Source organism: Porites lutea, chromosome 1 (assembly GCF_958299795.1).
Source record: "Porites lutea chromosome 1, jaPorLute2.1, whole genome shotgun sequence".
In the NCBI taxonomy this organism is placed as follows: Eukaryota; Metazoa; Cnidaria; class Anthozoa; order Scleractinia; family Poritidae; genus Porites; species Porites lutea.
The window spans coordinates 36,880,983-37,004,992 of NC_133201.1; the positions used below are offsets into that span (position 1 = coordinate 36,880,983).

General features: G+C 39.7%; 7 protein-coding genes across 8 annotated transcripts in view; 5 read left to right on the forward strand and 2 right to left on the reverse strand.

The window, feature by feature from the left end:
- Positions 1 to 12,625: 12,625 nt before the first annotated feature.
- Positions 12,626 to 18,252, reverse strand: LOC140949516 (2Fe-2S ferredoxin-like). Its single transcript, XM_073398682.1, has 4 exons — positions 18,060 to 18,252; positions 16,428 to 16,534; positions 13,368 to 13,503; positions 12,626 to 12,786 (listed from the first exon to the last, which is right to left on the reverse strand). Exons 1-4 carry the CDS (start codon positions 18,215 to 18,217, stop codon positions 12,693 to 12,695), a joined length of 495 nt encoding a protein of 164 aa, XP_073254783.1. The 5' UTR covers positions 18,218 to 18,252; the 3' UTR covers positions 12,626 to 12,692.
- A 281-nt stretch (positions 18,253 to 18,533) lies between these two features.
- LOC140949526 (uncharacterized) lies at positions 18,534 to 28,664 on the forward strand. The gene is made up of 5 exons (XM_073398690.1): positions 18,534 to 18,788; positions 23,923 to 24,022; positions 25,293 to 25,601; positions 26,671 to 26,735; positions 27,014 to 28,664. The coding sequence occupies exons 1-5, from the start codon at positions 18,582 to 18,584 to the stop codon at positions 27,269 to 27,271; spliced, it is 939 nt and encodes a 312-aa protein (XP_073254791.1). The 5' UTR covers positions 18,534 to 18,581; the 3' UTR covers positions 27,272 to 28,664.
- Positions 28,665 to 31,778: 3,114 nt separating this feature from the next.
- LOC140949535 (brefeldin A-inhibited guanine nucleotide-exchange protein 3-like) lies at positions 31,779 to 58,569 on the forward strand. The gene is made up of 22 exons (XM_073398698.1): positions 31,779 to 32,109; positions 32,185 to 32,239; positions 32,357 to 32,438; positions 37,417 to 37,548; positions 38,163 to 38,231; positions 40,012 to 40,134; positions 40,471 to 40,510; positions 40,899 to 40,992; positions 42,094 to 42,210; positions 43,255 to 43,561; positions 44,225 to 44,346; positions 45,079 to 45,452; positions 45,959 to 47,385; positions 48,416 to 48,749; positions 49,426 to 49,759; positions 50,103 to 50,667; positions 51,927 to 52,106; positions 52,878 to 53,766; positions 54,536 to 54,644; positions 55,352 to 55,583; positions 55,784 to 55,929; positions 56,627 to 58,569. The coding sequence occupies exons 1-22, from the start codon at positions 32,025 to 32,027 to the stop codon at positions 57,735 to 57,737; spliced, it is 6,927 nt and encodes a 2,308-aa protein (XP_073254799.1). The 5' UTR covers positions 31,779 to 32,024; the 3' UTR covers positions 57,738 to 58,569.
- Positions 58,570 to 68,984: 10,415 nt separating this feature from the next.
- LOC140949554 (uncharacterized) lies at positions 68,985 to 75,227 on the forward strand. Its single transcript, XM_073398715.1, has 6 exons — positions 68,985 to 69,136; positions 71,051 to 71,076; positions 71,250 to 71,370; positions 71,906 to 71,950; positions 72,984 to 73,115; positions 74,053 to 75,227. The coding sequence occupies exons 1-6, from the start codon at positions 68,999 to 69,001 to the stop codon at positions 74,239 to 74,241; spliced, it is 651 nt and encodes a 216-aa protein (XP_073254816.1). The 5' UTR covers positions 68,985 to 68,998; the 3' UTR covers positions 74,242 to 75,227.
- Positions 75,228 to 76,306: 1,079 nt separating this feature from the next.
- LOC140949542 (uncharacterized) lies at positions 76,307 to 81,242 on the forward strand. Its single transcript, XM_073398705.1, has 2 exons — positions 76,307 to 76,434; positions 78,386 to 81,242. Exon 2 carries the CDS (start codon positions 78,405 to 78,407, stop codon positions 80,094 to 80,096), a length of 1,692 nt encoding a protein of 563 aa, XP_073254806.1. The 5' UTR covers positions 76,307 to 76,434; positions 78,386 to 78,404; the 3' UTR covers positions 80,097 to 81,242.
- Positions 81,243 to 82,435: 1,193 nt separating this feature from the next.
- LOC140929141 (nucleolar pre-ribosomal-associated protein 1-like) lies at positions 82,436 to 117,769 on the forward strand. Its single transcript, XM_073379016.1, has 36 exons — positions 82,436 to 82,649; positions 86,782 to 86,918; positions 87,465 to 87,752; positions 88,650 to 88,746; positions 89,542 to 89,624; positions 90,725 to 90,942; positions 91,372 to 91,570; positions 91,660 to 91,797; positions 92,810 to 93,053; positions 93,979 to 94,190; positions 94,950 to 95,051; positions 95,923 to 96,182; positions 96,658 to 96,758; positions 98,055 to 98,330; positions 99,249 to 99,413; positions 100,443 to 101,189; positions 101,788 to 102,426; positions 103,698 to 103,804; positions 104,222 to 104,273; positions 104,857 to 104,914; positions 105,007 to 105,143; positions 105,493 to 105,557; positions 105,792 to 105,865; positions 107,178 to 107,374; positions 108,210 to 108,320; positions 108,982 to 109,045; positions 109,876 to 110,038; positions 110,532 to 110,625; positions 110,923 to 111,083; positions 111,977 to 112,088; positions 112,289 to 112,395; positions 113,625 to 113,768; positions 114,125 to 114,234; positions 114,962 to 115,162; positions 115,721 to 116,556; positions 117,240 to 117,769. The coding sequence occupies exons 1-36, from the start codon at positions 82,487 to 82,489 to the stop codon at positions 117,425 to 117,427; spliced, it is 7,050 nt and encodes a 2,349-aa protein (XP_073235117.1). The 5' UTR covers positions 82,436 to 82,486; the 3' UTR covers positions 117,428 to 117,769.
- Positions 117,770 to 117,893: 124 nt separating this feature from the next.
- Positions 117,894 to 124,010, reverse strand: part of LOC140949576 (cytoplasmic tRNA 2-thiolation protein 1-like) — a 13,300-nt gene continuing 7,183 nt past the window's right edge. The window contains exons 9-15 of one of the 2 annotated variants that reach the window (XM_073398736.1): positions 123,489 to 123,553; positions 122,301 to 122,366; positions 121,048 to 121,106; positions 120,838 to 120,897; positions 119,004 to 119,091; positions 118,518 to 118,548; positions 117,894 to 118,024 (exon numbers count right to left, since the gene is read on the reverse strand). In XM_073398736.1, coding sequence (XP_073254837.1) covers positions 117,938 to 118,024; positions 118,518 to 118,548; positions 119,004 to 119,091; positions 120,838 to 120,897; positions 121,048 to 121,106; positions 122,301 to 122,366; positions 123,489 to 123,553 — 456 coding nt within the window. In that variant the 3' untranslated portion in view covers positions 117,894 to 117,937. The remainder of the gene's footprint in view (positions 118,025 to 118,517; positions 118,549 to 119,003; positions 119,092 to 120,837; positions 120,898 to 121,047; positions 121,107 to 122,300; positions 122,367 to 123,488; positions 123,554 to 124,010) is intronic. The other variant, XM_073398743.1, reaches the window with a different exon arrangement.

Consider the following 124,010-nt stretch of genomic DNA (forward strand, 5'->3'; position numbering starts at 1 on the left):
AAACTCGAGGCGAAGATATTGTGTCATAGAATGCTTAATTATTAATAGTTATTTCTTTAATGCGGATTTCTTTTCTTTAAGTATTTTTTCCGTAGGACACGATTACGTAAACTTTTATTGTAAGTTGTAGTTTGTAATTTTATTATTCATTACATAACTACAGTGGAACCTCTATTAAGCGGACCCCCAATTTAGCGAACACCCTCTATTAAGGGGACACTAAGCCGGGTCCCGAAATTAACGTCCTATATATTTCCCTTTATTACGAACCCCTTTTCAGCGGACGCGGACAATAAAATAAAGTGTATTTGGCTTATTTCTATTGTGAAAAACCTCTCTTAAGCGGACACCGGACTGAATTGACAAAGTAGTATTGAATTACGTCAAGAGAGAATGATCTAGCTCATTCTCTCTTGATTACGTCCTTGAAATACGTACCGTAGTCGATTAATAAAGATAAATCAATACATTTAGCTGCCAAAAAACTGTAGATTACTCCGATATCTGGTCGTATGATTGTCATCCGCTATCAAAGTTCACCGAAAGGTCTTGCACAAAGTACAGCACAGCTTTCTTAGCTTCCTTAACAACTTGGAACTTTATCACAGTACGAAGTAACCGTTAAATGTTATTCGTTAACAAACATTGCGCAATTTTTACAAACCTCTATTGAGCGGACACCCTCTGTTAAGCAGACACTTGGAAAGGTCCCAAAGGTGTCCGGTTAATAGAGGTTTCACTGTAATTCTGTAAAATGTTCATTTCTAATCAGAGTCCATTGTAAATTAGTACACTTCTTAAAAGCCATAACTAACTGATTACTGATAATTATTCTTTACAATGGCTCTTATTTGCTTGACACCTTGCGTTTGCGTAGGATTTTGAAGTCGTAGCTGGATTTAAGAAGGAGTTAACGCTGCTGCAAAGTTGTACAGAGTGTGTGTTTGTGTGTGTAAGAGAGAAACTTAAGGAACAGCACAGTCACTACTAAAGTCTTCAGCAGAGGCGACCCTGAGATTCACGGTAAAGAGTCCTTTGTCGCGGGAAGCAAGTTAAGACGGAGCTACTGGAGTTTTGGAGTTGTTTGTGGGTAAAAGAGCTGTTGTAAGGAAGTCGTGGGGAAGTGGTGAATCAAGGAAGGACGAGGAACTTTCTTTGTATTACGCAATATGAACTAAAAAGAAGAACGGTCAACTTGTAATTTGAAGAAAAGAAGTTATAAATATGTAGATTAAGTAATTAGAAAATCGCTTTGTATTTTCTGCTTAATAATTAGGATAATATTGTATTAGTCATTAGAGTTTGAAGAATAATCTTGTTTTGTTTCTTTAGTGGAACTAATATCTAAACATACGCTTAGTTAATTTTAAAATTGTAGCGGTTTTGGAGTGTAGTTTTAATAAATGCTGAAGGTATTATATATTTTCGTATTACGTGCTTTCACGATATTGTTTATGCACTGTGAGGATTTACTGTTGTAGCAGATTTCGGCACATATAGATAAACTCATTCTTGCACTAATATTTAGATTTTGGGTTATTTTAGTCTGCAAAATTGGACGTAAAGTTTAGCCGTGTCTTTATCAAATATAAAGACACTCATTAAACATTAATTTCTTTTGTTTTTTCTTCACGAATTCTTCATGAATTTTTTAATCATAGCGAAGCTCCACGTGCGCGCAAAACGCGAGCGTAGGCCTATATCTAAGAAAATGTGGTGATCTACCCATCACGTGACCGTACGCCCGTCCGTCCGCACTACAGGCATACCAATGTAACTCAATCAACAGGTATGGCAACCCAAATACAACTCCAGGTTTTTTTTGGCGGGAAATCGCATAGCCACCCGAGTCTTTTGAAGCTCGAGACACCTAAAGAGTCAATAAAGACGAAACGGAAAGCTGAAATTTTTTCCGTATCCGTGTTGTCTAAAGTATTAGCTTAGATTAATTGTCATGTCCACAAATTTGGAATATAGAGAAAGACAAAGACAAAGAAAAAGAGAAAAAGAGCGACGGAGAGCAAGAGCGAGAGGTATGGAGCCATTTTTTTGTTGGAACTAGAACAATATGAATTTGTAGCCGCGGTGAGGAAATGAGAAATGCTAGCGGTCACCCAGGAAAAAATGAGCGGCATTGAAAAAAAAGTGAACAAGAACATGACTTGTACGACATTTCCTCCATAAAAGTGTAACTACGACGTTTTTAGACGTTTCACTTTGTTGTCGAGCAAAACAACGGCAAATGAATGTACAAGAAAAGTGTGCTGCACGTGCAAAGTTTTTTTTTTTTTTGCTTATTAGACCTATTGTTGTTCTTTCACCGTTCTCGTTGCCTTCGCCACTTAGCATTACGCGATTTTATATTTAGTTTGAGCAAACTATAAATATTATCGAGAGTTTCGCTTTTACCCCAGGCTAAATCTATATATTATTCAAAGACGATGCATTTACAAAAGTTAAAAGGGACGCAGTGTTCTAAACTAAGCATTTGCAAGGGGTACCATTTCTCAATAGAAGGTATACGAAAGGAATACCTTTTCTGTCTAAAATGATATATAAAGGGGGAATGGTTTGGACCCCAGAGCGGGGCCTCACCGTATAAACTTTAATGAGTACGCCCACCTCCGGGCTCTATCTCTGTATTTCGATCAACTATTTCTCGGTATAGGAGCAGCTATGAGTCCACTGCAGCCCAATACACCCCTAGTAAAGGCGTCTTGTTTAAAGGGGCTATGTCACGCTATTTGCTGTCTTTTTAAAAAGTAAAAACTTGTCTTCGCACCTCAACTGAGTTCCAAAAATAATGGTCCAGTTTTGGGTAAGATTTCCATTTATCCCCATACGCGGGGAAAAAATAACAGATTCCCAATTTTGGATTTTTTAGGGTATTTAAAGAATACGGACAAAAATCCCAAATTTGGGAAAGTGAGACAAGTCCCAACCAGGGAATTCCCAACCAAGTTCCTTGGTTGGCACTTGTCTCACTCTTCCAAATTTGGGATTTTTGTGGGTATTCTTTAAATACCCTAAAATATCCAAAAATGGGAATCTGTTATTTTTTCCTGTGATACATTAATTATACATGCAACAATTTCATATTTTTTCTCACAAATAGTAAATATGAGTAGAGTCGAAACATGTATGCATAATAAATGTATGGGGTTATGCGGAAATCTTACCCTCTTTTGTTTTTTAAAACTATACTTAGGCATTGGAACTGTTTTCTGTTGTCTATGGCAAGGATAGACACGAACTGAAACTTTCAAGTTTTTATTCTAAGCGCTGTCTTTCAGTCGAGCGGTATATGGCGGAATCTGATGATGACCTTGAGATTAGAAAAGACGACGACGAAATTAAGAAAGCCCTGTTCGTTACTACATTTGAGAGGCTTTGGGTACAAAGAAATTCTTTACTTTACTCAAAAACCGCAAAGCACACTGCAAATTTCTTGACTAGTGCTGTGCGTGTTTTGGGGGTAACTTTACTAATCATTTACGTGCAGGCCACAGAACCTGCAGAATCTTGAACAATGACCTTTTCTATTACATTTGCCTTAGGTGGGACAATGTAATTTAAATAAAAATCGAGCACATAGTTGTACTGGGATGACGTTTACACTGCAATTTGATGAATTCTCCTTTCGGATGGGACTTGACTCTGCCGAACATTGATTCCGGTCAACTGATTTCCATTGCAGGAGCCATTATACGGATGTGATTTTTACTATTTGCACTATCTTTCAATGGTAATTTCTCAGTGGCAGTCATAATATACTACTTATTAACCTCGTTCGTTTGGTCATCACAGGGAAATCTCAGACCAAGGCCTTGATGTACATACATCAGGGCCGAGGTCTGAGATTATCCTGTAATGACCGAACGGACGAGGTTAATATTAAGTTATTTATTATATGGTCTTTTCATTATCAGTGCCGAATCCAGACCTTGAGATAGGGGAGGGGGGGGACCGGTCATCCAGACCCTTAGATAAGCGGAGGAACGGGCCCCCCGGGCCCCTCCCAGGGCTAAACGATCGCCAGCCCTATACACGATCTTGGCTGGTTACCTGTCAAGGATCTCCTTATACATCGTGACCTCATCATCGATTAGTGCTGTTATCTAACTGAAGATATCGAAAGGTTGGTGGTACAAGCCCACCCAGGGACGCTTAATTATCTTTAATCTTTGGCGATATATAGTCAAAAAGGGTCTGCTTCCAACTTTCATATAGCAAATATGCGGGTGTCAGTATTTCATGCTGTGAGGAAAAAATAACCAAAATTGAATTGGTAACTGAGATCCAATTTTTGCTTGTGACTGACTGGCTCATACATCAACTAAACGCGGCTTGCGAATTGGATTTTATCACTTACGTTATCATGCCGGTCAATTTTAGCTACTTTTTTCAGGTAGCACTAGTCGCAAACGCTACCCGCTGAAAAGCTTAAAAAGAGGAACACAGGAGCAGTGTGAATACGTGTTCAGATGGTTTTGGAAGTTTGGAAATCGGACTGCACAGAATAGAGTACTTCAGATTCGAGAACTAGAACGACTACTAGGAAGAGATTTGACTTGACGTTTTTTCGCGTATTTTAAAAAATCGACACTTCCGAAGGCTTCATTTTACTTAGTTTTTCACCAGAAGCGCAAGCACGGTTACTTTTATTGAAGGAGGTTAAGTCCTATCCCGATCGAAAATTATCGAATTATTATCTCTCTCGCGCGCCGCGTTACTTTATACCGAGTGACTCTCATCCTCGCAGCCGTCTTCGTCTTAGAATCTAAATGTCTCTAAAGTCTTCGTATGTCGTCACTTCTACGAATCAAAAGGTGCGGAAAGAAAAGGAAGGAAGACATCTTTAACAAAGGTATTTTACTTGTCTGAATAAAGAAAATGTCGCACGCGCGCAGTGTTGCAATTTTGATTGTTGTCACCGTTCTCCTTTATTACGTCATGCGCGTGCTCTCAAGATCATTTTCTCTTTGACAATTCTTTGATAAAGCGGTATTGCAATGTAAAAACTTCTGAAAGCAGCTGTGAAAAGAGCTCAAGCAGGATGAAAACGTCTTCGTTGCGCTTTTATTGTGTTCTGATCATCTGTTTTCTTGCCCAACTTGTTAACTGCGATGCAAATGTAGACGAAGGTAAGGCTTGTTTGTAAGTACCGAAGAGCAACTCTCGGCTGGGGAGATTTAACTGATCTAACGCGTTCATAGCACACGCGTTTCTAAAGCAGGCGAACGGTTAAAGCATGGATAGTAGAAAGACCAGGTTAAAGTGATTTCTCGAGCCCTAAGAAGACTAACACTTTTATCTTCATTACTACAAGAAACTCATTTATGGTTTTCAGTTTTAAAAGATCGAAATTAATCCACTTATTTTTCAGGGGTGGATGTGAAATCTACAGCACAATGCCTGGCTATTAATGTCCAGGTACGGAATCAGGATGAGGATATTCTTACGGTTACAGGAAAGGAAAATGACCATGTTGTAAGTATTGGGGATTTTGATATCTAAAAACTGTAAGTTTCAGGGTTTTTTTTTTTAATTTTAGGGCTGCTATGAGGTGAGCGGTGGGTAAGCGCATTATATTATATCTGATGGAATCGGTCCTGGTTTTACTCCAGTGCGGTGGCGTGCAGTTGTTTCCTAAGACGGTTTTCACATCGTCTTTCTCTTCTCCAGAAAGTAGCTCAATCAAATTAGTATAGGTAATAATATGATTTGTAGTGATATTTGGCATAAATACCACAAGTTTTATTTCCAAATTGTTAAACGTAATTTCACAAGCCGTTAGGCGAGTGAAATTTGCGACAATTTTGAAATATCATGAGTGGTATTTATGCCAAATATCACTTACAAATCATGCTATTATTTGTTTATACTACTACCCGCAAAAGGTTTGTAATTTTCACATGTAGGTATTTCAAATTAAGCTGAAATACCGCTGCTCTAAGCCAATCAAATTGCAGAAATTTCTCATGTAGTGGTAAAACGGGAGTACCTACAAATCGCAAGTGAAATTTCAAGGTCCACTTTGCATGCCGGTGTAGATACAATAATCGTAGTTTCAGTTGCGGCAATAAACGTCGTCTAACAACCGGTTCACCAGGAAAATCAACAACTTGTCCGGCTCTCCCTTAACCCATTATGACCTGTTCTATAACAGCCACTGAATCAGAATTATATTGTGCGAACTATCTGAAGTCGAAGATGCAGTCCAATTAAATCCCGCGTCACTTATAGGAAAAGTTAAAGCAATGAATAGTCTTTGTATTTTTTGTGTTCAGCAGCATTTTTTTTCTTTATCAGGCAGCTGTGTCTGTTTTAGCTACAGTCCAACCCCGTTGATACAGACACTGAGGGGGTCATAGAAAGTGTCCGTATTGACAGGGTGTTCGTATTAAGCGGGTTGAAAATGAGAAAATGTAAGGACTTTCTTTCCCCGGGGACATAGCAAACTACAGGTATTCTTAATAATGAGGTCGGCCCGTGAAGCGGAGTTTGACTGTTGCTCGAGTTGAAACTATATGTCTTCTACAATCACCTATATTGTTGTCGTAATCTGCAAATTTTATTGTTTTCAGATAAGTTATGACTTCTTAACATTAGCCGATTATCCAGCCGCCTCTAACGAGGAGGGTAAGCAACAATATTCTATCGGACTCCATCTATCATCTCTCAAGCTGCATCTCACGCTGAACGTGGATGACAATAGTGAAACAGAAAAATGGAATGGACTGAAAGGACGCAGTAAAAAGTTATTCAAAAGCGAGGCAAGTTTAAACTGTATAGTTATTCCAGTTAGAATCCTTTCCGATGCAAATGTTTAATAAGCGTCTACAGTCGAACCTCCGATTGCAATTATGTAATTTGCAACCGTGTCCCATAAGTGACCACTTATCATAAGCGATAACCTCCTCCCACACGCGACCAGTTACTTAATGCGACCACTTATATCATAAGCAGCTATATGCCTCCACCTCCCACACGCGACCAGTTACTTAATGCGACCAGTCTTATCATAAGCAGCAATATGCGTCCACCTATTTTAAGCAACTAACCTGCGAACACAGAAGTATTTTCGGTCATTGGAGAGAAGCGAAGACAGGAAATACGTCTGTGTTCTCAGGCTATTAAGCGACCAGCTATCTTTTATAAGCATGGCGCGAAGGCTGCTTAGTGAAGTGCGTCAGTTACAGTTCATTGTTTCCATGTATTTATATTAGTAGTATTGGTGTAAAAGGAGTGGAATAAAGGAAAACAGTGCTTCAGGGTGCAATTATAGTAGGATAAATGTTTAAGTGGTACACATTCTAATTGACCATGTCTTATGGTGTCTGCATGGAACTGCTTGACAAATCTTGGAATTTTGGGGCGGCGCACTTAAATTGATAAGGGTTATTACTGAAAAAAAGGACGATTTTGGATTTAGAACAAACACCACTTTTAAAGAAGAGCGATAATGTTATTAAAGAAGGCAGAAAAATTGAGGCAACTGCGCATTTACAAAAACGCTAAGGCATGATTCCGGAAGTGCCAATACTTCGTGGTGGAGTCTAAACCAAAGAGTTACTGAGGTACGCAATGCATTAAAAATTGACAGATTCCAACTTTAAACTAGCTAGCTGAGCTGCAGGAGCGTACTTTTACTATCAGCATTTATTATTTTATCCTTAAAGGCCTTCTCTTATTTTCAGAATGGAATTGAGATTTCCCTTGAGTACAGCAGCTCAACTTCTGCCAGTACATTAATCCAACAGATGCTCAGCTGGATAGGATTGCCATTTAACAGCCTTAAAAACATTACCGTAATCGCTTATAAATTTTTGGTAGATAAGGTGCCAAAGGGATTTCATGAGTGGATCACACGACCACTAAAGAAACTGAAAGGCAAAATAACGGAAAGCATTTACTGTTATTTGAAACCCAAAATTGACAACCCCATAATAATCATCGAAGCGGTTCTGGAAGTGATTTGGAGAGTGGTCAAACCTGTTTTGCAAGTTGGACAGTGGCTGTACGAGTTTATGGCTGCTGTTATTAAACAGGCGAAGGTAGGCAAAGGCCTAAAATTCCCGTAACTTTAAGTGCGACTTTCAACGCAATGTACATGCGAGTCTTGTCGGTATAATCCGACAAATCTAAAGGGTCGGGAGTAAATTACCCTTAAATAGGGCCTAGTAGCCTGTTAGAGGTTGAATTTAAATATTTTTGTGGATTAGTTTCTGGCGAGTTTATAGTGAGCTTGGAAAGTTCTGCGGTTTGTGAAGGGAAAACTGTTTAGTAAAGAGGATTGAAGCTTATGCTTACAACGTTCAGTTGTCTTTGGCTTTTTCTTCTCTGAGTGACTGGAGAATTTTAAAATTGGTAGTATGGCAGGGAATCAAACACCTGAATCAAAATCCTCCCCACCTAGGACTATCAGATGTGACCGGTCGTTCCGCCTACGAGTCGTTTCGCTAACATCTTATGTCGTTCCGCTAAGAAGCGAAACGAGAGCTGATACAAAAAAGTGCAACCATGTATATACCTTGTTCTTTCAGCCACTGATCAGGCAAAAGCAGTTAGGGAACTGACCCAACAACACGTACGCGAAACGACTTCGGAAGTTAGCGAACACGATGATGGCGAAACGACCGTAAACCCCATCAGTCCCGTATCCTTTTGTAACAACCTTTCAAACCTCACTCAAATCTAGGCTTTCTTTCCTTTTTTCAAGGTCAAGACTGCAGAGTTCCTGAAGAAACATCCAATCGTGCTGCACTACTCTACTGAAAACTGCAAGATTGTTGGAAGTAAGCCATCATGCGCGCTGATAGTTATTAATCCAACTTATCTTGAACAAAAGACGATAAAATGATTAAATGTGTTTACCATGTATAAAACATGATTACCCTGCGAGTAGTGGTTTCTTCAGGCCCGGACGTCGCAGAAGCTACGTTACGAAGTACTGTAGTAACGTAACGTAGTGTCCGCGCTGGAGAAACAAATGCTTGTTACTAACAAACCTGTGGCCATCTGATTGTCGCGTTTACTTCTGAGGACAATTAACACAAAACACATATCAAACCGCCAGGACCACATTTGCTTTTATGAAATCTCGGCGGGCTTATCAACAATAAACTTTAAACTAAGCTCAGATGTGACGCGTAATGAGATAATCAACTTAGCTTTGGGCCATTCAAAATATTTTAGCGGGGAACAGTGGGTAAGAAATTTGACAGGATCATTCTTACAATTACGTCATGCTTCCATTTTCTTCTAATGTATCTTACAGTCTGAGAGAGATAACCATTTGCTTCAACGGGACCTAGAACGCCACAACGTTGAATTAGTGCTGAAGAGCGATCTCTAAGCCGAACGAACAACTTTTTTTACTTAAACTATTGTGACGTTTGCTAAGGCCTAACTATTAACAAACTGCTATCATTTCTGGCTGCCTTATACCTTGTGCTTATTTTGTAGGTCACGTGTTCTCAGTGCTAGCCCAGTGGCCATTGGGTTGGCAGGACTCTATTGAGTACGTTGGGTTTGCTTGGGTTATTATTTACTTCATGTTTAACCTGATCAAATTCTCTACTATGGACGAGAGAAAACTACACAGGTAATGCTTTATCAATCTGGGGCCGGTTGCTCGAAGCCTGGTTAGCGCTAACCGTTGGTTAAGAGGTATCAAAATGTATAGGTTTCCACGGTATTTAACGCTGGTTAGCACTAACCATGCTTCGAGCAACCCGGGCCTGAACAAATAATAATATGAAGAGTGGAAGTAAGCAGTAAGACGAAATTTCTGATGCAAAAACCATAGAAACAGTAGTTACCATAATGCTTTTTGGTTGGTATTTGGTGCATGGTTTATGGAGATAAGAGGGGAAACAGTGAATCGTGAACGCTGGCCACAGCCCCCGCCCTTAAATTTTAGTAAGATCGATAATACCAAAAAGGACGTACCTTTTACACAATCAAAAATTTAAAGGCCAAGAAATTGCTTGACGTGTACTTTTAAATCATGAGCACATCGATTGTGGACTTTCAGACTAAGTCGACGAGGAATATGGATCTAAAAGTAACTGAAACTAAACGCAAGTAAGGGTGGATTTCGACTGTCGCGTAATTTTTACGTGCGCGCACGCGTAAAATTTACATCCACAAATAAAATAGAGGCAATACATGAAATGTCGCGCGCAAGCGTAAAAGTTGAACCTCGACCAACTTCACGTTTAAGCTCAACACGTTATATCTTGCCTCTAGTTTATTTACGTGATTAAAATTTACAGCTATTTACGTGCGTGTACACGCACGTAAAAATTACGCGACAGTGGAAATCCACCTTGAGAGAAGAAAAAGGGACCGGTTCTTCTTTGTTGCTCACAAGCTCGGAGTCCGCAATAAGGCGGGATGATTTGCAAGCAGGAAATTTTGGAGGATAACAATTGTCAAATGTTAGTAGACCCCGGAATCAGAGTTCCACACATTCTCGTCCCCAGAGCCACTCGGCTAATGAATTTGTAACCGACCAGTGGCCCTCGTTTCACTACCACGTGACCGAGAAACGACGGGCTCTGGAGACGAGAATGAGTTCCACGGCGAAGGCTTCTACAACAATCCCCCCTGGGCAAAATCTAGACCTCGAGTAAAACCTGGCCCCTTGAGCCGAGTGTGGCCTCCATAACAGTAACCGTTTAGCCGAGCGCCAGGAGGTCGTAGGCAAATTAGAGCTTGAAGGCCGTGGGAAGATATTATTATGTAGGCTACTTGTTTCCCGCCGGCATTTTGTCAGTAGTGAGATAACACTGGCTTTCATTCTGCTCTATTATAGAACCGCAAGAAATCAAGACAACATACATTGCTCGCAGAGAAAGACAGGCAATAAACCAAAGCTGATGTGAATTTATTGGACCTTTTTATAATTATTGATAAGGCGCATGTCAAGTTAAAAACTCTCACAATAATTAGAAACTGTAATTGTCATGTGTTCGTAATAAATTGGTCGTTGTAGTTAAGTCAAAGTCTAGTGATTCCTGCTAAGTGAGTACCCTAGCCTGCAAGCGCACTCTCATGGGGAGAGGGGGAAGGAGAGAAAAAGGGTCCTTCATTTCACTTCCGCACCCCTACCCCCAGAGTCGAGAGCTTGCTCACAGGATACATTATTGTATACTTTTTTGCTCTGGATATCAAGTCGCCAGTTTCACCTAGTAAGTGTTCTGCTAACGTCCGTCTTCGCTATACTTTCCCGTTTTTCGGTAAATGGAACTGATTTGTGCAAATGTTAAACGCGATTTCTGGACAAAATTTACCAGTGCCGAAGTTTGCTTACCATTCGCCCAAACAGTGAACTGACCGGTATGCCAATGTAGATGGTAAACAAACCAAGTTTTTTTTTTACTTGTCTCACACTGTTCTTTACTTCTAGAAAAATAAAAGCAGTTCCCGAATACTTTCATCCATTAGCCTGTTCCAGGCGTGTAGACGTGCTCTACTATCTGAACGCCTCTTCCTCGTTTTGTCTCTTTTTTTTCGTTGTCAATTTTTCGCCCGCATTCCACTATCTGAACGCCTGTAACAGGCTATTCATCCATAAGAATTGTTTCAGCCGTTTTTATCAGCTCATTTCTTATTTTAAAAAATTCTCAACTTGAATCTGCCGTTTCAGTGTCCTTTGCCGTAAGCGTGACTCTAAATCTCTTAGCCTGCGAGCAAGCTCTCCTATTTGGGCGAGTGAAACGAGTCTCGCGAGATCGCGCGAGCGAGCGGCGAAGCCGCGAGGGGCAGGAGAGCTTGCTCGCAGGCTATAAATCTCTCTGTTGTCGGCTGCCTCCTCAGATGAGTCACGCTAACAACAGAGCAAGGGAAATCACGCAATATAAACAATTTTGTTTATGTTAATTACAATGAAGCATTATTTATAAATAGTTAGTGATGCTATTTGAAGATAATAGTAGTGACATATGTTGAGCATTAAGAATCAGCATCACAGTACGAAACATCAAACCTATCTGTAGTCTCTTTCGCAGCCATTCGCGCCTGAGTCACTCAATGATCACCGCCCTTGTGACTGTCCTATTTGTGATATGCATTCGTGACACGTATATTAAAATAAGGTTTGCAACAACGTTTGCAAAACTTTCTGACTTTACAAGAGAAGGACTGTACGATTTGTATGAAAAATACTGTTATGGACCCACAAACCTAGAATAAGTTTTTTGGTTACATAAACAAAAACAAAAAAACAGTCTCAGAGATCAAGAAACCTTTGCGGGTCTTGAGTCATTTTTCTTTAAAAAGCTAGATGTAGCTTCTTTAACCACCAATAATTTGTGAAGAAATTCAAAACTGAAGGTCGCAAAATTTTATGGTATTTACAATCATATATCCAAACATCTTTCACAGTGGATTGAACCATTAAACCATTTAAGCCCAATATCCACATATAATTTCTCCAAACTGATCTATACATTTTATTAAAGAATGTGTTGAGAGAATATGATAAAAGATCAAGGTATTTACTCATTGTTGATCATTTGACTAATTCTCATAACCTAATCTCTTGACAAATTATGGATATCGTTAAGAGAAAATTGATGTTGGTCACCATTGGGACTTAAAGGGTTAATGAGATTGCGAAGTTAAAGTGCATATATATATTAAAGCACAAGGGGACAAATATTAATGGACTTTTGTGGAATCTGTCAGAGGTCTCGCACATCCCTGTGGGCTTGTGGTATTCTTAACGTTATCCCTTTAAAGTCTTTAGTAACACATATCTGGCATCCAAGACGAGAACTGTAGGAAAAAGAAATTCAGTGATTTTTGTAGAAATGGCAACCAACCAAGAGTTCATGTTACCTTGTTCTCCCAAACCACTGGGAGGCCTTTACTAATTTCAAGCCAAGAGTATTTCAGTAACTTCATATGAAAGAAAACTTTTAGCCACATATAAGTTCCAGAAGGATAGTGAGGGGGTTAATCCTTTCACTTCTAAGAAAACTGAAAAATCCATGCTTTATTCTGCATCAAGATCCCCTAAAGACTTTCTAAAAGTCCTTTTTTTTTCCTGGTTGGTTATGCCATTTTGAAGGCCTTTTCATACCTGTTTGGCGCAAAATTCACCAGTTGTGGTGACATCATGACAATTGGCCAATAGGACAGTGAATGATATTTCATGCCGCTCCCGACACAACATATGTCAGTCATTTTTTTTGCGAGTGAATTTGTAATATTATTCAAACTTCATCGCTCACTCCGTCACTGTGCAACCTCATGTATTGAAGCTCGCTTCGCTCACTTTTAAGACCTTATGAGAGGTTGACTTGTAGCAAGTCTAGATCCCCTAAAAACAAACTATTAGGAAGCTGGCCACTTACGTATCTTCCAATCCATAAGCCAGGTCCAACATATCAAGCTCTTCATCTGAAGGTTCATCCAGATTTAATGCCTCCATTTCATCAGGTTTAAATATCAGATGACAAGTGGAACAAGACAAAGTACCTTCGCAAGCACCTAAATGTATTATAACAAATTAAGTTATCAGAGACCTCCGAAAAATGTTAAACAGGTTTAATGATATTAACTTTTTTTGACCAGCCAGGCAAGAACATGCATGAATAGCAGGTTAGAAGGATTACATCAGATAGCGAGGCGGCAAACAGGATTGATCACACTAAAATGGAAAAAACGTTCTCTGGCTAAACATATTAAAAATGCAAGCTTTTAACCGCTTGAACTACAGTCTTCACTAAGCAAAATGATTTGAAAATGAAAACATTCCAAAATATAGTGTGCTAAAAATACAATAGAATAAAAAATTATTACAAAAGAATAAAAATCAGGAAAGAATTCATTGAGAATTTTTGTTAAAAAGAATGTTATATTGCCTTGGGAGAAGGCAAGAATTATTATCTGCATCAGGGGTTTTATAGTGTACCAGGAACACAAGCCACAGTTGGTCTTTGCAGCCCTAACATCAAGATGTGTAAGTAATGTAAAGAAAAAGTAAAGTATGAGCAAAAGTGCTGTATTTTATATGGAGTTGTTACTGTTTCGGGCCTGACCCTTCATCAGTGGAATTACAAGTACACGTTAGAACCAGTGCAAGGTTTGTATAAGCTTTGAAATAAAAAAAAATTAAAACTTTGAAGTGCACGTGCAGCTCACTGCATGGCCTGGAGGAAAACAAAGTCGGAAGTTAATCAGTGTGGACGACTGGTGCCAAGTTGAAAAATCAGACCCATCTCAAGGCACTTCTGTTGAACATTTTCCCAACAGAACATAATCCAATGAACAAGAGCATTTTAACTTAATTTTTAAAGTGCCACACAGCTTACCAGAATTTTTTCCATTATTTGTTTCATCAAATGTGCAATGTGAGTGTTAAAATAATAGTTAACAACTGCGAACCTTTATTGTCAAGAAAGAAAATTTTTATTAACATCAAAATTTTAGTCCTAAATGGATGTGTAATAATAATAATAATAATAATAATAATAATATTTATAGAGGGAGGCCAACTCGCCAAGGCGGTTTTCAGTGGGGCCCTCACAGGGCTCGAAATTAAAAAAAATGTCTGGTCGCAACTTTGAAAATGTTAGTCGCGAAATTAATTGAGGCCATTTAATCTAGAAATAAGTAGGCTTTTAAATGATTAACGCTTTAAGTTTCATTCTTTCAACAGCTTTCATGTCATTTCGAGACTTAATAGTACAGAACGTTTAGCGTCTCGGACAACACCAGTTCATCTAAACGATCAAGTTGAACCTGCGTTAAGACACATAAATTAGTGTCTGTTATTTTAGTCAAAGCGATAGATTTCCAAATCATGAACAGATATTACAGCAGGAAACTGCAGTTCTTAAATGCCTCCAATCTCTGCAAAATAGCAATAACATTTGTACTGGGCGGACATCCAACATGGTTATAGGTTACGTTACGTAACTAAATTCCTTTAGTTTTACCTTTTGCAGGTTTTCCACCGATGACAAAACAACTAACGAATTCTTTTATATATTAAGCTTTACATCTGAAGTATCAGGGGTATTACTACAGTGATTATTCAAAGAACCCTGAAGGACTGAATCATTCAATATGACGATACGTGCCATGCGGGGCTGCCATGCCGTGCGGACATTCCACCATCTTTGTTTGCTAAACCTCGTTTTCATGTATACGTAGATTCGCAACCCACTTTGAACCGATTTATTTTACATGTAAATCTTCGTTTAAAATGTGATCTTTGAAACAATTTAAGTCGCTTTCATCCGACATAATTGACTCACTAAAGAAGAACACATGTGTACTGTGAGGGCCGTAACGCGGGTCATAAACGCAGGACAAGTCCTCAGCATGCTGACGGGACTGTCAGCGGCAAATCAAAACGAAATATGAGCCTGCAATGTACATGTCTACAGAACCCGCTGAAAATGGAGTGCTGTTGAAGGAATATCGTTGCGTGTATGCATTCCAGGTAAATCACGGTAAACCTTCAGATTGTAACATAATTATAAGACGCTACTTCAATGAATCTTTTTTATTTCTAAATTTATTTAAGCAAAAATTCAAGTGCTAGTCCTTTTATTTCGTATCAGTTAAGGCAAAACCTAGTCGCAAATTTGCGACTAGTCTCGTTTTTCTAATCGCAAATAAGAAAAATTAAGTTGCAAACGCGACCGTATCGGTCGCAATTTCGAGCCCTGCCTCATGCATTAATCTAACTAATTAATTAATAATTATGAAAAAAGTAAGATATGTTTACAAGTAAAACAAATTTAAAAATTAAAAATCTTAAAATCGATTATACAAAAAAATATCAAGGTAAAATTTTAGATTTTTAAGGACAATATAAAGATGACTGTTTAGCTTGAGCATTGCCCTAAAGTATGAAAAATCCTGCGAGCAGACAACATGTAAATTTACAGGGCACAAACAAAAATGAATTCAAGGAGAATGACTGTTCATTTATACTGAAGAGTGTTGTTTGGGTTCAACAGTTTATAAATTAGCTCTAGTGAATGTTCCATTTGATGCAAAAATCCTTCTGACCATGATCCTGAGTCTGACCATGTCAAAAATTAAGATGGTTGCTTCGACAGCAAAATGTTTCTACCACTTACACTAATGAACTTAAAATAAGGGATTCCCTTTTTTTTTTTCAAGTCAAGAACTTACACATTACAGTAACGCTGATGATGTGGAAGTGTTCTTTCGGTTGAAGTTCGGATGGGTGAATGGTACTGATGTAATAATCAAGTCCTCATCACTGAACAATTCATCGATATACTGAAATGTGTTGCTATAAAACTAAATGGCTCTTGTCATATCTTGTCTCAATGTCTGCTGATGAAAATTTATTTCTTGAAGTAAAAAAAAATGAAGGACAAAATGTGTGGGTAAGGCTGTCTGTTTCCTTTCAGTTATAATTTGAAAAATACCTTCTAAATCAACATCATTGTCTTTTGCTACATCCAGTAAGGTATCTCCAACTTTTGCATTAACTGTTATTTCATCTCCATCACGATCAATAAATTTAATTGAGACCCTAAAATTTAAAAGGAAAAATTAATTTGCACACATATTTCAGATTATAGGCACTAAGTGCAAGGATTTCTAACGACAATGCATGACAGTAACAGCTTATGTTCTCACATATATATATATATGACCCCAGGGTTCATACAGAAAATGCAACTATTTTTCAAGGACTTTTCAAGGACCACATCACATTTTCAATGCAAGGACCACCTGCTAGGAATATAATAAATACATTTCAAAGATTGTACAAAAACGCACATTCCCAGTCTATTCTAATAAGACTTTAAGCCTTGAACTGTTTGCTTCGCCAACCCCTACATTTTTCAGTTCACTTGTCTTAAATTGATAGTTAATTATTGCATAAAACATAGAGCACTTTATGTAAAAATAACCTTTAAACTCTCTGAGCTATGATTTATATTCTGTCTTAGACAAACAAAAAGCATCAAAAAACAATTTCAAGGCCACTACATTCAAATTTGAAGAAAATTCAAGGACTTTTCAAGGACTTGCACAGAAATTTTAGGACTTTTCAAGGAAAAATGTCTGCTAAATATGGGCTCAGAGGCACCTTGTTGTGGTGGGGACTATCTGATACTTGTCTACTAATTACTCACTTCATATTTAAAATTTTAACAACCCCACAAATCCAATACTTTTTGCAGTTTTCACAAAATTTTAAACATATCATCCCCCCTTTTTTTATACAATATAAACATTTGAAAACTCATCCCAAAATTCTCAAAAAATTATTGAACCAAGGACTACAACTTAATGAAGTCATCTGTTGATTGCATGAAATCTTGGATCAGAAATAAACAAAAAAACAATGCTTTTAACCAGACTGCCCCCTTAAGTTGAACTTGAAACAATGCCAGCCAGCAGTCCTTTACACAAGATTATCAGGAGTGCTCTAATAGCTTTACAGGGGCCGATAGGTTTTAACACTGCTTCTCAGTTTAGGTCAGGTCATTAGTCACTCCACGACCTTCAACTCCTTGTACTTGAACTTTTCCACTTTGCATCGTAGTTCTCTATGGTGAACTGATACCATCATTGGTTCAAATTAAATAACCCCCTTCCCCTGCCCCCTCCCAATTAAGCTAAAAAATAAGCTCCGGGGGGGGGGGTTAATAGAAGATTTACGGTATATTAAATTTGATTAAAGTTCATTGAAAAAAAATGATTTGGGACCGGACCTGAAGGGGCATGGCTGGATAAAAGGGGTAGGGTGGGTCACTTTGCCTGGGAGGGTAAAGTGAGTTTGATCGTGGAGGGGTAGTTACAAAAAAGAAAAATTTCCAGCTTTGAGATTCGCAGAAGTTGGCATCTCTACTGTCTTTTACTCTCCGACATGTCATCTCTTTTGAGAAAGTCATTTGAAAACAGTGTTGAAGCTACATTAACTAGCACCAAAAATACTGAGGATATGACCTTAGATCGTCCGTGTATTAAAAAGGACCACGCATTGCGTAACAAATCTAAAAATTTGACTATGCGGACAAATTGCATGACTTTGTACAAGTACTCACATTTCTCGCTTCGCCTTCGCATTTGATGAGGATGTCCCGGCCATTCGAAGACATAAATTCTTAGGAACAAATACGGACGTGGTTCTTCGATTCATCAGGGAATAACACCTTGAAGATGCCAGTAACATAGAACAAACTCTGCCAAACCGAGACGCCATGTTGGAAGACTTTGGCTCACTGGAAAACCTGGGTCCCACGATGAGTCATTTGCACATTACGTCATCATTTAGATCATTTTTATTATTTACGGTAACTGGATGACTGGCCGAAAATTATTCGGTCAGTTACTTTTGAATCTGAGCATAGGAAAATTTATGTGGGAAAATATATACACGGGGTAGAATTCTTTCATAACGCCGGTTGTGCGAGCTGAATGTCAAAGTATTTCCCCGTATTTCCCTCCCCTCCTCCCCCGATAGCTGCCTCGCCTTGTAGGGCCGGGCTACCAAGCAGGCAATATACATCCGGGAATGCTTGTACGAGCTGCTCATATCCATCTGGTTCGAGAGTGTTTACATCATCATGAAGTTCGCTGTGGTATTTTCCTTGCTTTTTTCATTTGCTTACAGCACCAAATTGAGTCTTACTGATACAAGCCAGGATAGCAGTACTCAAGTCAATGTGACAGAGTCAGAGAGAGCAAATAAGGAGACTGTTAGCATTGATGTTCAGCGCGTGGATGTGGACCGTGACGCAAATGGCGGCTTCGAAGACGCTAGAATTCTGAAGGTACTCTTTTTCCATTTGATTCGATCACCAAGATATGTTACTAAAATGTTGTAACAGTCAACGAAATTATTTATTGAAGTACTCTTACTAAGAGCACTGTCGTGATCGTAGCGTGGATGAAAGTTAAAAGAAGTTTAGTTTATTGTACGAAGTGTTCAATGCATATTACACAGAATGACGTAGCATTCTCAAAATATTCGCGGACTTCGGTATTAGTGGGGTGTGTGAACTGCGTGCTTCATTAACTACGTTATACCTCTTTTAAAAAGATGTTTTGTCTAGTTATTTCACTCGAATTGGCAACGCGATCGAATGTTGGTTTATTTTCCTAAAACATGGGGATTGATGCTCGTTTTACGAACGAACCTGTGTTCGTGCTTGGTTTCACTTTCTTTGCTGTCTCTGGCAACTTTCTCGGCGTATTCTGGACGAAATTAAATAATAAAGAAAGAGTGCAGTAAGCTGATCCTATGTAAGGTTTTTGTTTTTTGGAATATTGTCCTATTCAAGTTCTTGCGTACATTTTGCTTTTCCGCAGTTGATTACAGCTGTGAAGCTGTTTTGAAGGCACATTTAAAACAGTTTTGTTTCTACCCATAGGAGTCGGAATTCGAAAATCGTGCCAACATTTAACTAAAATTGTTATCATATGGGTGCTCTTAGTAACTAAACTGGAAAGTTGGGGAACTTTTCACCAGAATATGAAAGAGGAAATTGCTGATACTTTATTTTACCAGACTTTGCTAGCGTCAATACAACCCACAGACAGCAGTAAGAATTTCCGTATCTGTTATCTATTTCAGCTTAGAAAAGCTTGGATAGGTTTGATATGGTGGCAGTCATGATAAAAAATGAGTGTCATTTATTGGTAAGCCACAAAAATAATAATAATTATTCAAACAGCTGCAGTTTAGTGTTGGTCTATAAAAAAATGCATGCATTTTTACTATTTCCTGCTCTTTTGTTGGATGGGTATTTGGCTTATTATATCTCTTAGAAGACTCTGGACAGTGAATATAGATGTGGTGTTTTGTATACTCAGCGACGTTATTTTGTCGGTGTTGTTATGGACTTTGAGATGGAAAAAAAAGCAACGTTGTTTGAACTTCCCTAGAAACTGAAAGTAAACCAGGAACAGTAGAATTTGATGTTCATGAGCCACGGGGTCTCAAAAGAGAGGTCAAAAGGAACTGGTTTTTAAAAAAGCATATTTTTTAGACAAAGGTTTCTTGTTCTAGTTGACATTGGTGGCTACTTTATTGGCCAAAACCCCTCTGGGATGACCACATACATAAGCAGTCAAAAAACACCACCAGGAAGTTTGAGGTTGCCTTAAACAGCATGCAAAGAAAGTCGTGTCCGATAGCCTGGGGCTAGTGGATTTTGCTATCGGGCTAGTGATTTTTGTTCTTAACTTGCCCGACAGGCAAGTGCTGTTTTTTGGGTAAATTTAAATCACAGAAGGATTGTAATCAATCAAAGGGTTTTGGGGCTAGTTGAAATGACTTGTGGGCTAGTACATACTAGCTACAGCTTGCCCGATTGGCAGGCTGTAAAACTGACTTTTTTTGCACCCTGACTTAAATATAAACAGTAATATGAAATCCCCATTAACAGTTACACAAAAAATTAAGGCACTGAATGATAAATTAGATGTTTGCTTGAACAGTGTTTGACGTTAGCTTGTCCAATTAATTTACTGCAGTCAATTGACTTGGCAGTGGAGTGTTAACTGTTTTGAAAATTACTGAGGTGTAAACTTTATTCAGAGGTGGTTGAAACTTGCAAGAACATGTTAACCTTATGGTTACACTGTATGCACATATGTTACAGGTCAAAATTAAATTCCAGTTAAATTTTTGTAACCTTGGTAGTTTTCCAATTTCCTTTGTCTCTTAGCCCTAATCCATGAATATTAAAGGCCTAGGAGGAAAAGGAAATCAAGAATCAACCTAGGTTGAAAAATTTTTCCCTGGATTTATTTTTGACCTGCAGAATGCAAAGAAAATAATTTTTACAGCTTGCCTTTCTGGCAAGCTGAAGCTAGCATTTACCATTGACTAGCCCTGTTGTCATTTCAACTAGCCCCAAAAGCTCTTTGACAAGCAGAATTGATTTCACAGTTCTTCTGTTATTCAAATTCCTCAAAAAACATCACTTGCCCATCTGGCAAGTTAAAAACAGAATTCACCGCCCAATAGCAAAATCCACTAACCCCAGGCTATCGGACACTACTCTCATTGCATGCTGACCTGTAAAACATATACGATCTTTGTGAATAATGTGTGTAATTTTAGGTTAAACCAACTTTATTTGGGCTCAATTTTATCCTTTGTTAAAATTTTACTTTCCTTTGTGTCAAAGTCATGAACATGCAAGTTTTTATACAGTCTGAAATGGATATTCACTCATCCTAACTTTCTTGAAAATGTAGATGACATGTGTAACTAAATTCTGGCTTATGGTTAAAACACAAACTAATGTTCACCTTAAGGAAGATATTATTAAAAATAGAACACTTAAAACCTTCAGTACATCTGTCAGATGGATTATAATCTGCCAGGCAGGTAAAAAGCAGATTGACTGTTAATGCCATTATAATAATTTGATCTGAAGAGTTCAGTTCAGGGCTTCCGTATGAAAATAAAATTTCTGAAAGATGTTTAGAAAGATGTTTATATTAAAGCAAGTTTTGACCATGAAACATTGTTTGTTGGTAGTTTGTTTTACAGTTGTAGCACAAAATGATGTGTGATTTTTCCATCAGAAATGAAGTCTAGTAAGACTCAAGATAACAGAAAGAAAACAATATGTATGAACAAAAGGAGGAAGGAAAAGCTAAAAATACTTTGTATCTGGTAAAGGTCAAGCTGTAGGGAAAACAGTTAGGAAATACTATTGCATTAAGCTTTGATTAGAATGAAACTTACCAATTAATAGTGAAAAAGAATGAAACTTTCTAAATAGTGAAAAGTTTAAGACAAGTTATTATTAACCACAATGCTATTTAAAAATCATCTTTCACTGGAGAGTTTTGTTATTTGTCAAGTGCCAGTATTTATTACCAACCCCCATAATTAGGAAAAAGAAGAGTTACAGCTGTAAGTAAATGACGGCCGTAATGCAAGATCATTTCAAGTTTTGTGACATGATATTCATCCTGCTGTTAAAATGTTTCCCTGCATGAGCAAATAATAATATTTGATGCATGGCCACGTACTACAATTTTGTGTTAAAAAAAAGTTCATTGTTCTAAAAATTATTTTGATATTTTCCCACAAAAACAACTTCCTCTTATGACATTTGGTTTGTGTTTCAATACTGATTGGTGTCTATTTTCTCCTTTCAATACTGAATTCCAAAGTATGAGATAATTTATAAGAAGCTTGAGAGAGTTCTGTGGCCTTGAGCTTACTCTTACTCAACTAGTTGCAGAAGCATTGAATTTCCTGCTTCTAATGGTATACTCTGTCCAGTCAGAAGCAGGTATTTTCAACTTGTTCTGGAACTTTTTTTTTTTTGCTATGTTAACCCTTTTGCCCTGGGAGATTTTGCCGAAAGACACATTTTGAAGCTAGTCGAGTGGTTTTCTGGTCAATATTGTGCTATTAAGAGCTAAAACTTGACACAAAGCCGTTTACAGGTCGTACACTTCGCGGCCTTCTGATCCAGACGCAAAATATCAGCTTGTGAAGTTCAGGCATGTGCAGAAAGCAAAATTTTGAGATAAATTTTGGGGTTAAAAGTGACACAGCAGTCTTGCCTTTTACTTTTCGCTTTCTCTCCTCCCCTCTGTTTTTGTTTTTCTTGCCTCAGTTTTTTTGTCTTTTGCTGGGCATTTACTATGCTTCATTTTGGTGGGAAAAGATTTTAGGTAAGCTTTCTGGATCCTAGTATTACGGTAGATGAAAGGAAAGGTATAGTGGAACAAGATTTTCATGGCAAGGGGTTAATAAACCAACAATTTTGCCATTTTTTATTGCAATGAAAAGTTACAGAACAGTATAACATTATTTGGAAATATGACTAAAAAGAAGTTGGATGATGAAACTAACATGCCTTAAAACAAAAGAGGTATTAAGAAACAATAAGTCCCCAATAGTTTTGTTTACTGTACATTAAAGTAACAATCCACAAAATTCAAGGTCAATCAAACAAATCACTTTGAGTTTTAGCTTTTGAAAGCTGAATCAGATGCATGAACTTAAAAAACACAAAAAATTGACGGCGTGAGATTTTAAAAAAATGTTACTTTGTTCATGAAGATGGCCACTTCAATTTATTATATGGATATGGATTTTAGCTATCTGCTGTTAAACTGCACTACACGACTTGCAAGACACTCCTGAATGTACAGTGTGTATCTGGTAACCTTAAGTTGGCCATAGTTTTCTTATACCGTATTTCCTTGAATAAGCTGCTGGGCGCTTATTTAAAATTTTGGCTAAAATGATGGGTGCTTATTGGAACAAGGTCACTTAATCAGGGGGCGAGCGCTTATTAAGTTCTCCTGTTGTTAATAAAGCTTACCTTAGGCCCATTACACAGTTTACACACAGAGTCATCACAGTGCTCCAAGCTGCGACCATTTTGGTCGTCATGGCGAGTGGAAAAAAATTTTGGCAACTAAAATTGTGGCGAAAGTCACCAATTTGGCAACCTGTGTTGAGCAATCTCATGCCAAGATATTCCCAAGAAATTCCCAAGATTTTGTGAGATGTGTTTTCATTTATGCTTTGTTTTCTTGATAATTTGCCTAATTTCACCCTGGTTCTCCGGGTATTAAGCCTTGAGATGTCGCGTGCACCTCCAAACTTTATTGCAATGGTTGGGTAGTCATTTTGATTCTGTGAAACTTTCATGTAGTCTTAAACAAAGTGTCCCTTTTTTCTGGCAACCAAAACTTTTTGTCTGGCGACCATTTTGTAATTTTGGATCCCCGGAAGGCAACTTTAAAAAGAGTTAAGCCTGGAGCATTGCATCAATAAAGTGGCAATAGAAACAGGTTTTCCTTGTATCCCTATCAAGAAAGTGAAGGAGGAGGGGGGTGGGCGCTTATTCAGGGGAGGGCACTTATTAAAGCATTTATTACATTTAATAATTAATAATTGTTACCGGTACTTTGTTTTAACAGGTAAACATTAGAGTGAGTGTTATTGATGGTGTGGTTCATATCAACAACTCCAAAGCTATTCATAAAGCTGTTACAACCTTCCACTTCTATGCAGAAATTGGTGAGACAAAATAATATTGCACACAAAAAGATCAATTGGTATAATTCAATAGAGAGGAGAAGTGTAATGTCATGTTACCATGGTAGCAAAATTTCTGGATCGTACATGTAACAATATTTCTTGATGGCAAATTGCATTCGTGAATGATAGAAGAAAAGTATGGGCTACAATTTTGTTCCTGAGTGCAACCATTTGTGCCAGCCCACAGTTTATTGAGATCCAGAAATTTTGCTACCATGGCAATGTGACGTAGTGACTTCTCCTGTCTATTGACTCTCTTGTAAACAATCATCTCTGGATAAGCAAGTTTGGTGATTTTCCAGGAGATGGTACATAAAACTTACATTTTTTTTAGAGCCCTGCAGCTTTGATATTGGGAGGCCCCAAGTTCAAGTCCCAGCCTGACCTCTAGCTGTATTTGTTTCTCCTTTGCCCTGAGTACACCCTACGCCACACTTGAACACTACAGTATAAATAGTCAACTTGTTCACCTTCTGCCCATTGCAATTCTTAACCTTTTATGGCTAAAACTAGTAATAACTGAAGGTTATGAAGAGCGGGGGACGACGATTGAAGGTCCAACACAGTCAAATGCTTTTTCTCCAACACTGTACTTTTGCATAAGTTTCACTTGACAGATGGTTGAAACATGCATGATCAGATTACGTGGGGTAGAAGGTTGAAATACGCGTGATCAAATTGCGTTATGTGCATTCCATACATTCTTAGTACAAGTCCAAACAAATGCTGGCTACATACATGCCGGGCATGCGTAATAACAACCTGGAGATTAGGATTGCGGGCTTGTCGCCCGCAAAAAGTCAGTCAATGGACAATGTCTGGCCAAGATGACCATTAATTTGTCCAGACGAATTTGAGGTTTGCCAGTCATTTTGACTGGACAGGTTCCCTGTAAATGGAATGGAATGATTTTATTCAAGTTGTACGTTTTAAGTACACTTTTTCTTCAGGAGGAATTATATTTTCGCTTGTTAGCTATTACGTCTAAAGCTCCTGGTTTAAATGATTATTGCATTACTTTTAATACCCCTGTATTTTGTTTTGTTCACAGACTTAGTCTTAGAGTGACAGATTATCTCCTTATATTTTAGTCAGAGCCCACTGTAATTGGCCACAGCTGTTGCGGTGTCCCTGCCAACATTCTTTCTGTTTGTTTTGTTTCTTTTTTGGCGAAGCAAATAAAATAAAATAAAATAATTTATTATTATTAACCAAGAGTTAACTTTATGGTTGTTTGACATTTCTGCAGATGAGATCGGCAAGAATAGGGAAGTGTTGCAGCACATGACAAGGGTTCCTATTGTGATCAGGGTCTTGGTCACTGAATCTGAAGTCCCTGCTAATGATGGAGAAGTCCTCAAAGTGCTGAAGGTTGAGGAGGAGATTACTGAGGTGAACCGCAAGGCCGTTCAACAGATCAAAGTGACGCAGTTTGTGATGAAACTGGATTCTGCCAACAATGAGATCCTTGCTAAGCGTGAAGTTACAATAATTGAGTTGAAAGATTCAGAGATACATAAGCGGCCAAAAGAAAGTGACAAACATCAATATCCCCACGGTATTTAACACTTAACATTTCTTTTACACCATCTTCTCAAAAATAGCTTAACCCCTTATGTCCCAAGAGTGACCAACACCTATTTTCTCCCAACAATATCAAAAAAAATAATTAAGAGAAAAGGTTATGAGAAGTAACAAAATGATCACCAAAGAAAAAATGCTTTGATCTTTGCCTCAACTAATTCTTTAAGGCAATGTATGGAGACAAGTGTGGAGAATTTGTAACCGAATATTAAAGCTTAAATGGTTGAGTTTTTTTAATGTAACCCACACTTCGGATGTAATTCAATGCCAATACAATGTCTGCAATGTATTCAGGGTTGTCAGAAAGTTTTGAAGTAGATGGCTGAGTAGTCCAGGGATATATTTTTTTAAAAAACAGCATCTGTAAAGAAATGCCAAGCAGAGTAGCTGGCTGAAACTAACCAAGTAGGCAACGATTTTCGCCGGCAGCCGGCTACTTTTGACAACCCTATATATTGCATAAAAGATGCCAATGGAAGTAACAATAGTGGAGGAGATTTTCAGAATAACTGCATGAAATGGCTCTTTTGAAAAATTTGACCATGGTAACTGGCAAGGGTTGACAGGAAAGTTAGTGCAATTCCCAAGACATTTTTTGACACCTAAGAAACACAAGTATTTAATCAGGGTGAAGATCTTCTTGTATCAGTGAACCCTCGAAGTGGCCAGTGTTCTTCTCTATGACCCCCTCAGTATGTTTAGGAAGAGTACCATGAACAAAGTTTCCATTTCAAATTATACATTTAACTTTGTTCCTGTTGTTTCAACAAGTTTTGTTTCTTTGTGTATGACACATAATTTCCTTCTTTTTAACATGTTACTCTCTCTTTCGGATTAATCTCCTTTTATTAAGTCATTTTCCCTTAAATTCATGTCAGTCTAAGTCACGTGAATTTCCAATACCTTAACTTCATGGAGCGTTAATTCCTTACAATAAGGTAATTGTGTGTTATTTACATACATGTAGCTATCATCATCCCAATGATCAAGCAGAATTGTACACTGTGCAACATGCAGCTCATATTACTCTTGTTACTCTTTAGGTCGACTTCCAGACGAGCCCTACAAACAGCCCAAGCTTCCTGAACATCCTTACAAATTTGATGAGGTAAAGTTCATAATACATTAAACAGTGTGCAGTATCAGACATCAGTTACTGGACATTCTTGGTCATTCTAAGTTGGACCCCTCAATAAACCAACTTAAGGCTTAACCATTGTCTGCTTGTTTGTTTTTGAACAAATATACTTTTAAAATCAATAAGGGAGAAGGGGAGAGAAAAGAGTCTCTTTTTATAACTATAAAAGTAGGTAGAAGTGCTTAATACAATGTAAGTTCTCCTGCAGTTTGTGACCTTTTGCCTTGCATTTGTTTTCTCTCGTTCAGACCAAGAAAGGATTCTGCTCAAAGTTCTACAAACTCCCATTTGCTGCCCGTGTTGCAGTGTTTGCACTGGTTGCTGTGATTGGTATTGCCACTTTCAGCTGTTGCTTGTGGGTCTTCTGTTGCAAACCTCCAGCTCAGGGCAAGAAGATTGACTTGAAAGATTTCGAGGACAAATTTTCGTATGATGGAGAGTTTGAAGCACCAGCTCTAGAGCAGAAGTTGCCGATCGAGAAGCAGAAACTGGTCATCGATGCATGAGAGTACTCAGCCGTGTTAAGTTTCTTGTTGCAATTTTTATTTAGTATTAATTAAAATCATGTAAACTAAGTTTGCACATGCAAAAGAGCACCAGTTCGGCTTAATTAGTTGTTTGTAGGGCCTTTCTATCACTTGCATTTAGTATTTACCAAGAAGTTCTGTGCATGATGCCTCTCCAACATCCAGGTCAACCCAAATTTTAAATTTTTTTAAGCCATGCTAAGTAGACGACAGTGTACAGTCCTATCACGGGAAGGGGCTGAGGTGGACTCCTTCTTGTCCCTTTATACTTGCTGGAGAATGTTGGTACCCCAGCTCCCCACCCCCCCCCCCCCCCCCCCATTCTGGGGGGAAGGGGTGGGGCTTTGGCACTAAGATCTTTAGGGTTGTAAAAGGGCACAGATGAGGAGTAGAAAAAGGACTGAGGCTTAAAATTCTTTAAGTTCTAAGCAGGGATGTAGCTAAGAGCTAGCTGCCCACCACTGGCTCAATTTACTCTGGGAAGTGAAATGGCGACAAAGAAGATGGGTTAAATACCAACAGGGACATGGGCTGCTTCTCAGAACAACAGTACTTGAAATTCAGACTAAGGACATACATCAGCTTTCTCCCCACCCTCCTTCCCCAGGAGGGCATCCCTAATAAGTATCCAATAAGCCTGCTTAGCTTTTTCTAATCTACATCCCTGTTTACAAAATCTGTCTTGGCGTAGCAGAAGTTGTTAGTAGTTGCTCATTGTTTTTGCGGTCTTGTAAAAGGAATCAGCATGAAGGTAGGACGCTTTAATTTGACTGCCCTTCACTTTGTCTTACGAACAGCAGATTAAGCAGTAACGTGTTCTCAGGGTATTTACTTTTGCAGCTTTTCGTATTTATGATTGGTGGAACTTGGTTTTTTTTTAGTTTACTACGCTAAACCGATTTAGAACAAAACCTAACTGTTTTGCAGTCTATATAGCATTGTGTAGGTGTCCTAAGATGTCCAATCTGAGGAGTTCATTTTCAAGTAAGACAACTGCATCTTAGGAGACCAGTTTTGAGAAGAGGGCGAGTAAAGAAACGTCTTTGAAGAGAGGCCTTTTGGCCCTTCTTAATAAGTAGTATTTTGAATGTCACTTGAATTTGGTAGAATTAATTCAGCTTTAGCTGAAAAGTGAATATTGTACTTTTGTATGCTATTCGAACAAAGGTCAAATTGGTCGTGAATTTAGGTTAAAAGTCGTTGAAGTTAAAAACTTTGACGGCTCACTTTGATGTTTGATTCACCAGTCAACCATGTTACTGTGACCTATCACACGTAATGTTGAAAGGTAATTGATTTGTATTTCGATTTTGTTTGTAAATAGAGTTGTAAACACTTGTTAAAAAATAAATTCAGCTTAGCCGCACGTAAACTTAGTTGAAATCATTCTTTGTGGTATTAGGCTGATTTAGCAACAGAACGGGAACGTCAGTTGACGACGGCGCGCGCAAATCAAACAACTGGCTTGACCAATGGCAGAGCGGCAAATTGGGCACCGGAAGTCGTGTTTAGTCCTTTCCGTGTGCTTTCCCGTCGTCAACTGACGTTCCCGTTCTGTTGCTAAATCAGCCTATTATTTTGCCTAGTCCCTAGGCCTCATTTTTCCTCGCGGCCAAAGCTTTTCGGGTCACGTGGTCCATGCGAAAATGTGAGGGCGTTTCCCACCCGTTCGCCTCGGATACGTCACCGAAACGAATTGACCGAGAGGGAGTGGGAAAACACCGTACAGGGACTAGGCAACCTATTATTAACACCTAAGAATTCCCGGAGAGACTGATGTATTTGTAGGCTACTCACCTGTGTCGTGATACTGTGTAGCCTGAATCAGGCTCTTAGATCGTAGGAACGTCTCGAAAATAGGCCATTTGCACGATGACGTAATTTTACTACTAAAACCAGAAACCTTCAGGATTTAGCTTTGTTGTGCAAATTAGGGCTTTTGTTATGGAAACCTCCCAGGGATTACCAAATGAGAATATGAAAGGAAAAACGAAAAGGATCCTGGTCGTAAAGTAAAATGACGCCATCATGCAAATGGCCTATAGATCTAGCAAATCAAAAATATGGGTGATTTTACACAGGACGATTCGCGGCAACGTTTTTTAACGCAACATAGGGTTCCATCATAGTTGGAACAATGCAGCCATGCGAAACAATGTCGCCACGATATTGTAACGCTTTGTTGATCTAAAAATTGTCGTTACGAATCGTCTAGCCTGCGCCACAGACGAAACTTAACTCTGGTTAGGTCCGTCTGCGAAACAGCGCCGAAATTCTTGTTCTGGGCCTCCACCTGTGTACCAGGATTTTATTACGCGCCTACCCTCCTCCACAGACATTCTTTTGGCTCGTCACGCAATCCTCCTTCGTAGGGCAGGAACGCGTGACGAACCCTAAAAGTGCGGGAGGTTAGTACATGCCATGATTGGCCGTTTGAAAAAGCCATTGTCGATTTGCCAATCAGATTGAAGTAAAATTCGAAACGTATTTCCCTTAATTCTCCGGGTCCGCTAGGGGCCCAGAACAAGGATTAGGGCGCTTCTTTGCATACGTTACTAACCCAGGTTGAGTTACGTCTACGACGCAGGCGACAAATCGTCTCATGTAACATCACTTTAAGACGCGAGCGATCTGGGACAGGGGGCGGCGGCGTGAAAAATGGCACCCGCGCGTTTCTCGCATCATTTTTTACCGAACGATTGCTTTACAATTTTGGAGCCTGGAGCAGGCTCTGATCCAAGCCGCCCTGGAACAGGCTAGATGCAGTGCTCCTTGAGGATAAGAAATAAAATTATTGAGTAAACTCAGCTGATAAAACCCAATTCTTGGGGCGATTTCCATTCAATCCAAAAGACCGGAAATTTCGGTTGGTTCATCAAATGGAACGGACCATTTCGGTTTGGTCCGACCGGAATATTCGGGACCAGCTTTGAAGGTGGTCCACTGTGACCGGTCCGGTCATTTCGGTCGGTTCCATTTGCCAAAATTGTTGTCCCCAGTACCGCTCTTTTCTATCCTGCTTACAAGAACAAGTAGTTTCCAGTGGAAAGTGAAGTGCTGTGAGTAAAGCATGACATCTCAAATAGTTTGAATCAGTTGCAATTTTTTTCGATTTTTGAAATTTGCCATTAACAGTGTCAAATAACTGACGTAATACGACACGTAGGTGAAGGCAAGTGTGTGTAATCAAGCTACAATTGTATAAAAGTCCGTGAGAATCAGCGTATTATTGGTCTGAAACCTGTCGACGATATTTAACTAAAGCAATTTATCAATTAAGCTGAAATGAATACAACAAAGCCTGGCTGAATACAAATTGACCAAAACACAGAATTTATTTACCATACAGTTCCAGGAATTCGTCTTCGAATCGTTCGAATATTCCGAGAAACGTATCGCTTCAATTCACAAGAATTTTTACTTTCACTTGCATTAATAGGCTTTCTACACGAAATAGGATTCCTCCGCCTTTAGTTTTCCACCGCCCCTTTTCGACAGTCGAGTGTTCTTTAGGATATAAACAGTATTTACTTTTCACTTTTAGAGCGTAAATGTATGTGCTGAGAAGCCACAATAACAAAACGCGCGGTGGCTTGGGTCGGGTCTGTGCAACCGGAATGTACCGTTCCACTGAGCACATGAAGTTTCCGAAATTTCAAACCGGAAGTTTTGTTGAATGAAAAGCGCCCTTGAATTTCCCTTCCCAACTGACCGATACAATATCCACTGTTCCTTTTGAAACCAACCCCTTCATTCTTGTGGACGTAGCCTGGTTTTTGATACTTCTAACTTCTATAATTGTCTTGGAGAATTTCCAGAATAACTGGAGATCAGGCCCAATTTTAGCAACTGTAATGCATTTTCTCTTACACTAAGGTTTCGCCTTGCCCACCGAAATTTTAGCAACGAGACATAAATGGAGCCTTAACTCAGGTTATTCCAGAAGAGAAGGAATAGCCCTAAAGCAACTAATTTTCTCAACAATAATTGACGCCCTGCACGCGGTTGGGGGATTCCCTAGGAGCACAAAACCGTCACAAAGCGAACACAGAAAAGTTAATTGAGTACTGCCTACATTTTACACCCTGCCAAACAACACAGTTTCACAGCTGAAGCGCGCAGCAGTGATAAATAAACAAACGATCCTTAGTTTAGATCCTTCGTTTAATCGTGTTATTTGTAGGGTAAATCAGAAAAATTGAGGTCAAAGCAAAAATGCAACGTAAAAGAATGTTTAAACATATGCCAGCTGTGCTTGCCAATCATAGAAAGCGGTGATTATTCAGGCAAGTTACGCGCTATTTTAATGGAGACGAAGAAGTACAAATTGGCGGCAATTTTCTTTTTCTTTTCTTTTTTTTTTGGGGGGGGGATTTTTTTGAATAGCACCGTTAATACAAACCAAACTCATCGAAGCCATGCCAATGAACGTCGTGTTGCAGGTATGTGTGTGCTTTCCTTATAAGGAGGTGATTGATAGAAGAGCGCACTGGTGGCAAGAAAAAAGCCATTCAACTACACACACCACTGCGCACGCAGACGGCGCATCGGTGATGCCTTTCTTCCGCTATTGTTTAAATTGTAAACCGTTAACGCGCGCCAACGACCTGTTCAATCAAAATATTGTGTATCAAAAGCCTCCTAAAAAGATCATGTCACGGTGTAGAGGGGAATAATTGCCAAAAATCTGGAGCTAATTTTTGTGCGGGCCTTTCTCATGGGTTAGGAAGCCATGGAAGAAGTTTTGTCCAGCCTAGCTCACGATGCCACGTCGAACAAAGTTAAGACTGTTCGGGACGCGTGTATTTCGGCGACGGGTAAGCTACGTGCCGTTGGGCAAAAGTCTCTGCTGAATGAACGAAAGGCTGATTATCTCGGTTTTCGCTTTTCAGATGGTTTATTCATCAATCGTAATGGAACGCGAAAAATGCAACCACACGAGCTTAGGTAAGAAATTCACAGTAAAGGCCCTTACGCCTTGTCACTCTGGTACGGGTAGGAAAGCGGAGGCAGTGATGGATGTTTTAAGAGCAGCTAAAGACAGCGTCCTGTTCTTTTTCTCAGGGAGAAGTGTTTCTTGCCTCTCAAACTTGCTCTGGAATCAAGATCAAGCAAATTATCTCTCCACGCCATAAACGGACTACAGGTTAGGAACTTTTTTTTCGTAAGAGACTTATTTGAGGCTATGACTCTTGTTATTTTCTGTTTTGCACGGTCAATGAATGGGAATAGTGTTATTAATTAATGAACGCCTTTGATGAAAGGGGTTTGAAGTTAAACCAATTCTACGGATGAGAAATCCGGGTCTTCCGAGAAAACGAGCTAGAATATGGCACGATAGAAAAGAAAAGAACGTAATTAATCCGAGAAAACAAATACCTCATTTCCATTACTGTTTATTAGGATATCATTTTAGGGATGGAAACAATATTGAATTTTGTCCCTCTAATTTGAATCTCTGCTGTTTCTTAAGTTTGAATTCTTATCATTAACTTTCATTTCCATGACAAGCTTCCGTAACTTCGATACAGGGTATCATTTGCAGAAATATGGAGCATTATCACCCCATGATGAAAAACTTTACAAAAATACGACAATATATATTAACAGTGTTTATGCCAATATGTCTCAATTCCAACTCCAGTTTGTATTGAATCAGCTGACTGAATAATAATTTATTTCTTAATTTTCTAAATTGATTTTTTTCGCTCTCTCCTACCTCTGATTATTCTCTTTGCGCATTATTGTGTCCTCGATTTTATTATCGCTTACAAAAAAGAACGTGTTTGTTTTGGACACTTTTCCGAGTACTTCCCGCTAATTCACACTTTTTGAGTTTCCACTATCCCATCTACAGGAGCGTTATTTAACAGGCTTTCACTAATGGGAGGTCCGATCATGAAAATGGAACACTTTTAACATTCGTCTGACAAAACTATTTGTTCAGGCTTCCACAGTAGCTACAGCAACTGTCTTTACTAAAAGTGGCCTTGTTTTAGGTCTGTTAACCGTTAATCTCAAAGAAAGAAGATTTTCTCGTTATTAACATAGAACTATTAACCTTGCTCTAGATCTAAACCAAAACAAGGCATTTTTAGCTGAGTACATTTAGAGAGATTAGTTTCTAAAGAATCTCTCATTTATGTTTGGTACCACTATAAATAATTTATTCCATCCTCGTGGAATAGATCAATCGCTCGTATTTATTAATGTCAGCTTGAAATGCGCGTTAATTTTGGTCTTATCTCTCCCCATAACCTGTCGTTTACGAGAAATTATAATTTGAACAAAAGTGGTTAACTCGGGCGATAAATTTTCTTAAAATGCGAATCTTTGTACCGAGTTTATATTCTTTCTTCGTTGGTAGGTAGAGTAAATTGTACGCCCGCGGCCCCGTGTATCTCAGCTCCCGTGTGCCACGTACATCTCAATAAATTGGATGCAACATCTTGTTGCTCAAGGAATCCTACAGTTGCGTTTGTTATACAAAATACCAGAAAAGGCTCGCTTTTCGATAACGCGTCCCTGCCGTTTGGTAACCTGTTATTGTCAATTCATGACTTTCAGGCTAGTTTTTCGTCCTTTTGTTCGTTACAATCACCATCACAAAAGTGAATCATTTGGCCCTGGTTTAAGCCCGTTGCGTTTTCGTCTTGAGTTAAAAATTGAGATTTGTTTTTCGTCTCAAAAGTAGGAATGTAAACGCTCACTAAGATATCAAATGCGTTTCGTCAATAGTCCGAGATTTAAATTTCACACCAGCATTTCTGCCGGTCGTTTTAAGTGTCGATACCTGTAATATTCGTCACCAGAGAGAAAAGAGAGTCTTAGTTTTAAATAACCCTTCAAATGACATGATTATTGGAGTTATAACAACCAAGTGATTCAATACCATACATTAATCCACAGAGTCTTTTCGCTTTTATGTTGGTTTATTGATTGAAAAGAAGTAGGGCGGAGATAAATATTGCCTTTTTGCGTCAACTTTTGCACTTAAAATTTTCCATTGTTTATAACAGAGTTCATTCCGTTTCCAGAATGAATAGGAGTTCGACTTCAAGCCAGGTTATGTCCCCACTGAGAACGTTTATTCTCTACTCGTCCAACCTGAGGTTTTGTTCACACATACTCCATAATTATAAACGAAGGCAACGAAAACGTAAAAAATGCGAACAAGGTCGAGTAGGCAAAACAACAACTTTGCACGTGCAGCAAAGTTTTTGGTACATTTCTTCGCCGTCACTGTACGACTATTACGTTAAAATGCCTACTTCGATTTCCACGTGACCCAACTGAGAGACGACAAAATTTTCTTTCTCTTTCTGGACTTGGACATTGTCATTAGGGATTCAACTCCAGAAGGGTTCGTAGACTTTCCAAAAGTCCTTCGTCGGATTTCATATGGTGCGGGACGAAGGACGACCTCTCGCGACTTCGTCGCTCGCGGTCGGCCGCTTCACGGCCAAAAAAGGCTCGCTCCGCTCGCCAAGAGGTCGACTTGTAGCAAGTCTAAAGGGTTCGCTATCCTGTAGAGTCGTTAATTCGCGTTTTAAGGCGAAGTTTTCGTCGCGGTCACCGTCGTGGTATCTTAAACTCCCTATTATAAATGTTTACCGCTGTCTACAAGACATGGGGGACCGTTTGTGAAAATATCGATTCACTCACGATTGCTTACGTGTGGATGGAAGGTTCAAACGCCCGTTAAAAGTCTATATGCGCTTACAAACTTATTGTGAACATGGCCTGTGAAGGTCGCTACAGTCGAAGCTCTTCTTGCGACAATTCATCCAGCCAAAACTTCAACTTGAATAGTGAAACCACGTTTGAAAAGTTTTGGTAAGCGACGGCTTCGGTTTGCGCGGACCACCATCCCTTCGGTGAAATACCCTGAAGGTCATTTCGTCTGCTTTTAAGTTCCCTAAAGAGACCACTTTATCCCGGGGAGGGGGACTTATGGGAAGTTTGGTTGGGGTGTGTCGTTGAGGCATTTAATGTGAAGGGTATCCTTACTTATTAAAGGAAAACTAGCGCTAAAGAAACCATTGCAAAAGTCAGAATTCACAGTTGACGCAAATAGCAAAGTTAAAACCTTGTCTTTCAACCGTACAGTCATTGGTATGATGACCGAGCGTAATCAACATTCACACAAAATCTGTAGTAGCAATGAGAATTTTCCAAGCAAAGTCCATGACATTTTCATTAGTTAAACTTCATGTTCTACGTGGCTTTGCCGCGTTCGTGTAGTTTTGACAGTACGAATACAGAGTTCAAATAATACTCTTTGTGTCAGATATAGCATTACTCAGTGCTCATAGCTATTAGCTGTTACTTTCCTTTTGAATTCTGTCTAATATCTAAATAGCAGCTACTAAAATACGCTGTCATTGCCTTTTATTTAATATGTTCTCATTTGTCATCATGACCGACATGCATCATTAAATGAAAACGATGTGTTATTTACAATATAGTGTCTCTCCTGTTAATACTGCAACCGTCATTAACATATCGTTCGTACATTGTCTAAATCAAACTACTTCTAGAGCTTTTTTTCTTCCTTTGACTTGAAGCAGAACCAAAACGCTAACGACTTATGCTTAAATCACTTGCCACCCATGTCGAATCACTTACACGAAACGGTAGAAGAATTTTCTAGCTTGCATACAGACGTCTCCTTTGCCAGAGTGAGAGAAAGATTTGGTATATAATTTTCTTTTCTGACAACCACACTTTGAAAAACTAAGGCACTCAAAGGAATGCCCCCTGGTGAAGTTTTTTTAAGAAATAAAGACGTTATAAAAAGTCATTTTCCAACTTAAAATGACTTTTCTATTCTATTTTTACGAGGTTTTACTTTGATAGCGCTCTTCTATCACAGTTCACAAGGTTTTCGTACATGTTATCTACATCGCTTTGACGACTTTGATGGTTCCCAATTATGTACCGACAAACTAATTCTTCAAGTGTGAGCATCCGTTTATTTTAATAAACCGATGGTCACAGGAGCCCATACCCGGAGCGAGCAACTCCTATACTAGACCTATGTCACGGCGTTTTTACGGACCAGTTTATTTTTAGATACATTTTAGAGCACTTTTTCTAGCCTGCGTAGCAGGCGCTTGGAAGTAGTGGGCGCAAGAAAGAACTGGCTCACAAGAGGGAGACACGCGAGGGGAGAGGGAACTCCCTCTCTCCTCGCGTGTCTCCCTCTCGCGCGCCCGTTCTTTCTTGCGCCCACTACTTCCAAGCGCCTGCTACACAGGCTACACTTTTTCCCGCGAAAATAGAATCTCCACCATGTCCTCTATGAGCGCATTCGAAGTATAAGATATCAAAGAGGAAAACTGTACTAAACGTTAGGTTTTGCTGACTGAATTGTAAAATTTAAAAGATATTCAAAATTCGCGCCAAAACCGTTGTAAAAATAAACTGGTCCCGGAAAACGTCGTCACACGAACGCATGCAAGTTGCTCGCTCCGAGTTATAGGCTCTTGATGGTCATAACTGAGCCCGCTGTACCAAGCGCAGGAATATCAGACTCGAAGCTGTATCCTGGCAACACGCAGCGCATGCTCAACAAAGATCGTACTCAATTCCTGCTAAGTCTTTCTCAAGTACGCCAAAATCGAGCAAGCGAAAGAAAAGGTCTACTAGCAGGATTCCAATAATGCAAAATAAATCGATCAAAATCAAAAATGTTTTGGAGTGAAAGTCGTACAAGGAGTAGAAAATAGAACCTTTCAAACCGCACCACTCCCCCTCCAAAACATCTTGAATGTTCAATTGCGAGGTTCCGAATTCTATGGAACCCATCAAATTTGTCAAAAATTTGAAAAACACTAGTTGTAAAAGATGTCCAATATCTTGTGTGTTATTGATATGTCAATATGTTGTGCAGTATTGGTGAGCGCCATATTCGCTGTAATTCAAATTTTGGGTTGAGTAAGTAAAGTAAGCAAAATGATGAGTAACTAAAGTATTATACCAAACCACCCCTCAAATTTACAATCTTATGACAAAAGTGACATGATCACATATCACACGTGGCAAAGCGCTAATTAATGCGTATTTATTTTGCTAGTTTTGCTCATTTGACAGTTTGACTTTTTGACGAATTCAATTTTCAGAAGCTGATTTCTGATGACCGTTTCCGGTCGGAGAATGAGGAAGACCCCGAAAGCCAACTTCCGGTTCAATTCCTGTCCACAGTAGTGTCCACTCCCTCTCTGGCAGACGAAGTACAAGTGGAAGTGATGAAGGTCCGTCTCATTATGTCTTTATTTTCCTTTTATATATCAGTATTGCATAAATTAGATATTAAGCTTTAAGGTCGACTGAGATAGCGTGTTTTAATTGCGTTAAAAGTGTGGCTCTTTGATTCTTTGCTCGGTGCCCTCAAAGGCACCGCTCTCAAGAAACTGAAAGCAAATAAACGGCGCTTAAAGAACAAACCTTTAGACAAAAGTATAGACTAATATATATGTCACTACGGGACTTTCTCAATTCAACTCTTCGTTTCTTTTCAGACTTTTTTTTATCTAGGCAGTTTTTCATTTCAGCTAAACAGGCCAAAGATATGAATTTCCTAGGGTAAATTAAATAAAACTTTACACGTGTAATTTACAAGTGTAACTATTGTTGTCAGACTCTAAAACAATGGCTACACTTGTAAATTACACGTGTAAAAATTTTATTAAATTGACCCACGTTTCTTTCTCCAATTTATATTACGAGAGACACTTTGAAAACTTTCTGCTTTCTAATTCAATGAGATAATAAGCATGTTCAACATGATTTCTTCATAACTGTACCTTTTAGGCGCTTCATCTTTGTTAACAAAGACTGTATGTTACTTTTTGTCATTCAATAACAGCTTTTACTGATTATAACCTGTTCCGCTTCTTGTGAAGTACACGGGGAATATCTCATCAAACTAGCGGAGGTGAGGCTTATAATTAGTGATAATAAACTTGGGTTTGCATGAACTTTTCCGATCGAGTCATACAAGATTTAAGACGGATTAAAGCAATTACTTTGCCAATCAGGACGCCCCAAAACAATTCAAAAAACTAATCAGAGCCGGAGGAAAACATTTCCAGCCTGCGAAAAGCGCGAATAGGCATCTGGAAAACAAAGTGTGAGCAAGTCATTAGTGGTTTTTGCCCTTTGATTGGACGAGGTCAGTCTTCTTGGGTAAGGGTTATCGGCCTGAAGCGAGGGGTAAACGCACGAGGCGAATAAATCACATAACCACGAGCTGAAGGCCGATAAACGGCTTATTTTTACATTGGCGAGGATTCCTCAAAGGATGCAAAAATACAGTGACGAAAAATGTCTCTATTGTTCATCATTATTTTGTTTTTTAACACTCCATGCTGGCACAGGCGGCATTTAAAAGATCCTCGGCGTTTTAATTATGTTAGTTTTTCAAAGTCGCATTTCAAATTAGTTGTTCGCAGTGAATGCTAGAAACAGCCGAAAGAGTCAGAAGTAGAGCCGTTTATTACTCAAAATAAAGCAGCTTCGGTGGAGGTACTGCGATTGAGCTTTCGAAAAACAATTATGAATCTTCATTTGCGGGTGCAAACAACGAGCAAGCAGTTGAGAATTTCAATTTTCGCACTGACGATCTTTCGACCGACCGGCATGTTTACAGACAAAGAAGATTCCGGGCGAGGGATCACTACAAGGAAATTCAGTCGAGGAATAAAGCAAGAATACCACAAAACACGAAGAGGCCAACTACATGTCTTCATGGAGGTCGCGAGTTTGGGTTGACTGGTTAAAGAACGGAACACCTTATCCAGCGACATGAACCAACAACTAAGAATATCCGTGAATGTGGCGCAAAAGAAACACTGCTCAGTTTAATTTTAGTAATTATGGCTTCGTGTTTAATATTTCCAATAAGCTTTTGTAAATTTTTTCTTAGCTTTTCTTTATGAACAGCTAATTGAAATGCGAGGGGATTATGTATTAGTATGCAGGGGGAATAAGTCACTTATCTCCCTTGCATACTAATACATAATCCCCTCGCATTTTAATTAGCTGTTCATTAGCCCCGCTCTGCCCTCCAAACAATCAAAGCCGCACCCAGCTTTTCAGACAGTTCATCCAGGGGTTATGTAATATATTCCCCCCGAAAAGAACAAAGGAATCCGAGCTTATGTAAAAATAAGAATTGTTAACCAATTGCAAAGACTAAACCCGTGTAAACTGATAAAAGAAATACAATGACACAAAGCTTGAGATTTGGGATAGAGAGGTCACTCCAATTTGTGTGCACAGTGTCTGCTTTGAAGATTCAAACATTGTGTGGTTACCTAAAACTGCGATTCTACAAATTCCCAATTTTTGAACACCGCTATTGACAGGAAAGTTAATGTTATTTTCAGAGAAAAGAGTCTTAGCTTACTCTTCATAGCTGAAGTAAACTTAGTATAATTCGTTTGAATTTTAACAGCCTAACTTCTTTGTGGAAACTAAAACTTGTGTATAAGAAACATATAATAGTCACTATACGGATTTATCCAGTGTGGGTGATGCGAATACCCTGGTTAATTTTTGTGACCTATAGGCCTTTTCTTATGATAAAGAAATGATAAGACACGGGTGATAAGACCAACATTTCTTTTTCGGAGGTGTATAGTAGTGGGGGAACTAAATTTGTTAAACGATTCAACTTAAAGGGTAACAAGTTACATCTACTTCAATTTCGACAGATATGCATCGAAACCTACACTCGCTCTCATCAGGTCGCTACCAAGACAGCGTGTCGAGCCACCTTAACACAAATGCTAAGCTCAGTATGTCACCGTCTACAAGACAGTCTGGCTAGTCACGTGGTAAGAAAAAAGAAACTAAGCAAGCGCAGTCAAAAGCGTGAGCTCTGGTGTCGAGAATGATATTAGAACTACAGACTTGTTAAGCCGCACTTTGTCTCCAGTAGTGACAATTTATGATGCAGTTGTCTAGCGTGAGCATCTTCTTTTGCGGGACTATAAAGTTTCTTATGTAAGATTACCGTTAAACGACTGTTTACAATGCATGGTTACCAAATGAATGTAACTGTTTATGTGGAAATTGGGCTTATAAATAAGCTAAGTGGACTGGAGAGACAGCCCAAGAAATTACACTAAATACGTTTAATGTTATATATGATTATTGTGGTTTTATTTCAGACATCTAAAAACTCCCCTTCAGAATCCAAGATCGTAAAACGTAAGTCTTATTCTGTTTTCGTGATCTTACAACAACCTGTCATTCGAAACAGTGAATGTGACAAAAGTATTAGAATTTACCACGAAACCATGAGCTAGTATGAATAAAATCTTCTACCGCGGCTGTAGAGTTGTGGAGTTTCAAATTCATCTGAATGTAAAACTGAACAAAATCATTTCCCTCAGACGAGAAAAATGGACGAGGTGGCCGAATTTATTTTGTCCACGCCGACCGAGCCTAACGGATATAAAATTCTCCCGGATGGATCATTTGGTTCGTCTCTAGTCGTAATTCTCTCTGAAGATGCCAACCAATCGCATAATTTCACAATTTTAATTTTTTTTGTGACGTCACACTTTTCTTCTCTCCCCCCTCTTCATGTCTGCAGACACAAACCATGCTTCAGATCAAGCCAAGCTGTTAAGTCAAGACGTGGTGTTGTTACTTAAACATTTCTGCTTCAGGCTTACCGCTGGACCAAGGTGGGTGGAAAATAAAATAATTAGTCACTTTAATGTAGAAAACACAGAGAAAAAATCCAAAAATGTTTGATCCTAAAATGAGCTAAAAAAAATACAGTTGAGTTTACTTTACAGCGAAGAAAACTTCAATAAAAGCTTATCAGTACGAAATATTTTCAACTGATCAAACTTCAGAGACGAGAGTTAGTATACGTTCACGTGTATTTTATTTTCTTTTATGTCGCTGGAGAATGTTGTAGGGGTTGGATTCTTTTGAGAGTTAATAATTCAGTCTTCAACAAAAAGTTATATTCATTCTTGAGTTTTTAAGGGATACTTTAGTAAAATTTCCTTTTACCAGCCAAAAAACAACTATGGCAAATAAAAATGCTAATTAGTTGAGGGAAATATGGTGTACAATAATCATAAGCAGTAATTTCTTTTATATACAATATCTCAAAAAATAGAAAACCGACAAAATAATTCCAATCAAATTCAATCCTCTCTTCAGCGAACATACATTGATACCGTTCAAACTTTTTTCACAAAAAATCTGTTTCAAACTTAATATAGAAAGTCCTTCTAACAGACATTTTGGTAAAGTTTACAAACCATCCAGTGTTTAACTAAGTTCTTTGTTAAGTAGAATTGAAGCGCTATGTGGCTTTACTTTAAGATGCGACGTGATCCGTGTTTTCTCCTTCTTTTCTATAGCTCAGCATGAAACAAGTAGGAGAAACACGATTCCCAAGCACGCAACTATAAAAAAGATAAACATTCAAATTCGTCTCCAAAGTTTTTAGTTTTTACTATTGTCAGTAGTGAATATTGGTTCTTCGAAAATCCTTGACTTTCTGTTACAAAGAAATCTTCCAGTCCACCTTTGAGTTTTCAGTTGGTTTGCTTCTACTTTTCCGTTTCGTGACCTTGGAGTTGTGTTTGCAACATCACCTTGACTGGCATAGAAATTGTGGACTATTTCTGCAGGCCTTCTATGAACTAAGAAAATCACACTTCTGGAGTCCAAACCCCTTATTCAATCAATCGAGTAAGGCTCTGACCTTCGTGGCCTTTCCAAGTCCGATTTAAGGCTAAGTCAGAGTCTGATATCATTTCTTCCAGCACTGTGCCAGTTCAAGGCAGTCAAGCCATCCCTCTCTATTTGGAAGCCATCTTGGTTATGCTTAGCAGCCTTTCTACAGCTCTGCAGCAGGAAAAAGAATTCATTAACGTTATTTGGTAAGTTAGAAATCTTGCATTTTGTTGTTGTTGTTGTTTTGTTTTTTAAACGTTGGTAAATGTACATATTATTCGACCCTCCAGTGTCCAAATGTTACCCATAGTAAAAATGTTAACAAAATGAATTTTGTTAGCAAGTGGATTTCTATTTGTCCAAAGGCTTACCGCTATCTTTCGTCATCTGAATTGAAAAATGGGATCCTAGCCTATATGCCTTATTACGTTGTAAGTTTGTTGATTTATCACTTTGAAAACTATTGAATACTGGTTGAATTTTAAACTTATACAACAGCTTTTGGTTTAATTGATTGATTGTTTCGAGTTTTCATCGCTACACTTTGGTTCGCATCCAAATCCCTCGTCCCTTTGTTTGTAATTTGTCGGAGATCAAACCCGTACTATCCCGCAAGCACATGTATTTTTAGTTGTGATATGGCTATATTGCCTGTTTTCATTGGCAAGATAAGATGATTTGAAATTCTTGGGATGTAACTTAGAAAATTCAAACTCGTCCCCAGGGCTTTCCCTCGCTATTAAGGAGATTTTGAGGGAAAAGTCCAGGGGAGGACGCTGCAACTTGTTTCTGATAACATCGCCATTTAATTAACCAATAAGATCAAAACTAGAGTTTAATACCATCAACTGACGTGATTCAACTAATTTTGACCCAGAAGGTGACTTCCACACAGGTTGTTGAAACGTCAGTCACTGTCAACAATTTGCCCCATGTGAGGTTATTCGGATTCTGGAATCTGGCAAATATTTGCTTGGGGAATACGTAATCCCGGGCTTTGGAATCAGGAATGCATCTCACGGAATCGGGAATCCTGAATCCAAGTTCCACTGACAACGAATCCGGAATCAAGTACCTGGAATCCGGACTCCACAGAGTGGATTCCGGAATCCAAGCCTGTCTCGGATTACCTTACATAAGAGAAATTTAACAACAGTCCTATTCACGACTACACTCACCCGGACGATCATAATCCAACCACTTATGAAAAGACTTTAGAGTTCAAACCTTTCACTCTTTCTCTTGATCAGGCAACTCCTGTGTCCAGCTCTTATCCAGTTACTGGGTAGCCCCTTGACAGACCTAAACAAACGTCCTAAAGCCAACACTCAGTTCCAAGAGGAAATCAATCGAGGCGGCCGGGGAATAGGGAACTTCGCCAAGTCGACAGCAATTGTGGGTCCAATTCCGCGGACCATATATAACATAGCCACAGAGCTCCTGCGTCTGGTGGGTCCTTTAGCCGCCATGAGACCTGTTTTAGAATCGCTGTTTCATCGCATTATTCTCTATCCCCCAGCACAGCAGAGGACAGAGGCACTCAGAGCTTTGAAAGAGGTACGGTGAACTTTTATAATAAACAAATAATACTCTTTTATTTGGAAGGTTTTCTTCTATGGTCACCCTTATCTGTGGAAAAAAGGGATTGAAGAAAAATTATATTAGCATTATATAAGAGACAAGCGATATACACCTAGAATATCTGAGTGATGTGTACGTATCCGATCAAAACACGAAAAGACCACCAGGTCAAAGAAAACTACCGCCTCTACAACATGGGTGTAAACTAATCACAGATTGGGTAAATTATCGTGAAGGCACTAGAATCTGTTCTCTTGTATCATTTTCTCTTGTTTCAGTAACTGAAGGAGATCATGTGCCCCATAAAGAATAGCCTTCACAGCATGGGTGCAAGCGTGATTTTAAATATATTGAATGAAATGCCGGGCACGAAGATCGGTTTTCGTGCTTGATGTAAAAACAACGTTGTCTCACAGCATGAGTCTATTCACGATACCAGACGAACATGATACTATATCATGGGGCGCGGGAAATTTGTTCCTTGGTATCTCATTTCTCGTATCATCTTCCTTTGTTCATTATCAGTTTATGAGTCAGTGTCCCCGTTTGTTGGTATACCTTTGACTAGGTTATCCTGGACTGTATGTCGCCAGGCCCAGAGAAGGGTCGTTAATAATTAGATCTTTGATTCGTCCCTAGTTTCTTTCCAGTCCTCAGCGGCTTTTGGATGCAGCAGGGCCCACAATTATCGACAAGGATAATCCCCCGTCACCTGACTCCCCGACCGAGCAGAAAAAAACTGAACTTGATTTACTGCGACTGTAAGTACAAACATAATGGTTGTTTGTCTAACGTATCTCTGACTGAATTTGAATCTGAAATGCTGGTATTTTGGAGGGAGAAAAACCGGAATCTCAGACAAGATTTCTAAAAGCAGAGTCAAGAGTGACCAATAGCCTCCACTCACATATGAACGCTCAGTCTAAGAATCGAACTTACGTTACAGAACTTAGAAGTGATCACCAGCGTATTGGCCTAAGCACCAACCGAATTTCTTTGATAGGGAAATGAAGAATGTCTATAATAACTTAGCAGACTCCACAATCCTTATCTTGTGATTAATACCGATTTTTAGGAGATTTCAATCACTGCTAGACTTTCTGAACTGTTCTTAATGTTGAGTCAATCTAAAAACAATTTCCTGAAGCTTCACGCGATTTTCCGTCTTTTTAAAAGGCTAAGGCGTGTCTTCGCATTAATTGTAGTCCAAAATAATGGTCAAGTTTTGTTATTTTTTAGTCAAGATTATATTTAGGCATAGAAACTGTTTCCTGTCGTCTGGTGCTATGGATGGACATGGATTAAACTTGAAAAAGTGGGGCTTAAATTTTCAAAGTTTTAGTGCTATGCCCGCAAAAGTCAGCACAAAAGGGCTTCATGATGAATTTTTAATGAAACCCTCACTATACAAGAGCATTTTTCTATATGGGTAAAGACGTCAGCACAGAACTGACTAAAACCAAGAAGATCCTTGTGTCATTACTTGTTTCTAGCTTGATGGACGGCATCGTTGAATCAGCCCGCTGCGCCGACAGTACAGTGGTCAGCTGCAGTGTAGCATGCGTGGTAGCTCTATTAGGATCATTGGAAGATTTAAGTCAAGGGCGAGGACTTAGTGACGAACATATCGAGTTCCTGAGCAAAATGAAGGAGACTGATAACTGGGAAATACTCAAAGAACAGTACAACAACGCTGCGTCGGCCAGGGAAACGGGCATTTCAGCCAGTGGAAGAGTCAACGGTGCAGAAAGTATTTATAGACAAGGAGATCGAATCTCTCCAGACGGAGATATCGAGTCACTGACGGAACGCTTTGAGAAGAATGGAGGGGTTTGGGACAGTATCGATGGTGAAGTTAAGAATGACGGTAAGGATTTAACCTTACTGTCGCACCCCTAATATGACGTCATTTGGAGGTTGCATTCTTTTAAGTTTAAAAACTGTGGGCTGCAAACGAATAAACTTTCAAGCGCCTTGTGCTTCTTGTTAGAAATTTTGACTTGGCATTAGTTATATCTGTAGAAAATTGCACCCTGACAACCTTTAGACAATGTTATTGTCCCGAGCGGGGAGGTTGTACTCAAGAAAAGTTTAGGCATAAGGTGCCGCCGAGCCCTTCAATCCCTAACCCTGATCAAGACAAAAATTCGTTTATTTCGCTGCCTGTTTAAGACAGAGACCTGATTTCATGAACCTGATTATTTCTTTTCGCACACAAAATTAAGCATTTTTTTACTGACTAACATCATGGAATTATACTTTTTTCGAAAAAACGATGTTGGTACCACACATTTAGACCGCCTTTCGCCAAGCTTCAAACTCTTCAAGTGGTAGAGGAAATGCATGGGTAATGCTTATCGGTATGTTTTGTAGTTTCAGATGATGATCCTGAAATAAAACCTCTCATCCCAAAGAGCGTTCACTTCGCCTCTGAGGATGAAATCACCATGTTTGAAGCTCACGAGAGCGAAAATATCAAAACTTCACGTACGGCCATTCCCGCACGTTCAGGAATTCCTCGCAAGAGTAACCTTCCGAGAAAAGTTGGGCCCAACTACTCCCAGGCTAACACGAGGACAACGGTAAAACGCTCCTCGTCATTTGACAGTAAGACGCGTCAAAAGCCTACCATACAGAAACGTACTATGAATGGTGCACCACGCCAGAGGGACCGCGCAGGCTCGGATGTCGGCGATATGTCAGAAAGAAGGCCGGATTTCCTTTCCTGTATGGACAAAGACAATTTAAAAACGGTGAACAAGTTTGGCCTTCGCCGAACTCAGTCTGACAATGATATTTCAGCGAAAAAGAGTTCTCCGATTCTGGAGCACTTCCAGTTGAGAAGGTCAAATTCCTGGTCAACTTTGGTTTACCATAGTGAAGTTACCACTGATGAGGGTGACAAAAGAAGAAACACTCCACCAAAGAGATCCAACAGAGGTGGAATTCCACGACCCCGCGCACACGCTGCAGGTGATTCTACCCTCATGTCAAAACCAGGTTTGAGGAAATGGCCAAGTGATGGGAAAAGTTTTGATCCCATTAACAGAAAATTATCTGATCAAACCCTTTCAATGCAGCGCAAGTACGTTGAATCTAAAGCAAATAAGATCGAAGCCAGAGAAAAGGCTTTGAGGGAGGAAAAAGATCGATCGCCCACGAAAGGCTCCCGACCTACACTTCGGAGAACTCGATCGGCTTCCGAATACGATCGTAAACAAAATAATGTCAATAGTGATAAGCCGAAGGGAATTCTGCTCAAAAGCCATAGTTTAGACGAGCCTGAAAGTTCAAGAAGCACGCAAATATCACCAAGGAAAAATACATCTCAAGGGGTGAAAATAAATGGCGTTTATGTAAATAAGGAAAAGGAAAATGTTGCGGCAAAACCGTCGCTGGACAAAAAGAAAGCAAAGGAGGTGAAGAAAAATGTTGAGGAGAACGAAAAAGAAGGCGCAAGAAACTTTGCTCGCTGTCTTCTCGGTATTCTACCATCGGTGTTGAGTCTTTCTGATCCTGTAGCTGTTGACGAGGCTCTGCAGCAGTTTGCATCTGACGTCTGTGAGGCGGTCACGTGCATGGCACTAAAGCGCAAGAATGTGCCAAACTTCGGTACGCTTCGGGGACGGTCGGATTTGGTCGATGAAAAGTCAGGTGAAGGAGCGACGTCGGATCCAAGCTTCCCTATCCTCAATGCGGATGGTGTTTACGTAACTGTTTACGCAACTATGACATTGAATTTGAAATTACTCAAAGCTGGCTATTATCGAAAGAAAGCAGTAGAACCTGCAATGAAACAGGTAATTTATTACAATTTAATTACGGTCAGCACAAATATTTGCCTCATTTACCGCCGGTACGTAGTGGTCCTTTTTCCCACACAACCCGTTAAAGACACACCCTAGTCACCTGGGCCTTCTCGGAAAGTAGTGTGGGTTCTTCAACATCCTAATTGAATGTGAAGGATATAAGGCCAACGACTTAGCGACAAGTCCCACGGACGCAGTTTCCGAACAGGCGACTTTTGAGTTCCAAAAACCCTCACTTTCAAAATGAGGCCAAGTGCACAACCTTTCTTGTGAAAATGAGTTTTATTTGCATGAGAATGAAAAATCATTTTCATATCCAAGGCTCAGCACTTAACCTCGTTTTGATACAGAGGCCCGCGGGAACTCGGAAATGGCTTACTTGGAAAGTAGGCATGGTCTTCGTAATTCCTTGAAAACCCTGTTTCTCTTTTATGCAAAACCCGCACCTCCTGCTCTGCCGGCCAAAGTTGGGGCCCATACCAGAGATCCAAATAACTCTTTCGCAGAAGAGAAAACATAGAATGGCGCGGCGGCAGGGGATATTGTGAGAAAAGTGATTGTAACAAGACCCACTTGAAAATTCTTCAACCTGCAGGATGTAGTCAAAAGGAAAAATCCCCAAGGCACCGCTCCTTAACTCATCTGGAAACAACAACGAACAGCCTTCAATATTTGCCAAGTAAAACTGCTACTGTTCCCAAAACTCTGTCTAGGGGTCTTACAGTTCTTTCCTGGTGTATTGGATTAAAATCCAAAGGTTTTAAATCACTATATATCAACTTACGGACATAACTGACCGCCCATACACAACGTAACTCTCTGCCGAGAGAGATTATTAGTCTTTTGTTCCCTGATTTTTGTGCCTGCAAAATCCAAACTTCCAGCGCATATGCGCAGCACAAAGTTAAAGTTTAGGCATTTTAGAAAAGAAAGAAATTTTTGTCCCACTCTTTGTTCCTTAAACCTTTTGAGACTGGCAATACAGCTATCGCTTATCATTGTATTTTTTTTTTCTTTAAAGGAGGAATTCATCGATAACATACTCAACAGTGGCGTTCCCATCGGTCTATCCTCGGTGTGGCTGGGTGAACTATATCGTCTGGTAACAACTTATAACATTCTAGGAAAAGCAGGTTACACTTTGGACTCACCTGATACCAACCGCGCCCTTATCAATACATTAAACGACAACATGCTCTCTGAAGATGATGACAGTCCGTTCCTGCACCACAAGAATCCCAGCACGTTACCGCCGGCTAAAAGAGAGGGGATGAAGTTTGCTAGACGTGTGCTATTAGCTACATGGGATTCTGTGTTAGAGATTCTATCAGCACCCTTAGAGACCTCCACTACAGGTTAGTTGACTACTTGTACAATCGTAAGAGAAAACGTTGTTTCCCGAGGGATGGAGATTTTTGTGCCTAGGGTATTCAAGTTTTTCGCCTTAGAGGCAAACTAAAACTCTTTACAGAATCCGGAATCTGCGAAAATTTTGCTTGTGGAATCCAGAATACAGCTCAAAGAATCCAGTACCCACTATCGATTGGAATCCAGAATCCAAGTTCCACTGACAAAGACTGGAATCCAGCACCTGGAATCCACTATCGAAGGCTGTCTTGAATTCCCTTACATGGGGCGAACAACATCCAGAGACAGATAATTGCTGTCTCGCTATGATTAACAATCAGCATTTCATAAATTGAAATTGAGTAAAGATATTTAAGATTCGATTGCATAGTGAAGTGGGGTCAGACGAAGTTTTCCATACCTTACTCAAAAAGGAGATTAAGCATCTCATTTATGCTAAACAGAAAAGCAGAGATAAGCATCTGACAGTGATAATCTCTCTTTGTTTTTACGTTAAATATAAACGTGAATAAAAGTGCAAAGTTTTCGGATCGATGATCGCCGGCAGCAAACGACAAATAGCAATTAATTTTGGTGGTCAGAGCAAGAAGTGTAGTTTTTATTCTCTTCAACGTCGTAGAATCTCTTATACGTACTTTGGAACGCTCTTTTATCTCACTCCAGGGAGTACAAATGGTGTTGGTGTGATGCTTGGTGGAGAATCCAAGAGAGATCACAATCGTGAACGCGACACGATCTGTCTCAGCCTGGACGGCCTGCGTCGTGCCGCACGGCTGTGCTGCACGTTAGGAATTCAAACGCGCTGTGAACTGGTCCTTGCCCAATTAGCCAATGCTTCCTGTGGAATAGAGGGCCTCGATGGAAAGCGAGGACGATCATCTTTTTCAGCAGGGCACATAAAGCTACACGCTGCGCATGTCTTGAGTATGGATGGACTGCTAGCCGTTGGGGTAGAACTTGGGAGCCACGCCCCAAAATGCTGGAAACACGTGTTCAGGTAGCTTTTACTTTCACCTCTCCACTTTTCTCTATCATCAATCTTGAATGAGCTGACACGCTATCGCTTGGCATTTAATGGAGATTAGGTCGTAGTTTTTGCAAAATGTGGGCAGTGATTTATAGTCACAAATGTATTGGCCTCCTGGCACGTTTAGCAGTGTTACTGCTTTGAATGTTTTGAAAGTTGTGATTAGTTTTACTCGAAGTAAGCAGTTGCGGACCTTTACTGCCCGTTATTTTTTATATCCAAACCAAATAAAAAAAAACTACAATGTTCGATTATCTTACGGACTGTGATGAAAAGACTTAGTTACAGAGTAACCTAATTTTATCTCTTTTAGATGCTGCACGTTCATATCACAATTGGAGCGCGTTAATTTTAGTAATGGCGTCGGAGAACAGACTTCGCTTGGTGCAATACCGAACTCTGTCCGAATAAATAACGACATATCTTCGCCTTTTTCTGAATCTTCAAGTATTTCTGACTACCTTTCCGGTGACCTTTCGCCTAATGGCACGATCCAACAGAATTCCGGAGGTGGCCTGGACAACACGCCATCTAACAACGGACTGTTGACTCCAGCCGATGCCTCTCGGGCAATTTACGCTCTTTCGGCCGCTGTGGATCGACTTTTTGAACACGCCGCTAACACGCTTCACCTTGAGGGCCTATTGTCTTTCCTCGAAGCCTTGGTTTTTGCTTCAAAGAGTCAGCTCTATGGTTCCGTTGATAAAGGTACAAATTCTCCTGGCGGAGTTTCTGGTAACAATCAATCGCCGTCTTACAGCACAACCTTGCATCTGTATCGACTAGCCGATGTGATACTCAGAAGTGCCCGCAATACTAGTAGACCGCTGTTGCATCTCATGAGAGCATGGGCAGTAGTATCACCGCATTTTGTCGAGGTTAGTGGAATTGATTAAACTTTCTTCTTGTGCAGGACTTTTTTGAGTGGCAGTTGACCCCAAAACGTGACGCAAAGCTTTGTTGTTTAATTCCTTTTTCAAAATGTCAACATATTCCCCGCTATCCTGCCAGGAATGAAATGCAAGTAACCTTCACGCTTCTCTTCCCAATCCCGAATGTTAACTGCCTTGCCAGCCACCACAACTTTTAAATGTGATTTTTTTTTTTGAAAACCTTTCTTTCCTTATTTCCGTTTATTTGCTACGAACTCTCGATAACTCGAACTCCCGATAACTCAAACTTTTTTCGATTTCTTGAAGGTTCGAGTTATCGAGAGGCGACTGTATGATGGGCGACAAATATTTTTGGACACTTTGCTCTAAAGGGCCTTTCTAACGTTTAGCCGGGAAAAAAATCAACCTTTCCTTCCCAACCACTTCCAAGCAATGTTGAGTCACTATGTGAACGATTTGTGAGGAACATAAAATAACCCAAACTTGAATGAAGGGAAGAAAGGGTCGGTGCGCAGAGTGTTGTGTTCTCCGAAGTACCCCATTTAATGACAATCTCTCATCAATTTTTTCACCGATTCTAGCCAGTGCACAATTTGCATTTAAAAGTTTGTGATTGAAAGTCGTGGCAATATTTCAAGACCACCCTTCCCCACGCGGTTTCCGACTACAAAAAAAAAATATTGCAGAGGTGCTCACAACGCATATATAAAACTCACAAGTTCATTCTTGCCGGAAGTGTAAGTAAAAACAAAGCTGAATGCAAGGCTGGCATTACGACAAGGGACTGATTTATTTGAGGCAAATACTCAGACTAACAAAATTAGCCTTTCTTAAGACCATGCAGGGATGCCTTGAAAGCAATTGACAGCCTGATATACAGGCGAACAATGTATTAAATTACATAATAAAGGTATAGTTCAACTACCTTTTCTCATTACCGTGGTGGTGACGCTTGGCTGCCTTATGACCCCAAAAGCTAGGCTGGCCAGGTTTCACCCCTTGTAGCCAATGTGGAGTGGTGAAGGGTTAGGAGCTACACTAAGGAAACCCCCTGGCCATCTATTCTTTGGATTTCGCGTGTTACCTCTCATTGTAAAAAATTTAGTTTGTGATGGAAACAGAAAACGTTACACGTTTCCCCCTTGAAGATAAAGAATTGGTAGTGATATTGATGATGATAATGACGATGATGATGATGATGATGATGATGATGATGATGATGATAATGATGGTTGTCTACACAGGCTGCCTCTCACAGCGACAGACACATATCCAAGCTAGCCATCACGTCCCTTCAAGACATAATGACAGAGCTTCTTAGCAACCGCAGCGAACTCCCTCACTTTTGGTTCCACGAGGCGTTGTTTAAGCCCCTAGATGGAATCATGTCGTCACCGAAATGTACCGAAGAGGAACAAGAACAGGTAAGGAGTGAAAACGTTTTTTCGTCGTTTTATACTCTTTTATCAAGACTCGAATGCGTTGTCTAAAACCTCTATAGGAGAATCTCTGTGTACTATTTTGTTCTTTATTAGTATAAAATTGTTATTTCCCAGTTAGGCTTTCAAGGACATAGCACCGTTGTCTCCCTCTGAAACGTTTTGTCTAATTTATAAAAGAATATGCTAAAAAATATTTGATGTTAAAGGTTGGAAATTTTGAAAAGAATGTATGAACCCTTTGAAAATTTTGCCACCCAGAAATTTTTATTCTTTGATGACTGATATTTGCTTAAGTAATATACGCAATGAAATAATTATTGCAAAGGATACTTACCGAGCTCTTTCAGTTATTGAACTCAATCCGGCTTATTTAACGTTTTTAATTACTTTGCTATGAAATACTTATGTTAATGAAGTCAACCAAGAGAGTCACATTATCCTTTCTCTTGCCTCAGAAAAGATTCGTAAATCAAGAGATCATATCCTCTTGACCTAGACGATGTGTCTTGTCTGAGAACGTATTTTTCTATGAATGAGTATTTCATTGAGTGACCTTGCAACCCCTATTCTTACCCCAAATTCACTTCCCCCTTCTAATCCTAGCTTCCCCCTTTTCACCCCATACCTGCAGACACATGTGTATTTGAGGTGTACAAAGTCAATGAAAATCCTGGATCTCATAACGCTATTATAAATAAAGCTGAAACTGAAATAAGGAAAGAATAAGAATTGACTGATTTTCTCTCCTGTCAGATATTAACAACCATTTCCCAGCTCGTGGAGACACATCTAAGTAGCATCAAGTCTGGTTGGAGACCAATATTTTCTGCCCTGCGTTTTATGCCAATCTATCCCCGCAAGTTTACAGACGCCCTAGAGCCGTATCGCAGACCTCAACGAGTTCTCGACATTCTCTCAGCGTTTCTTAACAACAAAAACTCGTCGGTTTTCGCAGCTGCCGCCTTGGAGTGCATCCAAACGCTGCTCAAGTTTGTTCGTGGCTCGGATTGTGATCAAAACTACCAAGGTAGTCGAAGTGATTCTGACAACAATGAAAGTAGTGACAAGGGAACAGTCAACGACATGTGTCTACCGGCCCTGCAGGATCTTTTGACCATGTCAAAAAAACTGGGTTCTATCTATATAATGCCTTCAAGTCTGGTATTTCACGGTTCTCATAATGTTCGTTTGGTGGAACATGTACCTGAATATCCAGGAACTCCTAGCCCAACTTCAAGTTCCGTTAAGCCAAATGAATCAAACAATCAGAAAGCAAAATCCCAAACACCCACTATGACGTCCGCGGCTTCTATCACGTCAATCGATGACACCGGGGTACTTCGAGTATGGTTCCTTTTGCTAGACGGGCTCACAAAAGTCGTCGCGCAGTGTCCTTGCAAATATCAGCCCCAAACGTTAGAGGTGTTGTTTGATATTCTGCGGTCTATTACAACCGTTCCAGGCCCTCACTTTTCAATCTATTGCATTACTAATCTACTGCTACCCATGTTGGAGTCGTGGGTGGAAAGAGGTAATAGAGATGGCAGCTACTGGGAGAGTACAGCAGGGAACTTTAAACACTCTTGCGGACTTGTCACAGAGCTAGTAGTCGAAGAACTGGGCCAGTTCTTAAGCGTTCAAGGTAGACTTCTTTAATTGAATTTCGTATACAGAAAGCGTTTTGTGAAAAGTTTTAAGTGTTAAATTAATTAGGGTGAATATCAACATTCGGGGGAGGTTAGACTCGAAAAGGACTATTGATGACTGAAATCCTGTGCCGAAGCTATAGGGGAGCAACAATGGCGCAGTGGTGAGAGCACTCGACTCCCACCAGTATGGCCCGGGTTCAAATCCCGGCGTCGACGCCATATATGGGTTGAGTTTGTTGTTGGTTCTCTCCCTTGCTCCAAGAGGTTTTTCTCCGGATACTCCGGTTTTCCCCCTCCTCAGAAACCAGCGCATTTCCAAATTCCAATTCGATCTGGAACGCACGGACACGTTTAAACGTGTTCTCAAGAACTCTTAAGTGTTTCGTGGGTAAACAGAGTGCAATTTTTTTTAACATAGGCTGATGACGAATTTCACACAGATTGTCCCGATGCCTTCTTTCACTATAACAATCAATCTTCCTATTCAGGACTACACTCACCCGGACGTAAAAATTCAACCTACCTACGTTATTACTCTTGGGTAAAAACCATTAGCAGTGTAAACACGAAATTTTGTGTCTATCTTTTACATAGTACAGCTATCTTGTCAGCTGTTTCAACCATCGCCGCACATATTTTCCAGTGCGCTAAAATGCCTTCCGAGACTTTTAGCGTCTGTCGAGCTGTGGTCTTAGTACCAGTTTACCAGGGGTGTAAACACTCCCTTTTTCTGTCTCCTATTTCCTTCCCTTGCTCTTTAAGGTGCAGCTGAATGTGTTCCGGAGATGATGAAACAAACTCTTGATCTTCTGTTGGAATGTGTATCTCAGCCTGTAGAGGGAATAGCACGTCTTGGATGTTCCTGTTTAAGGTAAACTAGCTTCTATTAAGCCTTCCGGTCACTGGTTCGGCTTCTCTACCATTCTCTACCTGACTGAGTTACAGGATACTCGAAGGATCTAAGGCCAATAAACCGAAAGTGAACCGAAGCAGCGGTGGGTAACAAACGAAATGTCGTTCAAGAATGCGTACGTTGATAATGTATATTACAGCTATTTGTGTTATATTTCTGATTAAGCTACAATGAACCAGGAACAAACGCGCTTAGGGCTATTAAACTAGGTTCATATTACAAGGATTCCTGCATTCCGCTGGGCTTGTAGGGTATGTCGATAGGTGGCATATGATGTTTTTATTCAAGAATTATAAAGGGGCGGTTCCTTAACATTGTTATGTGTCTTGCATCTTTTCTTGTGTTATCCCATGTCAAATAAGGAATGCTTTTTATATGAATGACTTTATTTATGACATGTTTTGATATTTTGCTCCGCAATGATAGGAAGAGCCAACGACAATTTTTTTTTAATTTCACCTTCCCACAAGCGGAACAACATTATATTACGCGGCATTTGATTTGGTGCTCCAACAATAGATTTTTTGCTCCCCTCTTCTATTTACTTGAGAGGAGCCTTTTAGTTTTGTTCAAGGCTAAAGCGGTTTACGAGAGAGTTTTCCCTCCAGGAATGGCTAAGTACACTCACAACCTCACAACCCGACCATTTTTATTCCTCTATCTAGACATCTTTTACTCTCGGGAGGACCTGTATTCACAGAGGACCTGTGGCTCATTGTTAGCGAAGGCCTCAGGGAGGCAGTGCACACAACGCTCTCAAATCTGAGGGACCTAGTGGCGTGCTTCCAGCCAGGATCTTTCAGTGTACACGGAGACGAGGGCATGACCGTCAGGGTTGTTGCTCGGCGTGATGTCTTAACGGCCGATATAATACGACTACAGCAAGTGGCGGAGCAGGTAGTTCATTAGTGATTGATTAGTTTTTCCCTAGGAGTGCCTCTCTTCGCCGGCATTAGTCTCTGTGCATCTTAAAACCCAATTCGTCCATTCAAATCCTGTGAACAAAACAAATACATCCTAACTACTTTAGTTAAAGTGCGGCTTTTAACAACAAAGAGCACCATTCACTGGAAATATATTCCTATTTTCTCAATCAGGTCTTCCTGCTAGACAGTCAAGTAAACAATCCTTCTACCCTTCAACAAGAAACGCATGGGCCCGCAAACGAAGAAGACGACCAGCGGTCTTACGTTTTTGTATTGTCGTCAGTAGAGAACAAAGAAAAGCCAGAGAATGCAGAAAGGTATTTAGCTTTATTGAAGCTAGATCACGTCGACTTACTTGATATGTTAACCTTAATTCCAGTCACTTTTCGCTCAACTGTAGTATTTTCTCGCCGTTTATGCAAGTAAGACGCTGATGACTGATTGAAACCAAGAAACTATAAATTAAGGCCTGCACTTAGAAAAACATTTAGCTTTATTGTGTAATAAGGATCATAACGGAATGAAAGTGCGGCAAATCACCTCAGTTCTATCCAAACGATTACGATCAGTCCAATCGTCTGGGTAATTCCGCGTTTCAGAGGCACTTCCATGGCCCGATCACATACAGAGGGCACTGGGTAAGAGTTCGTGTACTATGGGTCTATTCAACTTAAGACTGACATAGTCAAAAATAGTACATCAGGCTTAACAAAATCACCAAGTTTGGTATTTTCAAAACTGATATCGAACAAGATAAAAACAATCAAAAAGTTAAAATTAACGGTAATGAAATGAATGGATTACAGGACTCATTGTCCAGATGACTATATATAACTATATATATCATAGTAAACTTTGGAGTCTTTGAATGGTGTATCTCGTTACGCAGTTCGTAGTTGTCTAATCTGTTAAGTTGAGTGACATAAGTTGTAAACGCCTTGTTTTAGATTGTACCACCGACTTTATTTACCAAAGTTTTTCGCTACAAATTAATTGTTCTCAACTTGTTTCTAGGGTTCCTCTCCGTGGTTTACTTGTCAGTCTGCTATCCCATCAGCTCTTGCTACAGACCCTTGGTTCCATTCTCCTCGACAACGCGGAAAGCGTCATGGCTCATAGTTCGATGCTAGGCAGCCCGTCCTCGTCGTTAGAGAGCTTTAGTAATGAAGCGCCTGAGGCGAGTCTTCCAGGCCTCTTATCGTATCTCTCACCCGCTAACCTTTCAGTGTTGTTTGATTGCCTGATGGAATCACACAGTGTTGCGTATGAGTTCAATGCTCGACCTGGTCTGCGTTCATTAATACAGAAGCTTGCTAAACTGGACGCACCGGCCAATCTCTTGCGGCAATCTACCACTGCCTTTACTTGTTACCTTCACACGCTGTTTCAGATTTGTAGACATAGTGGAGAACACTTTTCCAGCTCGCATATAAAGCGTATTTTGACTGGAGATCGGGTTACTAACAACCAGGAAAAAGAAGACGATGTAGCCAAAGAAGACGCGTCAGGATCACCCGCGCGACATAACGATCTGCTGAAAGGTGATCGTAACATGGATTGGATTGTGCGGCGATTGAACGAAGCTTGTGATCAGCTAAGCAGCGTTTATGTTCGTCTATACAACCAGTACAAAAGTGACGCGCAAGGTAGCATGACCTTTGAAGTTGAGCTTGAAAGAAGCATGTCTTTGTCATCCACCTCGTCACCAGCTCGCGATGTGTCAAGCTGGAGCCACAACAACGGTTATGCGGACAAACCGTTGAGTTCTCCACTTTCGAAAACTTCCCCTACTTGGAGGAAAATCCCATCTTCGGAAAAATTCCCGCGGGATATGAAATCTAAGCACATTCAACAGCTTCCCGAGGACGACATGCGCATGATTGAGCTTGAAAGACAATTCTTGAAGCGCAAAGAGGACGAACTGCTGCAAGTAAACATATGGACCAATTTAGTTATCACAATGCTTGAACTTCTCTTAAATTTACCAACACTACAGTTCAAGGCAGTCTTGCCAGCGGTCTTCCCCGCAGTAACATGCTTGATATCTACCGGCGCCGACACCAAAGTCAAGCAGTTAGTTTGCGAAGTGGTGCGGCGAGTAGGGTCTATATATGGCATTTTATAACGTCTTTTGTCATTCAGTAATGAGACTCCATGAGGAGACAAAAACTTCTTTGAAAAACAAAGGATATTTTCATTTGAGATCGCCAGGTGATTGATAAATTGGTTTAACCTAGAAAGTACGAATTCATAAGGGGTGGTGGCACCCAGCTAGAAAATTTCTTTAAAATTAAACTGAATTGTTTGCTGGACGGATAATTATACAAATAGCTGACTAGCCTTACTTAAAATCACCATCATGTAGAACATAAAAACAGTTACAAAGGTGTCATTAATGCAGAAACAAGTAATTGGACTGAACCTTGAGATTCAAGTCGGGTTCACGTTTTCAAGCTTATTTGGATTCAGAGAGGAAAAATCGGCCAAAAACCATTCATTATTGTTTCCTTAGGTAGTGAACTGATATCTCTCTGCTTTTCCTAGTCGCCCTGCCTGCAGTGGTGAGTGTACTTTCACAATTCCACAGAAGTATGAGTTCAGATATGTTACATTGTAGTTAACTGCCGCAGAAATTTTGCAGAGCATTAGCTCCCGCTACACTGGACATTTATGGGACCGTGTAAATAATCAATGTGAATTAGGATTAAATACTAATGATTGCTACTTAAACTACCGATTGTTTCTCAAACGACCCCAAAAACCCTCGCCCGGAAACCTTTTGCCCGATAGTCATGAAATGTCTAGAGAGTGATGGTTCAACAAAGTTTTTGTCCTTTGTTGAGGTTACTGGCAATATAGTCAACTTTAGCCAAGGGTTGAGAGAATTTTGAATAAACTTTTCTCGTCTGCAGACATGCACCTAATTAAAATGTGTAGTCACAACCAACCAAAACAGTCTAAAAAAAAGTAAACCCAAATGCATGTTTAAATTTTAACCTTGATTAATTACAAGTACTAGTTTGCGCTAACGGACCTCGAGCCCGAGCAAAAGTTTCAAGGGAAGCGGGTGGGTGGAGTAAGAAGCGCAACTGCAACAAAGGACTTTTGGCGGGAAATCGCAGCGGTCGGACGTGTATTCATCGTGTCTGCCTAACATTGCCAAAGATGACCCCTCTCTGGCACCTACTCCTATGAAAATACACTATCTGGCTCCCTGACGATGTAATCTACCTTCTTCAATGTAAATGCCTCCCAGAAAGAATAAAAGAGGTGATCGTGGCTCAACCGAAGACGAACCAAGAAATCCGAAGAAATCCAACATGGCGGCCGAGGAAAACATTGATGTTGAAGAACCGATTGAAGCGGGCAAGGAACAAGAAGAGCCTAGCCTTCTTGAAATCAAGGCTCTACTGGTCGACATACAAATCCAAATAGCTGCAGTTCTTAGCGAAAATCGAACGCTGAAGAAGGAAATCGAAGAATTAAAAGAATCTGCCAACTTCTACGAGAAGGAGCTTAAAGTTTTGAAAGAGTCCTTGCAAAAGACCAAGGACGAATACAAAGAATTAAAACACATGCTAGCCTCAACAAGGAACGAGCTTAAAACAACAAAGGAGAATCTAGGAAAGCAAAAAGAAGAATCCGATCGACTGTGGGAACACCATGATGATTTGGAACAATACACTCGAAAGAACTCGCTGGAAATCCATGGAATTCCAGAAGATGCGTATCCCAGTACGGAGGCCGCGGTCATCAAGGTTGCTGAAGCCCTAAATATCACCATAGAGCCTGAAGAAATAGAGATTTCACACAAGCTGAATCGGGGCAAATCCATTATAGTGAAATTTTGCAATCATAAAGTGAAATCGAAACTTTACAAAGAACGCACCAAACTAAAGGATGTCAAAATCAAAGATCTATTTCCCAGCTACCCTTCAAATGCACAGGAACGACAACGTATTTTTATAAACGAGAACCTCACGGCTTATAGGCGTAGAATCATGAAAGAAGCGAACAAGAGAAGACAAGAGGGTACTCTACTCAGTGTTTGGTCTTTGGATGGTAAGATTTTTGTTAAGACATCACCCTATGGCTCCCCTGTTAGAATTTTTTCCGAAGAGGACTTAGATCAATTATAAACTGAACAGGCAAAATAATCTACGTTAAGTCTGGAGAGGGACGTCTTATCAACCATTCAAATTTCTCGCTGCCAAAGTAATTTAATTTTACTAACTACAAATTTGTCTATGCTCTGTTCTTTGTTTTTGCGCTACTCTTTTTTATTTATTCAAAGTGTTATTTTGTTTAATTTACCTTTTGTGATCATTTGCTTCAGTCTAATATTATATGCACGTTTTAGTCTTCATTATTTGTTTAAAATATCGAGTACCTTTTGCATCAATCATTTTACACCTAATAGAAAGAATGCAAATCCTTTATTGAGGCGCACATGTTTTTTTCCCGTCGAGACAACGTTTATTACAAAAGACTTGAACAAATCGTGACTTTGAAAATAACTTCATTGAATGTCAGGGGACTTAGGGATGACGCTAAAAGAAGAGAAGTATTTAATTGGCTTCGCGCCAAAAGGCCATCAATATGCATGCTCCAAGAAGTACACTGTATAGAAAAAACAAATCACTTGTGGAAAGCAGAATGGGGCTATCAAGCTTACTTCACCTCTTTTGAAAGCAACAAAGCAGGGGTATGTATTCTTTTTAACAATAATTTTAACCTTCAGCTCCAAAGACTTTACACCGACCCTGCAGGGAGATTTATTATCTGTGACTTAAAAGCTAACGAAAAGCTTTTGACCCTCGCTAACATCTATGCTCCCAACGAGGATAAACCTTCATTCTTTCAAAACTTTTACGATCATCTTTTAAATTTTAATTGTGAAGACATAATAATTGGCGGTGACTTCAACCTTGTTCTTAACATCGAAAATGACAAAAAAGGTGGCATTGCCAAAACTCACCAAAATAGCTTGAAGACCGTTCAAGAAATTTCAGAGAACCTAGATCTTCTCGATGTCTGGAGAATTCACAATCCAGATGACAAAAGGTACACTTGGAGACAACGACAACCTAAGGTTTACTGTAGACTTGATTTCTTTTTAATAAGCCAAAGCGTTATTGGGGACGTCACTAACACCGATATAGTGCCAGGATATAAAACAGACCATTCCATGATTACTTTAGATCTGTCTCTTCATGCAAATAGCAGAGGACCCGGCCTTTGGAAATTAAATACCTCTCTTTTAACCGAAACTGCTTATGTTAATCTTATTAAGACAACGATTAAGGAAGTTCAAGACGAATATGAAAATGATGACATGGTAAACTCTGCTCTATTGTGGGACATGATTAAGCTTAAAATACGGGAAAAATCGCTCAAATACGCAATGAATAAAACTAAGAAAACAAAGGGCCGTGAGGCAGAACTAGAGCATGCAATTTCCAAACTAGAATCGAAAATGGAGAACGGAGACTCTAGCGTAACAGAAAATTCTGAACTTGCAGAACAACTGAATGATCTAAAGAGTGAGTTAGAAAGAATTATTGAGACTCGTACGAAAGGTTCCATATTGAGAGCTAAAATTAAATGGCATAATGAAGGAGAAAAAAATACGAAATATTTCCTCAACCTAGAAAAGAGACACTATAAGCAAGGCATTATAAGCCAACTTAAAGTGGACGAAAATAACTTTATTACTTCGGATCAGGAAATATTAGCAGAAGGGGAATCTTTTTTTATGAATCTATATACATCCAACAGAAATATACACAATTTAATTGACACATATGATTTTTTTAAACACGAAAACGACACCGTCCTGAATGACGAACAACGGAACAACTGTGAAGGCCTGCTAACTGAAAGGGAATGCCTTGCAGCCCTGAAAACCATGGAACAGGGAAAAACCCCTGGATCTGATGGGCTACCTTCAGAATTTTATAGAGTATTTTGGACAAACATATCAAACTTATTGATTAATGCTCTTAATTATGCGCACGAAACGAGTCAGCTTTCCATCACACAAAGAAGAGGAGTAATCAAACTCATTCCCAAGAAAGACGCTGAGCCGTATTTCATTAAAAACTGGAGACCGCTTACTCTTCTCAACTGCGACTACAAAATTGCAGCAAAGGCTGTGGCTAACAGGCTGAAAAAGGTTCTTCCCGATCTCATCAGCTGTGATCAAACTGGCTTTATGAAAGGCAGGTTTATTGGCGAGAACATACGATTAATAGACTATGTTATTCGTTTTACCAAAGAAAAAAATATCCCAGGGCTATTATTATTTCTTGATTTCGAAAAGGCGTTTGACACGATTGAATGGCCTTTTATCATAAATTCTCTTCAATACTTCGGTTTCGGCCCAAGTGTTGTAAACTGGGTCAAATGCCTTTACAGCAACATAGAGAGCTGCTTCTTAAACAACGGCTGGACAAGCAATTTCTTTAAAATTGAAAGAGGGGTCAGGCAGGGGTGCCCGTTGTCTCCATATCTATTTGTTCTTTCAGTCGAAGTCTTAGCCAAGGCTTTTAAAAGAAACAGCAATATCAGAGGAATACACGTTAACCAAGAGGAAATTAAAATAAGTCAATACGCAGACGATACAACCTTAATATTGAATGGTTCACAAACGTCGCTCTCAGCTGCTCTCAACACACTTGACGATTTTGGAGAAGCCTCGGGTCTCAAACTCAACAGTAAAAAAACAGAAGCAATTTGGATCGGAACATATAGTGGAAAAACAGAAATTCTTCTTCCAGAAAGAAATTTCAGATGGCAAACAAACAAAGTAAAATCTTTAGGCGTTTGGTTTACGACAGACCCTGAAAACACTGTACTTCTAAATTATAAGGAAAAACTGGAAAAAATTAATAATATTCTAAGCAACTGGAAATACCGTAGATTAACCTTAAGTGGGAAGATCACTGTTCTGAAAAGCTTAGTAGCTTCTCAAATTGTGTACGTCTTGGCACCCTTGTGCACAAACAAAAAAATAATTAGCGAGATTAACAAGCTCTTTTACTTGTTCCTTTGGAACGGAAAGGGCGATAAAATAAAGCGAGATATTATGATTAACAATTACCCAGCAGGTGGCCTCAAAATGATTGACATACTATCTTTCAATAAAGCGCTAAAAACCACTTGGATAAAAAAGTACCTGGATACAGATAATCAGGGTAAATGGAAACTTTTTCTAGATCTTGAACTGAAAAAGTTTGAGTGTACCCTACCGTTCACAAGCAACCTTAATAAGATAGACATAGCTAATATCTTCAAAACGCAAGACAGTTTCTTAAAGGAAATTCTCCTAATCTGGTCAGAAATCAATTTTGAAGAGAGGATAACATCAGAGAGCCAGCTTTCAGAACAAGGCATATGGTACAACTCACTTGTAAGGATTAACGACAGCCCTATTTTCTTTAAAGAATGGTATCGTAAAGGCATCACAAAAGTTAAGCACTTAAGGAACAGAGAAGGAAAATTCCTCACTCCACCAGAACTTTTAAACAAATACGACATCAAGGTCCAACCCTTGGCATACTGTGGAATAATTTCTGCTCTTAAAAAGCTATGCAACACATTCAACCAAGGTGACCACACAAACGAAGGTAATAGTTACGAAAGCTTTTCGACAAAACTAATGAAAGCCCAAAAAGCAAGCAAGTTGGTGTATGACAAATTAATTACAAAGAAAAGTGCCCCCCCTACTACAAGCCAGCAAAAATGGAATCAAGACTGCAACTTAGGTCAAAACGAAATAACGTGGGGTGCGACCTACCAGCTAGCTCATAAAATCACAAAAAGCATAAAACTCAGGGAATTTCAATTTAAATTGCTGCACAGAAGAATACCAACAAACGCTTTCTTAACTAAGATAAGAGTAAAAGAAAACTCCAACTGCTCCTTTTGTAAAAAAGAACCAGAAAAACTCGTACACCTTTTCTGGTCCTGCCCCAAAACGGCGCTCTTCTGGGAGAGCATCATAACGCGATTAAAACTTTGCCAAATTATTCCCGATAGTTACTCTGCAGACATGACTGTTTCACTAGGCCTGAGATCAGACTCTTCTAAACTTCAACGCCAGATCAACTTTTGTTTTCTTATTGCCAGGCACTATATCTGGCTCTGCAAAACAAAAGAAGCTATACCTCTATTGCAAGGATTTCTAAAACACCTAAAGACAATTTACAACATACAAGCACAAGCAGAAGCAAACAATGTTCTGCCCAAACAATGGTCATTCCTACACGACATCACGTAGAAACTATCGTTTCTACCATGGCGCTATTCCCAACGCCCCCTGATATTCTCTATGTCTTTCATCCGTAGCTTATCCTGCCTCAATAACGCCAACTATCCTTAAATAAGTTTCTTCCGATGCAACTGTGTACTTGAAGCATACGAAATGTAATAATGTTTGAAAACAGTAGTATTGTTAGCAATGTAAGCAATAAGTATTGTCAGTATTGTAAGTATGGTATGAATGTTGTAAATAATGTAAGCAGTTTAAAAAAAATAAAAATAAAAAATAAAATAAAAAAAAAAAAAAAAAAAAAAAAAAAAAAAAAAACAAAGGGCGCGCGAGGAAGGAGAGAGAGGTTTCATTTCTTTCTTCCTTGTCCGCCAATCGCGGCTGCAAGTCTAAGAAATGAACTGGTTTCATGATAACATTCAAAGAGGTGTTTACCACGTTTTCATTACTCCGCAGTATTGGAGCGCTTTAGTGGTTATTGCTATCAAACGGGTACTCTTTTGTTTATTACTTGACTATAAAAAGAAAATATGGAATATGGAGAGGCAAGATGGCCGCGGAGATACGAAATGAGCGCAGAGAACAATTTTTCAACGCAAGAAGAGAAACTTCGTATCTCCAAGCGGCCATGTAATGTTATACTTATTATAAAAACGCCAATGAAATGCCAAACCATTTCACATTAATATATATTTTTGCTGCGAAAGGCGCGATTTATTTTTGTAGCCGTAGCATGCGTGAAGTGTGAGGATAGCCTGCGTAGCAAGCGTTTCCGCCCAAGCTTGAAGAGAGCGAAAAAGTTGCTGCTAGAGTAAAGATATGGTTTACGTATACGGTATTTCACTAGATTTTGAATAATAAATTGAAATTACGTTTGGATTTGGTCCGAAATTTGAACTGGGACTGCCGAGAAACAAATCCACCTAGTCTGGTCTTAGGAGCGGGATTTGAACTCGGGGCCTGTGCTCTGCAGGTGGCCTGGCACGGCAGAGGCCTCTTTAAATCGCGGAGGCGTTGGGGAGAGGAATAAAAAAAAGCGCGGTAGGGGGGTGGTGTCATGCCAAATGTTACTTACAAATCATGCTATTAATACGTTTCATTTTCTAGTTTTGTGTCCTCTGAAACTCGCTATCATGCTGAATTTTAATATATCGAAAGTGGTCGATTGATTATGCTCTGCTTTCACCACGCATTCTTCCTCTGGAAGGAACTGATTATGCCCCACCGTTCACCCTGCGGCCCTTTTTACTCCAATATTCCCCGTCTTGGTCAAAACTGCTGTGCCTTTGAGTGTTCCAACTGTGACCAATGAGAGACCTACATTTAGTCCCCAGTAAGCCCACTCCTGTTTGTGGTCAAATTCAATTTTCTCTCCACGTATCTTTTGTTCAACCGCCGTTCCTGCGTACGGAATAATCCCACCAGCACTTGCGGCCCCTTTAGCGGCACCAACACCTATTTCCCTACCGAGCGTTTTCCATGAGATGCCATTTATTTCACCTTGTGCATCTTTATCAACTACTGTGTTAATACCAGAAGCTACGCCATTTAAAGCTCCGGATACTGGATTGGATATCCCTAGGGTAACCGCCTGTGCCACTATTCCACCGACCTGTGAAACTGCACTCAATACGGTGGCTCCGAACTTTTCTCCGTTGTCTCCAGCTTTTTTGATTAAAGCAACCGCTATATCTGTCCTACCAACCAAGGCAGTGGCTCCGGATGCAACTGTTAACCCAACCATTTTCCCTCCTGTTGCAAGGAAACTGTCGTTTGTCCAGTTCTTCCATCTCTGAGCCGCTGCATCGGTATCGCCCATAATAACATCGCCCAAACTTTGGAATGATCTAACAACTTCGTCCAACACTGGAATTTTAAACATTTTCGCAACCTAAATATGAATTTAAAAGGAATAATTAGAATATAGCAACACACGATAAATTTCAAGCAAGAAAGCAGATGATTGAAGCTGTAATATGATACACAGTTAATACGGACAATTTCTACGGCCCCCGCAGCGTTCGCATCAACGGAGTTTGACTGTACTTAGAGAACTGGACTCACTTCTCAATTAGTAGCAGCACGTCAACTACTGAGCTCGAATCACTTCTTGAAAAAAAGAAATAGATGTTGTGATGTTACATTTTGCGGCTGACGGCCAAGAATGTGACAAATCAAGGTACCGCTGGATCGAATACACTCTTCTCTTTTTATAATAATACATTTCATAGCCGAGCGGGCGCAGCGGAGCACCATGGAGCACCATTTGGTTAAACTGTTTGGTAGTCAGGTGACCGTGCGTCCGCCCGTCCGCCGCGCGTCTGTCCGCACCACAGGGACGCCAATGTAAAATAACTCAATCAGCAGTGGCGGCAGTGAAAAAATAAAAGCGAACAGGAGCACAAGCATCGGCAAAATTTTTGATGAGCACATACGACAATTCCTCAATAAAAATAATGTGTAACATGGCAGTTTCACGTTTGAGTTGTGCAAAACAAAGGCAAGAAATGCACAAAAAAGGGTGCTGCACGTGCAAATTTTGTCGTCGCCGTTTAGCATTACACGATTTCATTTTTTTAAGTATATTAACCAGGGCTTCGCGTTTAGCCCTGGATAAATCTATATATTAAGAATACCGCGAATTTCAAGAACATTTTAAGGGTTAACTTCAAGGCTAAGATTTGGAAAAAAACATATTGATGTTCTCCTTAAAAAACTTGCAAATAGAATACAATTGTCTTAAAACTAGACCGTATAGAATTCTTCCACGCTGAAGACGGCAAACTATGAAAAATTAGAAAATAAAACGATTAAAAGGCCAGCAATAGTCAAATAATCGAAGATACTGTCAGTTCGGTGAAACTCTAATAAGGTTCTTGGCTAAGTTTGGAGGTAAAAATATAAACTGAGGTAAAGGTCCCTATTTTACGTTGGTAACTAGTAACTGTAATTAACTGACAAACCTGAGGCCAACAGTGGGCTTTTTTTATTCCCTGTCTCCATTAGTGCTTCGTTTTACGGGTATTTAGAGCTATTTAAGGCTACATAAAGCTTCACTGAAAGGTAAGAAGTGGAAAGAAGGATTTGAGCTCGCACGTGGGAATCGAACGCGTAACCTCTAGAAGAGAAGGCCGCGTTTTCAACCAACTGCACGAAACCTTGCTCTTTAAACATGTAGACGTGTATTGTTGAGAGAGTTATATAATTCGTATTTTACGAAAATACCTTTTCCTGCGTGCATAAACGGAATCAAGTCAGTAGTGAATTTCTCTGCTTTAGGCAATGCCGCCATCCATTCTCGTGCTATCACTCTAGGTATAACCTACAAACGACTATTATTTCATGCATGCCTAAAGACGGGAAGTTTTTAGAGAACCTGCTCTGCCATGTCAAGAATTAACGACGTCAAGGTCCGTCAAAATGCTTTCTTTTTGCTAACGGAACTCTTAAAGTACTTAGTTCAAATAAATTTGAGTTCGTATGGATGTGAGAAGAAAACCCTCCACTACTCTCATGGGTTATGGATTTTTCAGGGCGTTGAAGTAAAATCATGACTCATGAAAACACAAGAAATGTCTGTGTCCTCAGTCTTCTTCCAAAATGGGTAAATGTCTTGCTTTATGTCTTAACAACAAGAAGTAAAATTGTTTCCTGACCGATGTCTTATGCCCTGACGTAAATAATATAAATAATAATATAGTAATAATAATAATTTATTATTTTTAAAGCGCAAAAAATGCGCTGTGATGTTTTAGATAGTTGTGAAAATATAGTACGTATTTCGTATTTCAGTTCCTATTTATTTCTAGAAATAGTGCTTAGTTTAATCAACTATCACGTGAAAATAACATCCGCCCTCAATTAAAAGGACACGTCTTGTTGCACTTACTGATCGCAAGCTCTATCATTATTATTATTATTATTATTATTGAAAAATGAACGAGTAAATAAGATCGAAAGAAGTCGACCTCGGCGGTTAGAACTAAAGAAGGAGGATCTCCTTCTTTAGCTCTAACCGTTAAGATCAAATATTCATCTAGCAAAATAGCGCTTAAAACAGCACCGGACGGCGAAAAAAACATGACACATGACTCAGTTAACATTTTCTTCAAACTTTTATTGAAACATTTGCTTTAAATTCTGCATTTTGGAACAAATTATAGCCACCGTATTGTTCATATGTATTTCTTCTATAAATAACAAAAGATCGTTGCTCAGATTTCAATCAATAACAGCCCCCACTAACAAACGGTGGTCTGCCTGTGGTACGTGGTACATGAAAATTAAGATTTGAGGCATATCTATATATGAGGCATGTATCGTTTGTGGGCTCTACGTACGTAGAGAAGCCACAGGGGATCAAGAACAGAGAGGACGACCGTTACCGAATTATCCCATTTGTATGAATGTCATGCATTTTATTGGTCCATTTAGTTTTTGAACTTTACCTTTACAAATTTCCGACTGCAACTCGTCCACACTATTTGAATTATTGTAACGACTTTCCGATTGTTCATTTTAGATTTAATCCCCTGACGGTCGAAGGGCGGTTTGTCCGTCCGAAATATCGGGAAACCTCAAGTCGCTTTTGTCTTAATTTGCTGTTTTGTTATTAATCTTTGTATTTTAGTCTTGTATTTTCCTTGCATTTTGTTGCCAAAATGTCGGGTCTGCAGTACTATATTCTGCATTTAGAAAAACTTTAGAAAATAGTTACCAAACTGAATTGTGAATATCCTTGGAGTCATGGCCATAACCGATTATGGCTCCTGGATGAAGCCTTATCCTCTCTTGGCTATACAATTACACCCCGCTTTTAATACATGTACACCCACTTATTTCAATACGAACACCTCAGTATTATGGACAGTTTGCTTTGTCCCGCTTAATACGGTCTCCTGTTTCTACGGCCCCATTAATGTCCGTATTAAAGGGGTTTGACTGTCTTGATAGCCCCTCTCACACAGTCACACTCCCCTCCCGTCGCCATATCCCACCCCCACCCCCACCCCCCCCCCCCCCCCCCCCCCCCTCACCCCCTAGCCCCTGCTCCGGGTTTGGGTTCAGTCAAACTCACAGTTTGAGAGCCCGCAATAAGGTAAAAGCCGCTGACTATGGCAGATGTCGGGGAGCAGTTCTGTTTGTCGTTGGATTTTACGTCTGAAAAGCTTGGGCCGGATGTTCTTTGGTTCAATCCACCAGCTAAGTATCAACTGCGCTGTAATGGTTCATCAGGTGTAAAGATTTTCTCGGTAAGTTGTACAGAGTGGAGTTGCAGGTGTTGTGACAGGTATTCGACGGCCGCATGATACTGAATCGAATACATTAATGAGGCTGATATCTTATGAAGAATTATGGAGATCGTGGAGGGTGTTATCCTACGAGGCCGTAGGCCGAGGCGGATAACACCCTCCGAGATATCCATAATTCTTCATATGATACGAAAGCCGAATTCAATAATTGTTTTATTATTCATTCAAAATAATTCCTAGTTTAAAAACATGGCTAAAACATGCTTACCTCCTCGATGTTAAGTTAATCTTCGATAGTGCACGTTAGGGTTGTTCAGCTCCGCAAATATTGTCCAAATAGCAGATACTGCCCTTCGAGTTGTCTTATTGCTGTTCTTTTTTGCCATGTTTTTAGCCATTATTTCGCCTAGTTCTTACTCTTGAAACGAGTGAAACGTCCGCCATTTTTGTTTTCACAACCAAAACAACTCAACCCCATCCCCATTGTCTTCTCTGTCAACGATGCATTAACCTGCAAGAAAGCTGCACTTTTGACGTTATCAGTCGATTGATCGCAAAATTCTTCCAAATTTGGTCATCAGTTGCTGGTTGTGGTGAATTGTGAGTGTGCTTTTAGCCAATCAGAATCGGGAAAATATTTTGAATGAATAATAAGAATAAATTATGGCGATATAGAAAGTATTTATTTAGCCACTCACTACACCCTAACATCTCCAGGTCTAGAAGAAAATACAGTGTTAAGCTGCATGTAGTATTCCAGATGTCCAGAAATCCCGGTAAAAGAGATTTATATGAATGTCAACATCTCTCGGTATTCTTATTCCAGAATACGGTCAATCGAAGGTGCCCTTTGTATGAGCTTTTTCAAACTCGATCGATCGTTCTTCAAATGAAATGCACATGTGAAATAACTTTGTGGCACATCTCCAAGACCTCCCTTTATTCTCACTTAAAAAAAGAAACATGTTACTCTAAAATGCTACAATTTAATGTATCTGCATAGGACACATAAATGTGAACAAATGACTAAAACAAACAAATCTTTTGGTACAAGAACTAATGCGCCTCTGGTTGGCACATTAACAGCAACAGGTGATGTCAACAGGAGTATCGCCATAGGTTCAACTCCTATGGAAAGGACAAGTCGTTATGTCACATTGCCATAGTAGCAAAATTTCAGGATGACAACAAACTGAAAACATCACAAAAAAAGTGAATTTGCACTGTTTCAGACTTCATGTATCTTATTTAATTTCACTTATTTTGTCAAATCTTGGGGAAAGTCCGAAAGGACCGTATATTAGAAAAAGAAAAAGAAAATTGTTGTCTCGTGTACACCTACTTCATGAAGTGGGTGCATGAAATTAGGAAGTTTCATGTCCCAGTCGGGCAGTAAGGGCTAGGAAATGTGCTAATGCACATGCAAAGTTGTTTTGCTAATATAAACATATTGCTTTTTTTGCCATTCTTGCTGTCACCACCATCGTCGTTGCTTAAGCTCATTATTGTTGTGATCCAGAAATTTTGCTACCATGGTAACATGACTTTTACAGTTCTCCTCTCTATTAAGAGTACTCAGATTTTTCTTCTGAGCTGCCCGTGTCACTGAATGTCAAAAAATAATCTTTGTCATTTATTCACCAGGCTTAAAATTCACCATCAAATTACTGTATTATCATCTTTGTCAGATATCTATGTAGAGAATTATAGACATATGTATTATGAATGTGAAAAGGTTTTGAGTGCCTAGCTACAACTGCTTCTAAATTCTTTCTGTTTATTTATTTATTATTATTATATTATTATTATTATTATTATTATTATTATTACTATTATTATCAATATTATTATTATTGTTATTATTATTATAGCTATTGTCATTATAATTATTATCAACTATATTTTTTTTTGTAGAAAGCACAAACAGACTTCTGGAAGAGGTAAAATTTCAGTACCAAGGTATTAATGTAGAGGGTGGTTGAGATATAGATATGCAGTTGTCACTAGAAAACTGGCTTCAATGGATCAAAAACTGTTAAGATCTCTTTGTTATTTGTACGTAGGTTTATGAAGAAGCACTGATCAGGCTTTGCATTTTATATACTTTGATTAGAACTTACTACAAACCTGAAATTATTAAGGACGATGGACATCTACTCCATCTTGTTATCAAGCAGACAAACTCCATCATAGAGACCTCATTTGAACTCACATCTCTTCACCAGTTTGACCAGGTAATGTCAGATCTGGACATACTTAAGTTTGGGTTTACAGTGTCTTGAATGTATTAATGACATGAAACACAACAAATTTCTAGTGGCTCAATAACCAGATATTGGGAAGATGTAGTAAAATATTATTACATGTTTTTTTGTTCTTTTTTATTTATTTTCTATTTATTTGTTATTTATTTATTTATATGGGCAGATCTTGTTTAGGATAGGACAGCATAGAATGGGACTAATTTCAACACAGTTCCGTAAAAAAGCAAACAAACAGATGCAAAGAAACTCAATACAGAAAGTAGCACACTGTCTAATAAATTATTCGTAGACACGCACTAATAAAGAGATCCCTTGTAGAAAATTTATCTGCAATTGCGGTTAGATTGCGGAGAAATTTTTAAAACAGATTGAATGAATCAATAAAATTACTAACAGCAATATGAAATGAAAGAGAGTAGAAATTCAAATTGTTTGATAATTTTTCAGAAAAATTATGTTAAAACCAGCTTATATTGTATTGATCTGCAAAAATTTTATCTTTTAGGCAGGAATAATGATCAGAGTGGATGGTGATCACTGGATCAAGACAGTTAGTACAATTATGTATATTACATCAGTCAAACCTGTATTATATAGTCACCCTCTACTAGCCACACTAAAAACCTGCATCTATGAACCTAGTTAGACTGCGAGCAGTCCCTCAGGATGGTTGTGCAAGCAAGGAAATCGACCGAAGTGAACAAACAACAATTCCTGCCAAGCCTTGACTTGACTGACTGAAAAGGGACTTCTTGCAGTCTGGAACCTAGTGGTTTAAGAACCTGCTGGCAGTAATTTGCCTATTAAATACCCCAAAATATAAGAACCTGTTTAGCCAAGCAAGACCAAGTAGGTTCTTGTATATGGGTGACAGTAACATATTATTGTAAACATTTTTAATCAAGGAGTTTGACTTTGACATGGGAAATTTATACTACAAGAAAATTCTTGTTAACTCAAATAATTTTTATTTTATTTACTTGACTAATTATTTTTTTAATACATAACAATTGCTACAGAGGTAATAGTAGCTATACATTCTGTAATCAGCTTTGTCAGGCTAATCATAATACATTTGTGAATAAATAATGTATACTGGTATTTATGTCTAAGAGCAAACCCAAGTTTATCTATTTTTCTGGTAGTCGACAATTATTTTTCCTTCACAGAAGTTAAGAACTTACTAAGAACCTACTAAGCCTAAATTGTACCCTGGGTGCTAGAGGCTTTTCATGCAGGGTTTCTGGTTTTGGGTCTTTAGCTGAAGGCATGTCAACCTGCAGCTGACAAAGTTCCCTGCCACATGCAAGAAAAAACCTCTGGTACCTTCCCAAAGTACCTAAATTGTGAATAACTACCCCAAAATACAAGAAACTTTTTCACCAGAATGTAGGTTCTTACACATGGGTTTTTATGGTACTACACGGAGCTCTCACCAAAGTTACAGAGATTTTCTTGCTGGATTAATGTTCAGTAGCAGTGGCTACTGACATTCATCCTGATTTTTTTTTAAATCTTGGACACATAATTTTATTATTAGTTCAATAATTTTTTATATATGTTTTTGTGGTGAATGTTATCAGGGTTTGGAGTATGTTGATGGAGAATGTTCCATGAGTTGTGTGGTAACAAACAAGTGGAGTGACTGGTCAACCAAGACATGGAAGAGCAATAAACTGGCACTAAGAGTACACAAGATACAAGATGATTATGTGGTACAAACACCAACTTTTTGAAGTTTTTCCTTTCATCCTTTGATAAGCAGTTTACAGTAAATATGTTTCTTTAAATGAGCACCTATGCTCTTATTTGCACCCTCCTTCCCTCTCAATTTCTTTTTTTTTTTCCTTGTTTTCTTTTTATGATCATTATTCTTTAATAGCATCAACATAGGAGAAACAATTATTCTTCTCCAGTAAGACAATAAAATTAATATGTTGCAGTTTTCTCTATATATTACCTCAGTCAGGAAGCACTTTCTATGCACTAATTGCCTTCAAACATTTAAAAATTTTCTATTGCCAAAGCAAATAAGTGGGTAGAAAGTAGCTACAAATAGGTTTTTTCCAGATTGAGATAATGTTATTTCGTAATTAAATACCTTCTTGCCTTCGACAAGCAAACTCTCGCAGAATTAGTTTTCTCCATCCCCTTTTGAGAACTTCAAGTGGATATTTGTGCAGTGCAAATTTATAGATTATTAAGGAAATAGGTATACCGCTATAACATTTATTATAAATCCTCTGTTAATCCTCCCTCACTGAAGCTAGTACAAAGCTTCACAAGGTAATTAATAAACTGACTTTTTAGTTAATAACGACAGAAACACTTCATGTGGACTGATGGTTTATTCATATACTGGAAGTTCAGATTTGTTTTCCATCTTCCACTGTATGACCTCCAACTTCATATACATACTGATACTTCATATACTTTGCATTGTTGTTTTTCATGAAGAACTGATACCATCATTCACTAAATTAAGTAAGCCACCCCTCTCAAATAAGCCCCCCCCCTTCAAATGCGCTTGAAATACATAAGCTTAATAGAGGATTAACTTACAGTAGATGTACATGTATCCACTACTTTTTGTATTACTTCAATTAAAATTATTGATGTAACGGTATTGTTTATTCTAATCTTACCCTTCAGATTGAGAGGAAGTTACCCAGTGAAAGCTCTGAGGATTGGAAATTTGTTCGTATTGCTCATTTGGATTCAGGTGGAAATGCAGTCAAGATTGGACTATATTGTTGTTCACCCACTGAAGAGGGAATGAGTGTAGTGTTTGACAAACTGAGTATTCAGCCTTCAGATGGAACATATAATCACACATACTGAGCTTTGATTTTCATGATTGTGGCATCAGGGCTGTCACTAAAATTCCAAGTTGTAGGGTACCATAAACTGCTGCTTATAAACCCTGGGCTTTACAACTTTGTAGAGGTTTTAAGGAGGCTTATAAACAGAGGCGCTTATACCCAAGAGGAACAGAAAAAGCACTTTGAAATGAGCTGTAGCAGTGCTTATCAAAATATGTTTTACATTTATTGGTTTTTAATTAAGCTTCAAAACATCACAATAAATCAAAATTGGAGCGGGGTTTGTAGCTAGAGGAGGTCTTACAACGTATGCCTGGGGGTTTATAATCGGATGTATTCTTTTGTTTACAAGTAGTTTGGCTGATAACTGGCAGGGGGGACGGGAGGGCTTTTAAACGGCAGTTTATGGTATATGCAATCAGTAGGCATGGAATTGAACAACTAGGAAGTTCTTTTGGTTTTATTTTTCCTTCATCCTCTATGAAAGTAGCCTAGGGAGGGGATGTCATGCTCAGAGAAGCCTAAGGGAAATGCCCAGCCCCTGGCACTTAGTGACAGCTCTGGTACGTTCAAGCAGAAGCATGACCTAAAGTCAGGGTGCAAAACTGCCTTATTTAGTTTCTTTTCTGAGCAGTATATGAACAATTTATTGTTATACAGAAGGCTGCAGATTTAACTCCTAATTCTCCTTTTACATTTGTACAAAATATAAGCAGCTGGTCTGTCTAGCTTGGATAATTATTTTGGTAATGTTTCTTATTATTATATTATGTTCGTGTTGCCCAAATATATAATGAGGGTATATTTCATACGCCCTCATTATATTTTAGAAAACAATGCATTTCACAGAGGCTCCAACCCTCACAGAAGAATTTCTGTCTTTTCAATCCCAGAGAACTCATTACAAAATATTTATTCATAGACTTTATAGTTGATCTTGATGTTCTACATTATTTTTTGTACTTGTTTTAGTGAACTGAATAAAAACTTTGGCTGGCACAATCTTTTTGCAAATACCATCTATTTGCATTTTCAGTCATCAAAAAAATTTAATTCCTTAGTCAAGTTTAAAAAACAGCATGACAATTACGATGATTCCGTTTGATAAGGGAGGTTACAGTATGCGTTCTTGTTTTGCCTTAGCCATATATGCTTCAATTTTGAAAAAAAAAAAAAGCTTTTTGTCCTTTTGCCAAAACCCGGGGTGGGGGGGGGGGGGAGTAGGTACTCCATATGCTTGTAATGGGCTACATGGGGGTGGCCCCTCCCACTCAATTACGATGATTCCGTTTGATAAGGGAGGTTACAGTATGCGTTCTTGTTTTGCCCTAGCCATATATGCTTCAATTTTGAAAAAAAAAAAAAAGCTTTTTGTCCTTTTGCCAAAACCCGGGGTGGGGGGGGGGGGGGGGGGGGGAGTAGGTACTCCATAATTATGCTTGTAATGGGCTACATGGGGGTGGCCCCTCCCAAAAGGGATACCTTTTTCATTCTCCAGGTATCTGAAAGGGTTGTATAGGGATTTCACAAGTTGAAGTCCTTGACAGGGAAATGAAATCTGTCATTTTGGTCTGTAAAAAGTCCCAAAAGGGCTAACAGATGAATTTAATGCCATGAAAAAGTCGAGAATACGTTCTGGTTTTGTGATTTATTCATATTTAGACGAACGTGCCTTTACAGCGGTTAAAAGGAATGCAAAGTTCTGAACTAGGTATTTTAAAATTTGTCAATAGAAGAATTAAAGGGATATCTTTTCTGTAAAAAAATGATAAGCCTCTCTGTATAAAACTGTGTTGACCCGGGGGGGTGGAGAGAAGGGGGGCTAAAACAAACAAGATGAAGATCGAACCTAACCTGACTATTTATTTCCTTTTCTATAAAAACCGAAAACCAAACGTGCATTAAGAAACCACAACTGTTAGGGACTCAAAAAGCGAACAGATCTAAAAAAGACAGGTAATAAATCTTTTCCTAGCCTGCGAGAGCATCCGTTTTTTTTGGCTCGAGAGGGAGGAAAGAATTTCACCCTCACTCTACCACCCACGGGATCGCACGACTGGCACCTCGCACAGAAGCGATACCCGGAAGTAGGTCGACGTTCGCATGCTTTGCAGTCAACAGCGCAAGATGGCGACTGATTGAATATTTACTATTTGCCCAATCTTCGAGGAATTGCTAGGAGCCAAAAGACCTAAAGACCTCTGATCGAACGGTAAGTGAAATTGGACAATAAGGCGGCCAAATTTTCGCACAACGCCGGCTACACAATGTAAAGACTGTAAACACGTCGACCGACAATACAGTCTTCACAAACACCCGATCGAGTGCATTTTAAGTCTTTCCAATTGGCCAAAATTTGGCTGGGCAATATACAACAGACTTTTGTTTAATTCGCTAACTTATCTCTCACCAGTAACGACACTTACTTTCGATTTTCCAAAAAAATAGCTGCGACTTTGAGCTAATCCATAAAAGCGGAAGTTTCATTGAAAATGCAACAACCTCAAATTACAATGCGGAAATCACTTTTGCTTTATAAACTCACTGATAACCTTCACTATCCGATGAATTATAGCTTTAAATTTTCTTCTCTTGTCATTAAATCGCATCAAGAAAAGTACGTGACAAAGGCTTTTATTTGGTGCGTGCAGTATTCATTCGCCATCATGTTTGACAGCGCTTTTAATTTTAAAAACATATATGTTTGGTTAATGAACATTCAAAATTCCAGGGCAAATAGTATGGCTGGCTACACCACCGACAACAGCCTTCTGAACAAGGGTTTGTAGCAGGCAGAAACAAGACAAGATCAGAACGAGCGGCAACCTCGTTCTCAGTGTAAACTCCTACTAGTCCCTCGTCTCGCTCCCGAGGGACGAGTACGAGTGGAAAAGAAGATGACGATACCGCTTGTCTTCTTTAGTGGCAACGCGTTGTTATCAGTGAGTGTGTGCTCGCTTTTTGGCTGGTGGATTTCGATCGTTTTCTTGGCGAGACCTTGTACATTTCGTTCGGATCACGTGATCCCAAGGCCTCAAGCAGTTTTGTGATACCACAGGTTACCCACACAATCTGTGTGTGTAGCCGATGTTATTTTACAGTAAATGTACGGATTTATCTTTTGCCTCACCCATAGCGATATATCGCTAAGTATGTACACCTACTTCAGTAAAGGTTGCTTTGGGAATCATTCTTTGGTCTTTGAAAGCCATTGTTTAGTGGTCAGCCAAGCAAAGCTTTGCACTGTATTCTGTGTTTCAATGACCAAATTCCCAAGCAACCTTTATTGAAATAGGTGTATATAAATCAATGCTGTTAAATAAACGTTGAATTACGTTACCTGTGTATATACTTTTTGAGCGATTTTGAAGGAGTTTGAGTTTGCTTGAGTGACCACTAAACAATTGCTTTCAAAGACTAAAGCATGATTCCTAAAGCAACCTTTATTGAGGTCGGTGTACATACTTAGCGATATATCGTTATAGCTCGTTATGGGTGACGCAAACGGTAAATCCAGTACATTTACTGTAAAATAACATCGGTTACACAGACACAGATTGTATGGGTACCCTGTGGTCAGACCCCGCCTTACGGACACCTCGTTAATACGGACACTTTCTATGACCCCCTCATTGTCGGTATTAACTGGGTTTGATGCTGTTGCAAGTTACCAACGCAGACCAGGAGCCCATAACCCGGAGTGAGCAACTTCCCTGCGCTCACGGCGTTTTCACGGACCAGTTTATTTTTAGAACGTTTTTAGCTCGAATTTTGAATATCTTTTAAATTCCACAAACCAGTCAGCAAAACTTACTGACCTAAAAATGATATTTTTTGCCTTTTAAAAACGTTTAGTTTTCCTTTTTGATATCTTGTACTTCGAATGGGCTCATAAACATAGTGGAGATTCTATTTTGGCGAGAAAAAGTGCCTTAAAATGATGCTCGCTCCGGCTTATGGGCTCCTGCGCTGACGTAATACAAGGACCTTTACCTCTCCCTTTTAAAAGTTGCTTAATGATTTTTTGGATATGAGGGGTCATATCTGATCATGACTCAAATTTTCCTGTCTCCGATTCTTGAATACATTTTTTTTCGACCCTTTAAAAGTAGCTGAACACATTAAAAACTCATCCTAACGCTTATATGGGTTTGTTCCCACAGGGTTGACCAACACTTGTAGATGGAAGACAAACAAAGTGTTCATTTCTGCAAAACTTATGCCAGGCCCAACTGGCCGTACGAAGATTGGACGTGCATAGAGAAGGAAGTTGATGTGGAGGACGATAGGCTCTCTGGTACAAAATTTGATGAGCCAATGCCTGTGTCGGACATTTCGACCATTACTTCTGATGATCTTGCAGCTCGTGATAGTACAACACGCTCAGTAGAAGAAAACGTGTTACAGAAAACAGACTCTGTAGATAAAAATGACCAAGACACCCAAGATACTTCAACCGAAGCTCTAGAAAGCTATGAGCCTGATCACTGGTCATATGATCTCTCTGAACCCCTTGATGACGACTTACCACTTTGTCAACTACTTCGGTTCATAGAGCCAGAGTTAAATTACAGTGGAGCCCAGAGTAAAAAGATATTTGAGGAGATAAACGAGATGATGAGAAAGACGATTGAAAAGTTAGAATCTTGCTATCTTGTTTTCAAAAAGTGCTCCCTTATTCCAGTTGGTAGCGTCAACGAAAATACGAAAATTGGCAAGGCTGATGAATTTGACTATGCCGTTGTTCTTCCATACTTCGAAAGCTTCGAGAAACTTTTCCCCATAATTTTCAAGAAAGACGAGTCCCTGTTGTATGACGACCCGGCTTATGTTGCCCTGGTAGATGATATTGCCTGGGGTGGTGATACTAAGCACATCAAAGAAAACTTTCAGGCAGCAATGAAGCAAGTCTGGTCCCTTTACAGGGAGGATTTTCTCCCCGAGGGCTGGAAACTATCCGAATCAACCTGCCATGGAGACGAACAAAGCATCGCGAGGACAGTCCATCTTGTTCGTTCATCGGATGGATTTATTGTCAACATCGACATTTGCTTTTGGATACCTATTCACAAATCAGTCCTCGAAGAGAAGGGCTCTAACGTTGAGCAAAGGGACTTTCTCTTGAAAAATTGCCTTGACGGAGAGATGAAGTTATTCGCCTTGCTGCCTAAGGACCGTGACATAGAGTATGCTTTAAACTCGCCGCGCTTTGCTATGTCACTAAAGGAAAGGGAAGAGTTAAACAAGTATGGACCGCTGAATGGACGCATCCAGTGCTACAAGTTTGCCAAATGCATTGCAAAGTTTTTTGTTCCTTACATTCAGAAAAAAGAGAACTGCTCTTTCTGTTTAGACGGCCTTGTCTCTTCGTTTGCTCTTAAAAACATAGTTCTCTACATGGCAAATAATTATCCAGATGATAAGATGTGGGCTGAAGATCAACTTGGAAACAGAGTTTCTGAAGTCTTTGCCATTCTCAATTTCTGTATTAAAGTTAATTGCAGTCAAGTATCGGCGTTTTTAACACCCTACACTATACCACTGCGCACGCATTCAGCCAAATATGATTCTGGAAAAGGCGTGCTTATAGAGAAGGGTGCTGACGGGCTTTACGATGAGGAAGATCACTGTCTTCTTCCAGAAGTGGAGAGATTTGAGTCGCTATTCACAAAAGACCTTATTTCCAAGAAGATTTTGCAGAATTACTTCAGTTTTCTCCACGAATATAACTGGTGTGTACCCGAGGTATTTGATCGCTTGACCGAGATGTTGACAGGTTTGACCGAGAAAGATGATGAGGAAAGGAGAGAATATGCAGAGAATCCTGGTTGTCTGTGTTTTCAAACGTTTACAGCCGAAGACTTTGCACTATAAAGTATAGCTGTGAAAGCTAATTACCTGAATAATAACAGCTTTTTTAAAAAATAACTTCCAACTTGGTCCTGTAATTAAGTCGTTATTCACACAGAGAAAATTGGGAGGACTTCAGTTCGCTACTGGGCAGGTTGTAATGTCCAGTACGGATTGACGAAACTTTTATTTTGCTAACTTTAATTTTGAATAGAATAAGAATAATTCTAGAATAATTAATCATTTGAGAACTGTGTATTTGTATTTGGTTTTGTAATCTCCAAGGCGATTCTTTCTTATCTGTGCGTAGATTTTGACAGACCGCACGAGCAGAGTTCTGCATGGGTAGTAGGACAACCTGGAAAACTGAAACCAAGGAAGAAAGGCAAAGGGCGCTTTCCATTCAACCAAAACTTTCGAAAATTTAAAAACAGCGGCAAATGCTATAGGAATTTCCCGAGAACTTTTGAATTTCTGAAATGTGAACCATTCAACCGAAAATTCTAGAAATTCTGGGAGCAAAAATGAATAGAAAGAAAACTTCCGGGAAAAAAATTTCGAAATTTGGGTATACCTCGCGAGGTTGTCCTCTTTTTTGGAAATTTTGGGAAAATGTTGTTCCATTTGCTACTGGAAGTTTCCGAAAATTCAAAGCGGACATTTGGTTGAATGGAAAGAGCCCAAAGTCTTTGTACGCATTAGCCTACGCAGCATGGGGGCTTTGGTCAAACGCGCAAACAAGCCAAGGTTGGGACATTGAAACTGCGAGGAGATTGGCTTCCCCGCTCGTTCGCGCGCTTTTGCGGCTTCGCCGCTCAGTAGTGCGCGCGACAAAACCGCCATGATACGCAGGCTATGTACCCATCGAAAGTCCAGGAAAGTCCTGGTATTCCGGGCTAGGGTCCAGGCTTCACCTGAATGACTACAGCTCTTGCTTGATTGCATGCAATGAACCGCACTAATGCCCCGGGGGAACTCAGACCAATGTAAAAGGCCAGGGCTGGTGTGCTCGTCGGTTGTTTCAAATTAAAGCCAAGGGGAGACATGGGAAGTTCTCAAGCTTTACTTGAACCGAAGAAGACACCGTCTTAAAGAAGACGAGAGAAACGCTGCCAGTAAATGTAGTTTGATAAATCTCTGGTGCCGAAATCTGCAGTTTACAAGACCGGCAAGTATCCCCTACCTCTCTTATGGGATCTCTTTCCCCCAGCATTAACCCAGATATAAAAGAAATGTAGATCTGTAAAATGTTCTATGTTCTACTTGTGAAAAAAGGTTCATTGAGTTAGGTGTAGTGTTTTGATTGTAGGGTCTCATTAATTTTGGGAGATCAATTTCGTTCCTTCAGCCGAAAATTGAAGGAATAAAGTATCCCTCGGACAAGGATTTACCCGGCGATTTTACCAAATTCCTTGGCTGACAGTTTCGTTCGTCGGCAGAGAAAGGTATTTTTCAAGACGTTTCCTAGAACAGCGCTTTATGGGTTGCATAAGAACTCTTGACAATATCAACAATAATTATATCTAAAACGGGATAATAACATTGGGCCCCGTTGAACGAGATATCATTCTTGAAGCCTCCTATATTTTTCTATTCTGTTATCTGTACACGGCCCCCGAAATGATTCCCAACCCTTAAATAATCCCCATTTCTCTTCACGTCGACAACGAAATGACCCCGATTAAGTCTTGGAATGGAATGGTACTCCGCCAAGGAATTATTACCACTCTGATCTGTTGTAGTGTTTACGTTTATGCGATTTTTTAGCGTTTTTGTCATCTAATCACCTTTATGTCTACGTTTGCATCTTTAACATCATTTTTAGCATTTAACATCCATGTAGTTTTCTCCATAACCTGGACTATAATCACCTAAGTCATAAAAATGAGTGTGTTTCTTGATGTTATTGGTTGCAGTTCACGGTGTTACTAAAAATATACTAGACTTCGTGTGTCAAACAATGTTTTCGTCTAATCCAGTTTAAAATCAAAGTGGAATCCCAAATTAATGCCATTAAAGAATTCGGGCAGGTGAAGATTATTAGTTAGACTTTAATTAATGTTGTGCACTTTGCTCGATCCATAGTTCTAGGATATTATTCCATTCCTAAAATTAATTGGGGATCTTTTCGTGGACGTGAAAAGAAATGGGGATTATTTCGGGGTCGGTATCATTCGGGTTGATTTGGGAATCATTTCCGGGGCTGCACATATCCCGGTACACTTCTTAAATGGGGTTGAAAAAGATTACACACCCCCCCCCCCCCCCCCCCTCCACCCCACGTTCCCGCCTCTTTCCTACTACAGAGACAATACATGTAGCGTATATGAGGAGGTTATTGATACCACGTGCAAACATCCATCTGTGATTTAAGTGATAGCTGACAAAGCTACTTTCAAATCACAGGTAAGGATATGAAGAAGAGGAAAGGAGAAGTGGTTGACCAGGAGGGAAACATTTTGAAAAAGGCAAAGGTCTCTGACTTCGCGGAGGCGGAGGAAAACAATAACAACAAACATAGTCAACTGGTACGCACTGTGAAAGTGTTATTACAGAAAGAGCAAACAAGGTTGTCTGGTATGTTGAAGGTCTATATTCAATGCATGTCTTGTTGTTTTGAGGTACATGTATGGAATTGGAATTGCAATTTTGTGTCTCAGATGATGTGTAAAAGTTGTATCCCCGCTGTTCAAAGTTAGATAGCCCTATCCGCTGGATAACTCATTATCCAGCGGATGAGTGTTAGGGAAACCAGTTACAGTATCCACAAAAGAGAGATTTATCCAGTGGATAGCGTTATTCACCCTTCAAACAACTCAGTCAGGCCCAGCTCACTCACAGTGGCCATTCTTATAGACAATAAAAAAGGCATTTACCTCGTGTACCTGACACAGGTGACGTAAAACAAAAGAACAAAACCAGGAAACATTAAGGTGACTCGACCCAGTTTTTTTTGGGGGGGTACCATCCTACTTTGAAGCTCTCTGGTATCCCCACCTTTACTTTTATCGTAAGTCTAACACATACAATGGATAACATATAGATCAATCGGATCTTGTTTCTTTGGGTAATGTCGACCGAGGTATCGGTCGATATAGCGGTCGATATAGCGGTCGACAGTCGGTCGACAGTCGGTCGATAGTCGGTCGATAGTCGGTCGACAGTCGGTCGACAGTCGGTCGACAGTCGGTCGACACTCGGTCGATACTCGGTCGACACTCGGTCGATACTCGGTCGATATAGCGGTCAATAGTCGGTCGATAGTCGGTCGACACTCGGTCGAGACACGGTCGATGGTCGTTCCAGATGTGTCTCGGCCGATATAGCTTTTCGCTCGCCGACACTTCACCGACACTTCACCGACACTTCGCCGACACTTCACCGACACTTTGCCGACACTTCGCCGACACTTTGCCGACACTTCGCCGATAGTTGGTCGATACTTGACCGATGTATCGGTCAGTAATTGGTCGACACTCGGTCGATGGTCGGTCGACACTTGGTCGATAGTCAGAAGATAGCCGTTCGATATATCGGTCGAGAGTCGGCCGATAGTCGATCGATATATCGGTCGAGCTTTTTGTCGGTCTGTATGGTTTTTAGTCCGTTATCAATAGCCCTGGAGAAGAAATTGGAGCAAGATTACTGAAATATGAACCGATTGCCCCCATTTACACGTGGAGATTCTTGAAAAATTCGCATTTATGGACATTTTTGGTCAGTTTTTAGTCCAAACTACTCAAAATTAAACATGAAAGCATGCCTTTCTTTGCAATAGCATCCCGTTTTGTGACATTTTTTGGTACGGGCATGCCAAAAAGTCTTACCCAATCACTTTAGACTTTTCTGCTTTTTTTTTTCGCTTTTCCTTTTTCCCTTGTTTTTGTCATTTTTTGTATTTTCCTTGCTGTAAGTTGAAATCATTCCCACAATAAATGAATGTGTTCAGTCTGCTGGATATTTTGTCACCTTCCTCGGCGCATTATCAGCGCGTTTTATCAATAACTGATCGTTAAACAAAGGACTGTTCCCGTCTTCAATGCAGAAATATATAAGTTTAATTTGTGGTCTCTGCACAAACGAGAACTCGGCGTGATGAAGCAGGTCCAAGCCCGATAATAAAAGATGTGTATTTAAAGCATGTCATGAACTGCCTTTTCCTATTCATTATTCTTCCACTTCGGGACTGCGGGAGCACTCGTTTCACTCGTCGTTCTTTAAGTATTCTTCGACTGCGGGACCACAGGAGCAGCAGATTCAACTTAGGCTGAGACAAGTTGTGTTTAACAGCTAAAAATAGGACGATCGGTGATGATACAAACTGGAAAAAAAAACGGTTACCATGTCCTTAGTTCCCAGTGCTCTTCGGTTCGCTTCATAGAGTAATCGCGCCTCGCACTGCCACATGTTCCCCCATCGCATGATAACAGTAATTAATGACGTCTTTGCTTAGAAAAAAGAGCCATTAGACTCACCTGATAAATTAACACATGACTGATATTCGAACGACAGTTGATCGATATACCACCGACAGTTGACCGATACACCACCGACAGTTGACTGATATACCACCGACAGTTGACCGATATATCACCGACATATGACCGATAGTAAGTCGAGGTGCGTCGTCGAAATATCGACCGATACTCGGCCGATAGTCTTTCTCACTATCGACCGACTATCGACAGACTGTCGACCGACTATCGACCGCTATATCGACCAACTGTCGACCGACTGTCGACCGAGTATCGACGGACTGTCGACCGACTATCGACCGATTGTCGACCGAGTATCGACCGACTGTCAACCGCTATGTCGACCGCTATATCGACCGCTATATCGACCGATACCTCGGTTGACATTACCCACAGTAAACAAGATCCGATCAATCTACAATATCACAGAAAATTTTTGGCGATCGGAGTAAATGTCACGTGGTTATAATGCCACGCCCCTTTGAGGTCTGAGTCGAAAATCTGCTGTTGCCGGCATTTTTTCGTGAAAATCTCTCGGCTACACATAGTGTGCATTAATGCCTTGCACTGAACAGAGTTTCACCAAAATCGCAAAGACCCAATTCGAGAAATTCAGCAGTTTCCAAATTTAGGACATAATTTATGCGAAAATGATAAGTAATTATATGTAATTTTACCCTCGGTAACTTGAATCCTTGATAACTCAAACCTCCCACTAACTCGAAGTAATTTTTGTTTCCCCTCAGATCATTTCTATATAAAGTTACCCTCAATAACTTGAACCATGTTTTGAGCGCTTATAAAGTCAGGAAAAAAAACAGTGTACAAAACATCCAAAACATTAAATTCTGAATTTACCATTGACGTGCTGTAGGCTTATAGCTTACTAGTGGAGGCTAATGTTGTTTGTCACAAAATAATGTAACATGAAACAGCTTTGCTTCTCAAAACAGTTAAATGCATGCTCTATTTAGGCTTTGTTTTTTTATGTTACGTTTTGATTTATATCCCAGAAGCATTGTTCCATTTTAACTTATCATTTTTACAGTTAAATGTGATCAATATGTTCACAATACTGTAAAAACTGGTTTTTCCCTTGCTTTGGGCTATTTGCCTCGAGTTCCCAATAACTCAAACTCTCGATAACTTGAACTTTTTTCAATTTCCCATGAAGGTTCGAGTTATCAGGAGTTGACTGTACTTTCTTTTATCACAGTATAGTTAGTCAGTAGAGGCTCTGGTTGTTCCAACGTTGGATAGCGCTGTCCACCAGATAAATGGCTATCCATGGATGAGTGTTAGGGAGATCAATAAATATTGCATTATCCACTAAACAAAGATTTATCCAGTGGATAGCATTATCCCCCTTTCGAACAACTCAGGGTCCAGGTTACTTAGTCAGGGCTTCTGATATTTCGCGGAAAAAAAAGCAAAATTTCGCGGGATTTTCAGGGGCAAATTCGCGGAAAAATCGGCCGATTTCGCGGGATTTTCGCGGGAAAAAAGTCAAAATTCGCGGAACAATCGGCCGATTTCGGGCGATTTTCGCGGTAGAAAAGTCAAAATTCGCAGAAAAAACGGCCCATTTCACGGGATTTTAGCGGAAAAAAAACAATTTTCGAAGGATTTTCAGGGGCAAATTCTTAGGAAAATCGGCCGATTTCACGTGAAATTTCGGGGGGAAACTTCGCTAAGAAACAATCAGTAAAAAACAGCCGATTTCGCTGGGTCTTTTTTTGGCAAATTTCGCTAAAATCGATCAATTTTGCGTCGATATGACCAGCGTTGGTGAACGTTTTTTTTAACAGGGATAATCATTTGCTCTTTCAACAACAGTTCGCTCGAGAAATGAGCGAATGTTAAGGCTATTAACATTATGATTAGTGCCCAGTTTTTCGCAACATTCATCTAAAAACGCCTGGTAGTTTTGGGACGTTGTTTACTCGTTGCAGTGACAAAGTTTCAAGCTAAATTTGAATTTTTGGGGTGAATAAAACCGGTGTAATAGCCAAGATAAGTATTAAATATGTTTTGCCGACATGTATTTGGAAATATTTCTGGCGAATTTTGCGGTATTTCGCGTTTTTTTGGGAATTTCGCGGGATTTCGCGGAAATACCAGAATTTCGCGGGTCCACGACCGCGCGAAATATCAGAAGCCCTGCTTTACCTTAGTATAGTTACAGTGAGTAATGTCCTTGTGGCATTTATTTTGGTGATATTATTTTTATTGAGGTTTGTCCAAGCTACACGATGCACTTAAAGAGTCACAAAACAAGGAAAGACTGACAAGCATTGTCCAGGAAGGTGGAGAATTTCATGAGGTTTTCAAGATTTTAGAAGGAGGCCGACACAGTCTTTCCCAGCTTGAGGTACATGTATTACTGTAAACGTCTATAACGCTACCGCAAACTGAAAGTCAAAATTGATGCTCTAAAGTCACTATTGGATCTTTATCATGTACAGTACATGTACTGGAATGCAAAATCTTATGACTTATCAAGCTGTCAAAGGTACAAAAGTAGCCATTCATTTGAGAGAATTTGCATGAAAAGTAGACTGATAGATTTATTTTACAAATTATAATATAATTATTTTATTCCAGATTGCTTAGTAATAAGCTGTGCTGCCTGTAAAGCCTGGAAACTACAATAATGATTGTACCATTTTCTGAGGAAAGTCAATTGATCTAGATGATCTTTAGAAACCAGCTTTGCAATAGGGTGAAGTTGATCTCAGTATTCTTTTTATGTTAAGGCTGCTGTTTTGCACTTACAGACTTTAGAAATCAAATTAAATTACATTTTTAGTTCTATTTTTGTACTGAAAGCCTGTCTGATCTGTTACATGTACTCAGAAGAGCAGTCTCAATTTGCAGTTATTTACATGTATAATATCAATAAAATTTTCTTCCTCAGATCCAAACATGCCTGGAAATCCTAGAGAGTGTTCTGCTCTTTACTGCAGGAGACAAGCAGTTATCTACCAGAATAGGGATGGCAATAGTACAGCAAGTGCTGCAAAACCATATGAAACTTCTATACACATGTCTCCATCCAGGGAATCCCCCTGATGTTATCATGACTACTCTGAGGTTGCTTACAGCCATGGTAACACAAGGAGTGACAGCAGCAAGAGAAGTTCAAAGGTCATTTGATTTTACTTTGAAGGCCATTGGTGCACTACCAAACAAACGTGACCCAAAGGTTAGTAACATGTGCCCTACTAAGGTCAGAATTGTATGAAATAAACCAGAGGCAGTCCTGCTCTGGCCTCTTGCTGGATTTGTTGATGCAGTTGTCGCAAGTTCAAATCCTCGGCCACACTTGTATATTTGTAAATACTCAACTGGTTGGGGTTTTTAATCCTATTATGTGCTATTTTGATTTTTTGTTTCTATTATTATTTGAGTGGAATGTTTATCAACTAGCTGGATAAGCTAAGTGCACTTTCCACTATAAACAAGTAATTTAACCTTTTATATTTATCAAGTCTTGTATTTTCAGGACCATCGAACAAGAACAAAACAACAACTTTACTATTCCCCATATTACTGTTACCCATACAACAAAAGAACAAGAATTAATTTACTGGTACAATATGATTGTAACAAAAGTAAAAATACTAAAAAGGGTTTTGACACTGCTTATAAATAATCAAATATGTAGGTCATAAGAATAATAAATTTTTATAAAGAAAATAGTTCCTGATAATTATAAAATTGTGTTGGTTTTTTAAAGCAAATTTGCCTGACATAGAATAAAAAATGTTATAGAATAGTGTAGGAATAATATGCACTTTTGGTATTATTTATATTAACATTATCAATGATAATTCTTAGTAAATACCAGTAGAATGATACATGTATGTGTGGAAAAAAGAGTTCAGAAAAAAAGTTAATTTTTCAAGTTCAAGAAGGGAATTGAACCCACAAACCTTCTAGACACTAGTCAGATGGTTTAAATTAACATCTAAGCCACTGAGAACACTGGTGATGAGCAGGTCATTTGTGGGCTGACATAATTTTGGCATTTCACAGTCTTATTATGTCAAATGAGCACATGAATCTTGCATGAATATTTGAAACTTTCTGTCTTTTTTAGTCAGCTCAAGATGTAAGGACATGCTTCATTTACTTCTGTCTTTCATTTTTGATGTTTGGCGACCTAGCTGTCGTGAAGCAGATCCTAGAACTCAAAGGTATGTAACCTATCCATTGTTTTGTTTATTCTTCAGGAAATAATTCAATATTTAATTTTCTTTATAAAAATTTGTATTGTATTGTGCATGCACTAACATCAAGCACCTTCATAGAATATTAAATAATAAATAAAACAGCCATTTAGGCCTGCACTTAAATGTTTTGAAAATAAACTGATGTGTGGGTTTGCAAAAATTAGACTACATGTAAGTTAGCAGCCCCACCTCGTGAAGGGCAGGTTATAGATCTATGCAGCATTTTTCCAGTGTGGTAATTAATAAAAATGTGTCTAATAATTTATCGTTGAAATATAGTGTAGCGATTTTAAGTGATATAATGTAAGCAAAAACATGTGTAGTCAAATTTGTAATCATAGCTTGGGGATTTCAAGCAGTACAAAACAAAGTATTTTTGGAGTTACATGTTGTACGTTTGTCTTACTTGTCTGTCAAGTTTTTAGTCATCTAGGATGATCAGACGACTGCAAATACGGATCCCTGTTATTACACTGTACATTACTACAATTTTAGATCTCTTATAGACTTTGATATGTGTTCTTCATATTTGGAACTATTTTGAGAGTGTTTTCATAAGGGTAGAGAAACGCTTTTTATCACCTGTAATCTATATTTAAACTCATGTGAACCTGATACTCAATTTGTTGAAGAGTCTGGTCAAAAATTGAGACTCACAGCAGACTGACTAATCACTCTTGAACAGTACTGTGACATAGAACCTCTGCTGCACATACATGCTTGTTTCTTGAATTCATGTTGTTCTTTCCTCCTTGCTAGGATTCCTTCAATCAATAATGAAAGGACTGTCGTCTGATGTGCCTCCTGTGGTTCATGTTGTCTTATCCACTCTTCAAACAAGAGTAAGTGTCCTTCAACACTACAGAGCAATACCATTATTTTCATCAGTTTGTCCTTATTAGTTTGGTTTATTTAACTACAACTACATGAAAACCCTTTTAGCTCATGCACTGTGACTTCAGTACTGTAAATGACACATTACTTCATTTAGTGTCTACAAGCAGCGGCTTTTAATAAACAGGAAGTTGATTTCTTACACATGTATTTTGCAGATTGGGAGGTTCAAAGTAGATTACACTTACATTAGTTATAGCTTATTGTTTTGTAAATTAGGTGATAACTTAAGGTACAAAAAAGGTCCCATCTTGTTGTCCCAGATGAGTAGTTTTTCTTGCTCGGCAAGTAACTGTTAAAGCTCACTTGCCCCAACTAAATCATTAGCTAAGACTGCAAGCAAGCAGTTACCCCAGGCTAGGCAAGCAAAAACGAATGAGATTCTTGCCGAAAGTGCAAGCTACGTGTACAATTCAAGTTTTGTTCAGGTGCTGTTATTATTAATCTTAATAATGATAATAAATTATTTTTTTGATGGAATATTTTGCAATATCAGCTCAGTTGTTAAAAAGCAATAAAGTTACTAACTTGGAACAAATGCCGCTGAATGGTAGTCAACAGTTACCAGCACTATACAAACAACTTATGGATGGAATCAAGCAAAACTGACTACGAGAGAACGAGTGGACAACTGACAATTTGACCAATGGTAAACAACTGTTTAACTGTGACAATAGACAGATCGAAATGCACCAATAACATTACGAGTCTTCACATCCCATAACATCATGGCTTAACTGACAGACGACCAATAACACTGCCAGTCAGGACAATAACCAGAGTATAATATCTTCAACTGACGTGATTCAACTCACTTTGACTCTGAAGATGACTACCATACAGGTTGTCGAACGTCATTCACTGTCAACAACAACAGTCCTATTCAGGACTACGTTCACCCAGACGATCATACTCAACTCACTTATGAAATGATTCCTGGGTTCAAACCTTTCACATTATTTTTTTTTTTTTGGAGACAATAAGATATCGATGTGCAATGTTCTAGAAAAGGATGAGTCATTTAAGTGTACTGTCTTTTGCCTCTAAGGTGGTGCAAAGTACTGGGATATCAAAGAAAACAAAAGTACAGTTCTTTAATTCTTTTGTGCTTACACAACTGGCCAATCTATACCAATATGCTAAAGATTCTGAGGAAGAGAAGGAGCAGTCAATACGCCAAGCAGTGCACGAGATCTTACTGAAAATTTGTGGCTCATTCAAGTTTGGGATTTGTTTTTCTAACACCTCTGGTGCATTTGCTACTAAGTATGCGTTAATTTTATTAACATGCTGAACAGTGTTATATATAGTTTAATTTAATACATGTATGGAAGAGGGCCTTTGAGGTTAGGTTGCTTCATGCTTCCTTAATAGCATATGTAGACTCAAGACCACTCCTAATGATGAAGAAGATGCAGAAGACTGCACTAGTCAAAAGGCTTTCTTGGTTTTGCTTTTAGCACAACATACCCAATCTTGGAAAGCCGTTCTGCAGCAGAAGCTACTGTATACTGTATTAAAAGCCACTTTAGTGCTTATAACTCCTCAATGTTTACAAAATGTATCTTAAGGGTAGTTTTTCTTCTTCCTTTTTTTTTTGCAAGGTGGTGACATAAAACCATGCAGCTGAATTTCTGGCAAACTCTCGAAGGGTTAATGGGCAAATAATTTCCAATATCTCTCTTTTTTTCTCAGAACCAACAACCCAGTGTTGTTGAGATTCCTTCAGAATTTATCTTCTGCGATGGTCAGTGATGTATTGGTCCAAGAATTGGTGATAAAAGTGTTATGCTGTTGTCAAGATATTGTCAAACCTTTTCTCTCAAGTTTGACAGTGACATATGAGCCACGGCTTTCATTACCTTGGGTATCAAACGTGAATTTGTTGACAAAGGTAAGCAATATTTCTACACGTATTTACTATGGCACATCAAACATTGTTTTCACTTCAAGTCTTCTGGGTGATTGCAATTTTATTTTCAGATTTATATGGCATTGCCACAGCCTTCACAAATGATAGAGAAAACCATTTTGAAGATTTCTTCACGAGTGATGCCATCATTTATAAATGTGGTCATACCGCCTGGAATCAGCCGAACAGTACTAAATCGTGGAGTTCAGGTAAGTTAATCCAAACTCTTAGAAATTTAAAAAAATGAATTTGTAAGAACTTAATTTTACCTAGTAATTCTTAGCTTCCACATTGTTCTCCGTATTCTTATTTTAGGTCTCACAAAGCACTGTACATGATGACAAAGCAGTATCGGATAATGTTCAGTTTAAAATTTGCCCATGTTTGACAAAATCCCACCCGCGGTTAGTCATTTTGACTGGCGTGGGCAGATGAAATACCAAAGACTACCAATTTGAAGCATTTTGATTTGCGCACACACAGGCTTAAACCCATTTGTTTCTAAACCGCCTGTAACCGCCCGCGCAGATCCATTTCCCTAGTACCGCTTGTGACGTCATCAGAATTACTAGTCTTTAGCGCCAAATAGTGATCATAAAACGGCTCTACTAGTTTCAAATGGTATTTTTCGGAAAACATTCCCTGGGCGAATGGGTTAAAGAAATTAACCAACAGTCTGTCTGGTTTGTCTAACTAAACTTTTCGACCTATGTTGGTGTGTCTTTTTCTAAAAGAAGACTTATTTACATTCCTATAAATCTTGGTTTTCATCTACTTATAGCAAGAATAGTGCCATACTGCTTTCTGCTATTCACAGTGTACCATTGTAAATGCTGTGATAAACGACGATTCGATTTACAGGATAAAAAAAACCTTTCACACACAAACTTTCGATTCCATCGCGGAATCTTTTTCAAGTGATGGGTTTGGGCGTTTTTGCACGTGATTTATACTGTGAATCACGTGACAAAACGATTGCACAAAAGATTCCGTGATGGAATCCAAAGCCTGTGTGTAAAAAGTTTTTTCCTATCCTGTAAATTGAATCGTCGTTTATTATATCACTATGACTGGAATAAGTAACCCTTTTTCGCTAAGATTGTAAATGCTATTTGAATTTGAGTATTCATGGCTTTTCCTCCACTTCTACAATAGTTCGTACGGCACTGATCAGTTTTCTGTAAACTTACACACGTAATTATCATATTGCCTTCTCTTCAGCATGCAAGTTCTCTGGTAAAGCACACAACTCTGTCCTTACTGGTAGTGATCCTTGACAGAGCACAGAACACTGCCGAGTGTCTGGCTTCCAAGATTGGCACAGCAGTTGATCCTGAACAGACAGAAACAACTTTGCAGCAGCAATTTAGAGAGGAGGTTCTCAAGGCTTTGCCTGATCTTAAAACAGTCATCTCCTTGAGGCAGAATCTTATTGTTGGTAACTCAAAAGAAGATGTCGAGAAAGGTTTGATGCTTGTCACTAACAACTTCATCGCTGACAACTCTTTCCTAAATCTGTACATGAAAAATAGCCGGGGTGTAGCACAGTGTTGCACATAATATACCGACATTTCCAACATGTTGATCCTTCACAAGGCGAATGATAATCTTTTCGTTTGTGTGTTAGCCAGCAGAAGCAGGGTTCTCAATTGAAGCCGTAACCCGTAACACCTGTCACGCGGTAAGTGTTACGGCTGTCAAAGCGTATCGACCAGTAGGTCAATATCAAATGTACATAAAAGAACGTTTTTTTGAGTAAATGCCTTTGTAAAGTATTGACTGTTAGTTGCTTTTGCAATGTACCTTTCTTCGGTGTTAGTTGTCAAAATTAACAGCCTTTCAGCAGACCAAAGACTAACCGAACAATCGTTATGCTTCGCGAAGTCTCTACAACCTTGAAATGGGGCCGCCATATTGAATTTGTACATTTGAGCCCAGGCCCCTCGCAGATGTCATCTTTTCACTTGCAAAAACATGGCCGCTGCAAAGCATTTCTGAGCATCTGAAATCCAATTATTCCCGGGGAAGCATGTCATTCTATTGAGAACCCTGATCAGGTGCTTTATAACGCCTTGCAATAGATCATTAAATTCGTACAAGAATTTAGGCATGATACCTACAGTTTTTAAAGCATCGCGCGCTACAAGAAACGTGACCTGTGCTACAGGAATCGCATAGCACGCAACGCAAATCGCCTTCTTCTGAAGGGTGGTAACTTGCTTTTGAGTGGTGATGTATTAGCCATACACCCCTTAGATGCATTAGGTGGATCCATCCATCATATCCATCCATCCATCATATTTGTAATTTGAATGGAGTATATGTGCAGTTTGGCATTAAGAGGGCTTAGTAAGAAGTAAGTAATGTGACGTTCCTTTCCTTTTCTACAGATGTTACAAGTCCTACCATTCTGCTTGCGCAGACTCTTAAAGTAATCCATGGATTCCAGACGCTCTGGCCTTCAGTCCTCTCACACATGGACTTTGACCTTAAGAAACTGTTACCAGGGCAACAGGAGATCAATTTTCCACCTATCGCTCAACAGTTGACTTTACAGATTCTCCTGGAAACGCCAGCTGGGAGCTTGAAGTGGTATCAACAGGTGACGTTATTCAGAGAAACACCGGTATTGTAAAAGATTAGTGATTGTAGTGTTTCTTCATTTGCACACGTAACATTCGCCATAATGAGAAGGGAACTGGGACCGAAATGCGTCCTGTAATTGTTTTTGGCATAGTTACTGTAGACGCGCCTGTCAGCTTTTGGCCAATAGGTTACTTCGGAGTGTAAAAAACCCTCACTTTCAAAACGACGCCAAGTACACAACCTTTCTTGTGAAAATGGGTTTTATTTGCCTGAGAATGAAAACTCATTTCCATATTAAAGGCTGAGCATTTAACCTCGTTTTGATACAGAGGCCCGCAGGAACTTGGAAATGGCCTATTTTTTTAGCCCGTCCTTAGTAATAGTCCTAGAAGTCCGAAATGAAAGTGAACTCGTTTCTAACCCTTTAAGCCCTGATGGTGACCAACACCAATTTTCTCCTAACGATATCCGCACCTTGTCAAGAGATAAGGTTATGAGAATTAATGAAATGATCACTAAAGAGAAAATGCTTTAATCTTTTATCAAATTCTATCAACTTATTCTTTAAAGAAATGTATAGAGATCAGTTTGGAGAATTGGTATGCGGATATTGGAGCTTAAAGGGCTAACGTGGCGAATGTTGATCGAAGGCTGATTCAGTTAGCTTAAGAAATACGATCTGTATTTTGTCAAACACCCTCTGATAGGAGTGTATACAACTAGCCCCCTATCACGACTTTTTTTTTTTACACATTTTTCTTTTATTTTTTTTTAGAAAGCAAAGAGTTCAACATCGTTTGTATACTCAGTTCTCAGTTTATACACATCAACACAAAGTGAAAGCATCAAGAACAAAGCTAAGGAACTTCTCTGGAAGGTTAGAGAAATTGTCCTAGTAGAAAATGTCATGAACATAGATCAAAGACAATGCTACCAGTCCTTTACGTTAACGCCATGTTCCATCACACACGTTTTTCTTTCTTTCAAAACGGTGTGATAATATATAGATTTAGCCAGGGCTAAAAGCGAAGCTCTCGATAATATGTATAGTTTGTTCAAACAAAATATAAAATCGTGTAATGCTAAGCGGCGAAGGCAACGCTGGAGAACGGTGAAAAACAACAATGGGTCTAATTAGCACAAAAGCAACTTTGCACGTGCAGCACACTTTTTATGTACATTTCTTTGCCGTTGTTTTGCACGACTACAACGTGAGACTTCCAGAAACGTCTTAGTCACACGTTTAAAGGGGGAAATGTCGTACGTTTTCTCGTTCACTTTTTTTTCACTGCCGCTCATTTTCACCTTGCATTGGTGGCCGCTAACAGTTCTCATTTTGTCACCGCCGTTACAAAATTTTCATGTTGTTCTTCCAACAAAAAAATGTCTCCTTTGTTTTTTATCTTTCGCTCTAGATCTCTGTCGCCCTTTTTCTCGTTGACCTTCGCTGGCCTGCCGCCTACTTTCTCTTTTTCTCTGTGTTTCTCTTGCTCTGTGTTCCAAATTTGTGGACATGACGATTAATCTAAGCTTAATACTTTAGAAAGCACGGATACAGAGACAATTGCCGCTTTCTTCTTCATTGGCTCTTTAGTTGTCTCTGCTTTAAAAGACGCGGGTGGCTATGCGATTTACCGTCAAAATAACCTCGAGTTGCATTCGGGTTGCCATACCTGTTGATTGAGTATCTCCGCTGTTATTTCTCTTGCATAAATGTGAGGTAGAAAAACTGCTTCTTGTCTCCTCAGCTTCTAAATGAAAGTGGACTGGTAGAGAGTCACACTTATGAAGTAGACGCATGGTTGATTCAGCTGCGAGAAAGTCAGACGCATGATGGACAAGCAGATTCACTTCTGAGGTTTCTAGATGAAGTATTCTGTGCAGTGGCCGCTGAACCATATGAGTACACAGACATTGTAATAGAAATGCAGGCACAAGCAGCAGCAGCCGAGGCTAGTGTGGCACAGACTGGGGTCGAGTCATCACAGTGGAACATGTCTAACACAAGGTCTGTCAGAACTGTAGTACGCAAGGTTGTATAATTATTGAAACATCTTTCATATCTGTTTTCGTACGTAGAAATCTTTCAGTTAAAGACCGTCTATCCCGTATTAGTAAAATTTTACTAGTATACGGTCGTAAATTGGCTGACGTACTCACTATCGGTTTGTAGATACTGAGCGGTAAAAACTGGGTCATTGACCAATAAATACTCTGTTCTTATTTTTTCTGTCCTTGCGATAGAACAATGGTAGAGCTTAAATGAAACGATTAGAAGGCGAACTCGAGATTTCTTTCGGCGGTTAGTGGACGAGTTACAAAGCCAGCAGTTAAGACGCCTTAGACCTTCAAAATGTTGGTATGCGCAATTGTATAACACTTCTGACTCCTGTAACTCCCAATCAAAACACCCATGGATAAAATCAATATCTTACTTACTTCGTTCGAAATTCTTTTACCTTAAGGTATTTCTTCTGTTTCAGACTCCCCGTCAGTCTATTGCTCATTGGAGCGTTAAAACGTTATTCTGAACTTCTCTGTAAAGTGAACAAGCATGGTGACCAGTCAGCTGCGAGTAATATAGGTGGGTACTTTACGTCACAGTGTTGTTTTAGGAAAACATACCCAAGTACTGAGAAACCTCTATAATACAGTCTTGCTAGGTCAAGTGTACCCGTATAGATTCTATAAATTGATTCCCAAGTACTGAGAAACCCAAAAACCCAAGTACTGAGAAACCTCTATAATACAGTCTTGCTATGTCAAGTTTACCCGTATAGATTCTATAAATTCATTATAAATGGATTCAATCATTTGCTGAAAATGGTATGGGCATAGTGGTGAGAACAGTCCCCTCCCACCAATGTGATCTGGGTTGAAATCCCGACGTCGACGCCATATGTGGGCTGAGTTTGTTGTTAGTTCTCTCCCTTGCTTCGAGAGGTTTTTCTGCGGATACTTTGGATACTCTCCTCAAAAACCAACACTCCCAAATTACAATTAGATCACGGACGCCTTTTAACGATTTCTCAAGAACCCTGTAAGTGCTTCGCGGGTTAACAAATTACAAATTACAGTTTATAATTAATGGAATCCGTTAGTCGTTGTCAATATCACATTCATTTCTTCATCCTTGCATACGTAATGAGCAGTGAATTTACACGAGTGATGAAAAAAATTTCTGCTAGCTTAACTTTGTTTTTGAGTTCAATCTGTATTTTCATCGGAATTTTCATCCATTTAAAATGTGAAAGATTTTTCAGTCTGTTCCAGTACAAAGAAGTTGTAGACTCACATTTGCTACTCATTATGCATGCAGGAATACAGATTTGAATTTAATACCAGTGGCGGTAGTGACCATTGCACTGTGGATTCACGGCTTTTAAAATAATCAGTTCGTTCGTAGAATTGAGGGGTACGCTTGCCCTTACTTATCAGTAAGCCGGAAAGATGAATGTCGTTGGTTAGATCCTAGTATAGGAAAAAGAGAGAAAAAACGCGCTATGCTACCATTGCTATTGGCACTACATTTTGCTTGATTTATTGTAGGTGTTATTTATCTCTTACAAACTTTACTTATATTTGTTAAAATACGTTTTTGAAAATGTGTGATATTACTGTGCGTGGTTTGACACTTTTTAACGTGGGCTTAAATATCAAGTGGACATGCGCAATACTTACAGAGAGTCACAGTCTGCTACCAGTCCCCAAGGACTACCAGGAGGGAGAGCATTTTAAGAACCAGCGAACCAGTTCCTTCTCCTTTTGTTCCATTCCTCAAGTCTCGTTGTGACAGCTTGCTTTGTACGTTAATTGGAAAAGGACTAGCTTGTATCTAGTTGTGAAGCATTCTTTATCTTAGAATCTTTTTACTTCCTAGGAGGCGTTGCACGATACATGAATTGTTTGGTCTTCGAGATGATCCACATTTCTGCAAATCCAGCCATTCTCTGTTTCGCCGTTTGCCATTACTATACTGATATGGTAGTAGCGGACCATTTGAATGCTATAAGAAGTCTGCATGTAGCCTTACTGCAGTATGTAAGCAACTTGCTTCCTGGTGCGGTTCAGATGCAGGACAGAATTGGATGTGCACAAGAAAATCTACAGAAACTGCAACGTTTCTTGAACAATACCGCTGTAAACAGCGAGCAAGGTAATTTTAGGAAAGCTACAAAGTATCGTATATGTACGTCATAAAAAAACATACCACGCGTTTTGCAATATGGCTCCTTCAGCTCTGGTGAAAGAATAAATGTAATTTAAACTCTATTTTTTGTGCTGGGAAGTTTTGTACTTAGAATTTCTGATTAGTTCTACCGACATGAGATCTTACCGTTCACCATGAACAGTCTAAGCACCTTAACGACGTGGTGACTCCAGAGAGACCTCGTTCGTTTGAAGAAAAAAATGGCGACAGTGCCAAACTTGCCGTCCATTTCAACTTCCCCCTACTTTACGTTGGATGAAATGACGTCATGCACAATCCAAAACGGCGACTCACAATGGTAATTTTGTAAGGATCAGATAGAAAATAGTCAATAGTTACTTAACACGCTGTTATCTTTTGTTGTTGTTGTTGTTGTTAATCGAAACTTAGATTCTTTTCCTGAGTGACCTGTTGTGTTATTTTGTCTCAACGATCAAATTTTTCAGTATTTGCCCTTCGGCTTACGTGTGTGTCCGAGGTGTTTCAATATGCCAGCAGATGAGATGAGCTGGCATGCAGTAGCCTCGAAAATTAAAAACGAGACGTGTGAGTCCTTACTGTGGAAATAACAACAGTAAAGAGCGATTCGTCTCTGACATTATAGCGCATTTTATCCCCTTGGAATAAGTTCTGTCCTCGAGTGTTCAACCGTCGGATAGCGCTATCCGCGGGATAAATCACCATCCAACGGGATAAGTATTAGGGAAACCATTTGCATTATCTACTGGATAGTGATTTATCCACTGGATAGCGTTATCCACCTTTTGAACAACTGGGGCCTGTTTTTTGGAGATCATGACTTTTTTGGAGAGATGAGTGAAAGAATGAAAGCATTTTTGTTGTTGTTTTGTTTTTTTTTTGTAGAGAAAAGAGCATCAGCTAGAGAATTGTACTGTCTCCTGGAGGCAATGGATGATGCGCAGTTCAGAACAGTTATTGTCGACTGCGTTGAATTTTGCAAGCAACAACTCAGTGCAGATTTCTCACCGCTTGCTCAAGTTTTGCAAGTCAAGAATTACAAAATCACAGGTGATTACGCATGATTTACACTGCGACCAGAAAACCCGTGAACACTTGAAATATCTCAGGAATGTTTATTGTGTTATGACCAATCACAACAAAGACCAGGACACATGAACTGGCCACAATACGACAAACTAATTAACGAGCTTGCTTGTGGTTTAGTTTTCTCTCGCCTGATTGCCTTTTCTCTTGGAACACAATAACATTCCGGGAATATTTCTGGTGTTCATGGTTTTTCCGGTTTAGTTGTAAGTCTAAATCTTTAGTTTTTCCTACCTAGGCATTAGTCACAGCCATAGTTTAAAGTTGCCTGTACTGCATGATTACATTGCTTACCTAAAATATCGATTGTCGTAGTCACAACCAGGAACGGAAAAAAGAAGCCAATCGCAATACTCCATTTATGTCTTGCCGTTCCTGGAGGGTCGCCGACGTTGTAGCTTTCGATCGATTATAGACAACGGCGTTTAAAGCGAAGAAAAGAAACATTGAGGCGGTTATAAGTTAATTTGTTTAAAAGAAGTGCTAAATGGAGATCGGTCGCTCTTTAGAGGTTTGTCATAAATTAGGGAGCTGGAGCAAAGACGTTTTTGAGTAACGCACTTTAACCGGAAGTGGACTTTTGGCATTCTTGTACAGTGATTTTGCTCCAATTTTTGGGTAAATCGTCTCTATAATAGTAAAGAAACTTAGCAATACAAATTTGTTAGCGTCAAGGCATGTTAAAAGGGAAAAGGCCTCACTTCCGGTTGACATGCGTCGCTCAAAAACGTCTTTGCTTAAGCTTCCCCACTTTAGCAGAAACGTTACTGTATTTTGAAACAAACTCGCGACGGGGGTACCTTACCGATCCACAGTCAGTCATTACCTTCCAGGTCGGACTTAAATAAGTGGCTGCATAATCGAGGTTCAACTGTACTAGCTGATTACTATAAGTAAATGACTCTTGACCGATAGATGGTCAATAATTATAATTTTAATTTGACAAGAAGTTCTTTAGGCGTGACATTTACTTTTCTTTCTTTTATCACCCAGGCGGTGCAACTACAGAGAGCTTGGCTCCTTTGCTCCGAGTCCTTCCATTCAGTTCCCTTCTGTGGCAAGTACTAAGTGGAACAGCTCGCAATGAGATAACACTGTCTGATAAGCTTCCCTCGAACACCTCTTGCATAGTGAATGACAGTTCAAGTCTCCTTTACGACTCTTGGTTCCAGAATCTCTTGATGGCTTCTTTGAAGAAAGAGCCGATGTCAAAAACCATTCCTCTTTGTCGGTATCTCCTCCTACATTTACACTCCTTGAAATCAAAACTGTTAACTGTTACCGTTTCAGTCAGGCAAGACAATCTCCAAGCTGCAATGTTGTTGTGTTTTGAACTTCTTCAGTCTCTTATACAAAGATTGGTAGAAATCCGAGAGAATTCACACAAAACAGATGCAAATGCGCTTGACGCAAATACTGATGATTTCGCTCGTAGTTCAGATATAAAGCATACTGTCTCTGAAACGGATGATAATGGTTTAAGTGACATGGAATACATGATCTGCACTGTTTTTCACCATCCTGTAATCCTAAGCTGCTTCCTTTGGTACCCAGAGCAGTCACTGCCACGCACCTCTCTTCAGGATGTTGCTGTTCAGCTTACATATCATGTATCCAACCTGCTTCTTGCTCTGCTCCCAAGTCTAACCCGGCAGCAGAAGAGTATCTTGATGGCTCCTTTTGTTAAGAAGTTAATCAGTGCTGGAATGTCCGAAATTCAATCTGCAGAAGATGGAAATGGTAATAAATAGTAAATACGCGTACTTTGAATCGGTAGCTTTATGCAGCGTAGCTATTTCAGCTGATTAGTATTGCTGGAGGAATGGTTCTTGCACAGCCTCGCTATTGTTCAAGCTTAAGAGCATTTTATGGGGTTTCCATAGAGTGGTTCTGGTGGGTCATTTGCACAATGATGTCATTTGACTACAGCTACTAGAATCCTTCATTTTTTTTTATGTGCAGATCAAGGCTATTGTTTTAAAACCTCAGTGGGATTTACAAATTTGAATAAGAAAGCAAAACCGAATTCTGGTAGTTGTAGTTAACTGACGTCATCGTCAAAATGGCCGGCTATTGTAGTAATATTGTAATTGTATTACTAAGCTTAGTGATTGGCTGAAACATATCACGCGCCACTTCCTCCAACAATCAGTAGAAACTCAAAACTATTCTTGACTTACTTGACGTCATTTTTCCGCGCTTGGTATTGTCTGCTATTGTTTCAATATCACACCTAGACTAGACACCGATTTGACTTGACTACGTATGAAATCAAAGCTATGTAGTTGTTGTTTAAAAAAAAATCACGGGGAACTAATGTGCATTTATTCCGTTACAGAGACGCCATCCTCACAGACATTCTATCTCCTTGGACTCTTCCATAGCTATTGCGACAAAGAAGAGCGAGTGAAGTTGATATCCAGTTTATGTAAGCTGCCTCCCAGCTTTTTGTTGGCAATAGATTCATCAACCAAGGAGAGGACGCCAACTGCATTTCTTCTCACTCTTCTGAAATTCTTAGAAGGAACATCACCATACGAAGACAGATATTCTCATCCGTCATTCACTTTCTGCAAAGATGTAATATTAGAGAGAGAAGAACCGCTTTCAGTGTCGCATTTCATGCAGCTTGTCAAGATTTCAAAGGATGTAAACTGCTCTCAATTAGACTCTATTGTTTTGAAGCTCTTGCAGGCGTCTTTGGCGTATGTGCAAGCTTCAACAGCGACTGTCTTAACTTCTTGTCTTCTTCACCCAACAGAAGTTAAAGTTTCAATCGCTTCATATTTGGTCACACATTCTCCTGCCTTGAGGTCGCATTTTGAACTTTGTTGCTTGAGCAGATCAAATTCTAGGAAGAAAGTAAAAGGGAGTAACAGTAGTTCAGTAGTTTCTATAGAATTCAAGGATCATTTGAGAGAATTCGTTCCGCTAGTTTCATCCTACCTTTTGTCCGTCCGTGGAGTGACTGGTGAGGGTAAGTTCACTGTATGTCCGTTGAGCAACTGACAATTTGCCACTTTAGGTACGAGAACTGAGGAACCAGGGCCGAGTTGACTTTCGCAAAGACTTTTGGGATTGTGACGAGGGACTGGGTCAGTATTAGATCCCATCGGCCTAAACGCCTTGGGCACCTTATGAAGTTTACACAACGTAATATTCTTTATTGCTTCTGCACTGCACGTAAATGAAATTTCCAAGTTTCTTGACATTTCTGCTCCGGAAATGTTCATGAAAGTGTAAGTCTCTTCAATTTTTAAGGGGCAAAAAATCAGAAGAGCAAGAGTAAGAATCAAACCCGGAGCGTAGTGTCTGCAGTCCATCACCTACACCACTACGCCACTGAGAATTTGCTGGCGAGCGTTGGTTTGATTTGAAGCTATATAGCAACGACCTTAACCCTAAATAGAAGCTAACCGTTTCGAGTCAGTGCTTAATCCTAATCACTATTTTCATTGCTTAACCCAATCAATATTTTCAGGGCTTTACCCTAATCAGTATTGTTGCTTAACCCTAATCACTATAGTCAGCGGTCGAAACCAAAGCGTCAAGGAATAGTAGGTTGTGTAAACTTCGTAAGGTGTCCAAGGGGGTTTTGGCTGGTAGGATCTAATACTAACCAAAGAATAATTTGGCTTCTAGCTTACCGGGGTGTCCCCTGTAACGATCCCAAAGACAATAGCCGGACGCTTTTCGGCTCCAGGGCCCTACTCCCCTCTAAACTTTCAAACTGACTACATAGCAATACAAACGCTAATTTTCTTTGTTACTGAATTTACCACAGTGAACATATGCAATGAAATTTTTTTTTGACAGCAATACTCCGTTGCTTCATGTCGTCTTGGTGTCGGCCATTACGATGGAAAGATTTCCGTACAACCCCACAAATTTATTGTGTATGCAGCAATCTCATAATTTCACACAAATAGTAAATAAGAATAAAGTATAAACATGTATGCATGTATGGAGCTGAGCGGAAATCATATCATAAAGTGTTGCACGTTTTTTATATCATCTCATGAAGTGTTTCACGTATTTGATGGCAGTTTTCAGCAAAATAGTAAGGTTCAGTTCCAGAGTTCTAGTAAGGCAGGTTCCAACTTTAATGTCAAGATTCGCTTTAACTAGACAGTTTTGTATGACACTACTTTACAGTTAAAACTCCAAGACACGGCAAACGTTAACTTGTTTGTTAGCATGTATTTACTTATTTTACACAGTCTTTTTTTCATTTTTACATCTTGTCAGGTAAAACCAGAACACGAGCCGTGATCTCACACCTGGTTGAAGCGTACTGGGATCCACTATGGGGCTGGCTCGTTAATAACAGAGAGGGAATTTTCAAAGCCTCAGAGGTTAGAGATTTTCTAGAAAAACAGAACATCAGAACGTTAAATAAAGACTTAAGATGCAACCAAATGCAAGCGTACTCACTCAATGTCATTGCTAAAAAAAGTCTCCAAACCCTCGCCTTAACATTTTCAAATTTACGTCAAAATTCATTGAAGAAAATTCCAAATTCCCTAACAGTAACTTCATCACCAATTTTTCTGTTTTTGTTCTCCTTTTTCATTTTGCCGTTTCCCTGCTCGTTCTTCGTTCCCCGTTTTATGAATTATTAAATTATATGTCTTCTGCTTTGGTAAAGCATTCATATTTATGGATTACGCGCCAATCTTGTCACTGTGAGTTGGTTTTGAAAAGTACACTTACTCTTAAGGTATTGCAATAGCAGTTAAATACTTCAGCTAGTGTTCTTGTTGATGTTACAGGAACCATGTGTGGAGTTGATTATCACTCTTGTTCACAGCATGGAAAAAAGAGGTTAGGTCTGCTACGTAACTGATAGAGCCACCTTAAAATCAAAAGGTCGATTAAAGGAATACAGAATTGTGCTCTTTAATAACTGACATGGCGAGCAGGGTCAGTTGATTTTGAGGGAGCTTCTGGGCCTTCATAACTCACTGTTAACGGCAATCAGACGAGATTCTCAAAGAAGCTCTGGTAACCAGCGAAAAGCACCGTCGCGCCAGCTGCTTAGAATCAATAATGTTTACGTGGTATTTGTTTCACAATACTTTTGGTTGATAAACCAAACGTATTATGCATTTAAAAATCAGGCAAATAGGTACGTAAAGGCGCCGTTATCGTGAATAAACTTCTTTCGCTGTCAACCCTGAATCAAAATGATGTAAAATGCACTTTTCAGGGCCCCCAAGATTATCCTGTGACCCCCCTCCCCCCCCCCCCCCCCCCACCCACACGCCTCCCCTCAACAGGCTACCCCATGATTGGAATTTTCCCGGGGCAGGGGGATGACCCCTTCCCTTCCCGTGTATCTCTTAAGGAGTTTGTTGTTCCAATCACTCTTCTTTCTTTCTTTTTTTTTTTTTAACTTTTATTACAGCTGACATTCTTAGGATGAGGTTTAATGACCTGTTGACGAAAGCTTCCCTATGGGACAGGTACGTAGTCTATCTGGTCATCTGATTAGCTGTTTCCTATGTGATTTTAATGCAGTTTATTTTTTCCCCTGAATTTCACTTCTGTTTTGCAGTTACCAGTTAAGAATTTGTTACCAACTTTTTATGTGCCTTTGTCGTGACTGCCCTACCAATGAGGAGACCGCTGATTTTAAAAGCAAGTACTGCTTTGCCTGTATGGAATATTTATCCGGCTCTTTCAATGGAAAAGGTAAATGTTTGTCTCGCCTTTTTACAGCCAACTTACGCTTGTAAGTTGGTTTTCATGTCAGGGAAAGGAATCCCAAAGTGGCCTCGTATTCTTGTTCTGAGAGAGAATGCGTAACGTGTGACACTTCCTCAAGTATTTTTAAAATCATATTAGGGCTTGACTGTACACATTTCCGCCTATACTATGATCGTTGCTAATGGAACCGCAATGAAAACTGATTGTTTGTTTGAAGTGCCTACGTCTTCTGTCACTAGTGAAAGTGTTTACCCTGATTTTGCTGCAGTGTTTAGAATTCTTCTGGTTCAAGACTTACCACAACAACTGACCAGCACTTTTTTCATATTTGTAGGTAGCACAAAGGATACTGAAAATGCATTTGACGATGCTTTGGTTCATTTGGAATCTATTTGTAAGGTACTTGACACTGACTTATATTAGGATCACCATGAGTTGCACGCTAGTTTGTTATGATAATGGCTAAAGTTCAGGATGGGAAAGGAAAAGAAGCACAGTAGCGAATGGGAGTCCAGCATTGTTTCAACATAAACATGTTTCTTCTAAATTTATCTGTGTAAAAAAGTCAGCGTATTATTGATTAATGATTCGCGATCGTTCTTATTAACACTGTATGTGCCCCTATTTATGTAGAATTCAGATGCATATATTGTCGGTGATAAGAGTTGTTATTCAGTGTGGAACAGCTTTGTAACGAACTGTTTGAGGTATTTATCCATTTATTTCTGTTACAATGTAGCCAATCCAAGAATGTTCAGCTCAACGCTCTTTCCGATTAATGTAGAATTTAAGGTAGTATAAGTGCTTTTCAGTGAACAATCTTACACGTCTTTGGTTTGCATTTACATGAGCATTGTTAATTGGGCACTTACCATCATGCGGAATTATTGTTTGTTTCATAACAAAGGGGCTTCCAACTTTCCTCACTTGCAGCCAATGGCTGAATTGCGGAGGAACCAGAGAGGTGAGATCGGACGTCAGATTTTAAAGGCGCGCTATGCTGCCTCATCACTCCATGTGTGATCTCACCTCACCCACCCAGATCAATGACGGCACACGTCAGATAGACCATGACACCGGCGCGTACGTCTCCTACTCTTTTCGAACAATGTCACGGGTTCTTTTCCGACTGATGTAAAGGATGGAGGAGACAAGGCCAACGGCGTAACGTCACCGCCAAATGACGCGATAATCTGTACTGAGAAAGGGGTTTTTAGTCACAGCTAGCATGATCTCACCGCATTTTAAGAACCTTGGATAATAGTCCCGCTGGAGTGTGAACTGAGGACCTCCCGCGCTGCAGACCGACACGCTCTCAACCTACCTGGCCGGGCTGCGGTATGGTTGCTATTGGTTGGTGCTTTTCTTTCCTCGCTCAAGGTTGCTGGCCTTCCAACCTGGCCTTTCGTCCTGGGAGCTGTATTCTCAGTGGTCCAGACCATCATGTACCTACCGGCTGCTTTGTGATCTGATGGTGGGTAACCTGTTCCAAGCGTCTAGATGGTGGGGACGGCGCAAAGAGATGTCTGTCTGCTCAGCATTTTGCGTTGCTCTCACCCTTATGATCCCCAGGAACAGGGTAGATGGTGGGCGCATATGCTCCTGAAATCTCTATTCCTTTGTCCCTGTTGATAACAGAGGAAAGAAGACGACAAATATTTGTGTGACAAGTGTGACTGTAATTATGTCCTTCCATCAAACTTCACCTTCCTTTAAACAGATCTTTTTGTAAAAGACCAGGAAAGAGTAATTTTAAGTGAAGATCACGACAAACCATGCAAGTAATCGCCCGTCACGTTTGTCACACTCAACCGTTTTTCCTTCTTGTTGCGTGAGCTCTCTATTGTCTCGGGAAGATCTCCTATCATCACAGTGGACATTAAAACAAAGTTAAAACATCGGCCACTACAAGAGCTAGCCTTTTTTGCGCGTCACGAAGAGTACGGTACGTGACAAGCTGTGTTCTGCCTTGTAGCAATACATTTGAACCATTTCTGATGTGATTTGTTTCTTCCACAGGTATAAATTTGAAAGCGCCAAAGTTCTTACAACTTTGAGATGTCTTATTAAAGCAATGTACAGGAAAGCACCGGGCGAAAAGAAACAGTCTGACACTCTCCTGCCTCTGGACACTTTGTACGAAATGCTGATAAGCCATTCTCAATTCTTGGACGTGATTCTAAGTGACGGGCTATCAGGAAACAAGGACGCAAAAGGTGTGTTAGCATCTAACAGTATCAATATCTTATAGTATCACTGTAATAATCGCTGCCGGTTACCGGCCAAGAAAGATTTTCTGGCCAAGCAGAAAAAGAAATTCAAATGTGTCAGGGACTGGTTCATTTAAAGTAAGTGACCAGGGGCTGTGTTATAACTTGCATTCTCTACAAATTGCCTCCGATCTCTAACAGTTGGTATTACAAAAAATCCTTATGTGTTTGTCTGTCGTTTTCATAAGTTTTAATTCTGTTTTTCTCCTTTGTTTTGGTAGTTACTTTGGCTACGTTGCACAATAAAGGCTGTTTTTCACTAGCGTCGGAGTCGGAGTCGTAAGCGAAGTCGTAAGAGCGCTCATGACCTAATTAAGATTAAAAATCTGAGTCTTAAGCGGAGTCATAAGGCCGACGGAATCAGAGTCAGAAGAATCAAAACGTTTCCTTTCTTCCGACTCCTTTTACGACTCCTTCGCTTACGTTCCACTTATGATCTAGTGAAAACCAGATTGTCGAAGTCGGAAGCAGAAGCAGAAGGATAAATCAATCACAATGCACCTTCCCCCGCATTTTGATTGGTTTAGTTCTTCCCTTTGTGCTTCCGACTCCGACAATCTGGTTTTCACTAGATCATAAATGGAATGTAAGCGACGGAGTCGTTAGCGGAATCGGAAGGCTGTTTTCACTAGATCATGAGCTCTACGCATCTGGCTACGACTCCGAATCCGTCTGCGTCGCTAGTGAAAACCAGCCGTAAAGATCTTTAAACCTTCCTGATTTTAAGAGTTAGAGGGCATCATCAATTTTCAAGGTTTAACTATGTTTTGTATTTTTACAGAATCCCTCACGGAGCTGATGGTTAGTATAGTGAATTTAAGTCCTAGCTGTTGTAAGTCGTCACACCTGCCTGTGCTTTTTGCAGCTTACTCAGCCTCATTATCTGTCACAGGTAAGGCAACGTTTTCTACACATGTTCGTTCTTGACAGTCAGCATACGTAGCCAATTTTATTAACCAATCAGATCAAGAAGCAACTGAGTTTTAGTCGACACATAGGGGAGGAAATAGCAAGCAGACAATTCACGTTTGACTTTTGTTCAAGGAATGGAGAGGTATTTTCAAGCCAATCGCATCATCTTCATCATAACCTTCATCATCATCATCATTATCATTATCATCGTCATCAACATCATCGTCATCATTATCATCATAATCCTCCACCACACCGCAGTTCGCGTCGAGTTTCCCTACTCCTTCCTGCCTTGTGTCATACTCCTAATCTCTCCTGCCAGTGGTGGGTAGACCTCTCTGATCACATGGGCGATGAATTTACGGATCATCAGCTTTGCGTAACAGACTTTGCAGTTTTCATTCCTAGGCTGGAAATGTGCTTTTTTATTTACCAGCTCTATCTCTGGTGTCCTGAAAATGTGTCCTAAATTGTAAGGTGTCGTTCCTGGGAATTTGCTTTCACACTTCACTTAAAAACGGTTTAACTATGGGCTAGTTTGTCCCGCCTTAATTGGTCTTTAAGGTTAACGCATTTTTAGTTTCCCTCGTGACCTCTTAATTTGTGCGATCAGCTTCTGAAATTAATGCATTTTTTTCTAGACCAGTGCATTCTGTACTTGATGAGTCTTTACGAGAAGAACCACGCATCATTTAAAGACTACAGGTATTTGAAAAGATTCTGAAGTTATAGTCGAATCTTTCCCTACGGACACGTCGCTATTATGGATGGCTTCAGAAAACAGCCGACATTTCGCAACGCCGGCACTGGTTTCCCCGCGAAATGACGTCTGAGAAACGAGCGCAGAAAAGTCGATACTGATGACACGTCACTACCCAGATTCTGATTGGCTAAAACTTTGATTTATCCGTGCTCCCATATCATGGAGTAAACGAATCGACGAAGGCCACGCCTATCCTTGAAGTTAGTCCTCAAACTTCAAAAGAGAACTTTCTGCTAGTAGTACACAGTAGTAGGAGACAGTTTAGACCCCTTCTGCGGGTTTCTAAGAGATTTACGAAAGGCTACTAAGTATCATGCATGAACAGCCAAAGATAATTTATCAAATAAATGTAAATGTCGTTAGTGTAATACCAAATGTAAATGACCTTCATTCGGCATATAAATTGTTAAGACATTTCAGTCAAATGGGGTATATGTCGGAAAGCAAAGCAATCTTGACCTCTCCTCCCTCGACTGTTTTTTCTCAGTGGCAGCTTGATTAGCGCCACAACATTGTTTGGGGGGTGGGGTGGGGACGTTGGGGGAGGGAAAGCTTCCTTTTCCCTTTTTGAAGTAAGTATTGTCGCCAATATTTTAGATTCGTCGAACTTGAGGATAAAGTGTTTTTAGTGGTGTTCTCGTCTATTGTGAGGATTCGACTTTGTGTCTTGACACATTTATCAACGACTCTTAGGGTCTTTAAAACCCGTGTACTGCTCTGTAAACATGTCTCCCTTTTTCACCGTTCCGGTTATTTTCTCGTTTCATTACAGACCATTCCTTTGGGGCCCCGCTGCTGCTAGCCATCATCTGGTCTCGAGAAGCCTGGGTCCTTCACTATGGCAACAGCCAAGCGTTACTGAGGTCCTGGAACTGCTGGATGCCAAGAAAATGAGTCAGTCAACAGTTTTGTTCCCGCAGACCAGGCTATTGCAGGTTTGTGAAGGGCTTAATCATTTACGTTTCCTGTTTGAGCTTGCAGAAGGATCATTTTTGTTAGTCTTGCATTTTTACGCGAAAGTGTGAAGTGGATTGACTGGCAAGCTAGGGAGGCAAGAGATGCCACAGTTATTACTTATGTTGTAGCAGGCAAGAACTATAGCGGGAGGTAAAGAGTTTTCTATTTGGTGAAAAATATATTCGCTTAGAGGACAATAACACGGTTCCCAAGATGCGGGGGGGTGCCCACAGCTTGATCTCGGGAAGAGTAAAGGACAAGCTAAATCTTCAACCTGCGATCATGCGTTCTTTTTCTCGGGGGTGCGCAAAAGAAAAAGGGAAGTAGGACCGCCTGATGGTAGGTTAGCTAAATCTTGACATCCTCTAAAAATAACACAAAATTACTTAAATTGCGACCAACAAGTTGAAATCTTGCATTCTAGTCAAGTTGCTATATGTTTGTTTGTTTATATGTTGATGTGTTTTTCAGCCGCAAGTCCACCATGAGGTATCGCAGGAGAAACCCCAAGATGTTTATGACCCTTGTTTCCTTCTTCCGTTATTCAGTTGTATTATGGCTCCAAGTAAGCAGTTAACCGTATTTTGGTTTTTTGATTTATAATTCAGTATGATATGGATTTTGATCCATACTTGAAACAAAAGTTTACCTGACAAATTTCCTCTTTTGATTTTTTAGTGCGATTCAAATAGGTATGAAACTTTATTCTGCAAGATTTTTATGTCACGTGAAAAAGTGGCATTTATATAAGGGGAATCTCTTTATCATTTCTTCTGTATGGTACTGTTTGTTTTCAGTCTTAGATAAATCAGCGGTTCTAAAAAAAAATAGCGTACGTTGACAAAATTGTTCTGCCTCATAGATTACCAAGTGGACTGTCGAAAGTTCGTGGAACAAGGTTGCTTGAGCTTCACCGTGGCGTCTTTGTCATCACGTGATACACACGTGCGCCAAGCGGGATATCACGTGCTAAGCAGGTTTATGGCGCATCTTGAAGGTTCAAGATTCAAGGAGAGAAAACAGGTCAGTCTTAAGCTCCCGAGAATCAGTCCTGATACTTTCCCACCAAGCCTGTGGCCAGTTGCGTAGTTCTTAGGACACTTTCCATTTGAAAGAACTAGCCGTCTGGACCATTGCTGCACCAGTCAGTTAGCAAATGAAATCGGCTTTTTCCAAAGGGATTTTGCTAAAAAAAGAAACCATCCTCTTCGTGCATACTATTTAGGATTTGACTGATCTGGCTGGATAGTTTTTTTTAAAAGTGAAATGACGGGAATGGTCTGGCCGGTCAGTTCTGACAAATGGAAAGCGCCCTTAAATGTCAGACGCAACAGCTACACCCTCGGACAAAACCTGTTGAGATACATCGCAAACATACGTATTATTTGTGTCATCCTGGCAACAATGGAAACCGTCGCCAAAGGAATGCCCGTTTACCCTCTTATCCAATGTTTAGGATAACACGAGAATCAAACGCGCTTGTTTTTAGACCAAAGCAACTTTGAATAGGGGATGGAGAGGGACCTTACTTTTTCTGTTTAGAGGAGATGGTAGTATAGGTGGTTTTCATGCATCCTCGGGAGACACAAATAACAATGGTGAAATGAACAAATGCTGGTGGACAAACAAAGCGAGCTAATGAGCGATCTTTTGTTTACCGTCCACCAGCATGGCGGCGATGACGTAACGTGAAAACCACCTATGGTGCAAAAGTTAGAAAATAGATGGAGCTGTCTCAACAGTTTTGACCAAGGTTTTTGCTTCCCAAGTGATGCCCAATCAGCAGTATTGCAATTGTGTTTACTGAATAGGCCGATTCCTAGTTGCGAAGTGTACAATCTTTCATGTAATTTCTGAACGAACTCATATCCAGTTCATTTGTTAACATGATCCGTATTTGTGGTCTTACTTCTCAGATTTTTCACTTGTTAAAGTGTTTGCAAAATGGTATCACAGAAGCGAATTACCGCATATCCAGCTTGATGACTTGTTTTGTGGCTCGTGTGGCTTATATTCTGCTTAGACCAGGTACAAATATCAAATATCAACCCTTTTCATGTTTGAGTTGCCGTACCTTTTTCTAGTTTACAACTTTAACAATAATTATTTAACTTTTCTTTCTTTATTTATAAAAAGGTCGTTATGTACTAATGATAATTGTTTCGGTCTCTTTGTGTTTTGTAGCTTCCTTTTGGTTTTAAAGGTCATTTTTGAATTTCTCTTCCCAGAACATCCTTTTTACCTAATGATGAACAGCTTTCTGCTGCAGAGACCTGCTTTGGATATCCGGGACTTACCTTTGTTTTATCCCATGTTTAACAGCAGCACTATGCAGGTAAGGGGCAGTCAGTCTTTAGTTACAGCCTCAGTCTGAACTGTACCCCATTACCTGAAATACTTGCCAAAGTTTCGCTCCTTGGAGAAAGCGACGATTTTATTGATTTCCAACCCACCCTATTCGCCACGTTAGAAACGAGAAGGAAACTGGACCGAGTTAGCTTTCGCAAAGACCTCTGGGATCGTTACTGGTGACGCGCCGGTCAGCTATCGGCCAATTTTTCTTCTCTGTCCACAGTAACAGTCCCAGAAGTCTTTGCAAAAGTTAACTCGGCTCAGTTTCCTTCTCGATTCTAAAGTGGCGAATTGATCCACCGAGGTCAAACGTTGGAGACGTGTTTTGTTATTGGGCTGCCTGTCGCCAAGCACAATTGCTTGTTTTCACAGTCACTTATCTTTGGCGTTGCTGCCTGTGGTAAAGCCCATTTTCTGGTTTCACTGATACGTCATCAGTTTTATTTGGCGGGTTTAATTAACCATTACTTATGGAACATGCGCGAGGATTTGCGGGCGATAAGAGGGGCCCGCAATCCTAAAAACGACAGGTCAAAACTGCCGACTTTTAAATAGACGCCGGGGGCGTTTAATCGGGGCCCAACTTTACGGTGGTGAAGACGTCTCTTAAAAAGTCAATACACGCCATTTCAAAATTGATCGCTCTTATTCCATGTCGTTCAGTTGGTCAAATGTTGTTGAATTTTTCTGGTGTTGATTTCTAAAGGACTGTATCTAAATTTTTAAAAAAAGCAATTAAAAAATAGTTATCTTGTGTCCACGTACTCAAGAAAAACGCGAAATTAGGCGGTTCGATGTAGTGGTAGTGCAACGACGACTAACAAATGTACCAAAAAAGTCCAATGCACGTTCAAAGTTGTTGTTTTGCTAATCGAAACATTTTGCATTCATGCCGTTCTTGGTGCCATTCGTGGTTTGCAACCATGTGACTAGGCAGCCATGTTGGGGGTCAATACAATAGAATTTTTTCTCGAGAAATTTACGTGAAAAAAAGTTTAGTTCCCAGAGGAGAGAAATGCTGTTGTTCTTGACCACCAACATGGCCGCCGCCGTGACGTCACATGCAAACCAGCATATCGTTGTCATTGATTAAGCTCTCTAATGCTGAACGTTTGTTAACCCGAAAAATACGTCTGCACTCTAGGACTGAATTACCTGCTATTACTGTTCAAAAATGCTGAAAACTCGTATTGATATCGCTTTCCTTAACAGCACGTGTCCGAGCGGTCGTGGATGCTACAGTTGCTTGTAGAGGGAATGAAAGACAGTCCAGATTATTACTTGTACAAACGACGTCACGTGATTGAACTAGCACTTAGTTACCACGACTCACCAGTCAGCGATCAGCATACTCAGGTGAGCTAATAGGCCAGGTTCGAATTGCCAAAATTCTTACTTGGCTCCGAGGCTTACTGGCTATTATCCAGTAAGGGAATACTCATAATGTAACGTGAACGCTGAAACAAGTACTGATATGACCCTCATAAAAGGAAGCTACTGCGCGTACTGTAACGTGAGAAAGGCCTTACAGTTACCGGCCTTAGGCTCGTTTATTGATGATGCTTACGTAATCCTGATCGTCTAACCTTGTTGTGTAATATTCTTTGTTATAAAACTTTTCTACCAGAATCGACCGACACAGGTATTCATCTGTCACGCATGTTCAGTGCCTTAAAAGTGATCAGAGATGTTCTTTTTTTTTTACCTTAAAGAACCTTGTGACTGAATTGTTGCAATCGACTTTAAAGATTCATCCAGCCGCCTACGATCTAGCCAAAAACTTTAGCATTGTTGCTTGGATCCATTCTCTGTGTTACAAAAGGTAGGTGTGATAAATATTTCAACTTAGTTATCTAGGGAAGAACCCGTTTAGAGAACAGAAGAAGAGTGAAGCGTGGCATATGTGTCCGAGAAGATCGCGCCGAATAGGACTGAATGATTATTTTCGTATATGTTAAACCAATTTGTGTGAAACTAAAACAATGTGCCCAGATGTTCAAAATGAGGTTCTGGTTACCAATTGAAAGTAACTGTCTGTGCCCCTTTAGCTTTCTTCATGAACTTTGTTCCACCACGCGCAGGAGTTAGAGAATCTGCCACAGGGAATCCAGTATCTGAGGCTACTATGAGATACTATGAGAGGGAGTGGTAAGGAATGGGGGCGTCTTTAGAAAAGAGTAGGATACTGAGCCTAGTTACCTTCTGCAAAGACTTCTGGGATCGTTACCCTGTAAAAGTTCCAGAAGTCTTTGCGAAGGGTAACTCAACCCAGTTCCCTTTTCGTTTCTAATAATAGAGAGACGATTTTGCCTCAAATTAAAGTTTCACGGCGAGAATAAAACGCGCACTCGAAAAATTTTGCTCGATCTTAGGTAATAGTGTAATGGTGAATTCAGAATGAGTCGGGTACTTTTTAGCCTACGAATACATCCGCCTATCCTCCCTCCCCCGCGTATAACAGGCAGGATTCGTAGGCTAGGCACTTGTTTTCCCAAAAGAACACATCTGTCAATAAAAGTTAATTAAAATGCATTTTATTCCTATTTAAGTCCCGAAAGACTCTGGACAAGTCTAAGATTGCTTCACACATTATGGTTTACGTTGTACCATGGAAGCCTTGAAAAAAAGATTGAAAGTGTAGAAGGCAATAGCGGAAAGGAATTGCGCCAAGAATGGAAAGCTGTTCGTCTGCCTCCAAATGTGGCTCTGGAATGCGCGTTAGTCTGTTGGACTGTGTTAGAGAATCTCAGGTATGAGAACTGTTAAGCTAAGTTTCAAAAGGACGCAACAACTCCCAATGTTGTTGGATGCTTCATGTTGCGTACCACTGCATACCCCATTGCGTGTTATTGGATGTTGTTGCGTGTTGTTGGGAGTTGCTACATCCGTTTGCACACTACTGCCAACACGGACGCAGCAACTCCACTCCCAACATTGTTGACCCAACAATGTTGGGAGTTGTTGCTGCGTCCTTTTGCACGTAGCTTTAGCGATCAACTCAGGCAAAACTTCCCTCAAAGACAGGGAGTGTATTTGGACGAGTGCTTTTTGTTGTTGTTGTTGTTTTGTTTTGCTTTCCTTTTTTGTTTTGTTTTGTTTTGTTTTTTTTTTTCATCTTTTCAGCATTTTGCTGTATTGTAAAACTTTTACTTTTGTCATTTAAACCTCAGTGGGAAAGCCAAATGTAAATATTGAAGAATTGACGAAGTGGATTCTGGTGACGGTTACTGTAGTAAAATGTCGCCATCGTGGAAATGGCCTTTTGAGATTTCTGATACTCATCATATTGTCTCCTTGAATTTCTCCAGATCGCGACACAATACAAGTGATACTAGTACCTACTTAGAACTGCTGGCATCCATCACTAATTATCTGGCTACCACTGAGCAGTCTTTTGGCTTGTCACGTGATCGTGTAGTGAGCTTGCTATGCTTGTGGAGTGCGTCGTTTGATGATACCATGTTTCTCAAACAGCTGCTCTCATCCTTAAAATTCAGTCAAGGGTGCGACAGTTCTAGCACCAAGAACTCACCTTGCGCTGATTCTGATTACAGAAAAGCAAAGACAGACAGTTTATCTTCGTTATTGACGATACTCACAAAATGGCAGCCCTCTCCAGGCGAAGGAGCAAACCAAACGGTACTCCTTGTTTGGTGGTTTGGTTTGGCGTGTTCTACTAAGTCATCTGTGAACCAAGTGACTGATCACGTTTACTTTCAAAGCGGTAACAACGATACTGGAGATCACCTTCTATCACTTCTTCGTTGGTTTAGAAAATGCATCTTGCGGGACCGGGAACTTCAAGACCACTTAATACACAACCCCACAACAGGCAAAACCCTTATCTTTCAACTTTACCACGTGGTATTGTCGCATAACAAGGGAGACCTGTTGCAAGGAGGCCTTTCTTCGTATGAATTAGTAAATGAAGTAAACGTGATTTGTTTGGTTTTGTTTGCTGCAGTCCAGCGCATTCTTAAACAAAACACAGAAAGACCAACGTCATCGCAGCCAGCAATTTTCCAGCTTGTGTCACAAGAACCCTACAGTAACATTATCAGCGAAGGGTTGGAGAAAGTGATTCTCCCGTTACTTCCTGACCCCCGTGGAGAAATGGAACAAGATAGCTGCCTTACTAAGCAAGGTGGGTAGAATCTTATACCTATAAAGAATAGGTCATTTCCGAGTTGCTCCAAGCCTCTGTTTCAAAGCGAGGCTAAGTGCAAAGCAACTGATTTCTTATTCTCATGCAACTAAAACTCATTTTCACAAGAAGAATTCTGCACTTAGCCTAGTTTTCAAAATGAGGGTTTTTGGAACTCGGATATGGCCTATCCTAGCGCGATACCGACTCAGCTACACTCTTTTTTTATATAAGAATGTTGTTTTTCCGGCCCAGGCTGAACATTCTCATTTTTCTGCCGATTTTAGGCTGAAAATGTTCTTGTATTATTCTTAAATTATAGCTTATGACATTGCCGTTTTAGAATATATTGGGGGTATGAATTATCGTAAGTGCAGGTTTTTTCGTTTTGTTAGCTAGTTTTTCCGTTTTGACAAAGGATTAAGTCAAAAACATCTTATTGGTATTGTATTTACAGATTTCAATACACAAAATTATATCCTTTCAAAGTCTCAGCCTGTGGTTTATTCTTACGACATTCTTAAAATTTCGCAAATTTCAGCCTCGGTATGTTTATAAAATATATTCTTATAAAAAAAGAGTGTAATTAGGCTACAGGGACCTCGACGTTCTGTAGATTTGTCGCACCCTAATTGTTTTCGCATCGTTTATTTCCAACTAAAACCTCTCTTGTTTTGTTACAGATGATGTTTTGCTAGACTTGGTCTACCTATTCATGCAAGAATTTTGGACGCAAAGACCTATTCCACGCCAATTCCTCTCATTCTTGCTCAGCCACAGTGACACTGGGTACCCTGTGGTAGATTCTCTCACCCCTGCACTTGGTGGAACAAAGGTTATAAAGAAATGGGCGCAGAAACAAGATGTTTGACAGCTTTTATCAATTGCTTAACAGGGCCTCTCCTCGATGATGTGGGCACGTTGCTGTAGATTCACGCAAATTTGTCGTTTTCGACGATATTTCATTTTGAGTAAAGACCTTCTAGTCTACGTTTAGGCAAGAAGGAATCTGACTGATGGTCAGTTCTGTTACAACTAAAAGAATGAAGTACCAAGGACGATCGACATACCGAAGATACTTCACTCTTGTGTACGTAATGCCGCAGACCCCTCGCTTCGTTGTCGGCGCGAATTGGGAATGTCATGACTCAAAGTAGGGTTCAGCTCTGACCGAGCTAGGAACGCCTTAGGCTGTCAAGGACCCAGTCCCTTGGACGTTCGCCGCGAGGCAAATTTAAGATTTATCAGTGTCTTCTCGCGTTGCCCTTCTCACATTTCTGTGTCATCGCGTAACTCGCGCTGGGGGTGAGGGGTAAAATAAAAGACATGAAACCTCATGTGAAAAGATGACTTGTATTTATAATTTTAAAAGTACAAAATATCAAAAATCAAGAGACTTAGCAGAGCTGCTGTTATCTCCGCCACTGGGCTGACTGGAACCACTATCAGCACTACTCAAAATTTCAATCTAAAGATGAAGAGATCAATAAAAGTATGAGTACGATATGTTTTAAACGATTAATTAATTGAATACGATCTAATCAAAAGGAATCTGAAGGAAAAACAGAAGAGTTCTAAATGAGTTGGCTTATACTCAAACAGAACACAAAACTGGAGAAACCCAAATATAAAAAATTATGAGACCAAAATTTCAGTGAATTAAGGAAAATTTCCCAAAGACTAAATATCTTAAAACCAGTGTCATTCAATCCGGACATGAAATTCTCATTGGCGTTACCCTGCGAGCAGAGGCTACATTTTCGCGGTATGAGCTGGCGTGCACTTTTCTCATACCGCGAAAATGTAGCCTCTGCTCGCAGGGTACAATGGCGTCTCATCGAAGAAAAAAACTTAGTCGCCCTGATGCTTGTCCCTTGGTTCTAGCAGCGGAGAAGGTCAGGTGGATCTTGGTGGATCTGATAAGAACCCTAACTTCCCTTGCTGAATTCTGGGTAACTTACCTGAGCTTTGGTCGTTTTTCCAATACCCAACCTGAAGAACAAAAGAGTCCAAAGATTATGAAAAGCGACTGCAGTTCCAAGCTAAAAGTACTTCTGCCCAAACCAACTAGAAAACTTTGACGTTTTCTCAAGAAGCCTCCACGTCTACCGGATAGCTTAGTTATTCTCAAGGTTCATCTATCACACCCAGTTTGAAAGGGTGCCAGTGATTTTAGCAGACATACTGGTCCAGCGCACGGTGTAGTAAGGGCCACCAAGAAAACATTTGTTCTATGGTTCCCTGTGTAACTTATCCAATAGGCCATTTCCGAGTTGCCACAAGCCTCTGTTTCAAGGGCGAGGCTCAGTGCAAAGCCATTGATATGAAAATGATTTTTCCTCTTGATGCAAAAGAAACTCATTTTCACAAGAAAGGGTTTTGCACTTAGCCTAGTTTTCAAAGTGAGGGTTCTTGAAACTCGGAAATGGCCTTTTTCGCTACCATACCTTGGTAGTCCTTTATTCAATCCCTCTAGAAGTACACACGCCTTACACAAAGGCTGACTTGAGATATATCCACACCTCTTGCAAATACCTACAGCATCAGACAAGTAAGCGTTAAAAACCTTCGATCTTTACTTTTCTCTTGCAGTGAATGAAATCGTTAAGCTTCGTTTAAGCTTTCAGGTTTAAGCATCAAAACTCTGGATGGCTTTTATATTTGCAAAAAGCACACACACCTCTATGGAGGAAGCCTGGCACTAGAAATCCACACAAACGGTACAGAAAATTTCCGTCTTTTCGGCAAAAGCGGGAAAAAAGTAACACCTCGGAAGACATGTATCACCTTTTTCCGAAAAATTTCTACGGGATGACGCCTTCCATTTGAATTCTCATTGGAATTACCGGGTTATCCCTGCCATAGGCCATTTCCATGATGATGACGACATTTGACTGCAACTACAAACCGTAAAATTCCGAAAATAAGCCCCGGGCCTTATATTTTTCAAAGACCCAGTTATTGAGGGGCTTATTTGTGGAGGGGCTTATCTACGGAGGGAAATTTGCGTTTCAAAATCGATTGGGCTAGCCTTATAGTTGGAAGGAAATTTACCGTTTTTGCTTTGTTTTACTTTGTATTTGAGGGCAATTTCCAAGTACAAGCCCCCGGGCGAGGCTTATATTTGGAGGGGCGATTTAACAGAGGGTTTTTTGCTTTACGAGTTTGAGGGGCTTATAATCGGAGGAACTTATACATGGAGGGGCTTATCTTCGGAATTTTACGGTTATTTGTACCAGAATTAATTTCGTTTGTCAATTCCGCTGAGGTTTAAAGACAATAACCAAATTTGCACAAGAAAGCAACAAATTGCAGAATTCTTGTGGTTGTGGTAAAATGACGTCATCGTGCAAGTATCCTATTGTAAAGCCCTCCTTACACATAATTTGTATTTTCTTAATAAATTTGTGAATGAACGTTTCAAATGTAAATGCAGCACGCGCATTCGTCTTCTTAGCCACTTGGGTTCAACAAGTACTCTGTAGGAACGAGAATGACGTTCACGTTAACGTGGCAAACTTCTAACTTCCCAAACAGGTAAGCGTATTGATATTCTTTACTCTCTGCAGAGTTTAAGTAACTTTGTTAAAATTCTCCATTTTGGACTGAACAGTAGCCAGAGTTGCTGGAAACAGCACGACATTTAATATCCATTTGAACATACCAGGGTCTTGCACGAGTAGTGTTTTATAGGGGCTTATGAAAGCGTTTATTTGAAAACAGGTACTCGATAAAAGGGCGACAAATATACGCGTTTGCCTCAAACAAATCCACCCTTTACGTGTGACAATTCCAAACGAAAGTCAATGAATGGTAGTTTATGCTATACGTGTGGAACAGGTTTAATCCTTGGTGCGGAGAAGGGGCGAGAGAGGAGAGTCTGAAACATGTTTTCCACTACGGTGAACTTTTCTTTACAACAAGTTAATAAGTTAATAAATGGACACCAGACTTTTGAACCAAGGAAAACGCGAAGACTAAACCAGTTTTATGCCACCTTTTCCCTGGTTCGCTCGTTCTCACATGCGCTTATTATGCACTGACCAGAAGAAAAAGCCGATTGGCAAGTGCAACACGTGAAGCCCGTGCAAAGAAAAAGGACACTGTCACTTAAAATCCCCCTCGCCCCCGGGCTAAAGATCCGTCCACTGACGAATCCGGGTAAAAAGATATGCGGTTTCAAAAATCTCCAAATTCGTGTGGACGGGGTCTGTATTTGAAAGTCGATGAGAATCGGTTATTCCAAAGAGACAGGAAAATCATGGAACCTGTACACAGTACCTTGGACGGGCATCTTGACATCTTTCTTGACAGATAGACTCTCACCAGAATGGATGATATCTGTAGCAAATAATAGACACCGAGTGTTGAGAAAACCCAGCGCGTACCCAGACAAAGGCAATTCCTTTAATTCTGGTAATGTTACTCCAACAGAATTTCTGAAGACGGTGATTTTAATTGTTCAACATCGCTTATTTTAATAATACTCACCTAAAATCGAGCTTGGGCGTATTCTTTCTAGATCCTTTAGATAAGTCCGTGCGTGACCCCTGTTGAAATAGAATTATGAGGTTTCGTGAGTACAAAAAAACCTCAGCCTCCTAAGAACCTAAAACAGAGTGGAGAAATGTGTTTAAATACTTTTTTCTAGAGGCTATCCGTAACTCTCTGAAACTAAACCACTAAAACATCAAATTCAGTCTGTATACAGAATTATCAACGGTCAAAGAAAAGTTCTTCCGTTTTCCATCAAATACGCCTTCAAAAATCAGTGTCTTGAACGTAATCGTATTCGCGAAGTTTGACTTCGAAATTTAGTCGATGCGCTTATAAATTTTTCGACAAGTCGATGGCGTTTATCCAGGGGCGGCGCTTATTTAGAACTTCTCTTTTGTTGAAAACAATGTGCTACGCAGTGTTTGTTTTCTTTGGTATGTTTACAAACGACAACACACATATAAAAACAACATGCAATAAAGTTAGATTTTAGGATCTATATCCCCTTAGAGATCCAAAGCAGAAACAATCTCAGCATCGGCAATGTCAAATAAAACATACAAAAGCCGCTTTTCATTATTAGACGACGAGACAAGAACGTCAAAAAAGCAATACTTTTATTAAGCAAAACAACAAATTTGCACGTGCAGCACGCATTTTTCACGTTTTAAAGTGATGTTCCACGAAACGATTCGCAACAACGATTTTTATTGACCACTCCAGAAATACCATAACATACCATAATGCTCTTTGTTTGTCACCCCAAAATTTTGCAGAAGCATTGTCTTCAGTTTCTCTTGAGAGTTAAAATGGCCCCAAGAGAAACTGAAAACAATGCTTATGCAAAATTTGGGGTGACAAACAAAGAGCATTATGGTATGTTATGGTATTTTCTGGAGTGGTCAATAATTATTGTAACACAGCGTTGCAATAATGGAACAATGTTGCAACCATTCAAAACAATGTCACAACAATGATACAACGATGTGTTGCGCTAAAAATCGTCTTTGCGAATCGTCTCGTGTAACATAACCTTTATGGAGGACGTAAACATCGATTTTCAACGAACTGGAAAAAAACCGAATTCACTCTAAAAGTGGCGTTTTCGCTGCCGTTGGCATTGTCGATGTTAAAGCTTCCTATTATCGCTCCTAAGAACCGGTTTTTTTTAGAGGAACGCTCTTTGGAGTAAATTCCCAGCTTTGAATGAGAAAGAATAAGCAAGAAGGCCTGGTTTCACAGCTTACCTGTAAGCATTCGGTGAATAAATACATTCTGTTGAAAAGTAATCCAGTTTTTTAAAGTACGCGTACCTGGGTATAATGAAAAAATGCGCTGAATGTCATTTCCAAGAGGAAAGTTCAACTCGACTCAGTAAACACTGTAACACACAGAACGGCTCCAAAACACACGTCTGTGATGGGTTTCAGCATCCAAAATCAAAATAAGTAAATGATGTCCTCCGCATACATTCTTTTTCATGCCTTAGAGAATGTAAATACTAGACACAGCATGAAAACTTCATTTACTTCAACGTGTCTTTGAAGAAACAGAACAAAGGGTGACACGGGTTGCTTACCATTTTACACAGACCACCCAGTGTGCATTGGTAAACATAAAACTATAAAATTTGACTTGGTGGGAGGACGACCCGCTACAAAGCACATTCAAATCAGCTGAACAAATACCCTGCAAGCAGTTGCTTTTCCAGGCCGGGCGCTAAGCTACGTCCGGCCTAGAAAAACCACTACTCGCAGGCAACTAAGAAACTAAAAAGAACGGAAATATGGATTAGCCTCAAATCAAAGCCCATATATTTTCCGAAGCTCCCCGAACAGAATGGTACGAACCAATTGATTTTCCAACCGAAATTTCCATGTAAATGGTAAGTACCCACAATTATTAAAGTCTCTCTGACTGCAGGAAAACAGGAAAATTACTGGGTATTGCTTCCAGGCGTTCTGCAAGCCTTGGTACAATGTAACTAAAATAAACAAAACTGCAACTTACTTTATAAAATGCGTACCACTTTTTCGTGAATGTTTTCCCGACAGCTTTCGAATTTGACGATTTTAGAGTACGCATTAACCGTATCTTTTAAATTTTAAACTTTGTCGAAGCTTGACTTTATATCTTTGCAAAAAAGCGACATGTCGCGAGATTAAGTTATCACAAAATATTTCGGGTAATGACGGTTATAACGCACTCCGGCCATTGAAAATGTGCGAAATAAAATTCGATGAGCCAATCACATTTCAAAGCCAGCACATGTAGCCGCACCTGAGCGCGGAAAAAGGAGCCGGGCAGCAAGTCATCATTGGTTTTGGTTTTACTTCTAGTTGGTTTTTAGCGTACATGCAGCACAAGTGCTATTAGCAAATCACAAAACATCGCATGAGCCACTTGGTTGATAACTACTCTGTCAGTTTACTTACATGACAATTTCTTTTTCGTAAGTGTACTTGAATGGTTTACAACGAGGAATGGCACCCTCTGTACCCTGCATATTACAAACAAATGGAACTAATCACTTTTATTGCAAGCGACTCTACGTTCAACAAAAAGATCACGTGGTCAAATATTATGTTCCCTTCAGCCACACCTTTAAAAGAGGAATTTGAGTCTTTTTACCCCTGGCTCTATCAGCAGCAGGAAAAGGCTAAAAATCCCACTGGTGTTTTAGCAGTAATGCTAGCAATAAAGGCTCTACGTTCAAACAATACTTAAGTCCGTCTCAGGTTATATCAAGTAGAAACTGAGAAAAAGAACATAAAAGAAACGGTTAATGCTGCATCGGCCGGGGATTGAAACACAAAAATTATTAAACTTGACGAAGTCGATTTGCTGCCAGAAAAAAAGATACAAAACCTGACATTTTGAGCACTGGCCCCTTGTCACACTGAAGTAGCCTGCCTAGCCGGCGGGATTGTCATAGTGTAAGCAAAGCCGTGATAATT

Excerpts from the sequence above, each read along its gene's own strand:
- LOC140949516 (XM_073398682.1), bottom strand. The coding sequence starts at position 18,217 with ATGGCGTCTCGGTTTGGCAGAGTTTGTTCTATGTTACTGGCATCTTCA. Across the intron at positions 13,504-16,427 it reads CAATGATGTTGATTTAGAAG|GTGCTTGCGAAGGTACTTTG; the intron begins GTATTTTTCAAA and ends TAATACATTTAG. Across the intron at positions 12,787-13,367 it reads GCTTATGGATTGGAAGATAC|TTCTCGTCTTGGATGCCAGA; the intron begins GTAAGTGGCCAG and ends TTTTTCCTACAG.
- LOC140949535 (XM_073398698.1), top strand. The coding sequence starts at position 32,025 with ATGGAAGAAGTTTTGTCCAGCCTAGCTCACGATGCCACGTCGAACAAA. Across the intron at positions 38,232-40,011 it reads ATCTCATCAAACTAGCGGAG|ATATGCATCGAAACCTACAC; the intron begins GTGAGGCTTATA and ends CAATTTCGACAG. Across the intron at positions 40,511-40,898 it reads AGAATCCAAGATCGTAAAAC|ACACAAACCATGCTTCAGAT; the intron begins GTAAGTCTTATT and ends TCATGTCTGCAG.
- LOC140949526 (XM_073398690.1), top strand. The coding sequence starts at position 18,582 with ATGAAGTTCGCTGTGGTATTTTCCTTGCTTTTTTCATTTGCTTACAGC. Across the intron at positions 18,789-23,922 it reads AAGACGCTAGAATTCTGAAG|GTAAACATTAGAGTGAGTGT; the intron begins GTACTCTTTTTC and ends TTGTTTTAACAG. Across the intron at positions 25,602-26,670 it reads CAAACATCAATATCCCCACG|GTCGACTTCCAGACGAGCCC; the intron begins GTATTTAACACT and ends GTTACTCTTTAG.
- LOC140949542 (XM_073398705.1), top strand. The coding sequence starts at position 78,405 with ATGGAAGACAAACAAAGTGTTCATTTCTGCAAAACTTATGCCAGGCCC.
- LOC140929141 (XM_073379016.1), top strand. The coding sequence starts at position 82,487 with ATGAAGAAGAGGAAAGGAGAAGTGGTTGACCAGGAGGGAAACATTTTG. Across the intron at positions 98,331-99,248 it reads CGCTGTAAACAGCGAGCAAG|AGAAAAGAGCATCAGCTAGA; the intron begins GTAATTTTAGGA and ends TTTTTTTTGTAG. Across the intron at positions 105,866-107,177 it reads TTTGTAACGAACTGTTTGAG|GTATAAATTTGAAAGCGCCA; the intron begins GTATTTATCCAT and ends TTTCTTCCACAG.
- LOC140949554 (XM_073398715.1), top strand. The coding sequence starts at position 68,999 with ATGGCAGATGTCGGGGAGCAGTTCTGTTTGTCGTTGGATTTTACGTCT. Across the intron at positions 69,137-71,050 it reads CAGGTGTAAAGATTTTCTCG|AAAGCACAAACAGACTTCTG; the intron begins GTAAGTTGTACA and ends TTTTTTTTGTAG. Across the intron at positions 71,951-72,983 it reads GTGATCACTGGATCAAGACA|GGTTTGGAGTATGTTGATGG; the intron begins GTTAGTACAATT and ends GAATGTTATCAG.